Source organism: Stegodyphus dumicola, chromosome 7 (assembly GCF_044657685.1).
Source record: "Stegodyphus dumicola isolate Sdum_Otavi_A_Nest chromosome 7, ASM4465768v1".
Taxonomy (NCBI): domain Eukaryota; kingdom Metazoa; phylum Arthropoda; class Arachnida; order Araneae; family Eresidae; genus Stegodyphus; species Stegodyphus dumicola.
The window spans coordinates 143101402-143245580 of NC_140774.1; the positions used below are offsets into that span (position 1 = coordinate 143101402).

At 32.9% G+C, this 144179-nt stretch overlaps 1 protein-coding gene across 1 annotated transcript; it reads left to right on the forward strand.

Moving 5' to 3' along the window:
- The first annotated feature begins 3307 nt into the window (after positions 1 to 3307).
- On the forward strand, positions 3308 to 56686 carry LOC118188845 (carboxypeptidase B-like). The gene is made up of 11 exons (XM_035359361.1): positions 3308 to 3463; positions 13009 to 13084; positions 18227 to 18363; positions 20186 to 20276; positions 23708 to 23809; positions 25211 to 25315; positions 28270 to 28380; positions 29576 to 29675; positions 39686 to 39888; positions 53441 to 53525; positions 56462 to 56686. Exons 1-11 carry the CDS (start codon positions 3387 to 3389, stop codon positions 56635 to 56637), a joined length of 1263 nt encoding a protein of 420 aa, XP_035215252.1. The 5' UTR covers positions 3308 to 3386; the 3' UTR covers positions 56638 to 56686.
- Positions 56687 to 144179: the final 87493 nt, after the last annotated feature.

Sequence of the window (144179 nt, forward strand, 5' to 3'; positions counted from 1 at the left end):
CTTTGTTAATGTGATCACACCTTTAGTTTGGCAGAACTTAATTGACCAATCTATAACGAATAAATTTCAGATGTCCCAAGTAGCTTAAGCGGTGGTCACTTTAATAAGGAAGTACGAATTTAACTTGCATTAATGAGAGTTAATGCTTCTTAAAACGATGACGGATACTTCTTCCTGAATTATTTATTGTTCGGGAATTTATCGGCTAATATGTAGCTGAACTCTGGATAGTGTAGATTTAAACTATGAAATATGTTACATGAGATTTTTTCTTTAATGAATATCTTAAAAAATTTGGAAATACGGGATGGTTCGCAAATGATTCCTACGGCATTGAAAATATTGAAATTTTGAAAACTCTAGTTATCGCATAAATGTAAAAATATATACAGAATACTAAATTTTTCATTTACTATTAAAACACATAGAAATGTATCACACAAAATTGCATTAGCCAGAGCAAATAATATCAAGAATATCATATAAAAATGAAGTGTTGCAAGTACAGTCAAGAAACGAATTTACGTTGTAAACAGATGATATATCTTTGGCATCGGTAAAATGTAAACATATTTTTCTATCCCTTATGATTCTCTCACTAACATTTTCTTTTATTCAGCGTACTTTATTGTATTGGTGTATTATCCAATACACATAATTTTCCAAAAATGTGTAAATCGACTGCTGATATTCTTAGTATAAGTTTTTTTTTTATCAATGACAGTTTGCAAATGCTCAAGTTCGAGAGGGGACAAACTGCTCAGTGCCAAGTTTCGGTAATATATGTAGAGTTTCTGTGCACTCGTTCACCATTCTATTCTCGGGTCATCTGCATTTAAAAATCTTGATATTCGTGTACAGTCCGCTCACTGATGGTAAACCAGTAGTTAAAAGCATACCAGGAAAGGCCGATTTCAATTTCAGGGGACAAAGTTCTTGAAAATTTCTTCTTCTATTTTCTGGAAAGGTTTTGACTCCATGCGGTAGTTAAAAACTTGACTACAGAAAGATCTTACCTAAATATGAAATAAACCGATGCATCTTAGCAAAATAAGCTACCGTTTTTTCCTTTCAAGTGGATTGAGGTTTTTCACTCACGCACCGGATCATCGCGGAGATCAGCTTAACGTGCGTACGCAGTAAATTATTTGAAATAACATAAAACATACGAATAAAGGAATGTTATAAACTACTGATAAACCGATAACAATTTAAGTGTAATTTGTTTATACGAACTTTTCTTGATCGAGTGTAGAAATTATGCGATCCTTGAGCGTTATAAAGACCATTTTCTATGACAGCAACCAGTGCAATAAGTCCCCAGTTGATGAAATAATGTTAAACCAATTATCGTTCTCGCGACGACTGTTTATAACGTATTTTTTCTGGAAGAGGTAAGAAGTCGTTGTAACGAGCGTAAATTGTACTTCTTCTTTGAGAGACTAGTATGGCTGGTGTAATTAAATTAAGGACTTTTAGGTATGACTGAGCCACGTACTTCAGATCTCTACTTTCTCTCTCCTTTGTTAAGTGAATCCTTTGCTTTTACACATATTCTTAGAAAGGAAAAATTGGCTTGTATTTTTCTTTTCTTCTAGTGTGCTTTGGTGTAAAGGTTGGCACACTTAACGCGTATTTGAGAGGTCCAGGTTCGAGTCTCGGCGAAGGCGCTGCATATGTTTCACGTCTACCGCTTCTCAAAAACATCTAATGACACTACAGTGGCGCCCGAACTAAAGAGGTGGTGGCTGATGATTCTTTACCACCAAGATTTGGCGATTGGTTCCCTAATCCCCAGTCGCCCTTTAAAAGGTGAGTATATAATATAAGGTATTTTCTCTCTCCTTCAGGCATGCCTTTAGGTGTAACGGTTGGCACGTATTTGAGAGGTCCAGATTCGGACCTCTCAAATCCAGATTCCCAGATTCGGACCAGATTCAGTCCCGGCGAGAGCATTGCACATTCATGTCTCTTCCTTCCTTAAAAAAATAGCTGGAATTTACATGTCCCTCTGGAGTGATTTCAAATTTCATTCGCGAAACATTTTGGAATTATATTTCTGGATCTTGCTAAAGAATTCGTATTTCCTTTGATATACATTCTCTCTCTTAACTTCTTTTCTTTAAGCGATTTTACGCACTTTTTTCCCGGAGATTTCTTTCTTTCTGATATTCTTCTGTTGACAAAATTACTCTTTAGACTGAACTTAGAAGCTAAATTATAAAACCTTTCACAGGAAACTAGGATACTAACCTAGATAATAAATAATGATAACTTAATCTCTTTTACTTATTCATTAAATTTTCTTAAACACATAGATTAAAATACACATGTTTGTACGTAAATTCATATTTTTATGTAAATACAAAATCTCCCTATAAATACAAAAACCTGCCTATCCGTGCACTGGAGAAAAATTACAAGAAATATCTTCATCACGAATTGTGAATGTTTATCAGCAAATCAGATACCTTTTTTTATTACGTTAGCTTTTTACATGAAAATGTGTTCCCAAACAAAGCGATTATTGTTAACGCAAAATTCATAACCGAGCGTCCTTATTTTTTGAAAAGTGCGAATAAAAATTAATCAATCTCTATCTTCAAGTCTTTGAATAAAATTTATATCCCAATGTGAATTAGCTAATTTATGGATTTTATGGTGCGTTATTCGGGTTAGTTTTTAATGGCTATGAAATGATGTAAACTAAACTTCAAATGATTGAAATGTTGAAATCTTTGCAACGTCATATTTGCAAGAAAAACGTCAATAAAATGTATTCGCGGTACGGATAAAATTGCTTGCGGGGTCGCTAGTCTGAGACCACTGATATACGAGCCTAATTAAATTTGTTATTAACGTGTAAAAATGTAAGCATTTATTTATGATTTTTTATTCAGTAACAATACTTTCTATTCCATTCTCTAGCCATTCCTTAAATATTCACAATGTTTCAGCATTACAATTTTTATATTACAAATATGAGCAGCAACCTCAAATTTCAAGTTTTTGTAAAGTAATATATATCTTTGATGGCTTTTAAGTATACGTAAACTGAAAACAGAGTATTTGTATCAGAAATATTATTATCAAAAGTAAGAAGCTTCTAAGAAATGTAAAAGTAGTACAGATAACAAAATTCAAACTTTGATTTCGTAAAAGAAAAATCAAAGTGACTGACAGATTTCTCAATATGTCATTGTTCTCTGAAATGTGGCATAAAATTAGTTTCAAAGGTGCAACAGGAGATAAGTTTATCGAAATTTTTACGCAGATTGTTTTTCGTTTACCATCAGTGACGTTTATGGGAACCTTGATAGATTTTATAAATACCACAAAATTAAAGTGAAGATTTCGATTTTTCGGATACCTGGCCACATGAAAAAATGCTGAAAACTCTGTTCGCAGTCTTGACCCTTGGGCTGATTGTTTTGTCGAGTGCTAAGCATGTCGACTACTCTGGGTAAGCAAGTTTAACATTGCAGAGTCCTATTCATATATTTATTCTTAAATACGTTCATTCTGAATTTTTCTAAATGCTCTGTCTTAACCTGACTTGCGAACGACAAAGACTGATCCATATATTTAATTTGAAAATTTGCCATGTTCATTACCGTTTTCGGCTTGCTTTGCGTGGTCGGTTAAATGATAAGGCAGAACAATTCGAGGCTGATTTGATCTTTTCTCTGTATATGTCAATCAGTAATATTTTTTCGTGATTTATCGATGTGTAACGTTCTTTAATTTAAAATTTTGTTACATTTTGTAGACGATAGCATTTCCATACAATTCGTTTAGAAATGTTCGAACGCTAAAAACACGCTATTAACATTATCATGTAATTTTAAAAATTTAGAATCGTATTTGAATAACAAAATAAAAAATTAATTGAATTCACTACAGCGAGTTAACTGTACAGCAGTAGTGAATGCTGTACTGCAGGAACACGAATTCTAGAAGATTATAAGAATGTAAGATCTGCTTTTCAAAAACAATTATATTGATCAATACTTTTCAAGATCTTGCGCATAGCAATGCTTGCCATTTAATCTATTTATAAGGATGTTACTCTTTCCTCATTGCATCTTATCGAGGAATAAGGGGTAGCATATCCAGTTAGCAATGAAGGCTTTGAGTTCGAATCCCTGCGAGGTATGGCTAATTTTTTGTGATTCCTGCTTTAAAAAAAAGCTAATAGATTCAACTTTTTAGTATCAAAAACCTGTTATAAAGTAATATTTTATTTTTATTTTACAAATTAAAGTTTTTTGCTGTTTAATTCGGTGACGACTCCTAAATATCATTGTAAAATTTAAATATTTCGGCCACATTCAAGTTTCAGATTTTAAAGAAAATATCCATTTTGACCGTTTTTGATCAGTTTTAACTATTATTTTGCGTGACATCTCTGTACTTACAGATACAATAAAAGACTCTTTATTTCAAAACGGACTGTAAAGTGCGTTCAGAAGGGATATTTTCTAACCTCTGTACGTACGAATGTATCTCGCATAACTCAAACACGATTAGCCGTAGAATGTTGAAATTTTGTATATGGGAAATCTATATAACATGTATTTATGCACCTCCGGTTTTAACTGTAATCGGCAGTGCCAAAAGTATATGTTTGTGTGTGTATATATACGTATATATACACAACACACACACACACACACACACACACACACACACACATATATATATATATATATATATATATATATATAATATTATCCCAAAATGGAAAGTAGGGCAATTAGAATCCTGCGTCTTGGCTGCATAGATATAATTTATAAAAAATTGAATGAAGTTAAAAATATGTATTATAACTATTGCAAGTGCATATGTGCATATTAAGTAAAACGTTAAGTATTTCAATGTGAAGTCCAAAGTTAAACCTGATAAACAATGCAATTTATGCACGAACTGCAATAAAGGTCAATACATAATAAATTTAATAAAATTATAATTTTTTTTATAATTAGAAAAATAAATAGAAAAATGAAAATAAGTGAATTTAAGAGATAATAAAGATGTTAGGTAAAGGAAATCTCCTGCATGTCAAGCTAAAACAAATTTAAAATTTTAGAGTAAAAAGTTTAATTAGTTTTAGAAAAATGCACATCTGAAAAATCAGTGAGATAATGCCAACTCATCAGGGGGAAAAATTAAATTATCTCACTTTCCCTTCCATTGTTCAGACGATATGTTTCGTCTTTCCTATGCATACGTTAATCCAAAATTCTCAAAACCTTTTCATGCTAACAGTTCTTTCAAAATTTATTAAATCCATGTGCATACTAAGAATTCCCTCACAGATGCGTCGCCTACTATTCAGTTAAATTCATTAAATAAAAATTCGCGAGAAATAATCACGCAAGTATCAAATAATTAATACAAGATTTAAAAATAATTAAAAAATTATCAAAATGAACATTTAAGAAATAATTAAGAAGAAAACTGGAAGAAAAAGAGTCTTTTATTCTGTCCATACGTACAAATGTCATGCAAAAACATCGTTCAAATGGATTTGAGAGCGGTCAAAATGGATATTTTCGTTGAAATATGCTACCCGAAATTTTTTGCGATTACAATACTTCCTTTGCTTCGAACAAGGAAGTAAAAAAGAAGGAAATAATATTCTGCGCAAGTATTACTCTCATGTCTCCTGCTTCAAAATAACCTAATGACTCTACATGTTTAAAATCTTAACGATAGATGTTTCCATCAAAGAAGGAAAAAAATTGCGTTTTTTTTTGCATTTGTAACCTCATTTTAAGAGAGGTGGAATTTTTCAAAAGTCTAAGTCTTTTGAAAGTTTTTTTTTTCAAAGCCTTTGAAAGATCTCCGAGACACTTGAATACAAATGTATTCTTCATGATCTATACGTTGTCAAAGATTTGTAAAACGTTAAGCTAAAGTAGCACTTAAACTTCATTGAAAATTATTTTTATTATGAATTTCTCTGTATAAAATTCTATTTTAAATCATTAAGGTTCTCAACACTGGATAAACACTATGGGTTTATATTCTTCATCTTAAGATAGGTTAAGTCCTCTTTAAAGTCCTCTTTCTACAGCACAATTATTAGTATGCATAGAAATGAACTCTGAGCGGAACTAAGAGGACAAATAGTCAAATCTACTTTTATTTGTATTTATAGAATTATCCGTTCAGTTACGTACTTAATATCTTTTATTAAACATCTTTTATAAATGAGTCTCTCAGTTTGAAGTGGTAAGGTGTCCCTTAAACTTCCTCGCTTTCAACTATGACCGTAGGAATAAGTCGAAAGTATAGAAGTTCAAATACTTAATGCTTTCAATAAGATATTTCCCATTTTAAGCGAAATTTAAACATTTTGATTAGCATGTAGCATGTTAACAGCCTTAAAGGTTTATTTAAGCCCATTGTAAATTCCAGCACTGATAAATTTTGTGGGAATATAAAATTTATTTATCTTTAAACAGATGATGAGGTATACATTACCAACAATAATAACAAATTTCTTATAAATAATGGTAATTTTAAAAGTTCGTTAAACATTTATTGAATTGCAAAGTTGTTTTCTTTACGAGAAAAATCAAAGACAAATTTAACAATGTGATGAAAAATCAAAATCACTTAGTAAACGGTTGCACATCATATACGTCCGTACGCTTATAGTTGCACAGGAAAGTAAATGTATACAACAGTCATGCATAGTTCGTAAGGCTAATCGGTGCAAGAGAGTCCAAAACAGAGTTTGCAATACCGAACAAAAATATAAGTTAATAGATGATATGTTTTCCTCTGGCAGTCATACTGCTCTCAGAACGTGACTTTATATTGGAAATGGTTTGCAAGTTCCTGTCAAAATCGATCCTTTCCCACAGTAGCAGTGTTTTCAGATCTTGAATTGTTGTGGAAGGGGAAAGGTAAGTTTTAATTGCCATTATAAAAGCGTCCCAGACATTTTCTCTAAGGTTTCGCCTGAAGATCCGGATGGCTAATCCTTCTGTTATTACGCTCCCTTTCCGAAAAATCCTCCATCAGATCAGCTCTGTGTCAACGAGCGTTGTTCATAAAACTACATGAGAGCGAACTGCACCTATGAAAATTCCTTAAGATTTCCCCTGTTTGAAAGAAGACCTTGTTGTTTACTTCCTGCTCACTTTTGTGCTCGTTCAACATGGTGCAGAGATCACTGAATTTAAACCAAGCATCAGTAGGCCACCGTTCGTTTCACAGATGAATCCCGATTCACCCTGAACCTCTGAATTTCAACGTACCTGTACAGAACTACAGTCCTGTTATCCGTTCTCCAACAGCTGAAAAATTAATCATTAACACAGCTGATATTTGATGCTTTTGGAGAGGTGCACAAGCCGTTTATGTCTTTGTCAGATGCTGGAAGATTCCGGCGTGGACAATTTAAAGCCTTCTCAAGGGTCAATTGGCTCTCAGTTTATGTTTATTGAAGACAACGCTAGTTAACTTAGGGCTATTCTGGTGGATGATTTTATGGATAGTGATGATATGAAGCAGATAGTTTGGTCCTATAAGAAAGTCCTGTGGCGTTTTTAAACGGGCAACTGCAAGGCTTTTTCTCCCTACTAGCTCTGAAGATAATTGACCAAATCGGAAAAATTTTTCTTAATTTGAACACCGAGGTATGAAGGGAAGTTTCACCATAATATCTGTTTTTTTAGAAGCAAGAAAGAATAGATTTAACGTACATGCATTTTTTTTAAATGAGGGGAGTTATTCATTGTGAGATGATGAGAGAGTAGGCGGAATGCCTTCCTTCAGAAGGAGTTTGAGAGTGCCCCTTAAAGGTAAATGGGAAATGACTGATTGAAAGTTCAGTATGGGAAGCGAGTGAAACAACAAGTGCATACCTTAGTTATGTTAATGCAACAGTTCCTTTTGTGAGACGAGATAGTCTAATAAACGCAAGTAGTTTTCTATACGTTGAAAAATAATTCAGTCAGTTGAGTACAGAACTCTCATATAGAATTTCGATGTTATCAAGCAGTTAATAATCTGTGAATGTATTAAAAGTTTTTTTGAGTATTGCATTGCTAAAAATACACCTTGCAGCTTATATTCATTACAAATACAGATAAAAAATATCCAGCATGAAAGTAAGAAGCAGCAGAAGCTGTGATTTTTACGAGCTTTTTCATGCACTTTAAAGCATTTATTAAGTCTAATAAATCTTACATTCTGCAAGTATAAATTATTCCCATGTTAGCTGAAACTGCATTACAAGACATAAAAGAAGGCAGAAATAACGGTTTGTTAAGATCTAGGTATGTATAAGTAACTGCGGTTTCAAAAGGTGGCTAAGCCTTCAAAGACTGATAACAAGATTCAAGTATGGAGATGATTGTACTGGTAATAAAAATACAGTAATTATTTTCCCTATGGCGCAAGTGTTAAAATAGATTGGTTTGATTTGATCAATTATGGTAAAATAACTCAAAGCTATCTGCCTAAGAGGGGATGCCTATGTGAAGGCCTTTTTAAAGAAATGGGCTTTCATACACGTTACACATGGGGAAAACCACGAAAACTTCCATGCAGCCCGTCCATTTCCTGGGATTCGAACCTTGGACAGATCTACCAGTATTCAGCGACTTAACCGCTCGACTTCTGATGGGCAGTTGAAACATAAAAATAAGGAAAAGTTTAACTAAGAACTGAACATATTTAATCTAATAATATTGACAGTTTTAACAAGAAACTGAAGACTTATCTTCACTGAAAGTTTATTTAAAAATGGTTTATAATTTAATACAGAGAAACAAAACTAATTTAATCAATCCTAGGAACACCCGAGGGGAATTCAAAACAGTGGTAAATGTATATTTTGAGTAAATTAAATTCTTTCGACAAAATGTGATTATTTTAATTTTCTGAAATTTAAATTGATATTAGGATATTTTCATTTTTTATTCTAATTTGAATAAGTAAATAAAATTTACTCTTAAAGTATCCTTCATAAGATGCTTCAGTGATAACAGCAATAGTTCAACTGATTTTAAAATTAAAATTTAATTTATTAAAACTTGATCAAGAGTTTGTTTCTGTTATATTGTTTTCTCTGTACTGGTAGACACTTTCTTCTCAGGGCTCATTTTGGCATAAAAACAAACACAAATGAGACATGTTCTTTTTAGCAAAGAAATACTTACAGCCAATATCCCAGGGAATGTCTGAAGTACTTTGTCGACTTTTAGAACTCCTATTTCAGCATCCACTAGCGCTTATTAAACACAGCTATGTGTTCTTATATACCTCTTCTTCCTGAATAAATAGGGAAAGAGAAAATATCCGAAAATAAAAGTTTTCTGTTGTCCAGATTAGTGTGACTTCAGTAGCAAGCAGAAACTAATATTGGTTAGAAGCATTAACTATCATATTTCTTACTATTCGGCGGGTTATTATTAAAGACATAGCTAAAAAGGCTTAGAAAATTATAATATATGTATAAACATTTCCTCAAAATGAACATTTCAGTATTATTGTTATCATTTTGATATTATTTCCGATGTTGAAGTAGGCAGACTTTACAAATTTTGTTTTTAAATATTTAGATAGATTCAAATATTATAGTAAAATAATTATATTTCAATAATAATAATATTTTAAATATTAGATATGTGAAACATATTTGAAATAAAATGCGGAACATATCTGATAACTTGAAATGAAGGCCCAGCTATAGCGCGGAATGAGGGCGCAAATATAGAAGCATACTATAAAAATACATGAAGTCACCATAATACATTCTTGTTGCAGAGCGAAGAAGTAGCCGAATTTAATCATTTCTAATTAATTCAGTTCACAAGACAACTCAGCATAAATAAATAGGTCACAAAATACTGGCCAATTTTAAGAACTTTTCATATTTTGGAATATAACAAACAAAAAGAAGACTAGTTAAGTGGACAGAAAGCAAGTGCTACGTGTTCAAGACTACTCTTTATTCAGAATGAATTAGTTTCAATTTTGATGTTATTTAATTGGCTAATTAATAATGTTCTAAAATTATTACCGGCTAACTGAATTTCAGTTCATAAATTGTCACCAGCGTCATGTAAGAGTAATATGACATAGATTAATCTGGAAATCACACAGCATAAAATTATATAAATTAAATTTGCCATAACGTTTCACTTTAATCTGAATATTTCCCGTTTCTGTTACAAAAATTGTAACTGATTATATTAAACCTCTTTCCATTGAGCTATTTCCTGATTAATCCCTATATGACTTTTGCAATCGCTTCATCAATATCGATGTAACGATCTCAATCTAGCTATACATTTCCGTACTTGGGTTTGGCAACCATTTGCTTGCTCCATTCGGAACCAAGATTCCATTCAACCATGATAGCAGGCCAATACCTTTTTTCGATTTCCTTTATCTTTCCTAACTTTTTTAAATAAATTTGTTTTAAATATGAATTTCTTTAACTTCTTGTATTTGTGTATGACTTCTTTACACCTTGTTCAGTTTCTTTTATAATTAATAATTCATTTTCTTATTAAGTTAATAGCACATTCCTAAAATCTTAATATATGAACAAATATTATAAAGATGATATAAAAGTAGTTAGTATCTTTTGAAACACTGAAAATGCTTCACACTAAGAAAATTACTTCATAGCACGCTCTTACTGTAACTGAAAGGAAAATTATTTAAAAGAAATAAGAAGCTGTTAGTTAGAAGAAAACTTTTCAAACAACTTATCTTCATTTTTATAAGTTTTATTATGCTAGTTAGAACCTGACAGAAGTTCTCATTTGCACAAAATGCAAAAGCCTTCTTGCTGGCCTGGTAACAGAAGAGCCACCTGCCGTAGCTTAGAGCTCCAATTCAGATCCTGAGGAAGACTTATTTGTGTATAGGCGCGTCTGCAATATGATGCACTTAAAATATTGTCGAAAGTTCCGTCGAGAGATATCGGGATAGGAGAAGAGGGACGTCTTAATATCGATGCCCATCTTAGGAGTGCTGCCTACACCTTTAAGCAAGTAGTCCGCTGTTCTAAAAGACAGAAATTTTCGTAAGGTTGGCAAGGGAAGCTAACAAATTGATAATCGGTGGTCTTCAGATCTATGGATCCGTCCTCCCTGAGGTTCTCCATTTAAAATCGCAAATATTAATGATCGTTAAAGAGTAAAAATAAGAATAATTCTTAATACGAACCTGAAACTGCAAGATACCTAATAATTAAAAAGTAAACTAGAAAATTAATTATTTTTGAGTTACCAGTAAAAATAATTTACATTAAATAATAATCACTCGCAATCAGTGCTAATTATCCACATAACCCATATTTGTACTCTGTATTAAGTATTTTACATCAGTATAAAGTACTGCATTTTGATTGGCTGTTTGTATCAGCATTATGATACTCAGTAGATAATTTTTTTTTTATTAGCCGAAAGGAACGCTAGCTCAGAAGGGCTATTAATTTCGTTTTGGCAATTTGCGTCGATTCACTGTAAATGTCCGTATCACTTTTTAAACTGTTGCCACCAAATATTATCGCCCTGTATTATATTTAAAAAATAAATAATGAAGAATCTGCATAAATGTGTGTATGTTTCTCGACGACAGTATAAAATGACGGTACCTACAGCCATCCAATTTTGAATAACGTATTTGAATAACAATTTTGAATAACGAATCATCCTCCTCCGAATATTACATTTGGAAGCCCAAATTTGGAATTTGGAAGTTGATTTATTATCCATTTCATATTTTGTAACGCTTTAACGATTTTTTTTACTAACAAATCAACAATTTCAAAGCGAGCAAGGGCAACACTTGCACGGAAAAAAACATTTTTATCTCCAGCGCGTGAGACTGTGTATCAGAAATTATAAAGATATGCTTATTTAAAAATTATTTTGCGATATTGCTGTTGAACTGAATTTTATGGCTTAAGTACGAAGAACATGATATTCAAGAAATAAAAGTAACTCACAAAACGCTAAAAAAAACGCCCCTTTGGGTGTAATGTAAAATCTGAAAGCTTTCATATTTTTATTTATTTATTATTATTATTATTTTTTGTTGTTTAATTTTTAGTTTTAGCTTACTTATTTTTCGTTCAATTTTTCTCTAAGTATGTCAGTACCATCACCATGTACTAACATTGTAGTATGGCGTTGATTGATTCTATCACATCATAGTAGCTGTTCACTGTATATCAGCAAGTAAAGTATATATCTAACTGTCATTTACCTTCGGTATCATAATGTATAGTTCTGCTTATGATTACCGATATCCTCCTCATTCTTATTTTTTACTTTTACGCATTATATAGATGCTTGTTTTCTTCACATTCCAGTTAAATTTCCTGATTCAAACTATATTGTTCATTGTTCTATTTATTTTATTTTATTCTGCTCCATTTTATTTTGTTTCCGTTGTACAGTCAATATTATTTGTTAAGTTTTTTTGCACCTTAGCACAATACGATGTCTTGACCTAAGCACATCTACTTACGGTATAACATTAGTTACTGGTCAGTCCTTGCGCACCTTTAATACCTGTCTGAGTTATCCCCTTGGTTGAGGTATAAGAGTCGGAGGATTGCACTGCTATTGCAGTGAGGTACGTTGGCTGTCAGCTCAGACGTTGATAAAGGTGCTCCGTTAGCGGACTAAAAGAGCTGGTTTTCCTCAAAATGGGAAAAAAACTTCCTTTGTCTCTTAGCTGCCATTCGATTTCTCTTTTTGATGCACCCTGAACAAAGTTTTCAGTGATGAGATAGTTAAATGATCGATGGATCTCGGCTATTCACGATGAACGCATTAATTTGCGAATGTCCGATGATTTGAAACAGCAGCAAAAATATAAAGTAAAATGTGCACTTTTTAAAAAAAAATATGCATATACTATTAAAAAAACTTTTATGCAAAATATTCAGTTAAGCATGAATACTATGCTTAGAAAAAGGAGTAAATGTTCTTATTGTTTAACATTATATTTTATTTTTCCTCTAAGGCACAAAGTCATCAGAGTAACACCTAGATCGGAGGAGGATTTGGTGTTCCTGCACAAACTCCGCAGTGATTATGGGGTAAGTTTCCATGGCAGTTTTTATTCTTAATTCATTTGAGTTGCTCGATTATATATTAACATATTAAGGCAGTTACTGGTTTGCTTTCCATTTAACATGCAAGTAAAACGTCTCTTAACGAATTAATCTTAAGCAAAATTAGACTTTTACACTATTTCCTTGCTTAGAGGCAAGTATATATATTTTTACTTCCTTGTACGAAGTAAATGATGTATTTTAATCCAAAAAAATTTCGGTTATCAGTTTTCAGCGCAAATATTCATTTTGACCGTTCCTTAATCCATTTGGGGTATTTTTTCCCTTGCGTAACGTCTGGACAGAATAAAGTTTTTTTTTCAAAACAGTTTATTTCGATATAGTTTCAAAATGTTCTGTACGTATTTACGTATACATCTCGCATAACTCAAAAAACGATTAGCCGCAGAATACTGAAATATTTTGGCGGTATTATAAAAGTGGGACTGTTAACATCTACTCATCCCTCTTACCCGGCATTTATTTTCGCGTCGTTGGTCGCGTATACTTCTAATTACAGAAGTGTTTCGAATGATGAAAATATTTATATTTTGGCGATGTTAAAATAAAAAATTTTGGACAATTAACGAAATCTGACTTTAATGTAGTCTCCCGGTTTCTATACATATATTTGTAAAAGTTTTATATTCATTATGAAAAATCATTAATATAAAAAGTTTGATTCCTGTACGACAAAAATTGGCCTGGATGTTTAATTTAAAAAATTTGCAGTTTTTGATGTCATTTTCAACTTGACTTGGGGAATCAGTTAATTAAGTTAGAATAATTCGAGGAAATACGTTTAAATGAAGTGCAGCAAAAACTGTGTATAATTTAATAGAAATCATGTGGTGTCTACATTTTTCCTTTTTAATGTTTTATTCAACAAGTGATCTCTGTGCATAATGTACAGAAATACTGGGCTATGAAATCATTCTGTAGAAAATATCTTACAAGTTTCTTTGAATAAGGAAATCTCATAGAGAAACTATGAAATCTGCATCTTATAAAAATTCAATAATACGTTTTCAGGTAAATAAGCGAGAATTAGGGATCTCACAATACGTTCTGACTATTTTTACTATGATGTCTGTCGGTCTGTGACAATTTTATCTTCCACGATTACTCGTATAACAAACTTACAAAAATTCCCATTTTCCATACTTTCGCTTTCTGTATTGGTATAAATAGTTGATAAGAATTTGAGTAAAATTGAACAAACGAAATTGTACTTTACTTGAAACCTAAAAGAGTTTTTAATGAAAAACTATATTGAAATATAATCTAAAACTTTTCACTTTTAGTAGTTGATACTTTTATGTTAATGGGAGTAACACGTTAGATTTGGGTTAAAATTGGCATTGTGTAACGGTGGTAAAGGCGCGTATTCGAGAGGTTTAAGTTCGAGTCCTGGCGAGGGCATTTTTCACTTCTCCCTCACCCCCCCCCCCGAAAAAAAGCCCTATGGCTCTACAGGCCTAGACAAAACGCGAACACAGTAATTAATAGATGGATGTGTTTGCAAAGCTGTCAAAATTTTAACACTAAAGAAGAGTACACGATTTTGCTCAAGAGATCACAGAAATAATTTCATTAATAGAGAAAGCAACGGTATTCATAACATATCTAGTGACAGCCGTGATATACAAGCGTATGCACTATTTATTGCCAGAGGGTAAAAAAGGAATAAAATTTTGTTATGTGTAAAGAAAAGTTTTCTTTGTTTCCGAAGAATAAGTTTAATTCCAAATGCAAATTGAATGGTACTTTTCCGTTTTGCCGGGGCAGGCGATTGGCGGAAAAGTACCAATTGAATTTATTACATGTGTATTTGATTGAAATAACGTAAAAAGAATACTTTCAGGATGCGTCTTAAAATTATCTTTGCTGATTTGTTTTGGACCTTTAATCAATCTTTCTTTCATAGGCACAATTGTTTTAAACTTATTATTCACGAATGTATCTATCATGTAAAAACAGAATTAGTTGTATATCTTTTTACAGAAAATTGTTTGGCATGTATTATCCTATCACAGAAAAGATCAAAGTTTAGTATAGTAATTGAAATAGCTGGAGAACCTCATGCGAAGAATTTCGGTAGATTCTTATGGGTGTCCAAACAATCTGTCATTTCGCATTTCCATCCCGTGGCCCTATTCTTCCTCGTGTATCATTCCATACCTCTTGGAATTTGTCTTTGTAAAGTAAATGTTAAATTACACTTAACGGAAAGTCATTAGCAAGACCTTCACTATCAAAAGTTAAGTGATAATGTAATATTTACTGAACTCAAGGCCAACTGTATCAATTTTTGATTAAAAAAAATATTTTCTTCTGTTGATAACTATAACTACAACAAGTGTTTTGGGGAAGGTTTTTTCTCATAATCCCGGTAAATTTTTTAACAGATAATTTTCACTTCTCCGAGATTGAAAAATTATCTTATCACACAAAAGAAAGCATATTCTGAGTTCGCGAAAACTGCCTAGTTGTTATGGAGATATAATGTTTTATTTACGCAAATTCTTAAATACGGTTTTTAAATGTTTTTCAGTAATTTTAATATTTTTGATATGAAGCCTTTAGCAAAAATGTTAACGCTATAATTAAAATTAAATATTCGTTGATTAATTAAAAGCTAAACATTTTATTCAGACTAAAATATAAATTTGAATGAATCCATTATACGTTCAACAAATTATTTTTTCATTGTTCAAATAAAAGTTGAACCTTCTGTGATTGAGGTAAGAGATGTAAGATTTATGATTAACACTTTTGATCGCATGAACTAGTTTTGTCGCTTTCTCGACACACGCAATAAATCCCACAATTGAATTCAGCAGTTTGTTGCAAAATTCTTCACTCATCACATCTAAACATGTATATTCATTAACTCACTCCCAAGTAATATATCGTTTTGAAAATATCTTCTTAAGGAATTCAAAACTCCTTCCTAATTCAAAATATTAGCTCAGGAATTTAGCTCCGGAAAATTTTGTATATAACTTATAAAGTATATTCTTCCTACTTCAAGCATGCCTTCGTGGTGTAACGGTAGCGCATTTACCGCATATTTGAGAGGTCCAGGTTCGATTCTCGGCGAGAGTACTGCAAAATTTTCACGTCCTCAGCTTTAAAAATTCCTAATGACTCTAGAGGGGCGTTCGAACTAAAAGGTGGTGGACAATAATTCGTAACTACCAGGATTTGGCGATTGGGTCCCCTGACCCCAGTTGCCCTTTAAAAGGGAAATTTTCACCATCTTTTCAGCATACCTCCATGGTGTAACGGTTGCACAGCGAGTATTCGAGAGGTCCAGGTTGAGTCCCGGCGAGGATATTGCTCATTTTTCATGTCTCCTAACCTAAAGTCTCTACAAACTGATCAATTAAATATTATTGTTCTGCTCTTTCATTAGGCTATTTCAAATCATTTCATTTCCAAAGTAAGAAAAAAAAAAAAAAAAAAAAAAAAAAAAAAAAAGCTAACACTGTAGTATTAAGGGGTATCAGCAACCCCTATACCGACAATGTTAAATCGGCCATTTTCGATGCACCTTTTCTCAAAATGTACTGTAGATACACGCTTGATTTTTTTGTAATTAAAGTATACCTATCTGATTATATTGAAATGAGCTTTTGAAACATTTTGAATTTTATAGTAATTTACAGAATATTTTGTTAGGCATAGTAAAATTTAGCACTTTTCTCACACACAAAATTAAATTTTTTTTCTTACTTTATCAGAAAAAGCTCATTTCAGTAAATATTAGGAAACCTAATAAATAAGCCGTAACAATTTTAGATACCTGTGAGCAGTAGTTCCTAAGAAAAGGTACATCGAGTATAAAAAAATCACGTTTGGAGAAAAACGCGTTTTTATGTAAAAATCCCCAATGATCAAAGCAGTTGATGACAAAATAAAACTAGTCTTGTACAGTTCTAATTTTCATAGAGATTAAAGAATGGTATTTTTAGAAAGATAAAAGTGTAGAGAATTTGAAAATGCAAAAATCCGAAATCTCAATTTTTTTGAAATTTTTGGATTCCAACACCCCTTAAATAAGTTCTAGCTCGTTTGATATAGAATGGAATATAATTTAGTTGATTAAATGTTAATCTTATTATTTACGCGAATCCTTATAAAAATGATAATTATTCTGCTTTGTGGATAAACACTGAAGTGTAATTTGAATACAATTTAAGTTAGTGTTCCACATTATCTACAAGCACACACTTAAACTACTAATTCCAAAGCTACTGTCGGTAATCTAAATTAATTAAATATCCCATCAGCGTAACAGTCACAGAGTATTGTCTACTGGCAAATAATTACTCAAAGGGACTGAATTTGTGAATAATTTACAGCGTGGTTAATTGCCTTCAAATTGCAGAAATTTAGTTTTCATTTATTACTTCAATAAGGATTTACTGTAGTCATTTTCGGCAAATATTTCCTGAACGGGGTTGAATTTGTAAATAATTTACTGCAGGGCTAACTCTCTTCAAATTTCAGGAGTTTAGGTTTCATTTATTATTTTTATAACGATTTACTATAGACGTTTTCAGCTGATTATTGGAAGATTAATATTCAGAGTTTTCAATGAAAGATCAAGCTAGTATTTGTTAATTTTTCTGCCTGTTCACTTTCTATACAGAACTTCGTACGTGTAAAGAGAAAAACGTAGGAAAATGATAAGCTTCGCCTTAGTAAAGCAGAGAAACTAAACACGAAATGTTAAAACTTATACATTTTTAAAATTTCTGACAGAAACTGTAGATGTTGTGTTAAAAATATTTCTTACGGCAAAAGGCAGAACGAGAAATGAATGTCAATAAAAGAAAGTGCGTACTTATGCTATAAAAATCTCACTGCGTTAATTATCAATTAAAAAAATAACACTTCCATTCTCAGTTCAAAACATACTTTAAAGATTAAGACTATTTTGCAAGTAAATTATTCATGTAGTTTGACATAGTGAAATAATATATGATTTCAGTAACAAATTAAGGTACATGATCCATTGTATACTTTGACATAAGTGAGGTGAAAGATTCATAACCTTTGTAATTCACGTTCAACATGAAAACGTACTCATTACTGTATTCTAAGTGTGGTGTTTCGTAGGTCGATCTGTGGAATGAGCCTAGAGTTGTCGGCGTAGATGTCATGATTCATCTGAAGCCAGAAATGATTAATGAAATCGAAGAAGCTCTGAGAAAATACGGAATGGAATTTGAAGTCGCCTTTTATGACTTACAAAGGTAAGAAAAATCATGCTGTTATTCTAAGGACAAAGTGATTGTGTTTCTTCAAGTTCGTTTTTAATAATGTAATTAAATTTATTTAGCAGTATTTTCTCACTTATGAGAATATTTAAGACATGAAGAGTGTTATTTTTTATGCAAAGTAAATATAGTTAATTTTAGTACAATAGAAGTTTATATAAAATACATAACAGCTTTTGATACAAGTCTTTTAAAGAAAAATAAACTTTTAAAACTAAGAAAAGTGTTTTCCAATGCCAAAATAATGCCAAACGAATAAATATTATAAAATTTCCCAATTACCAACACTGACTGAGAGCATCGACGTTTCAGAAAGAAAACCATCAACTAATTGAAAGCATTGACCTTTCAGAAAGAAACGCATCGACTAATTGAAAGAATCGCCTTTTCAGCAGAAAGCACTTTGACAGTGATGAGCGTATTCTCACGAATATCCCCATTCACGCAACCAATACTTGTTGGGATGACGGATGTTCTCAGAGCGCTGGCGTCTTATAAACAGTCACACGTCTTAATAAAACAGTCACACGCCACTTAAACACATGTGTCCTACACAGACACTCTTTTTTTTTTACACTGTGCTTGGAATCTGTTAAATTTCTGTCTGGTATTCCTCTATCACTCTATTGACTACCAGACTTGACTAAGTAAGTTCTAATTTGCCCGAGAGGTAAGGTGGGCGTAGAGAATGTCTTCATCTAAAGACACGCAGCACTGTGCATGGGTAATGATTTATAATAGGAACAGACCCTGTCATATTTAAATCCACTTTTGTTAGCCAATCTAAGTAAATGCGTAAGAGGAATGTAATTGGAAACCAAAATAGTAAACCTGTTTTTTAACAAATTGACAGCGTCAAGAAATGGTGTTATTCTTAATATCGAATTTTTTGCCAATTATGTAAACAAAATTGGGTTATATCACAGAAGGTAACTTAATAATGGATGGAATGTTATTATCATGTACCTGACAATTATAGAACAGAGAGGAATACAGCAGCTAAAAAACAACACTGAAGATGAACAGACGAGAATGTCTTTAAACTGCGAATTACTCTTTTTTAAAAAGTTTTATAATTTCCGATAGTAGGACTTTCAAACAAAATCGATATTGACAAATTTTTACAATTACAACTTTTTTTCCTCAGAATCATAAAATATTCTCCATTAAGTCAAATAACTTTTCAGTATTCCTACAGAGGGCACTCAATGATAGAAAATTAATTTATTTATAATTCCTACAAAAACTCAAATTAATGGTCACTAAGACTTCATTCCTAAGATATTTTGTATTTGCTAATACATTTTTAGTACCTAAATACTATGTAAAAGCAATAACACTACACATAAAATCTCTTTACAGTTATTTTAAATTACCTAATTGGCCATCGCTAATGCATATTATTTCCTTGTGATTTCTACAAGGTAAGTTGCGTAGTATAATTTTGTTTCTTTATCAATAAGGGTACCAAAATTTCACTTTTAATAAAAAATCTGATGTAGATATCATATGACTGCGGCAGCCAAAAATACACAAACACTCAAAACAGATTCATTAAAAACTGTAAAATATAGCATGGATAGCCTGAATTGTTAAAGACAGCAAATCGTTTTTCAGATCTTACGCCAAGGAGGAAACGTTTGTTGCTTTAGTGATTTTATATATAATCCTCTTCGTGAGTATCTCGAACGATATATTTAATTGTCAAAAGAAGTGGTTTGAGTTCTGATCTTTTAATAGACTCTCAGTGCTCTCCGTATAATTATTTATCTTTCTAAATTTAATCTTTCTTTTTCAGTGTCATTATGTCCGAAAGGATCCTGAATGCCCCATCGAATTACAGCAGGTCACAGGCTTTTGACTTCGGCAAATACAATCCATATGATGATGTATGTGATCAACTAAATTATTTCATTATCCAACAGAATAGAATAGAAATACTTTAATATTAATTTAATTTTTTTATTTTTTTATAATTTAGTAAACATAATTTCTGCTTACTAAACATTAAGCAACACTTAAAAAATATTTTAATTATTTTTGACAAGTTGATTAAATGAAAACATCTTTTATCCATATTTATGAAAATTTGATAGTCAAAAACAACTTTTTAAGCATGCAGTAACATAATCTAGTAATTACAAAATATGTTTTGTTAAATACACACATGAATGTAGATGACAACGTAAAGGTGCAGTTATATGGTTTCGGTTTTTGTTTCGTGTTGGGGGCACTTACTAGGTCATCTCATAAATAACGTCTTTTTAATAATTCTCCTATTTTTCAAAATTAAGATAAAATTCTTTTTTAATCTAAAATATATTCTCCTTCATCCTCTGCTAGTTCTTAATAATTACTACAGGATGTCTCAAACGGGATAACAGGACGTTCTCATTTACTTTCCAGAGGTCTTTCAGAAAGAGGCTTGTCTTCTAGACTGTACATTCCAGCTCGGTATTTTTGAAACCATCATTGTAAAAGACTGTCGATCAATGCCCCAATTCCCATATACCGTATTAATGTTTTTATTAATTAATTATTTCATTGAACTCATATAGTAAAATATACCGAACATGCTTCTATGTCACTTCCATTTAGTTTTGAAAATAAACTGTTAATATCGAAATGCACTCTTCAAGTTTACGCTAAGAATAAGATAAAATTACTACCCGTTTTTGTAGAAGATTGATGTAGATAATTTATCCCTTCTATTTCCTACTTTTAGTTCAGTTGAAAAAACAGCGTTGTTATCGGATGACCTAATGCAATTAATGCGATTATTTTTATTAATTTTTTCTCGGCTATTGCACTATGTTCATCAATCACAACATTAGCTTAAACATGTATTTCTTCTTATACTCGAATATGTTAAACTTTTATTTTCGTAGATGAAGATGTTAACATAATGCATAGGTATAAGTTTCATATAATGTTTGTTGCCATAGTCAGATACCATACATGTAGTTTACAATTTGTAATTTGGTTGAAGTCTACCACCGCAAGAAAATGAAAATTTAAATTTCACCTACATATTTTCAGTTTTTGTGATTCATATTATTTCGCCTCAATATGTAATGGGTATTAATTTTCTCTGCTTATATTTGTAGTTAACATTAATTGTATTTAGTAATAATGTAAATAGTAATGCACATATCAGTTCCAAGTAAACATTATTCAATGTGTTAATAATTGAGCATTAATTATATGCACATATGTTAAATGCGTAATCAAAAAGGGATATATAATCTGTATAACAGCAGTATCTCTTTGTTTGAAAGATACCATTGTTTGGTTTCTTGAATATGTTACTTCAATTCAATAATAATTGTCATGAATCTGAAATAACATTAGAAAATGTGTACATAAAATGAGATGTGGATGTGACTGATCGAAGAACTGAACATAGTAATTCAGGGTGCTGGCCTATTTCGTCACCGGGGTTACTTTTCCGTGAATGGGATGCCATTTAACACTGGAATGAAATCTAATTATATTAAGGAAAACTTAACAATACATAAATTCCATGAAAAGAAATAATGACTATTTTATTAGAATCGGAATAAATACAAAAAATATAGTCAAGTACAAAAATGTAAAATATATTTCACCAGGCAAATTTCAGATTTCAAAGAACGCCATTTTTCGCATTATATCCCATTAAACATTACAGGATCAATAAAGTTGAATACTTTAAGTTATTTGAATACGGTAAAGTACACAAGGATATCTGCTTAACAATAAAATTGTATCTGCTTTTAATTTCCAGGTGTTTGTATTCGAAGATTCCAATTTCATTTGCGTAAATCAGTAGCTCATCAGCAACTAAATTTGTTTTGTTAATCTATTTCTTTTTGGACTTTGTCTAACATTACAAATATGTAGGATTTTTACTTGCCAGAACTCAGACTGCTGTTTCTTCTGTGAATCTTGATGTAAGTTTGACTGTCGAAATAAAATTCTGCGCATAAGTAAAAGATTATACTCGAATTCGTTTGATTTGGATAAAATAGTCTTGTGAAGGATATACTACTACTGTTCATGAAGAAATTCATAAAAAGCATCGGTAGCCAGCTCGTTCTTCGAGTTTTGAGCCAAGAACTACCAGAACTAGTAATCCTATGATAATTATTAAGAGCTGGAAATACACATAATGAGTTACTTTTTTTTTAATTAATATTTTGTTTTAAAATTTACGAGCATTTAGTTTCATGCTGCAGTACTTTAAAAAAACGAAACATCCAGTATAAATTTGGTGGCATTTTTATAGCCCAATTTAAAAATCTATCATTTAACAGTTTATTATGAAAAAGCATAGTTTTTTCTTGCTTGAAATTTTATACCAGTGTGTTACAAGATAATTATTATGACACAGAAAATCTTTTACTTAAATTGTTACACAAAGATTTTTCAGTGTACTATTAAACATTTTCAGAACTGAATCTTTGCGATTTTCATTTGCATGTTTGCTGCTAGGTAATTATTGTGCCTTATATGAGATTTACCTTGCTTTATAATTTTACATGCAAGCCAGCTCATTCATCGAGGAAGGTAAATTATAAAATGAATTTATAATTATAACACGCAAAAGAATGCGATTTGTATTCTTCTAATCATGACTTCAGCATGAATATCTAATTGGAAAATATAGAAATGAAAATAATTGCTAATCTAAATATAAGATGGTTTTAGTGTGCCTAAAAATTCCAAGTTTATCTGTTTCCGATATATAAGGCATTTATTCATGAATTCTTCGTTGTAAAAAGAGTTCATATTTGCAAACAGAAGCAAAAATGGGAGAGGTAAATTGCAAAAATGGCGGTGGCAAACTGAAGATTAATATTTTATATCAAATATTGACATCAAGCAATATTAAAAGTTACATTACCTACTTTCCACTTTTCAGCAAGAATGATTTCATTAGTTTTACTTCATTGGATATACTATACGAAAACTAACTGCGTGAGCGCGCGCACACACACACAAATACACATATATATCAAATATATACGTGTTCACATAATATATACGTATAAATAATGACACTCAAGGAAAATTCGTAGAAGGAAAACATACATATAATAACTATGAAATGAATGAATTAATTAAAGCAGGAAGCATTTCGGCAGTTTTTTGTAATATTGTTTTCGTCATCAGAGAACAACATTACGAACATCATTGTTTATTGTTACTATGTGCATAGTGTATTTTTATCGCTCGGTGTTATTAACTAGTAATTAAATTATGAAAAAATACACACTTCGAATTCTTTTAAGTATGTTCATTGTTAAAGTTCTAATTTAAAGTTTTTGGCATCTTTCAGGTGATTCACTTGTTAGCAGAACTAAGCACAAGTTACCCTAAAGTTGCAAAGCTTCAAACTATCGGGCATTCATATGAAAATCGACCCATTTACAATCTCAAGGTATTATTATTTTAATATTTTACAATAAATTTGAACTATTAGATAAAAGCTGCACTCAATTTCTCTATACAAATATTCTTCTTAATAATCGTTATTTATCACTGAACATTCAGAGGTTACAGTGTATAACTAGTATTGTAGCTAAGGAATTATCATTAAATTTCTTGAAAAGGATTTTAAAATTATATATATTCATTGAAGGTAAATTCAAAATTTATTCCAAAATGTTAATATTTATGCAGTGCAATAAATATTTTGTGATAATTTCTGTAATGCGGTTGGTATAAATATTTTTAAACTTAACAGCAGTTGTAACAAAACATATATGGAATGAGTATAAATAAAATGCCTTAAAATTAGGTGTCATTATTGAAGATTTTTAAAAACAGTGTATATAGAAATATTTATTTAAATATTTTCTTATTTGCATGCTCCTTCATTCTGGTCATTAAAAAACATTTTCCCACAAGAACGGTAAATGGCGCCAATAAATCTTGTTAAAAAAGAATTATTTCTAGAGTTTTCTTTCCATAAAATGTGAAACTGAAATGTTTTATAGAAATATTATTTCCGAGACACTACGAAACATCCGTATTTATATTAGAGTCGAAATGTGTCAAGCTTTCAATACTGAGAACTCTTCAATGTTTAATATTCAATGAAGTTCAATGAGAACTCTTTTAGAAAGCTGGATAGTTTTATTTTAAATCTTCCAAAATTAGAAGGGTTTTGAAGTAAAGGCTTAATAAGATATTAAAGAAACTTAAACAAAGAATAACTATCAAAATAACTTTAAATTTTATTGATAATCGTAACTCATTTTGTATTCTTAAAACCTGACAAAATATTAACTTCGTTTTTCTCAACGTGGTTTTTTTTCTTTTTTAAATAATATAGACTTTTAAAACGTCAAGTACGAGGCTTTTTTCTCTAACTATCTTAATTCTTGTTTGGTTATAATTAACCAATAATTACTTATAATTGCTTGGTTATAATTAAGACAGGATGCTTGGAGGCTATCTATCTAAGGGAGGGGATGCTTTCTTGAAGAAAATGAGTCTTATTTTTTTGTGTGTTACATATTGGAATTCATGGGTAACACTAATATGAAGCAGTTATAGAAAACATGAATTATTTTTCTTTTATACATGACGTATAAAATAAGCCTTTGCTCTTTTACAGATAGTAAAAATAATGTAATTTTTGTGCAGGTAGTTAGTTATTTGAAAAAAGAAAAACAGGTTGAAATTTCTAATGTTTAACTGTCATATCCACTAATCCCCTAACATACAAAAAATGCAAGAAGACGGACATTTATGTGAACCAAAAGAAACTTTCTTACATTTGTAATCGTATTTCATTATAGTATTCGATTTTGCCATTAATTTTTTTATGTTTCAGATCAGTTCCGGTGATTCATCTGCCAAGCCTGCCATTATGATGGAATGCGGAATCCACGCCAGGGAATGGTCATCTGTGGCTGCCTGCGCTTATCTGGTCAATCGGGTAAATTAAGAAACTAATAAATTTTGAAATAATACAGTTCTAATATTATTCTTTTTAAGGAAACGTATTTAATTTCCTAAATGAAGAATCCGAATGTAGGAACTTAACATAGCTCAGACCTATTCACACTCGATGCTTTCAATAAGGTATATGAAAAATATTTCTAAGTTCGCAGAAAATAAACTTCAGCAAACAAGAGCAAAGTGAATATGTATTGTTTATATCAAAATTTGTTGGAGAAATTTTGCATGATATACGAGAGGATGATATTCTATGATACGAGAAATTTTGCACTAAAATCTCAAAAATCCTTCAATGAATTAAAATTAAAATTTGCGAACCAGTTTTCACCGGTTTCGTACCATTTCGCAATGATATCCTTTTGCAGAGCGTTAACCAATGATGAATATTTCAGAAAGTTTAATTCTATTTACTGCAGATATTTCAAATAAAATTTTTTAAACACGTCCGAAAACTCTTTCTCTATATTTTGATAAATGCCGATCGACACATTTAGCTTTAATTTGCGGCAAGTTTGTTAGGCTTCCATATCTAATAATGTTATGTTTCGATAATTCTTTATAAACTGCAAACGGTTTCAAACAAGCAACTAAATTCACGATCAAAAATCTTAACAAAAGTTACATGCACAAATACGAAACAAAGACACAATAATTTTCAAGATGCAAAAGAAACATACATACCGCAAAATCACAACATACAAACCTAATATATATAGTTGCTCAATGAATGATATATGAAATATTGCCGTATTAATTTATAACAATAAAAATCCATATGAATTTCATTCAGAAGGGTTTCACATGCAGTTACTAGCGGTATTCTATGAAACTTTCTTAAAAAACGTATTATGTTTGTTTTAGATAAATCCAATGTCAAAATCATTATTCGATTTGTAAGCGTTACAGTCTAATCGGCAGCATCTCATGTGAGTGTTTTCACTGAAATTTATAATTTTATGTTTTAGTATATTAAAACTCAAAGATATAATTTTAATTAAATTTATAATCAACATAATATATTTAAAATATTCAGAACAGATGTGTTGTAAACAAGTATATTAATTTGGTAAAAGAAACATCTTTTCATTCGCTTTCAAATCAAATTTTTAACAAACTATCAGTAATAATTAGCAATAATGAATTTTTTTTATTATAAACCAAAAGTGAAACAATCCTCGATGTGTTTCGTTAGATTATTAATAATAAAGAAAGTACATTAGCACAAAATATGCTGAATCAAATAAATTTGGTTCAGCAGTTGTTTTAATGCAGAGTAATCTGCTCTTAAAGATAGCATGCTTTCCTAAATTTTTCAGATTATTTTATGCATTTAATAAATAGCATGAAATGTTGTCGAAGCGTAGTAGAGTTTGCTTTTGGTTGTGCAAGAGCAGAGTTTACTTTCCTCCCTCTCCTATTTTCTTACAATTGCTTTTAATTTTTTCACTGTTGTAAACAGCAATCTTATTTAAAACGATTTGGATCTCAACAAGCAGAACAACGTCTTAATTTGATCTGGACTGCATCTGGAGCAAACGTGTCACTGCAAGTTCAGCCATATTTTTCAATTCAAAGTTTCAATTTCGTGCTAGTAGTGTCTAGTAGTTTTTAATGCTCCTTGCATTGAAATTCCTATAAGACTTTCTAACAACAAAGCAAAAACTCTGCTACAAATTAATTTTATGAGCCATTAATTCAAAATGTTTGATTTAAAATAAAATACATTAAACAAATTATCATATAAATAAACTTTCCAGTGAATATGTAGTTTGAGATGTCGATGGGAGCAATGATAATTAATTACCTTTTCTTTTTTAATACGGACTTGAACAAAAAATGTACAATCTCTGACATATGTGATAAATATATACTGACACTGCGTAGGAGATTCAACGATTGATTGAGTCTTAAATTGAGTATGAAAGCGAGGTAAACTTGGACAAGCTCCTCAGGAACTGATTCCAAGAACCGATTTATTCTAATGAGATAATTTATTCCGATTCTAAAAAGGGAGTCATAGCTCCTTTTACAGTTCAAGTACAGCTCTTGCTGGAAGCGTGACAGGAACGGAAGTCTCCTATTCGTTCATGAACTGATTCACTTTTCTGAGTGAGCGAATACCTGATTCACACACACAAACACACACACACACACACACACAAAAAAAAAAAAAAAAGAGTGGAGGTGTTTTAGAGTTCACCGTTGTTGTTGTAGGCGTTCCTGAAAAGTTCGATTCAGGTTTTAGAGGCGAAAAACATGTTTATCCTCTCCCGTTAAAAGTGAGTTGAATTTTATCCTTTTATCCCAGAACATTATTTCTAGTTCTATGCTGAAAGAAGACTTCAGGGAAACTCAAAACTACAGATGTAAGAAATCAATTCAGGGAGTTTCCTTTTGATTGAGACAATTCTATTACACCCCCCGCTCGTTCGATTTCTTTTCGCTCTTTGCTCCATCCTTACTAACCGCTCTTGATTCACCCTTTCTTACCGATCTTTTTCATAAAGTTATTGTTTGTAAGCAGTAAGTCATAGAAAAGAACTGATTCAGTTTAGGAAGTGAACAATTGACCCTATAAAAGAGCGATTATGCCCATCTCTACTGCCTAAAAGCTAAAGGACTCGCTCAGTCCACTACCCTGCACATTCTCAAGACTCATTGAACCAACATAAATCTGAAAGATATAGTATTATTTCACGTAAATAATTATATTTTATTATTACACAATAAATAATGTTACTTATATTAATATGCTCTAAGCTATTAAATGTAATATCTATGTAATATTAGATGTTTGAATTTGTTAAATATGCATTTGCTTTGTTTAAACTTTATAATTAATAATGCAGAATTCTTTAAATGCATATTGTATTCATTTTCTGCAATTTTATTTAAAATACCCATCTAACATTACCGAATTATCCTTTGTAGTTAGTAACCAAATATGGCTCTGAATCTGTGGTCACGAATTTGCTGGACAAATATGAATTCAATATCGTTGTTGAATCCAACCCTGATGGTTATGTATACACCTGGCAAGCGGTAAAGTATAATTTTTACTTTAATTTTGTAATAATAAAAATGACTTTGTGTTGTGTAAGACAAGCTTAATTACTGTTTAGAAGCAAAGGAATAACAGATTACAAAATGCCATTTTGCGTGACAAGAAGTTTAATCTTGGGTATGTAGAGGGTGATATATTATTATAGTGACCTTACTCAGATTTATGTAGAGCCCATTCTATTGACGTACATCTCTGAAACTTGGTATATATGATATATGGACCACGAGGAAAATAAAAATTGCAATTAAATGTAATAGTTCAAATTTCAGCTACCAGGTAAAAATGTGGTGCATAGAGAACAAGAAGCATAAATTGGAAGCATGAAAATTTATTTAATCATAACATTTGTTCCATCTGCATTCCATTTGCAACAAAGAACGTTATACTATAATCAACAGTTATACGAAGGACCTTTCTCGTTGAGATATAGTACATGACATGTTGTGCTGGCTTTCAATTTACGCAGTCTTTATGCTTCATCTGTGGATATGTTCGTTCAAGCATCTTCATGATCGAAATTGTCAGAGATTTAAGCCCGAAGAATGAGGAGGTCAAACATTTGAAAAATTTCTCGAAATTACGTGATCATCTCTCAAGGGACCTCAACTTCATTTGCAGGCGAATACTGGGTGTTATACTATCTTGCATGAAGAATTCTAAATATTCTCATGCATTCAAAGAACGAATGATTGATTTGCTCCCGCAGAAATTCGTAATAATAAACCAGGTCACTTTCTAGGATCTTCAGGAAAGTCTATCCTAGTAACAAAAAAGAAAGTTCAGTAGCTTTAATTTTCATGAATTCATTTGCACAAACGATTTATATTACTAATATTTACCAAAAAGGCAATTTTTAAAACGATGCTTTGAACTCAGAATAAGTGTATAAGAAATCTTAAAATTTTTACAAAACGTAATTTTATTTCAAGTAACTTAAAGATTTATAGAACTCTAGTTAAATTTACACCAGTCTTAAAAGAGAACCAAAGCATAATCACCAATTTTATAATAATGTTTTTGTTTATAGCACATGTGAAATGCTGACTATACTTTCTGAATGCAGGTGATTGTTTTTAAGATTCAATTAATTTAGTGCAGGCTTACAAGAATTTTGTAAAACTCTTCTTGAAAAAATGCAGCGACACCACTTGTCAATTTCGTTTTTTCATCTAGGATCGTCTATGGAGAAAAACCAGATCTCACAGCAGCCTCGATTTCTTAGGCGTATGCAGGGGAGCTGATGCTAACAGGAACTTCGATATCGAGCATTGTGGTGAGATTCCGTTTTTATTACTTAGGTTAAATAAATAAAGCTGTTCTAAAATCATGGAAAATAACTTAAATAAAATAACTTAACTTTAAACCTATAACACTTAATGTATTAAACGTCAATGGCAAGTATAGATAGGTATGCACACACTGACCCATGAATTCGAAACCCAAGATCAATATTTTATTGGACCACCTCTTGCACGGTTAACTGCTCTGATTCGTTTGGACATCGAGTCTACATGCTTCTGGAATGCATTTAGGTCCAGCATTTTCTATGGGGTTAAAATAAAAGCTATGCTGTGGCCAGAGAAGGTGTTAGAAGTCAAACTGATGCTCAGAGAACCAATTTTGAACACTTCTTGCACGATGTATAGTTGCATTATCGTCCATGAAGTATACGTCGCCATCAGGGTAAAAATGCATCATTGCAGGGTGCACTTGATGTGTCAATATATCTAGGTATCTCATGGGCGTTTGTTTACCCTTGAAGAACACCAGAGCACCCATGCCAGCAGAACATGCCCCATATCATGATACTCCCATCAGACCCTTGCATGCAGACCCTTAATATGTGAGTAAAGCAATATACGTAGCTTCATGGCTTCATCGAGTTATCACCCAATTCGACCTCTTCCATCAATGTAAAATAAGATATAGCATGATTGATCCGACCACATTACCCGTTTTCAATTCTCACATGTTCAGTGTCTTCTTTCCCGACACCACTGCAACAGAATTCTTGATGCATTCCTCTCCTATGCAATTCTTTGAGCATGGTTCGAGCTGAAATCTGTTGGGAAGAGCCTTGAATGGCGATCTGTGTCAGTTGAAGCACAGTAGATTTCCTGTTCTGCCGTACAATTCGCCGAAGACGACTTGGAATTACTCTCTTGGAAAACTGCGCTCGAACTGCAGTTACGTCTTCTAGAGAAGGACTGTGGGTTTTGATTCCAACATTTGAAAACCTTTGATTTGGCTACTTTTGAAAACCCAGTGAGATTTACTGTCTTCGAAATCAAGGCCGCTGTTAAATGGGCACTAACAATGTGCCTCTTTTTAAATGGTGAAAGATCTGACATTTTTCCCATTTTACTTTATTCATCGCGAAAAGCACTCTCACACCTTACTTATACCAGCATTCTAATTACGTGTAACCAACGTCATAAAAAATCTACATACTTCGTCCCTAGCACGCATTCAAATGAAATTCTCAAAGGTTTCTAATTCATTGGCCAGTGTGCTATTTCCTAACATTGATTCTTGTACTTTGTAAATATAAATATAACTCTTGCTATTCAATCAGCGGCAGCTGCGGATTTTTAACGTAACTTAACTAAATTAACGTAACTTAACTAATTAACTTAGATTAAATATGGAATTAGTTGCCAGTTTTTGTTAGAAACAAAGATTTGTAATTTTAACAGTTTAACTGAAAGAAATAAAAATAATTCAATTATTCGCAAGTCGCTAAGAAGACGGATGGATTTTAAGTTTTAGACAGATTTATAATTTTATATATTAAAGGATATCCAGCATGTAATTATCCAAGAATCAAATATGTTGTGAAAACATGGAAAATATACTTAATATCAATAAATAAAAAATAAATTATAAACTGATAAAAGAAAATTAAAGTTTTCCCTAATTTTTAAAATGCATTAAATCATAAATTCTTCAAGCCACAACACTTACTTCTCAAAATTTTCTGAGAAAAGAGTAAAGAATCAGCATGCTTAAGAAATTCAAATTCCTCTTTCTTTGCACTAAATATTAAAAAATATCCATTTTAGATTACTTCATCTGAAATAAATGAATAAAATGGAGATGCTTGTCATTTAATCGAAAACAAACTGTAATTTTCTATTTTAATTTGAAATTTACTAACCTGAAATTTAGCTTTGAGACCACTTATAAAAGTACATCAATTTCCTATGATAATAAATTAATAACTTATTCTAGAGACTGACCATATTACGATAGATATTTTCGGATCAGTAATCATGAAAAATCAACCTTTTCTCTCCACGAGATTCAAACCAGAGATACTCCATTTGCATAACCACTTGCATCACAAAAACGAACTAGAAGGAATGCTATAATTCTTTACATTCTCTCATAATTAAGGCAGAGTAGGCAAGAGATTCAGTAAACAAATCCAGGGAATGAAGAGTTACCCTCCATCATACTTCAATTCGACAGCGAAAAGTTATAAGGCATAAAAGTCATTACGTTTGGTAACACCTGAGGAAAAGGACTGGCATCGTAGCTAGTTAAGGAACGTAAAGTCCTCCATGCGTGAATGTGCAGTTGACTCTATGATATCGTGAACCAGAAGCTAGCGCGCATTTGATTCGCTATGATTAATTGGTTCTTATGCATGATGGTGTGCATCTGAACATTTAGAACAGTTAGACAACATCTATATATCACTTTTTTTTCACATAAAAATTGGCTGGTTGCCTAGTAAAGAAAGTTTGGCTTATGCTAGCTGGGACCATAAAACCCTCGTCTGCATACTGTTTTAAGTTTTGAGATCAGTAAATGTTGATCAGTAAAGTCAACAGTGCCCTGACTGAAATTCGTAACACGGATCTACCAGTTGCCCACAGATCCCCCAGTTGCTAGCTAAGTGCTTAACATCATAGCAACCTGCACTGGGAATTAATTCCTTACAAGAAAAATCTATGCCATTATGAGTTTTTATCAAACTTCGTAAATGTCTTTTATGCAAAGTATTAAAGTTATGTATCGAATAAACTATTTAGCATACGGAATATCCCCAACAAGTGGCTGAATGTTTTCTTATTTATATATGAATTTCGATTATGTTGATCCGTTCACATAATTTAAATAAATAAAGAATAGCTTCTGCAAAACTATAATTATAGCCTCGGAGCGTAAATAATTTTGGTAGTAAAATATTTATTGTGCTTTAATTAACTAAAAATGTAAACTTCCATGCCCTTACAGGAAAAATGTACAATAGTTGGCTAACGAAAAATTTCAAGTACCAGCTATAAGCTTAATAAGCCTGCTGTTTTATCAAAGACAGAACTGTTATTTAAGAAGAGAATGATTTTTAATTTGCAACTGGTCTCTAATTTTTTTCTCAAATCTTGGATTTTCAAAAGATTTTCGTTATTTACTAAGTTTGGCCATAGATATCTCCCCTCATTTTACAGCTGTACATAGTATGAAATAGACTCATTAAAGGGCAAAAAATATGTTGTTAAATGTGATATGTTATAAGGACTCTGTATAAAATGCCAGAACTTTCTTTTATAGGACTCATTCAGCTGCAATACTAAAATTTTCTTTGTGCTTTAAAACTGAAAAGGATACTCTGCGATCGATATTGAAGAAAATCTACCTAGCTATATTTATAACTACATTTATATCTTATAACATACATCTATATGTATGTAGCTAATATTTATATTTTATATCATGTAGCTATATTATAGATCGTAAAGTTGCGCCCTTCCAACCTGCACGCAACAAAGTGGTGACTGCTGAGAACTGGAAATAGACCAAAGTCTTGAGAAGGGTTTACATCCCTTTTTTTATTCCACTTTAGAAATTACAAATGCGTGCTCTTGACGCTCACAAACTACGCCGACCCGGCGGTAAAATAAAAATAAGAAACTGAAAAGAGATAATAACAGGTGACTAACTACGAGGCTCTCTAAACGTGACTAACCTCACCGCGTTCTAAAATACCGCTGATAATTCAGCAAATTCTGAATATTACGTTGAAAGATTAACAATTGCCGAGGCAAGCACACAGGCCGAAATGCGTGGTTCTTCAATTTCTAACTAGCCACCTCAAGTATTTACGTATATTTACAAAATTCTAATACATATGATTTTTACAATTTACCATAAAATGAATAAGAGAAAAATAAATTTTTACTTCACGCCTTCTTCGCCAAGCTGGCGGCACTGAAACTAAATTTCTTATTAATACAAGAATACGAAGTTATTTTTATCTTCGGCCAAATTTTGGCTTTAACATAACAGAATTAGTCTTTCGACCAACAGAGACTGCTTGTTCTTAGATTTTATACTTAAAGAAAATAATAATAAAGTAAAACAAAACTTAGCTAAATAAAGTAAAACAAAACTAAGTCTCAACCGAGACACATTGACTTTCGTCAAAACATAGAACTTCGTATTTACGCATAACATTTCGGAACAAAAGAAAAAAAAAATTATAGAAGATTTTAACTTATCTTTGAGTTTTCGATGATTGGAACTCCGACATTCTTTTCTGGCAGAACTGCTCCCATGTTATAGGTTTCATGGACGTCAATCTTCTCCTTAATGTCCTCCGAGTGTCGTCCACGTTAATTTTTCTTTTTCGCCCTCTGCATGCTGGCCTCTTGGAGTGGTAGTCGTCGTGTTGCTGTCTTTTCCGTTTTTGCCCTGGACGGCTGGTCTTAGCGTCCTCCGGTCTAGAGTCATGCTTGAATTTCTTCTGTTGGTGGTGGTCTTTTCGTTCCTCCTGCTGTCTTTTTATTTTCGGGAACGGCGGCCTTGCTGGCACCTGACTCTCTGGCCCTGGGCGCGTTCTCCTTGATGTATAATTTCTCCTGCGATCCGTTGTAGGTGGTGTTTTGCTCTTTATCACGGTTTCTTTACGCGGTGCATCTGTATTCTTGTTTTTCTTAAATGCTGGAGCTTGAAAGTTCTTTTTTCTTTTTGATACCGTCGTCCGGGTTGTAGAAGGGCTAGGTCTCTCTTCAGTTCTCTGCTTCTTGGGTGGTGGAACAGTTGTTGTTATCTCTGGACCTTCTACTTCGTTTAGACTTGAGTCCTGCAAGAAACTTTTAAGGATTTCAAAATCATTTGGATTATAGTATTTTTTCACCTGGTCGGGACTTGCTTTACAGACCTCCCCTCTCTCGTTCTTAAGATATAATACGACACATTTGATTTCCTGAATTACATAGGGGCCTTCAAATTTTGGAGCTAACTTTGCCGTAAAATTGTCTGGGGCACTTGAAAAAGAAAATTTCCGCATCAATACTTTATCCCCAACTTTAAAATCTGCTTCACGGCGTTTTCTATCATAATATGTTTTTTGCTTATTTCTTGCCGTATCCGAGCTTTTAAGCGCCTGATCAATCAGTTTTTGCACATCTTTCTGTTTAAACTCTTGCTCTCTTTGTTGCACAAAGAATAATTTATCTAAAGCCGTAATTAACTTTCCGCCTAAAGTAATTCTGCTGGGGTTTTTCCCGTAGTATCGTGATTTGCCGTTCTTAAAGCATAAGCTAATTCATTTATGTAGCCATCCCAGCGCTTGTGATGTGTGCTCACGTAACTGCGAATTATTTTTACTATGATTTACCGCATGATCCGAAAAGACTGTTACTGGCGGTTTGCCGAAATAAACTCGAAATTTGTGTACAGCCATTAATACGGCTAATGTTTCTCTCTCTGTCGCTGTATAATTCCTTTGTGTCTGATTCAATGTTTTACTAAAAAATGCCAAAGGATGGCTATTTTGCATAAGTCATCCTGCATAGTCTGACGCATCTGCTGCAATTTCCAGGTTTTCGTCCCCCTCCGGGAATTTCAAAACAGGGGCATTGATATGCGCTTCTTTTAACCTTTCGAAAGCGGTATTTGCTTCCGCTGTCCACGTGAATTTACTTTTCTTTCTTTTAATTACTAACAAGGGTTCAACAATATTAGCAAAATCTTTTAAGAACGACCGATAATAAGAACATAACCCAAGGAAAGAAGAAAGTTTCTTGGCGGTGTTGAGAAGTGGGAAATTCTTGATGGCTTTTATTTTTGAATCCTGAATTTCTATACCCTTTTGCGAAATTTTATAACCCAGATATTTAAGTTCTTTAGTTGCGAACTTGCATTTTGATGCATTAATTGTAAGACCGGCCTCTTTTAATAATTTAAAAACTTCTTCTAGATCTTTAATATGTTGTTCCAACGTACTACTCGTTATAATTATATCAGCTAGATAGATTAAAGTCGATTTTCCTAGGACAGGCTTTAGAACAATGTCCATAGCTCACTGGAATGTTAATGGGGCCCCACACAACCCAAAGGGCATGCGTAAAAATGCATAAGTGCCCGATTGTGTTATAAACGCGGTTTTATGTATGTCTTCGGGTGTCATAGCTATTTGATAGTAGCCAGACGTTAAGTCCAAAGTAGTCATGTATCTAGTAGATTTAATCCTTCTAATAATTTCCTCTATAACCGGCAAAGTGTAAACTTCGAATTTATAATACAGTTTTCTGTAATCGATAGCAAACCTCCAAGCCCTTTTATCCGAAGGAGGAAACTCGTTCTTCTTCCTACATAGTACGACTGGACTCGCGTATTCACTATTTATAGGCGTTATTATTTTGTTCTTTAAGATTTCCTGAATATGTTCTTCTATGATTAGGTCTTTCTGTTTATCATAGCGATAAGGTTTAGTCCTACAGTCATGCGTAACTATTTGACAGCTACCAGGCCGTTCTGAAAACAAGTTTGAAAAAGTACTCACCACTTGCTGGATGGCTTGACTTTCATGGTCATTCAAATGGCTAAGGTCAACTTGCAGTTGTTCCACTGATCCCACCACTCTCCGGTCCATCTCCAGCTCAATATAACTGTCCTGAAAATTCAGTTTGGCCCTCGCGGCCCTTAAAAACTCCATACCTAAAAAAAGTGGATTTTGCAAATTTTTTACTACAAAAATTAATACTTTGAGGCTTTCATCTTTTACCTGTATGTTTAATGATAATTTCCCGATGCATTGACAGGTTTTTCCTTGCGACGCTATAATTTCTGTGTTTTTATTTTTAAATAATCGTAACGTATTAAAATTCTTCTTGAAAAATGTATCACTCATAAAATTACCTTCTGCCCCTGTATCAATGAGGGCTTCTACTGGTACATCGCCAACCAAGACTTGTATAATTGGTAATTGTGAGTTTTTTACGATGACCGTATTTAAGTATCTTCTTGAGGGTTTTTTCAAAACTTCCGGGGCCTGGACCCTCGCTTTCACAGGCCCCTCTACTCGTTTAAAGCTCGAGGAACCTCTACTCGTTCCTTTCAACTTCTGCCTTCTTGGTACGCGGACGGTTGTTTTCAAATTTCCTTTTTGGGCCTTGACCTTCGAGCTTCAATGAGTTAGCTTGATAGCTCTTTCCCCCATAAGAGCGGTTTGCATTTCTGGTCTGCTCATTTGAAGATTGCCTTCGGATATTTTGAGAATACGATGCCCCTCTAGCTTTTTCCGCTATTCTGCGATTTTGAAACTTGACCGCCAATTCGAAGAGCTCCTGCAATGTGCTTGCGTTTCTAATTTCAAAGTAATCTTGAACAGCAGGTAACAACCTTAGTAAGATTATTTCAATAATCTCCGCGTCGGGTTTCTTCCCATACAGCATATCCGTCAGCTCAATTTTTCGCAGAATAAAGTCCGTCAATTCTTCTATATTCCGTTGATAAAAACTATACAGTTTGGCTTGTAGCCTTGCTCGATCTTTCACTATGGGGAAGGCCTTTAATAACGATTTTTTGAAATTTTCAAATGTATATGTCTGTCCTTCGAATTCCCCTAATAAAAATTTGCCTATGTTCTTCCACCATAGCGCGGCCTGTCCTCTTAGTGCATATGTGGCGATGGCAACTTTTTGTCTTTCAGGCACAGGGTAGAGCTGGAAGTGATTGTCTAGGCCTTCTAGAAATATCGAAACCGAATTTTTTCCGTCGAAATTGACGTTTGGCTTAATTGACGCTCTCATCGTCTGGACCAGGTATCCAAATCCTTCCAATTGGTTTGCCACTTCTTGTTGTTGTCCAGCAACTTCCATCCAATTTTCGGCCATTTCAGTTCGACAAGTGTTCGGAAGCCAATGTTAAGTTGCGCGCTTCCAACCTGCACGCAACAAAGTGGTGACTGCTGAGAACTGGAAATAGACCAAAGTCTTGAGAGGGGTTTAAATCCCTTTTTTATTCCACTTTAGGAATTACAAATGCGTGCTCTTGACGCCCACAAACTACGCCGACCCGGCGGTAAAATAAAAATAAGAAACTGAAAAGAGATAATAACAGGTGACTAACTACGAGGCTCTCTAAACGTGACTAACCTCTTCGCGTTCTAAAATACCGCTGATAATTCAGCAAATTCTGAATATTACGTTGAAAGATTAACAATTGCCGAGGCAAGAACACAGGCCGAAACGCGTGGTTCTTCAATTTCTAACTAGCCACCTCCGCGCTCGCGAAGCAAGAAAGCACCCTTTCGAACTCGTTTCCTTTCTATTTAACTCAGAATACTTCCGCTGATAATTTGAATCCTTGCGCGTTCTACTAAAATTTACATACTCTGGCATTGGCAGTTGCAGGGGAAAGTAAGGCTTGACAGGAAATATAGTTTAAACTTAAAATAAATGTCTTATAATATGCAGTTATAATTTTTAATAGCTCTATTTAACATACCAGATTATTAGAATTTCACACAACGCATTTCCCTTAATGACAGCAAAATGTTCCTATTCCCATACCATTTTTCTTATAAAAATACAAAAAAAGTCTTTAATTTTGAGCATATTAAAAATTATGAGAACGAAATTCTTAATTCTATACTTTGTTTAAAATTACAATGATTAAAAAACACAAGAAATATTAAATTTGTTTCACTAGTTTTTACATTAAAAATCTGTCTTCTTTAAATTAAAAATAAAGAAAATATTCTGAATCGTCAGTACTACATTATTTTTTATATATATATAGATTTAAAGAACTAGCTTTTATAATAAAAAAAGTAAAGCACTGTACAAATTGTTTAACGTTATTGTTGACTTGAATTAGTCACTGCCGCCTTTCTATCAAATCAGCTTACGTAACGAATGTAAATACGAATGTTAAATGTTAATACTAGTTTCCTAATATATTTGCGCATGGTGTGATGGCGATCAAACATCAGAGATAAACATTCGAACTATTTCGTTGTGTTATTTTCAAGAATTATATTTACACGAGAGCAATGCAATTGTTGCAGAGCCCGTATTGATGAATGTTCGTGTAGTTTCGCAAAGTTCTGCATAGTTTCAGAAAGTGAAATTACTTCTGAAGTTTGCGTTGTCACCTAGAGACACTATTCTAGAAAACGTGACATGTTTACCTTGAGGTTTAATTAAACGGCGTAAGTTATTTAAGCAAAAATTATATATCTTTAGTAAAATTAATGCCATTTACGATATTGTTTATTTGCTGTTGAGTCGATATTTTATGAAAGAATGGTTGCCAGAGTCTGAAGGAGATTGGACTTTTATTTACCCTTTAATTTTGAAGAAGAACACCATGAGGGTGGTACTGAGGATTTTGCACCCCTGTTTCTTCTACCACCAACGCGCATGAGGGGACTTTCAGCTCGCCATATACGCCATATATTTAGAGTATCCCCATGCCGAAAAGACACTATACATTTGAAAACGTCTATGGCTTCTCCGGGATTCGAACCCGGGCCCTTTGGTACGGCAGTCAGAGTAACTAACCACTATCCCGTTTGGGAGGCGTTTATAATGCAATAACCCTTCAAATTACGTAATTCGTAAACTGGTAGTTATGTGAATGTGCAAAAGGAGTAATATTCAAACTGAAACTTACCAATTACAGATAAGGACTCCGTGAGCAATTCTTCCTTTCTCAAATCGTACGTCTTGTATTCCTCAGTTAATTTATAAAATTAACTGAGGAAGCTTCCTAAAATGTCATTGCGATTGGATGCAGATTGCGCCTACAATGGTGTGTGAATCAGAATATTCTTCTTAAGAGTCACTTTGTCTAAAAGAAATAAAGTGCGTTGAAAGCTCACAATGGCTGCGTCTGGTTGTAACTACGCATTCTACAATACAATTATCTAAAATATCGGCTATGATTAAAATTTTTGGCATTCTAAATTATTACATATGTATACGTGAATGTGTACGTTAAACAGTAAGACGTTAATATTAAGTGCAATTTATGCATGGAATTTCACAGGCGTTGGAACTTCCCTTAAGCCTTGTGACGATATTTTCTGTGGAGACAAACCTTTTTCTGAAAGCGAAGCACGAGCTCTGAGAGATCTCATGGTTACATTAGGTAGCCGCCTGAAAGCTTACTTCTCCATCCACGCCTTTTCTCAACTATGGATGACACCTTACGGAATAAAGAAGACATTGCCTCCTGATTATGCTGAGATGGTAAGTAAATATTTACCACCGTTATTCTAGATTTTATCTCTGCTGCAATACCATTTGCAAAATCTAGCATCCCACCTATATTAATTCTTGGTTGCACTATCAGGTTCAATGTTCCTTCTTACCTTCTTCGGGAACATGCAAGGACCTGACTCGGAACAGAGAGCTTACTAAAGCTATGTTCACTAATTGTGGGAAGTAGACAGGATACACAAGAAGGGTATACAAAACCCTTTATTTTCTCTATTTACAATAACTTCCGTACTTCGGAATACACGGACCCGCTACTTGGGGTCAAAACGTAAAAGTATAAAAATAAAACTAAACTCTAATTTAACTTTAGAATAATAAACGTGGAAGATTGGCCTTATAATAACAGGAAGCGTATGTAGTACAGAGAACTGTGAACACTACAATACGTTTACAATTTATCAAGAGGATTGAAACCTCTGGCCTGGAAAGCAACAAGTAACTGCGTAACTTCTAAGGTAAGCGGCCTGCTCCGACTCACTGCTTCCTCTCTCTCGCTTGGCAAAAAGCCACAACTTAAATACTTGGCTTTCGCCAGACAAACTTTGCATAAAAACCTTAACGCTTATAATTCTGGTCGGAAGTAGAAAATAAGAAGTGATAGTAAAGATTTTAAAATAAAATAAACGTTAGTAAAACTTAAGATCCTTACATACTTCCCGCCAGAGTTAATTAGTTTGAAACTGAGGTCTAAAAGGACCTTGTTGAAAACTTTTAGCTCTAGAATCTAACGCGAGGCCAATCTTTTACAAATATTTTTTGCTAGAAACTAGAAATTTAAAAGAAAGAAATTTGTTTTTACAATAGCAGCTCCCAGGATACACATTTTTTTTTCATCTGTACTGCATCTAAACAGGAGCTTTTATTCAAGTCTGGTTCCTTCCAGAGATCTGGAAGGAAAACTAGTTTAATTAAATGTTGCACAATGAAATGGCAAGTAACATGTATAATTATATTTCTCTCAACATTCTTATTTCATTCATGACTATTTTAATTATCTCTCCCCGTACTCTCTGACATGTGTTGTAAAAGAACACCAAACACGAATGTGTTTCTGTCTACGTGTTCCACACTTCCTCCTACAATCAAGACACTAACGTGTTAAAATTCAACATAACAAGACCTCTTAACACACCCTAATTTCAACTCTAAACCCTGAGGTACTATTCTGAAAGTGTCTAACTCTGAAGTGTAGCGTCAGAGAGCCTAACTACATCATTCAACCTTTAACACATATTCACCATGATTTAGTCTTTTTACAGTCACACGAATAAAACAAAATTTAACATTACTTTCACTTTTACCATATCACGGTATTTCTTAACATTTAAAATAACAGTTCACATTGTATATAAGAACATATCAAGATGCCGTTAATTTTACACATTTGAAAACATACATTAGTAGTACATTGTTAACTTTTATTCTTTTCAAAGCAAGTGCCAACTCTTTCTACATTGAAATACTACATTTCAAAAAGTCTTTCAGACTAAAACTTCTTTCTTGCTAGAATGTTTTAAATAAAATTTATACAATAACTTTTTACAATATTTAAGTCTTTACACAACGCTATTATACATCAACTTTAGTTTTATGCGCGAGTAATTGAAAAACATAATACCAAAATCGGTAACAACTCATTTCTCGCCCTTTTGGCGATAAAGGTAGACCTCGCATGAGGTAAATCTTCTTGAAATCTGCCACTTGCAGTAAGAATGAAAGATTAACTTAAGTTTGCAAAGTAACATAAAATTTTACTTATCTTTGTGATATTCGGACATCCTTTTCTGGGCACAGTCCTTAAAGGTATTGCAGATAGTTGTTTGATTTATCCTCCTTCTTGTACGGGCTCGCCCTTCAGGGCCTTCCTCTGGAAGCTTCCTTTTTTCACCAGTTCGGTCACCTTGAATACCTTCTTTTTCTCCTCTGCTTGTGGTCTTGGCCGTTTGATGGCAGCTGGTCTTGGCGGAACCGGGAAACTTCTTTCGTGTTCCTTCTTGGACCTTGTTGCTGGCCGTTCAAATTTTCCTTGTAACTTTTCCTCCGCCGCTGATGGCCCTTCTGCAGTTCGGCGGCATTTGCTGCGGAGAGTTCTGTCGGATGAGTAGATCTTCCGTTTTAGAGCCGGGTTATAGTTGCCGTCATTTCTCCTGGTTCTCTTCACATACGTCGTCCTTCTCCCTTCTTCATTCTGGGGGTGTTCGTGAACTCTCTTTTCTGGACGGTGGAACGGCTTCTTTTTCTTGCTACCTTCAATTTTTCCGCGGGGAAATTTTCTTTTCACTTGCTCCTGCCTCTTAATGGCTTGCCCTTGTACTTGTCGTTGTTCCACCTCTGGAGTTTTTGCCTGCTGTGCCTGCCGTGCCGGACCCTGCAAAAGATCTGAAAATATTTGCATTTTATTACGATCGAAGTAGGGTTTGATTTGATCAATGTTTGCGGAGCAGGTTTCACCATTTCTGGCTTTTAACACTACTACAGCGTGAGTTATTTTTTCTATAACATATGGTCCTTCAAATCGTGGAAAAAATTTGGCAGTCTTATCTTCTGGTGCTGAAGAAAGTTACATTCACTTTGCGTAATTTTTAAAACTTCATCCCCTACTTTATAAGTTACTCCCCGTCGTTTCAAATTATAATAGAGCTTCTGTTTTCTTTGTGCTACTTCCGTATTCTTTTTTGCTTCTTTTATTAGTTTTTCTATATCACCCATTTTAAATTCTGGGGCTCTTTGTTGCACATAAAATAATTTATCTAACGGCGTTATAATCTTTCTGCCTAGAAATAACTCAGCAGGAGTTTTGCCCGTTGTATCATGTTTTGCGGTTCTAAGGGCGAAAGTAAATTCATTGACATAGTTATCCCAGCTTTTATGAAAATTTTTAACATAACTACGGATAATTTTCACTATATTTCTATTGACCCGTTCCGCTATATTTGATTGCGGCTGATACGGGACCATTTTTAAATGACGTATGCCCAGTTTTTGGCACATGACTTCAAATATATTACTTACAAATTGAGGACCATTATCCGATATAACTTTTAGGGGCGCCCCGTATTTTAAAATATATTTATTTAAAATAGAATCAGTAACTAATTTCGCGGAGGCTCGTTTTAAGGGAACAAATCGGTCCATTTACTAAAATGATCAACCATAACAAGGAGATAGCGACTTTTATTTAACTGACTTTTTGGGAAAGGGCCCAATAAATCGATGCCAATTATTTCATTTGGAAATTCGGATTTAATACTATTTAGAAACCCGGCCGGGCGGAAATTAATTTAATTAACTGCTTGACATGTTGGGCAGGACTGGACATACGCCCTTGTTAACTTTTGCAGTTCAGGAAAGTAGACTGCCTCGCGTACGCGTTGGATAGTTTTTCGAATACCAGCATGAGAAGCTAAAGGGCTGTCATGGAGCTCCTGCAGGATATTTAATCTAAGACTAGCTGGGATAACAGGTCGAAATTCGTTGTTGGAATTCGTAGTTTTCGTATAGAATAATAGACCATCTATTAGTTCGTAATGGGCCGCCCTATTTCTTATCGCCACAATATCTTGGTGGCTAAAATTTTCAGGATCCTTTAAATACTCATAAATGCTTCCAAATTCAGGATCCTTACCCAATTCGGTTATTACAGTTTCTCGGGAATTTATTGTACATGCTGTGAGCATTGCCACCTTTACGGTATTACCTTGTTCATCTATTTTAATTCTTGATAGGGCACCTGCTACGATATTTTCCTTTCCGGGGGTATGCTTGATTACCAGATTATATTCTTGCAGCTTGAGTGCCCATCTTATTAACCTTGGGGATAAATTTTTCCCTGAGTACAATCTAGTTACCGCCGCATGATCAGAGTACACTGTTATTGGCGCCTTTCCAAAATAGACTCGGAACTTTTGCAGTGCTAACAGAACTGCAAGTGCCTCTCTCTCGGTCGCGGAATAGTTTCTTTGTGTTTGATTTAAAGTTCGGCTAAAAAATGCCACGGGCTGCTGATTTTGCGAAAGTACCGCTCCTACCGCATAATCCGAAGCATCTGCTGAAATTTCTAAATTCTCATCCTTTTCAGGAAATTTCAACAGAGGGGCTTGCGTTAATGCTTGTTTTAATTTTTCGAAAGCACTATTGGCTTCGGCCGTCCACGAGAATCTTGCCTTTTTCCTTTTTAATTTTAACAATGGCTCAGCGATAGCTGCAAAATCTTTTATAAAGGACCTATAATATGAACAAAGTCCTAGAAAAGAAGAGAGCTTCTTTGCCGTGTTTGGAGTCGGATACTTTTGTACAGCGATTATTTTTGATTCGTCTGTCTCTATTCCTTTCTGAGATATCTTGTAACCTAAATATTTTAATTCAGGGGCTGCAAATTTGCACTTTTCGACATTAACTTTTAGACCGGCCTCATTTAATAAGGAAAACACCTGTCTTAAATCCTGTACATGTTGGTCGAGATTATCACTAGTAATAATGATATCGTCTAAATAGATAAATGTGGACTTTCCAAGAACAGGTCTTAACACAATGTCCATGCATCGCTGAAATGTTGCCGGGGCCCCTGAAATGCCAAACGGCATACGCAAAAATGCATAAGTGCCAGACTTGGTTATAAAAGCAGTCTTAAGGCCCGTTTCCACTACTGCGTATGCGTTGCGGTGCGTATGCGTTTCTCCAATCAGCGAGCGAATTCACTTTGATTGACATCTGCAATCCGGTCGGTGTGCGGTGACGGATGACATACGGATGGAGTTCAACAATCCTATCCGTATGTCTGCGGTTGCGTTGGGGTCACGTGGCGAAAAAGGAGCAATCAGGTGCAGTGACTAAAAATTAATGGCGGCAGAAGTAGCGATGAACGCTCGCTAATAGGGAAAGAATGTTTAGCTAAAAAATACTTATTTCTGAATTAACATTATAGCGAGAAATCTGCGTGCTGAAAATGACAGCAATCAGCTGAATTTAGTTTAAAATGATAAGAAAAACAAGATAACTGCAACTACAGTACTTGTTCGTTCAAGAAAATCAGCGGCAAAAATTATCATTCCAAGTCCATGAAATAGCAAAATTTGTTCTGATAATCATTTTTTAGTTCTGCATACTCATTTAGCTTTAATGAAAATGAATGCCTGACTATATCAAACTGCTATAGCAAATTAGATATGATTAAAAGATTTGCTATTTTTTTCTTTTGAAACAGGTAAAAACTAAAAACGTTAATTATAAATTAAATTTGATAGCCTTTTAAATACTCCAGTTCATTGAAGAGTATGTTAAATTTGTATTTCCCTTTATAAATATATCTTTTTGGATAACATATATTTGTAAGCACATGAAATATATTTTTAGCAGCCCGTTTAACTTCAATCGGAACGCCACTTTAAAAGATAATGATTTTTCCAAAAAATGTACTAGAAGCTGAAGAACAAACTCTGGTGAATTTTTCAGACAATAGCAAAGTAAAATAGGACCAAAAAACTTAAGTTTTAAGAATTCATTTACTTGATGATGTATATAACCCAAAATATGCATGCGACTTATGTGTAATCCTAGCTTAGTGGTAAAGCTGATGGTAACGATGTCCACTTTTTGGAGTCGTGAGTTCGAATCCCATACGCTTTTTGCACCATGTCTGCAACTTTCTTACCTTTTTATTCCAATTTGATCTATATTCGTGTTTTATAATTTATTTCTATTATTATATGCATTAAATATATTGTTTTATTTATGCTCTTATTTATTTAAATTTTTCCCGCAAAAAAGTTTGAAAATTATATAATACTAATTTAAAGCATATCCTGAACATATATATTTGAATTTAACAAACATTCTCTATTCGTAAAAAGCAAATTTAAAGTTAATTAAATTTAAATGAAATTTAATGCAAACAAAGAAATGATTAATTATTGCTGTGCAAGTATCAAAATCCATGAATAAATATATAATTCCAAAAATTTATTAATCCTTAAAAAATTTATAAAAATGCATAAGTGAATAATGGGATAGATTATTAATCCTAAAAAAATTATAAAAATGCATAAGTGAATAATAGGATAGATTATTAATCCTAAAAAAATTATAAAAATGCGTAAGTGAATAATAGGATAGCTTATTAATCCTAAAAAATTTATAAAAATGCATAAATGAATAATAGGATAGATTTAATCCTAAAAAACTTATAAAAATGCATAAGTGAATAATAGGATAAATAAATTTTTGGAATTATATATTTATTCATGGATTTTGATACTTGCACTTGATTTACATATGCTCTCAGAATTTAAATGATATTGTATATTAGTTCGCAGCAATAATTAATCCTTTATTTGTTTGCATTAAATTTCATTTAAATTTAATTAATTTTTACGAATAGAAAATGTTTGTTAAATTCAAATTTCATTCCTTGCAGCAATGGCGCAAGAGAATTATTTAAATTTAATTTATTTTGAAACCCTGCAGATATATATATATATATTTTCGTTTCACTTTTATGTGAATGTATATACATGTGCTCAGACTTTGGGATGTTTACGACTCTAAACTTTCATTCCAATTAACATGAGACAGTATTAATGCCCTAAACATTTTTTTAACAAAAAATTACTATAATAATTGCTTTTAAATTCAGTCCTCTCCTGCAGAAGCGCAGGAATTAATTAATTAAATATTTCCATTTTCTTTACCTAATGTGTGTATATATAAAGAGAAAAATCTTATTTTTATAACTTCTTGTATAAAAAGAGATATGAATTAAAAATGTTTAAATTAAAAATAATATTTTATGGATTATGTATAAAATATAACTGCCCATAGTGCATTTTAAAACAAACGAGATTTCTAATAAATTATCCAGCTATGACCCTGAAGTCAGCAGTATACAAGCATAGCAAATTTTGCTTAAATATTGTGAACCTTTCCTTACAGTTGCTCTGTACTTTTAAAGTACCAACTATTTTTTAATCCCTTTAACTTTTTTATTTTATGTTATTTATTTGTTTACTTTTTCACTAACAGTACATTTTAGTTTTAATAATATATATATTATTTCATAATATTTAAGGCTTCTAGAAACACAAAATTTTTTTTTTTAAATTTATTTCAGCTTCTATGGAATTCGTGATATTCATAATATGCATTATAACCTTACTTATCTAAAATTCCATATCAAATCCAAAACAAACAATACTCGCTTAAGCGGGAAAAATTCAGATGTTCAGCGTCGTAACTCGCGAACTGCTTGCGCCAAAACATTACAGTGACACCTAGCGGCGGAAAATGAAAATATTTTACTCATACGCAGCAGTGGAAACGCTTGTACGGATGCCGTAGGCGTGTCTTCAATTGACGCAACGCGTTCGTACGCAGTAGTGGAAACGAGCCTTTAGGCACGTCCTCAGGCCTAACCCCTATTTGAAAATAACCAGTCGTTAAGTCTAAAGTCGTCATAAATTTGGTTGACTTTATGTTCCTTAGAATTTCTTCAATGATGGGTAACGGATATACCGGATATTTAGTTATGGAGTTTAATTTACGGTAATCAATAGCGAATCTCCACCTTTCTGGATGCGTCAAAGGATAGTCATTATTTTTCTTACATAAAACCACCGGGCTAGCATAACTACTTGAGATGGGCGTTATGATCTTTTTACGTAGCATATCGGTGATATGCCATTCTATAATATTTTCCTTATTCTTATCATACCGGTATGGTTTTTGGCGAACTGGCATTGCATCTTCGGTGTCAATACTATGGTTAGTAACCTGAGTAAATCCTGGAATATCACTAAATAACGAAGCAAATTCACTTACCACTTGTCGGATTCTTCCTTGCTCGTCATTAGGGAGGTGGTCAAGCTTTAACATTGGCGGTTCAGCCTTTTCTGCACGAACTGGTTTCATTGTCAGCTTAAGGGACGCTTCATTAAAATCCAGTGTTGCTTGTGCGTCTGAAAGAAAATCTATTCCTAAGATTATATGTGCTTGCAGATTCTTTACTATAAAAAACATCACCTTTACTTGTTCGTCCTTGATACGGATATACAGAGGTACTTTACCTATGCACTTACATCTTTCTCCTTGCGCAGCTAACACTGTCGTATTATCCGAATTATATATGCGATATTTACGAAAATACTTCCTAAAAAAATCTTCTGCCACACAGGAACACTGCGCGCCTGTATCCAGGAGTGCGGTGGCTGGGATATTATTCACCAACACTTCAATCTTCGGAAGAGTCAGATTTTTCACCATTACTGTATTTAACTTGTAGGAAGAGGGGTTTTCGTGGCCTTCGGATTTCCGCACCCTCCCGTCAGCAGAAACCCGTTTTAGTTTAAATCCTTTTTTGTTTCCATGCTTTCCTTCTTTTTCCACTGGCCTTGAGACTTTTTTCCTGGGTTGCTATTGAACTGTCGACGTTCGCCGGCTGTTTTTGAATGCTCGGGTTTCCTTGCCCACTGATTCGCTTATTCTCCGTAGCCGTGTGCTTGAGTTTGCTGTAGTCTTGTCGTACCAAATTGGTTTCGCTGTTGATATTGGCGTCTTCTTTCGACGTCCGCCGTTCTTCTACTTTCAAACTGGATTGCTAGCTCAAATAACTTTTCCAGTGTAGTCGGATTTCTTAATTCAATAAAGTCTTGCACTTGGGGCAGTAACCTCGGCAAAATCACTTGAATTATTTCAGGATCCGGACGGTTTCCATACAAGAGTTTGAAGACGTGAATGTTTCTTAAAATAAAGCTTGAGAGGTTTTCGATTCTTTGTTGATATATACTAAAAAGTTCCGTTTCTAATTTCGCACGATCCCTTACAACAGGGAAGGATTTTAGTAGGGCAGTCTTGAAATTCTCGTAAGTATAGGTGGGACTTCCTGCTTGATCCAAGAGACTTCTGCCTATACATTTGAACCAGTTAAGCGGTTGGCCCCTCAAAGCGCTGGTAGCTAAGGTAACTTTTTGAAACTCGTGCACGGCATAGAGCAGGAAGTGGACATCCAATTTTTCCAAAAAACTGGTTACCGGTGAGTTTCCATTAAATGTTGCTTCTGGTTTCATCGAAGCGCGCATGGTCTGGACGATGTAACCAAATCCTTCCAGGGCGGCAGCTGGCATTTCTGGATTCTGAGCCGTTTCTGCAGGCAGCACAGGTTCTTCTTGAAACTCGGCCATGGTTATTCTTCTTCGTTGGGCGCCACTATCAGGTTCAATGTTCCTTCTTACCTTCTTCGGGAACATGCAAGGACCTGACTCGGAACAGAGAGCTTACTAAAGCTATGTTCACTAATTGTGGGAAGTAGACAGGATACACAAGAAGGGTATACAAAACCCTTTATTTTTTTCTCTATTTACAATAACTTCCGTACTTCGGAATACACAGACCCGCTACTTGGGGTCAAAACGTAAAAGTATAAAAATAAAACTAAACTCTAATTTAACTTTAATAAACGTGGAAGATTGGCCTTATAATAACAGGAAGCGTATGTAGTACAGAGAACTGTGAACACTACAATACGTTTACAATTTATCAAGAGGATTGAAACCTCTGGCCTGGAAGGCAACAAGTAACTGCGTAACTTCTAAGGTAAGCGGCCTGCTTCGACTCACTGCTTCCTCTCTCTCGCTTGGCAAAAAGCCACAACTTAAATACTTGGCGTTCGCCAGACAAACTTTGCATAAAAACCTTAACGCTTATAATTCTGGTCGGAAGTAGAAAATAAGAAGTGATAGTAAAGATTTTAAAATAGAATAAACGTTAGTAAAACTTAAGATCCTTACAGCACTACTACATTGTCATAGTTGAAATGTATCCGCATAGTCAAGATAATTGATCCATAATCCACTTGAAACCCTACTATGGATTGAACTGGATTATGAATATTTTATAGTATCCCCATAGTCAAGATGAGTCAAGATAATTGAACTATGCTTCAAGAGGCTATGCTTTTAAAGTTTTATAAAGCGTACCCAATAATATGTGAAATGCAAGAAAAACTCTTCAAGTTTTGTTTGCAAATGTTTTGTGTGTTTTTAATTAGTCACACGAGAATCATGTCAAGTCCTTATTCAAATTCTGTTTCATTATTTGCTATAATGGGTAATAAATATACGCTTAATAATACCAAAACTATGGATCTCTAGAAGATATGGATTCCTGAGCGATGAGAGAAGAATATAATATAACTATAGGCGAAAAAAAGAATATCATGATACCAAATTATTTAGTCCATTAAGATCCAATCAAAATTTAAGAGAGCGACTTCTTAAGTAAATATAACATTTGTTCAACATTTTGGTGATATTCTAAAGCTCGGCGATTTCGTTTTCATTGGAGCAAAAATGGAGCACAAATTGGGCACAAAGTTATGCTATTCTGAAATTTGGCTGTTTGGGCTGATATTCGTGTATTTAGAAGTTTCAGGTAAAAATGCTATTAAAAATATTACAGTTGATTTTAAGGTAAAAAAAACAGTATAAATAACGATATATTATGTATAATTTCTTGAAAGAAGAATTAGAATTGTGGTGCAAATTTTGAAACTAACTGCAGTGCCTTAATAATTATGCTTATTAGACGGGCCCCTTTGAGCGAGATTGCCCCGATTTGATGAGGCGGTATCTGTGTCCTGGCCAGTTAGATATTAAATTCCTACTATTAGCTCACACTGCTCCTATATCTTGTTCAAATTTTCAGTCGTTAATAAAATACCTTTTATTCATCCAATCAAGTTCAAATACACTTTTTTAAACTTGTAGTGGATGAAACTTAATGGTAATACAGGTTTTTCTCATATTAAAGTCAATTCCTACTTATTTATATATACTAATTATTCTATAGCTGCCAATGAGAAACGAAAAATGTTAATAATATTAATAAAAAGTAACTAAATAAACATTTTTTTGACCTAAGCAGGAAATGACTTTAATTTTTTTATATTACTTTTTTTAATTCCAGTGATTTGGTAAAATTGTAAAAGTGTCGAATACACACTATTAATACCAATACAATCCTAAAAGAGGTTATAGCTTTTTTTGATAGATGTCTTTCGTATATTGAGCTATGAGAAAACGGTCTTGGTAGAGCAGAATCTTTTATTTGGATAAACAAAAGTAAATTATCGTGGTCGGAAATTGAAACTTCAAGTGAAAAAATTTAATGCAACTCTCACAAATAATACAGTAAACATAGATCAACATTTTGATGAAACAGTAATTGGAAAAGCTTTTTGTATAGCTAATTATGAAAATTTTAAGAACAAAAGTTGTAAGAAAAATGTATATAACTTTTAAGTTATTTAGAAGAAAAAATCTGATGTGTACACCACATGACTTCCTTGTACGGAATATTAAATTATACGCATTTTTTCTTGCATTTCCTTTAAACTTATTGGATTGAATTAAATCTACTTCGCCGACAGGGCATAAACCACAATAGAATAAATGCATTCTTTAAAATTCACTCTAGTATTTGTTTACCATAGCGACACTCTGGCGCTAGATTCACTTAAAAGTATTATATTTCGTTCATATTATAACTCAAAATGGACAACATTTATATCAAAGAATAGAATTATCTAATCGTTGCCACATGTTCTATTCAAATATTATAATAAAGCTAGAATGATGTATAAAAAAATTAAGCAAACAAAACAAAAGAGAAACAGTTTTTCACAAACTATTGAGTATTTCTCATTCAATTAATTCAGTTCTCACTTCGCGAGAAGGCAAAAATACATAAAAAATCAAAATATCTATATTAAAAATTACGAAGTAAATCTTAAAGACTTATTTCCTCGAAAAAGTTCCAGAAAGGATTAAGCATGATTTAATTGGCAATAATAAATGAAGGCGTTATCTTTGTTGTTGCGAAGCTAAGTTTCTCTAGATTCTCAACAAATCCACTAGTCTGCTGCTTCAAATGTAAACAATCAATGGCCGCCATAAAAAAAAGGCTTAGCGGCACTTAAAGAGCTTTAAAATTGTTGCTAATTCTAAAAATATTGCATACAGAATTACGAAAGGCATAAAAACCTTTATCGGAAGATAAAAACAACATAATTCAATCATTTTTAAAGCAAAAAATGTTCAATTTACAAACATATAAGAGTAAAGATACTGAGATCACTGAGCGGGGTAACAGAGTGGATATATATAGAAATATATTTATATACGTTTGGTGCAGCCGATTGCAACCAAAATACGAGGTGCACATCTACATGTTATAGCAGTCCTATATACAAAATTTCAAAGTTCTGAGGCTACTCGTTTTTGAGTTATGCGAGATACGTACGTACATACATTCGTACAGACGCCACGAAAATTTCTCTTCAGAATTAATTTTAAAACAGTTTTATAATTTTTTTTGAGGAAACGAGTCTTTTATTCTCTCCTTACGTACAGATATCACGCAAAAATATCGTTAAATTGCATTCGATAGCGGTCATAATGGATATTTTCGTTGAAATATGCTGCCTGAAACTTTTCGCGATTACAATACTTCCTTTTTACTTCGTACAAGAAAGTAAAAACGTTCATTGCCTAATCTTGTTCAAATAATAGAACACATTTTCAAGATGCCTGGCACATCATCAGTCGAAGGAGTATTATCAATAAGGAATATCGTGTGATCTTAAGAAGTAGAATGGCTGAATTAATCGTAAAAGTTTTATTAATCTGCTAAATTAACAGTAAACTGAATTGCAGCGAATTTTTTAATGCCTTTAAAAATAACAAATAAATCAATAAATAATTAATAACTATTAATAAATAAATGTAACTAAATACTAACAAATAAAAAATAAAGAAATTTCGGATCAGTATCAAATACTAATAATTTCTTAATGATAAGATATGTTCAGTTGGTTTTAAAAAGTTTTCAACTTTTTCGTTTTGGTTAACAACTTCATCATTTAACCTTTTTAATAAATACTTATCCAATAAATTTTATTTTCGGTTGTGATTATTTTCTCAGAAGTTTTCTAGCTCGAGCAAAATTATCATAGTAAGCCTATTAATAATAAAAAAATACTTACATCATTAACGATAAGAAAATTATGATTCTCATCACTGAAAAACATTAACTTAAAATCAAAATTATTTTAGATATGTTATGTATCATTTGAGGCACAAATTAATGACAGTGTTTTTTGTAGTTAACTGTTGATATCGTTTACGTGTTTAATTTTTTTATCGAAATATTTTAAAAATACATTAAATTTCTTTATTAAGCGCAATATTTTCAGGCAGATAGATTTTTGACTCTTTGATTAGTAACGGATTACTGAATAACTTATCAATTCACCATTACGCATTTTACTTGCAACATGTAGAGGTGAACTGTCGGACAGCAAGTATTCAGAACACATTTTTATTTCCTTAGCAGTTCCAGAAACATAGATGCATATTTTGCTTGTTTCTTCAAGCAAGTCACAAGCTGCAAATTGATTATGAAGGTATATTTACAGGTTATACTCATAATGTAATTAAAATTTCACGAATTCTGCAAATTATTATTCTACTTTCAGGAGCGTGTTGGAAAGGCAGGTGCTAAAGCTTTAGCTGCGAAATACGGTACTCAATACAAAGTAGGATCTATTGCGAATATCATTTGTGAGTATGTTTTACAGTTATAATATTATGATGCTATAAGTGACTAACGTAAAATCTTCTGTAGATGCATAGATGTAATTAATTCTTTGTATTAGAATTTAGCATCATGAGAAATTGATTTTAAGATATAAAAATCGATATACCAAAACGAAAATGTCTAGTTGAGACAAGAATTAATATATGTGACATACATAAACTAAAAAACGAATGAGTAATTTTGCGAGTATATGATGCTCTATCTCTCTTTCTCAACAGGCAGAAAGATTGCTGTTCATTAAGCGAAACTAAACAAGTCGTCGCTCCACCTCTGGTCTGGATGTAAATTGTTAAAAGGTATGACACCATTTCCAATAAGTGGATGGTGTCCTGGGGATATGCTTGAAAAATTGTCTCTAATGTCCAGTTAATTCGTTGATACTGACAAATGATCAAGAAAACTTTCCCATTGGCCTTAAAATATGTTCCATGTGGAATAGATCTAGTCGTCTAGTTGACGAAGAAAATGTTATTTAACTGCAGAGGCATAGATATGTGTGCTATGCGCGATAAAGCATTATCTTATTGAAATGAAAACCCAAAGTAGCGTGACAGGAACGGCAACAACGGTCTAAATCTAGCTGTAAGAGTGCCATGATATTCTAAACTCTAAGGGAGCCGAAGAGATTTGTTTTTGCCCTTCTGAAATAGAGACGCCTATTCTGATGACATGATTTCAAGATCTACGCCAAGCTATGGATGCTTTTCTGTCTTTTAAAATACATACTCTTGTAGCATTAAATAAAGCCAAAAATGCGGTATTTGTCAGGAAGCCTTCTTTTTGTGTATCCTGGAAGCAGCTTGAAAAAGTTTACTAAAATATATTTGCAAAACCTGCAGCATATTTTTGTTTTATATATACTAACTGTCAGCTAATCATGCTGTCGTCTTTGCCTTGCCGATTAAAGTTCTATCGGCTAAATAATCTACTGCTAAAGGTCCTGACGGCTATCGGCTAATCTTCGTCTCGACTAAATGTTCTGTCGACTAGTTGTTCATTTCTGCTAAATACTCTGTCGACTAAATGTCCTGTAATCCATCTAATTGTCCCTATCAGATAAATATCCGTCTCGGCTAAATGTCCTGTCATCGGCTAAATTTATATGTCAGCTAAATATCCTTTTGCTAAGTGTCTTGTCGGCTAACCGGTTGTAGGCCAAGGGTCTCCGTCAGGAATAATAAGTATAAGCATAATACCATTACAGGTAACATTTAATTTCTACCGCTGAAACTGCAAAAAAAGAATATTTTAAGTAAAGTCAGAAGAAAGCTAAAATTATGTAAAGTACGATGCTGGAAAACTATGTATGGCGTAGGGAAATTTATTATTGTTTTTGCAAAAAATTGACAGTATGCTTCGACGAACGCACTTGCATTACCTATAAATTTTACACCTTAACAATAATTTTAGATATTGTAATTGATTTTTTAATTATTTCATTTCCTAGTGATAACATATTACACACATACACTGACTACGAAAAAGTATTTGGACACCTGTGATAGAAAAGAAAAACTAACTTTATTCAAAATCAATAGTTGGTAGAGCCTCCACGAGAGGTAATCACAGCGTGGACCCTCCGGGACATACTTTCCACAAGTCTTTGTATGACAGCTAGTGGTAGTTCCTTTCACTCGGCTTGGAGAAGACATAGAAGTTCCTTCACCGATTTTGCACGGGTAGTGCACCCCTGAATTCGGCGATGAAACTCGTCCCAGAAGTTCTCGATAGGGTTCAGGTCTGGACTCTGGGCAGGCCAGTCCATTCGATGAACTCCATTGGCACCATACCAAGCCTTGGTTAACGTCGAAACATGACAACTGGCATTGTCGTCCTGAAAGTAACAGGGGTCCAACCCGTAAAACTGTCACAACGTAGGAAGCACATTGTCATCCAAAATAGTACAGTAGGCATCGGAGTTGAGCTTACCATGAATGGGGACCAAGGGTCCCAGCCCATACCAGGAGAAACACCCCCAGACGATAATTCCACCTCCGCCGAGCTTGACTGTTGGCACAATGCATTCTGGCAGGAGACGTTCTCCAGGTAGACGCCAGACCCAGACCCTGCCATGCGAACGGTAAAGGGTGAACCTTGATTCGTCACTCCAAAGAATCCGTTTCCACTGATCTACGATCCAATTTCGATGTGCTTTGCACCACATTAACCAAGCAGCGCGGTTGGACTTTGTGATCAAAGGCTTATGGGCAGCAGCACGACCATGAAAACCAAGATGTGCTTCCTTACGGATGGTATTCATTGAAACAATACTCCCGGATGCCTGTTGAAACTCCTCGCGGATGAGGGCCATCGGTTGGGTGCGGTTCTTCCGAATTTCTCTGGACAGCACTCATTGGTCTCTATCTCCCAGTTTCGTTGGTCTGCTACTCGGAGCACATTTCGACAATAACCGCTCACCTTCCACTTCTTAATCACATAAGCCACTGTCGATTTTGGGTACTTCAGTCGCTAAATATGTCCCTTAAGGATCTGCCACATTTGTGATACCGGATAATTATACCTTTCTCGAAATCAAAGAGCTCCGAACTGCGAGGTATCTTGCATGCGACTAAATCCGATGCTGTTTCCTACACGATATATACCAGCGGAGTCCGTGACGTATCTTAGGACCGCAGATATTGTCATTTGCATAGGTGTCCAAATACTTATTGGTAATCAGTGTATTATTCATTTCTTAATGATAAAATTTTAATCTTATGATATATAAAATTATATGCTTTTATAATGGACGGGTATTTGCAATTGATATTTAGATGAAAATTATATTAAATTAAGCATTTTAGAGCTGATCATCTGATAACAATTTCTTACTTTAATTTTGGCAATGTTTTCACAATTGCTAATTATCATCATTCACCTTTCCTTCATTGTTAACTAGATGAAGCAGCAGGCTCGTCCGTGGATTATGCCTACGTTAAGGAAAACGTCAAATTATCTTTTGCTCTAGAGCTCAGGGATACGGGTCGATATGGTTTCTTCCTGCCACAGAAGTTGATCCTACCTATGTGTGAAGAGACATTCGATGGACTGGTAGGAGCCATCCAGGCTATCTAAACGACGTTTCCTACTCTGAATTAAGAGTGAATAAAGTGTTTAATAAAAACACGTGTCTCTCATTTCTTTCAAATACAACCATTTGCTGGCAAATATAAATAAAAAATTCTTCCTGAACATTTTCGAAAATATCCGATATTTAGATTTAGATTCCCCGTAGGCCCATACAAGTGATTTTCAATCTCCTAGACAAGAGGAAGAGGTGCAATTTAATATCTCTGTATCATACGATCTCTTTCTATGTTAAATAAAATGTAAAATACAGTTTACAGTTTAGCACACACAAAAAAAGGAGGAGGGAAAAGATTTTAAACAATTCAGATTCTAATGTCGCTCCAGAAGATTTTTTAAGGTCTTTCATGTTTTCGCTGAGATCGCAGGTTACCAATCTGCTCTTGAACTCACTGCTGCTAACAAAATTTGTTTTTGTCTCTTTAGCTTCATTATTAACTATCGCTTTCTTCGCATTTACACAGCATAAAATTCATCAGTAAAATCACAAAATGTTTAAAACCGGTAATAAATCTTTAGAATTTCTAGCAGAGATTTAGCGATTGCTATACATTCTTTTATATTCTATGTATTATTTTTTGAAAACTATCTGCTCCAAAGAACTTCTATAGGAAAAACAATACAATATATTATGATTTTAATGCGTCATTCATTTAGCGTATGTTATTTTATAAAGATATTTAATATTTCCAGTTAGCTATATCATGATTTAAATTCATTTTTATTAAAATCAATCAGATGCAGAAATACTATTTTTAAGAACACCTTTTACTGCTTTATCAGTGACTACTCAGTAACAGAAAGATTAAATTTGAACGTTAAATATCTTACACTTTACCAATTAGCAACACGCTAGTGCTTAGAGACTGTAAGTATACTATTTGGTGTAGCAGCAAAACGTGGTTTTCAAATAGCCGAATTAGTGCATTAAAATTTAAAGATAAATATTTTACGTTTTCCGGAATGACACCAGTCTGGCACTGGAGATAAAAATGCTTTATCTCGAACAGAGTTGCAATTTCTCACTTTCAAATAGTTGAGTAAGTTAACCCTTTGCCTACTAACGGGATATATATGTCCCACTAAAAGTTTAAAACTTACTGATAAGTTAAAAAGCACTTAGAATCTTCTGAATGCTGGGGATCACTTGCCAATAGTTGGAAAATTAAGACACCGCTGTGCTCTTTGTACACAAATGAACATAGATAAAAGAACAAATATCAATTGCCCAACGTGTAGTGTTGGTTAATGCAAAGAATGCTTTTAACCTGTTCTGTACGACGTAAATCTATTTCATAAAAACTTTATTCCAGAATAATAGGTGTATCGCTATTATATATTAAGTCCATCGCTACGTATATTAAGTCTATCGCTACATTTGGGACATATACATCTCACCATTAACTACGGCTGGAACATATGTGCCCCAGCCTTTGGCTTGAAAAACCTTTTGTCAAAAAATCTCAAATGTTATTCCCAAAACATATTAAACGAAGGCGGCAAATATATAAAAATTAAAAATTGTACAAAACACGAATACAAAAGCAATGCAAAATAAAATACAGAAGAATATTCACGCAAGGTTTATATACATTTTCGATAAACACAGGGCCACTGCCAAAATTGCTGCAATCAATGTGGTCGATAGGGATGGCAGAGTTTAGGGGCAATAAAATTTTTAAAATCTACTGGAGCATAGAGCAGTAAAATTTAGGAGAGACAATGGGTAGTAAAATTTTGGGGCGGCTAAAGTTTAAGAACCTATGAAGGACAGGGAATCCGCAGAGACTGTACTGGGTAGGCAAAATGCCTAGCATCAATCCCACATAAATGTAACAAAAATTTACAAATACCCGTTATGAACAGAATGCTAATAAAATAATAAAGACAGAAAATGACAATGAATCAAATTCAGTATACATGCATGCAAAATACTTATAGTGAAAAAATTCTTTTCCTTTAAACAGAGTTTTGTTATTAAAATACAATTCATATAGCACGTTCCGTAAATATTAGAAAAGCCACAATTTTGACACACATATAAATAAATATATATTTAGCTTAAGAGAAAAGAGGAAATTAAGTGATTTTCGACACAAAATACAGTGAACATATTTTGCACCTTAGCTTAAAATAACGCAATCTAAACATCTTGACTGAAAAAAAAATTGAATTAAACGGAATTAAATTTGAATCATCACTTAACTTAGATTTACTAATTTTCTCTTGTTTTCTTATTTTATAAATCTGAACCTGAAAGTAACTAAGACGTACACTTGAGGCAAAGAAAGCAGCGCTAACGTCATATGTCACTTGCTCTTTTTAAAGTCTCAGGTTTCTTTAATCCGAGAATAAAGTATTTTAGACAGAATGAGCTTCTGTGAAATTATTAAAGATGCTAAAGGATAATTAATGGTCACAAAATAGCAATTCACAGAATGGCGTAGATCAACTGTACTCAACATGGAGAAAATCTTTGTTGAGTGTCGATGAATGCTGCCATACTATCCCATATCTATCCCATATGTTTTCACGTGTGTTATAGGTTTGCTATGACTGACTAAGACTAATTTGCAGATTTAGAGATTCTTAACCTGTTTTGACTCATGCACTTCTTCACCATTGCCAGATTCGCCTTTTCCAAAATTCCAAAGGACACATAAATATTTACTTAGATTTGGAATATTTTTAACGACAGAATAAGAAGGAAGTGCAGTCTGAGAGAGCACATTCTTCCCTTTAAAACTATGAAATTCTCCAAGGAGAAATTCCCTCGGATTTAGAATCCACGATGTAGAATAAACCTGATGATAATGCATCTGCTTTTATATATTCTCCGAAAGCAAGTATCACGCAGCAAGAAGATTTGAGACCGCCAATTTCGTTTTGAGTAAGAGTGTTTTTAGCTCTTGTTTTGATAAATTATGCATATTTATAATTGATAGGCAAAGATGTGCTATCTTCAACTTCATATTTATAATTGATAGTCAAAGATGTACTATCTGCAACTTCGTACTTACGAGAGAAAAAAGTCGTTTATTTTTCGTTACCGATAAACATATTAAAAGGTTGCTGTAAACATTTGGCTCTTTCAAATATTTTGTGTGTGATTACGGGTTAAATTTACATGTACCTATGCTCTTAAACCACCTTAAATTATTTTTTCCGATATTTGGATGATACGGAATAAGTTTGGATAAAACAAACTTTTAGCTTCCCATTTTTTATTATATTATTCTAAAAAATAAACTGAAAGCACTGTTTTTTGCATCCATAATCTTTGCATAGTACTGAAGAAATCTTCGACATTTCACAAGCAATATTTTAAAATAATAAATAAGCATTTTTTTAATTTTAAATAGATTTTATTTTAAGCTGATTTTTATATTTCAATGCAACTAAAAGAAAATAGCATTTGCACGAACTCAATACTCATTTTAAATGAAACCGCATGAAAAATATTTATGACAAGCAATTAGGAAACGAGATTGATATAAATAAACTCAATGGCTAACATTTTCAATTTCTTGACACTTAATATGCAAGCATATTGTCACGAAAATTGACGTAGCTCTCAGAATATTGAAGCTAATGATGGATTACTTGACATCGATCAACAGAACAAATATATCAGTTATTCAGTAAATTGTAAGCGTGAGATTTTCCAAAAAAGACAAGATGACATTTTCAGTTGAAAATGACTTCGAACTGTTTATTTGCATTTCTCTGTTATTGAAATTTGGTAATTAAGCCAATGACCTAAGCTATGAGTATCAATATCGTTGCGTTTTAGCGATTTAGTTTATAATTATCTGATGTTTGACAGCAGGAGAATCGTGACCTTTATTACTGTGCATGCAGCCTTTATCACAGTAATCGTTGTAATGTAAGCATATATTATTCATAAAAATGTATATTTTATTAAAACGAAGATCCAAATGCAATGAATGTATAATCGTTATATTTCAAGACGTTTTTTGCTACAGTATTTGACATTATTAAGAGATTTCTGAAAAATAATGCTGCGTAGATACGAATAGTAAAAGGAGACAAACTAAAATTCCCTATTTCCCATATATTTTCCACCCACGCTACGTGAAGTTTCCAAGCGTAAAAGCATGCCGTAAAACTCTGTAAATCTCCTTGGATTTTCTAAGACCAAGGAAATATGTTTTTTAAAAATATTTCTCTCGTGACAGAAAGAATAGTTTTTTATTAAATTTGAAAACTACTGCACAGAACTGGAAAACACATATCTGTAATGGAATTCAAAACACTATGTGTTTATGTGAGTATCGTTTGCTTCATTTTATTGTTGCAAACAGCGTAAATTTCTTTTGTTTTTCTTACTTTAGTTTTGAACTTTATGTGTGGCAACAAGATAATTGATTGATAGAATTGTGTTTGTGACAGCCATGTAGAATGGCTCGCTTGTTTTGTATCAATTATTTCGCATCGCTAACATATTATTTATAATTAGTGTAATGAAATAAAAATGAAGGAATACAGTCCATGTGTTAAAAGATGTTTGTTTGTGAAACATATTAAGTAAAGAATTATTTATTATTGGTCAAAAGTCTAGCCGGAGAGCTAGTGAAGATTGTGACTGTTCTAAGCGAATTGTAACAACGCAAATATATATATTATATATTGCAAATATATATATTATATATATATTGGTTGGTGAAAAGTTACTCCACTTTGTGAGGTAAGTGAATTTTGAACAAAAATTCGTTTATAACTGATTTTAAGAACAATGTTGTAATACAGCATAGAAAAGTGTTTCGATTTCATTTTAATAATAGTGTTAAGTGATTTAAGAACAATTTCTGTTTTTGAATTGATCAATTATGAGTGAACTTATAACTTTTAAAACAAAAAGAACGGTTTTACGCAGGAATGTTACTAATTATGTAAAGAAAATTGAAACTATTTTAACTACAGATAAAATTAATTTAATAGAACTAGAGGAATGTGTCGAATTATTGAAACTAAAAGAAACTGTGTTAAGAAAGCTTGATTCTGAAATCGAAAGTTTAATTACAGATACTAAAGAATTAGAAAACGAAATAGATAATGTTAAGGAGTACACAGATAAAATTCATTTGTGGAAATTTAAAGGTGAAAAATATTAAAAAAAACCAAATTAGTAAAAATAATTCTAATAGTTTAATTTCAGAACAGGTTCTTGACAATATTAAATTACCCAAGTTAACATTACAGACTTTTGGTGGTAATATTACAGAATGGATAGCTTTTAAAGATCTTTCCAGTGCTTGTGTAAGAAATAAGACAAATTTATCTAATGCTCAAAAATTGCGGTATTTGAAGGCTTCGTTGAAAGGTGAAGCATATCGCATTATTCAAACCATTCAAATTTCGGATTGTAATTTTGAAATATCATGGAATCTGTTAGACGAAAGATATTCAAATAAGAGAGAACAAATTTTTGCATATATTAAACGTTTTCTAAGCTTACCAACTATTCAAAATGAATCAGCATTTGCTATTTTAAATTTAGTTGACAATATTAATGAAGTAATTCGTTCTTTAGAAGTATTGAATCAAACCATTGATAATTTTGGTGACACTTTAATGACTTATTTAATTTTGCAAAAATTAGATCCTTCTACAAAATTATGGTGGGAACGTCAGTTAAAATGTAATGAGATTCCAAAACTTACGACTTTAATTGAATTCCTAAAAAACTATGCAAGAACACTTCAAAATAGCAAATCAACAAGTAATGAGGTACCTAAATCTGTGTTTCAAAATAAAAATAATGTTCTGGTTGCTACTTTGTGTTGTGGTTATTGTAAAGAAGATCATAGTTTAGCCAAATGTTCGAAATTTCTAAATTTATCGGTTCAACAAAGGATAGAATTTGTAAAATCTAATCATTACTGTTTTAATTGTTTATCTAATATGCACTTGCTCAAAAACTGCAAAACTTTAAATACATGTCAACATTGCTTTAAGAAGCATCACAGTATTTTGCACATTGTAAATAATTCAAAGAATAAAGAATAAAACTTAGTTAAACAGTATATCTCCGCCTACGCAATCTATCCCTAAAAGAGATGAATTAACGAGTCCTAAGAATGTTTCAGCCACAATTTGTGCTTCTCATTATGATTCGAATGCAAAAAGTAATCAAACCAGTCACATTTTATTGTGTACTGTTTTAATAAAAGTTCAAAATTCTGAACAACAATTTGTGAAGTGTCGATGTTTATGTGACCTTAGATCTCAGAGATCATTTATTTCAAGGGATTGTGTGAAGAAATTAGGATTACGAGTGAAAGATAATTCCATTTCTGTATCATTGGGGAAGTCGATTTAGTATTCACTTCTCATTTTAAAAGTGACATTCGTGTATCAACATCAGCGTTTGTACTGGACAAGGTGACAGATAAACATTCCCTATGTAGCTTTGCCATCAATCATCTTCGATAACTTCAGTGATTTACAATTAGCTAATCCATTATTTTACAAGTCACAACCAGTTGACATTTTATTTGGAGTAAATGTATTTCTGCATTTAATGACGGGAGAAATTGTCAAACGTGGTCCTGATCTACCATTTGCTCTAAATTCGTGGTTGGGATGGATAATTTCGGGTACTACAAATTTTAAATCTACAAATTTTGAGCCAGTATATGTAAATCATTTGAATACAAACACAGATGAGTTAGTAAATTCTTTCTGGGAGTTAGAAAAGTTTCCAAATGTACAACCTTTAACAAATGAAGAAAAACGTTGTGAAGAACATTTTAAAAACTCGAATTTTAGAGACACACCAGGTCGTTATTCAGTTGCATTACCATTCAAACATACTAGAGATATTCTAGGTGACTCCCGTGAAATGGCGCACCGAAGATTTCAATACTTGGAGAAGAGGCTGTTACCTATGAAAGAAATTTACAACTAGTATATTCAGTTTATGAAAGAGTACTTTTCACTAGAACACGTAGAATTAGTGCCAGACACAGATTATGAATTAGAGAATAAACACTATTGTATCCCACATCACTTCGTGTTAAAGGACTCTAGCTTAACAACAAAATTGAGAGTTGTTTTCGATGCGAGGGCAAAAACAACCATAGGTGTTTCTTTAAATGATACACTAATGATAGGCCCAAAAATACAAGATGACTTAATTTGTATTTTACTAAGATTTAGACTTCATAACATTGCAATAACCGCTGATATTAAAATGATGTACAGACAGATAAAGGTTCATGAAAAAGATAGAGATTTTCAGAGAATATTATGGAGAGATAGCCCGTATAAGCAAATACAAGTTTGTCGTTTGAAAACAGTTACATATGGAACTGCAGCTGCTCCATATCTTGCAACCAAAGTTTTGAGTCAGTTAGCGATTGATGAAGGATTGAACTTTCCAAAGGCAAAGAATATAGTTTTAAGAGATTTTTATGTTGATGATATGTTAACTGGTGTAAAAGATATTTCGGAAGGTATTGCATTGATAGACGAATTGCAACAACTGCTAAAAAGGGGTGGCTTTGAGCTTCACAAATGGTCGACAAATGAAACGTCATTGTTAAAAACCTCTGGCTGAACAAACACAGATAGTGACAATATTCATTGTGTAATAGAAGACAAAACATTGAAAGTTCTGGGATTGGAATGGCATCCGGACAATGATGAATTCAAATGTAATGTCGGTGTAATAGAGTATCAAAGTGTTCCGACTAAAAGGATTATTTTGTCATTCGTAGCAAAGCTATTCGATCCATTGGGGTGGATAGCTCCTTTTGTAATTCTCGCTAAAATGATCCTTCAGCAATTGTGGAAATTACAATTATCATGGGATGATCCTGTAACAGAAGAGATTGATCGAAATTGGAGAAATCTATGTAGAGAAGTTAAACTTTTGAATTCTATAAATATACCTAGGAAAATTCTGCTACCTGATTATTTTCGATGTGAACTTCACGGATTTTGTGATGCGTCTGAAAGGGATTATGCAGCAGTTATTTATATCAAAACTTACAATAACTCTGACATTAATGTTAAACTTGTAACAGCTAAAACTCGTGTAGCACCATTAAAATCTATTACGATTCCAAGACTGGAATTATGTGCAGCAGTGTTATTGGCACGCTTGATTCAGTCTGTAAAAGCTGCATTAGTTATAAATTGTGATTTAGTGCAAGCTTGGAGTGATTCACAAATCTTGTTGTCATGGCTAAGGCCAGATCCTAAAAAATGGCAAGTATTCGTATCCAATAGAGTTTCTGAAATACAATCGATTTTACCACCTGAGAACTGGAGTCATGTTGATGGAAAAGAAAATCCAGCCGATTGTGCTTCACGTGGGTTATTTCCTGCAGAACTATTATCTCATCAATTGTGGTGGAATGGTCCTTCTTGGTTAAAATGCAGTGAGATTTTCTAGTCTAAAAATATTCTTATAGATGAAGAGACATTACCAGATGCACGTAAAACAGTCTCATTTGTAGTTGCTGAACCTGTACAGGAACTTGCTATTATATCAAATATATCTTTATTTCCAAAGTTAAAACGCATATTTGATTGGATATTAAGATTCATATCGAATTCTAAAGTAGCATATCTAGAAAGAAATACGTCTTTTTTATCTAGTAATGAAATTCGAGCTGCAACTTTCTGTATTGTCCGAATAATACAGCAATTTCCCTTTTTTAAAGAAATTCAAAGTTTGGAGTCTGGAAAGGACTTACCTACAAACAGCAACCTCCTTAGCTTGTGTCCAATTTTAGATGACAACAAAGTGTTACGTGTAGGAGGAAGACTGAAAAATGCGCAACTGTCAGAAAATGAAAAACATCCAATGTTATTACCTTCAAAACACAATCTGACAGAAATCATAATTAGAAACTTTCATGTCAAATATCTGCATGCAGCATCAGAACTTCTTCTATCTTTAATTAGACAACAATTTTGGATCATAGCAGCTAGATCTGCTATCCGAAAAGTAGTAAGATCTTGTATCACGTGTTGCAAACTTAAAGCTAAAACTGCAAGTCAAATAGTGGCTGATCTACCGGAATCTAGAGTAACACAATCGCGACCATTTCATCGAACTGGAACAGATTTTTCTGGACCGTTCATGATTAAACATTGTGCAGGACGTGGACAAAAATCATTTAAATGTTTCGTATGCTTATTTCTGTGTTTTGTAATCAAGGCAGTACATCTTGAAGTGGTAGAAGATTTGCCAACATAGGCATTTTTAAGTGCATTGAAACGATTTATTGCAAGAAGAGGGAAACCATTTGAGATTTATAGTGACTGCGGTACTAACTTTAAAGGTGCAGACAATGAAATCAGAAAATGTTTTTTGCAATGTAAGCAAAATCAAGAAATTCACAAATTTTTGTCTTTAGAGGAAATAAAATGGATATTCAACTCGCCATCATCTCCCCATTTTGGTGGACTATGTAAATCGGCAGTAAAGTCAATGAAATTACATCTAAAAAGGACTGTTGGTGATACTGTGCTGACCTATCCGGAATTTCAGACCTTGATAGCGCAGGTTGAGGCTTGTCTCAACTCTAGGCCATTGTGTCCAACATCGGCTGATCCAAATGATTTAACTGCATTAACACCTGTCATTTCCTAATAGGAACGTCTTTAACTGCCATACCTGAACCAGACCTAAATTATATTTCCTTCAATCACACTGACAGATGGCATGTGAGACAGTTTATTTTTCAGCACTTCTGGAAAAGATGGAGTCGAGAATACCTGTCTCAGCTTCAACAAAGACCTAAATGGCAAAAATGTCAAAACAATTTAGAAGTCAATGACTTAGTCCTCATCAAAGAAGACAACCTTCCGCCTCTTAAATGGAGGTTAGGGAGAATAATTGCTGTTCATCCGGGCTCAGATAAAAGAGTCAGAGTTGCTAGTATTAAAACTGGTCATGGTGTCATAAAACGACCAGTCGTGAAATTGTGTCCTCTTCCTATTCAGACTAAAAAACTATGAACTGCTTCGCATATAATATTTTGTATTATTTTTCTTATGTTTATCTTTTATTACAGACTAAGAAGTTTCAAAATGCTCCAACAGTTGAAATCCCCTGGGATTTCAACGAGAGCCAGGATGTTTATGTGAGTATCGTTTGCTTCATTTTATTGTTTCAAACAGCGTAAATTTCTTTTGTTTTTCTTCCTTTAGTTTTGAACTTTATGTGTGGCAACAAGATAATTGATTGATAGAATTGTGTTTGTGACAGCCATGTAGAATGGCTCGCTTATTTTGTATCAATTATTTCGCATCGCTAACATATTATTTATAATTAGTGTAATGAAATAAAAGTGAAGGAATACAGTCCATGTGTTAAAAGATGTTTGTTTGTGAAACATATTAAGTAAAGAATCATTTATTACTATGTTTTCCTTTTTTGTGTGATTTATTATTTGAAATAAGTTTTCGCTTCAGTAGGAATTTCGGTTTTATCACACACATGAATATTGGCAATGGGGTCTCATAAACAGTGTTAAAAACAGAGCCTTTAAAATTTCTCGCATAATTATCGTGCGTGAGAAGCGCACTGCAACTCAACGCTACTCTAAACGATCGGCGGTTAAAGATGTAGTCTATGTTAAGACAAACAAATTTGAAATTGTTAATTTTAATGTTATCCATAATATATTGTAGTGTTCGTCTACGTGTGGCCTCTTTATTGAGTTACTCTATTTTTTTTAATGTTGATTCCACATCGAAAAAGATACAGTCAACCCGAGAAGAAAAGGTAGTCTGAAGTTACATATTTCTACTGAAATAAAAACCGGTAAAAGCGCAGAATAGGCTGCGTCAGTTCAGTAGGCGGAGCTGTGTGACGTTCATAAATGGGTGGTACTAAGCTCGTGACGTCAAAATGTAGTCTCGCATTTACACTACGCGTACTTTCTATTTTCTCTTAAAAATAACAATAATAAATTGTTTATTATTGTAAATTAATATCAAATTCTTTACTTTTAATTTACATTTATAACATTTAAGCTTAGGCGTTACTGATAATAAGTATAATAAATTGTTTATATTTAAAATTACCATGATACAGTGAGCGAATTCTACCAATTATTAAAACGATAAACAACGTCGCAGTCTCTAATACTTGAAGAGCTTCAATATTTTCAAAGTTTTTTATTAAAGCATTTATACAAAAAAAAAAAAAAAAAAAAAAAAAAAAAAAAAAAAAATTTAAATTCATATTGTGGAACATTTCAATTTTATCATTTTTACAAATTAACTTCTTGCTGCGTAATAACATAATTCCTGACATACCAATAATTAGACAATTTTCATTATTTTCTAAAAATTTTAAATTTTACATTAATGAAACGAAGAATATTTTTTATTGCATATGAACATCATTACACAGCTTTCATATCAGTTTCTAAAATTCCTAAATTACGTCGTATTCTGTATAGGCATACTAGAATTCTACGCATTAATAAATAAAAAAATCTAATTTTTCAAAATGAAAGTGTGTGTGTGTGTGATTATGGCAAAGCCTCGAGGGCTATCTGCCTAAGGGAAGGGATGCCTTCGTGGAGGACTTTCTAAGGGAAACTGGCTCGTATACACGTTACACATGGGGAAAACCACGAAAACGCCCATGCAGCCAGCCCGTTCGCGGGATTCGAACCTCGGACCGAACTACCAGTGTTCAGCGACTTTACCGCTTCAAAATGAAAGTAAATAATATATAAATATAAATACTACAAACTTGGAACCCTAAGCAATGGTTCACATACGCACACACACACATATTGAATACAATGAATATATATACAATGAACTCGTATTATCAAGTGCAATTACGATACCAAACACTACGCATTAAAATAGGAAGTAAACGTTACTTAAAGGGTTACAGTTTACACTGTTGAGTAGATCGTCGGGTTATCGATATATGTCGCAAGTCGGAAAGCGTTATAAACATATCAAAGCCAAAAAATTAAAAATACAATTTAAATGAAAAATGATGTCTTAAATATAATTCACAATTAAAACAACAATACAAATTTAAAATACACAAGCGGTATGTTAAACATTGCACATAAATAAAGTTACATTACTGCTCGGCATCACACACAACCTCGGTTTCCCTTTTACACAACGATCAGTATTCGCTCGAAAAACATCAAAGAATTCCACAAACTCGGTGTCCATGTACTCATCTATATATCACTTAAAGAAAAATCAGAGAATTGCTTAAACTCGGCATTGCGCACCACATTGACTTTGCCTATGTGCACATCGATCTATTTTCACTTAAAAAAATCCCAGAATTGCACAAACTCGGCATTGCGCACCACATTGACTTTGCCCATGTGCACATCGATCTGTTTTCACTTAAAAAAACATCCCAGAGTTGCACAAAATCGGCATCGCGCACAACCTCGGCACTGCGCAACACACTCGTTTTGCCCATGAGTACATCGATCTATTTTTCCGTAATAAAACATCCCAGAATTACACAAACTCGGCATTGCGCACCACATTGGCTTTGCCCATGTGCACATCGATCTATTTTCACTTAAAAAAATCCCAGAATTGCACAAACTCGGCATTGCGCAAGTGTATATACCTAGACTGGAACTCCTAGGTGCATTGCTCCTTGCCAGACTAATCAAAGCTGCATGTCTCCTTGCCAGATAATCGCTTTGGGCTTACACTTTTTACTTATTGGTGTTAATTAAAAAATAAAACTACCATTAAATGCTGCAATCCTCGTCAAAATTAATAAATATACACACTGATATGATTAAATTAATATACCTTATTTCAAAGTATTATGTTTGAAGAATCATAAATTCTATTGGAGGGAAAGAAAAAATTCAAAATCTGCAAATATATGACGTACACATGCTTAATCTTATATATTTACTTTATTTCAGTCAGAAGTGATAATTAACAGAAGATTATTTATACGATTAAAAAACCGGTATATAATATATACCGGTGCCCATACAGAGAGTACCAAGACATTAGATGGCAGCACCAGTCTTCTCCTTTTCTACTCTGTGACATGACAGAATTTCTTTATATTGCAACAGTTTACGATGTAATAATTTTTATGATTAATTTACAAGTTGTTTAGGATTCAATATTATGTTCATTAAGGGATAGAGAGTTTACTAACTCTGCGCTAGGACTGAATACGAGTATATTAATTTCTTTTTATTCTTTCTTTACTCCACTAGAGTTTCATTCTTCTCCGTTTAGCTAAAATTTTAGTTTCAGCACTTTACCCTTTCCCAGGAGAAAGACTCATTTCAAAATTGTCATCTGGCGTCAAACCGTTACACAATTATAGGGATTAAATGTGGCATGTTAGCCCTGAAAGACACCCGTTGCTTCATGTTTTCTAAAATCCTAGAATGCAGCGAAAATGAAAAGAGGTGATTGACAAGTAACTTGTCATGTGAAGGTCATGCCTTCAGTTAATTTCAGATGAAAGACTAGGAAACACAAGAGAAATTTTCCCTCTGGGTTAGAAGATAAATAGGTTGTTTTCGAAATAAATTTTCACAGTCGGTGAAAAGAGGGAAAATATTTCCAAAGCCCTTTTCAGAAGCAAATTAAAGTTTACCTAAAAGTTGAAAAGGGGCCCCTAGGAGACCAAAGGGATTAAAAATCGAAATAAGATCTTTGCGATGTATCAAATAATAAAATCGTTTAATCGCATTTCATCCTGAACAAAAAGATATATTACAACCTATATTTACGAAAAATAAAAAAGGGGCACTTACTGTCCTCGATAATCAAGTGCTTGTATAGCGGGGCGATTTCTTGGTATCATAGCATAAAGCATGGTCTTTTTTATATATTATCTAAACCATAAAATATAATAACTTCAAAAATGCAATATACTTTCTTAGCTGAGTCGTAGTGTTTTATTTTTCAATTTTATATTTTTCGGCTGATTTATACCTCCTTGTAACATTATACTAGTTCAGTTGCAGCACCAGACGTCTCCTTTCCTACTCTGTGACATGACAGAATTTCTTTATATTGTAACAGTTTACGATGTACGCATTGTTATATACGGTTTACGCATGCAATGTTATATTTGCTAAGTTTTTTCATAAAATAGTAATAGTGAATTTAAATCTAGTTCAAAAGCTTTTCATCCGTATTTTACATAAATATGTTCATCTGGGTTGCATCATCAAGCGCATAAAAATATAAATTTTATTTTTAAAATCTTAAATTTCGAGCAAAATTTTAAAGGTTTTTGTCTTTCCTAGCACCTATATCTACAGAGGTACATCAAAAGTACGCAAAATTTATTTTAAAAACAAAATTAGCACTTGTCAGCTACCTGAAAAAATTTACTTAAAAAGGACATTGGTATAAAATATATACCGGCTCTCGAAATTCAGGATTTCGCTCTAGATTTTTTTAAAGTCTCAATTTTGTGTTCTTTGGGTCCGAAAGTTACAATTCATGCAGAATTTTACCACAAGTTAAATTATTTTATATACCGCCACTCAAAGGGTTAAAACAGCAAATAGTTATTGTTAGAACCTTTTTCCCAGCTTTATTTAGCATGAATTAAACCTGACCTCAAGAAGACCCGTGGGTTAGTTCGCTATCAGTGAAAACAATTTTAGAATTTATAGAATTGGTTCGTTTTTTACCTCGTAAGCTGTTACAGATGAAATATCTTTCCCTGAAATAGTTCCCTAAGAGCGGAGCCTAGCTTTCTTTGGATATTTTGCAACTGAATCAGCGTGCCGGACCTCTACATTCGGGAACTAAGAATTCTCGAAACTTTCTAAGCATCCTTGCCCTTGGAGTATAATTGGACAGTGTGTCTCTCGCTTCTTACTGTGAAGGCAGTACCCTTAAATTAATATAACAATATTTGATTTAGAATATTACACTACAGGCCCCTTATAAATATCTTGTAAGATGTGTTTTTTATCAGTTATAAATTAATGGTCTTGTTCAAAGCAGAGCTTGATATAATATAGCTGTAGCGTGATATAATAAAGCTTCGTATTCCTCGGCAACTGAATTCATTGACAACAGCAGAATAACATATGGAAAAACAAAGAAGCAAGCAATCTTAGCTAGTCATAAATTACCCGTAAAAAAGTTGGTGGCATTTAACTTCATTTTCGATCAACTAAAATGTGCACTGTATGTCTAAGTTGGACATATAAGTGTGCCGTAAGACGAAAAGAACGGGAAAACATAGAATTAAAAGTTTAATGCTATGAAATTAATATAAAAAGCACACGTACCCAAACGAAAGTTAATAATATTAAAGATAAAGTTAGGTATATCAAAGGTAAATTATAGATAAGCATTTTATGCCTGCAGCTTAATTAAAGAACACAGTAAGTAAATTATGTTTCGCACAGAGAAATCCCCCCAAAAAAATCAAAGTTATGTGCAGTAAGTAACTACATTGGTCTCTAAGTTTTGTTACACACAAGCATTGTTGTATGCAGTTGAATTATTGGCAAATTACATTTAGGAAAATCATCTCCTTTACACACTCAAAAAACCGAATTTTATTTATTTATTTATTTATTTATTTATTGCATCGATAGAAACTGAAGGTATTTTTGAGTCTATTAAAACAAACGGCGTTACGGTATTCGAATTAGAACCATAAAAATTGTGAAATAAAGAAAACGATTCTGAGGTGAATTGCCAGATCGGGCACTTAATTCATCCCCTGACGTATATTTACATTTGTACGCGCAACTGTTTACGAACGTTCACTCGTAGATTGCTTTAATTTCAAAAATTTGGAAAAGAATGGGCACTAGATTGCGAAATCAAGAAATGAAGGAAAAGAGATTTAGTGACGGTAAAACTCTCAGTGGAAAAGATCGCCTTATGGATGATATTATAAAACATTTGACACTCTATTACGGAAATGCTATTAGAAAACATTGCAATTCTGTAAAAGATATGCAAAAGGCAGTATGTGCAATATTTTACCACAAACGCTCAACCGACGTGGAACCTACTTACAATTTTTCCCAGCAGGGGAGGATTCGTCGTCTACATATCAAAGATCGAGTGCGAGTGGAAATCTGAAATTGTACAAACACAAAAATTCAATTCCACCACCTGTAATGGATAGATGGCTATCAAAGATATATTTAAATATCTTAGCATGCCATTATTACTAAAAAAGTGTTTAGGAGGACATACACCGAATCCAAATGAATAGTTTAATACTTTGATTTGGAAATCGTGTCCTAAAAATTTCGGTGTGGTTATAATATTGTTGAGACAATGAATGAGGCAGTTATTATGTTAACGATGGCCAAGCTGGACGATTTCATACTATGAATGCACTTGGATACCAAACTGGTGATAATGCAGTCAAGTTTGCAGCAGACACTGATCAACGTTCTATTCGGTCAGCCGAGATAAAGGCAGAGATGTCTACGAAAGATACTCGAAGAGCAAGAAAAAGACCCAAACTTGTTTCAGTCACAACTATCGAAGAACAGGAGGGTATGGTGTATGCAGCTGGGCAGTTTTAAAACTATTTTTGTGTTATTTGAGCAAAAATTTTGAAACTTTAAAACCATTTTCCTCAAAATGGTGATTTTCCTAATTGCGCGCACTCTTTAAAAGGTTAGGTTATGTTAGGTTATTTAACTACGGCAAAGCCTCGAGGGCTACCTGCCTAAGGGGAGGGATGCCTTCGTGGAGGACTTTCTAAGGGAAACTGGCTCGTATACACGTTACACGTGGTAAAAATCACGAAAACACCAATGCAGCCAGCCCGATCGCGGGATTCGAACCTAGGACCGAACTAGGACTGAACATTGGTTCAGCGGCTTTACCGCTCGGCCGCTGGTGGGCCTCACTCTTTAAAAAAATCTATCATAGCTATTGATTTAAAAATTTCAGGGTAAGTACATTATGATATTGCTTAAAAAAAGCACTCACCGTTTTCTTTGAAAAATTTTTGTAAAGTATTTATATAATTTTACTCAACATTTTTTAATACTTTCTCTGTTTTCTAAGATCTTATTGTTATGGTGTTAATATTCTTTAATATTTTAAAATTTAAGTAGGTGAAGAATTATATCTAATAATGTTTCATCAAAAAATTGTAAAAATTTATTAATCTGAATAATTTTGTATTACTGTCAATTTGCGCGCAGTGCTTCAGTACAAATTTTAAATTTTCCGAAAGTACAGTTCGTTCTCTCAATGTAAAAATAATTCTTATACACTCTTAATAAAATAAATCAAGAAATATAATCATCTATGTATAGAATACATTATCTATGTATGCATATCATCTATGTATAGAGATGAAACACTGAAAATGTCACATATCTATGATCATAACAATTTGACTTCTTAAAACTCGAAAATCAGCCAAAATTCTCAGATTTTGCGTTGCGCAAAATTGATGACTCCCTTATATAAAAGTTCATTGAAATAAATATACGAAACAATTCATTTATAACAGTTTAAATTACTGATGAGCATATACAATTAATGAAAAAATAATAATATTATAATACTGAACCATCTCAGGTTACAAAGCAAAAGGGAAATAGAAATTTCCTTCGAATGTAATATAAAACTTTTATCTGCCACCATCAGAAATGAGAGTTAAAAAGTAAATGTAAATTCGAATGCGAAATGTATCGGGTAATAATTATTCAGCGTAATATGAAAAGAAGCCAAATAGTATCAAATAGTCAATTTTTATAATGAATAAAGAACTATACAGAATATAATATATTATTTTAATTGTTTAAGAGTAGGTTTTTCTTAGTGTATATTGTTAGATAGCGTTTTATTATCGCAAATCATTCGTTTCTAAAGCGTAAAAGAAAGGCTAATACACTATATTCAATTCAATTTATATTTTTTTAAATAATTTAAAATAAGTAATTTCATTTTCAAATGCCCATTTGGGCAACAATTAGGTCTGAATGACTTTTGTTTATGAAATAAAAGATCAGTAAGAAACGACAAGAGCCATGCAGAGACAAGTATTGAATTTCTCATTATAAATTAATGCAAGAGAGAAAAACTGTTAATCGAAATAAATATAGGAATCAATTCATTTATTACATTTTAAATTATTGATGAGCATTTAGAATTGATGGAATAATAATAATTATTGTTATATTATGTTCTTCGGTTACAAGAGAAAAGGAAAAAAGAAACTTCAATCGAATATAAATAATAGAAAGCTTTTATCTGCCACCATCAGAAATGAGAGTTAAAAATAAATGTTAATTTGAATGGATATGGCTCGGATAATAATTATGCAGCGCAATATGAGAAGAAGAAATATTGTATCAAATAGTTAGTTTTTATAATCAATAAAGAACTATACATAATAGAATAAATTATTATAACTGTTTAAGAGTAGGTTTGTCTTAGTGTATATTGTTAGTTGGTCTTTTATTACCGTAAGTTATTAATTTGTAAAGAGTAAACAAAAAGCTAATACACTAGTTCCAATGAAATTTATAATTATTAAAAGGAATAATTTCAAAATAGGAAATTTCGTTTTCAAATTCACATCTGGACAACAATTAGGTCTGAATGACTTTTGTTTATGAAATAAAAGATCAGCAATAAAAGACGAGCCATGCAGAGACAAATATTGAATTTCTCATTATAAACTAATGCAAGAGAGAAAAACAGCAATTATCCTTTGTTTCATATTTTTGACTCGGTAATATAGCAATCAATAATCATTATAATAACCATTCTCTTCATATTATTTAGTTTAAAATACGCAAGTTTTAGTCTGAACGAATTTTTGGAATGAGAATTACCGTATGTTCAGGCAATAAATTATTAAAATATTTGCATTTATACAATTCCCTTGTTTAAAGTCATATATTATTATGCTACGTATATCCACCAAGCGCGAACGTTCACTTTTGTGTACTCACTTGCTTTCTTATATGAACACTTACGTTGCAAAAAAGTCTCTTTTCAGCCGCGTTAACGCAACAAATGTAAAACCTGTCGATACTGTTTACCTGTTATCTACATGTGCGAAGCGTCTGCCTTCATGCTTTACTGTATTGCTTTTAATTCACTAAGCCGGATATGAAAGGAATATACTTATTGAAAGTAGGTTGATAATTTTTGTCATCCTGCGTCTTACTTGGACTTGTTTCAGATTTCAAGGACTGTAAACAGTTATGCTAAGAAAATCTACGAATTTATGCAGATTTGTTACTTTATTGCAGCAAAGAATATAATATTAATTTAAAATTTCAAAATTATTTTTCCAACGAAGTTCAAACACTTAACTTAAATGTAATACTACGTAACTAGTGTTCTTCAAAGTCAAATATTTCAAAGTCAAATATTTCAGATATGACATTTTTTCGAGAAAATGAAAATTTGAAATGCAGATCAACAAGCTCGATTTGTTAGTAACGAAATATTTACAAAGATGATGAAATATGTACATTAAATCTACGCAAATGTCTTTATAATGTTTGCGGCACATCGCTTCTGCCTACAACTTGGATTCTGTGTTTTCGAGATTCAATAACTATATGCTCGTTTTCTATGTTATTTAATAACTATATTCAATAACTGTATGCTCGTTTTGTGTATCTTACAATATAATTTGAAAAACTGTAAGAAAAAGCTCATCTAAAGGAAAAAACAATTAAAGCAGTGTCTATTTATTTTGTGGAAGTATATATCAAGAGTATTTGCTGACTCTTTTCAGTTACACGTATAATATTTTTAGGAAATATATTTCGACTGCAAAGTCTTAAGTTAGAAAATTCAATTCCCATCATTTTCTGCTTCATTAAATTTAAAGTACTCTAACTACAAGAACTTGCTGAAGCTGTTTCTGTGAATTATTAAATTATATATTTGTCAACACTGTGTTTATTAGAAGCCTGCATCATCGGATATAGCAGAATTTGTTTGAAAGTTTTTATACTACATTAACATGGTTGCATGAACTATTCATTTAAAGCAGAAGTATGTCCTCTTTTTGTTAATATATTCGTTAAGATCTCATGTTTATCAACAAAGCTTCTCCATTTTAATTCCGCGATTTTTATAAAAGGAAGTGTTAAATAATTCATCATTTAGCGCATAAAATTGTATTTCTTAAAATGTAACGGGAAAGAGTGACTTGACGTAACTTTCAATAACTTGCAAATAACTAATCAAATACTAGTACCTTTGGAAGATCAAGAGTTTTCTTGTGCTTCTTTATTCTAGATGTTAAAATATCTCTTGAGCTTATTACCTCATTTTGCTTTTGGCCCTTATGTTATAGCCCTTATGTTATAGGCCCTTATGTTATAGGCCCTTATGTTATCTAGCCCTTATGTTATAGGACATTTTAGTAAATAACATATCAGGAGTTTACTTTTATCAGTTTTAACATCCAGTGAAAATGATTCGGCTGCCAGATGCAACAAATCCATTATTATTTTGTACCAAGCAATCTCCTTCTGAAAAAGTAGAAAGTAGTGCAATTATTGAGCAGAAATCTGACGCAAATACAGATTTTGTTTCACAGGCAGTAAAGAAATCTCTGTTTGCATTAGGAGTAGACATATACAAGCAAGGAGACAGCAAAAACGCAAAGAATTGTCGCCCATTTCAAATATGCATTTCGATGTTTTGGGTTATATTTCTTGTCCACAATTGTCTCATGCTATTTAGAACTCTAATTTTTACTAGAAGGAACGTGACACTTTTGTGTCCTCGATTCCTAGCTGACATAACATCCTTCATATTATGGCACATTCTCCGCAAGAAAAGGAGAGCTTTATTTTCCTTAATTAACCGACTGAATCAGCTAGGAAGAGAATTAAATGTTCGTTTACCTACTGCAATATTTTCAGGAATAGTTATTTTAGCTGTACTATTTCCTCACCTTTGCGGTTTATCTCTGACTTTTGATAAGACCTTAGATGGCGTATGCGAATTTACGTCGGATATGGTAACGTTGGGAATTATAAGAATTACATCGTTTGATAATGATTACTGTTTTGGTGTCCCGTATATATACGGTGCACTATACGGAAAATTCTCCTACACATTGCCTATCTGCTTTGCAGCATTTCATGTAAATGTATGCTGTCTAGGAGTGAAAATTCTCAAAGCCCACAGCAAGCATATGACGAAAAATTGTAAAAGCTTCCGTTTGCATCTGATAGAAAAATACTTTTATGATTACGACATGGTCATTGATATTTTGAAGAAAATTGAAACTATTCTTTCTTTCCCATTATTTTTATTGTTAACCTGTGACATTGTAAACATTTTTCAATCTGTCGTAAGATTTACACATGTTTTCAAAAATTACAAAGCACCGTTTGTAGTCTATGTCGTAGGATTGAAATCCCTAATAATATTCCTTATTGTCTCAGCAGCATCCGCTGAGGTGCAGGAAGCTGACAAAATTGCTAGAGATGCGAACGAAACAATGTTGAAACGGTTAATTCGTTTCCGAAAAGGGACAAAGAGGGACGAAATAGTGCACTTTTGTCTCTTAAAAGGTGACGAGCCATTTGTCTTTTCAGGATGGGGTTTCTATTTTCTAACGAAGGGTTTCTTATTATCAGCTATAGGTAATATACTTACTTATAGTTTACTTATTACATCACTTGTGTAGACAAAGTACTCGGATTTGTGGAATACGAAACTAAGACATCAGCGTAAAATTTCAAATAAATTGAAATCATATCAGAAATGTAAGTCGTTTTAAAATTAAGAAAAAATATTGCAATTTTTTTATATAAAAATTATTTTTAATTTTGTTATCATGTAATATGTTAACAGAACGTATTCTATTTCAGGTGATTGTGCTTATGTTTTTCGCAATGTTTCGTAGTTTTTATTTGTGACTGTTACTTTGTTACTTTGTTGACTCAGATTAAGGAACATAATGAGTTGAACTTTGAGTTCGAATAATAGGCATGTGTCGTTAGGATGATCCTGTTTTGTACATCAGTGCTTATCTGATACCTTATTACTGATTTTGAAATAGGCCTTCTTCTTCATTATGATAACTAGTGAGAGTAGGAACGTAACAAATATGAAACTAAAAATTATCACAAACGATATAATACTAAATGAATCTCTGAAAATTTACTTTCTGATGCATGAAATATAATTTAAAAAACAAAACTTTTAAACTAATTTTTTTTGCATAAGAATACTCGGGCAAGTAATTGCCATTACTCAAATATTGTCTCAGATTTGAATTTAGTGTTTAGTTTAAAGCTGGTTACATATGAAATTTGAATATTGCATGCAAGATTAAAAAAAATTGAAATAGAAAAGAAAGCATCAAAAACAAATAAAGATTTGATTTTGAAACTTATGCATGCAACAAATAGGATTGTTTTGGAATTTAGAATAACGTAGGCCTAAAACTGCTTTTTACGCTGTTTTGTTCAGTAGTTGAAGATACTTTTATTTCCTAAATGTTTAGAATATAATCAAATGAAAGCAATTAGGTGTAAGAATTTATGAATGCATTCACAGTAGTCACGATTTACAAATGCTATTCTACATTCTAAACATAAGAAATAACAAAATGAAGTTCCATTTAATGTAAGAACACTGAAAATGCGATTTGAGGATGGTGGTCAAGAGTGGATTTGATTACTCAACTCATAATACTCAAACATAGCAGTATATATGTACGCATTAAATGTATTAAGCATTTTATTATTATTACACAAAGCTTCACAGCTTTAATATATAATTTATATTGTTTTAATATGATATTTATCAATGAAGTATAAGAAAATGTTTCTTGTTCATGATTATCAATATGCATATTGTGTATAAATTATAAGTTATACAATATTATAAACATATTATAAATTATCTTATGAATTTTAGTAACTGAGGTTTATATGTACTTTATCTTTCGTTAATATTCATTTTTCTATTAATATCTGGATTATTTTCTTGTGTTTCATGCACATATTGTAGAATTTTATTGATTAAGGAAAAATCATTAAAAATATCAGTGTTGGTTAAAAATGCTGAGTGCAAAATGAATTTTAATTAAGAACTGCAATCGGAAATTAATCAGTGACATCTAGAGAAATCATAAGAATTGTTAACACAATATCTTTTTAAAACGATGTTTAACGCATTTGATGTCTTTTACTAAATAGGTAAACAACTTAAAGAGACATTAGTTTTATTTAAGGACAAAAAAGCAATATACGTTGTTATATATAATTATTATTTTATATGTTTTTTGTTATTGAATGTAGTATTAGTGCAGTTCGCAAAGCCAAGGAACCTTATGCAAGGAACGGATGTCTTTTCAAGTAACTGCCATAGCAAACTTTGGCCTCTGATGCAGAAGAATTATACAGTTAGCTCAAGTGGATATGTCCTATTGATGAAATGTTTATCTAGAAGTGTTGCGGGGTTTCCCGTTTGGAAAAATAAAGAAATGCAAATGAAAGTCAATAACAGTCAAATCATAATTTCTGCAATGTTTTCCCTACTATATTTATCATGTAAAAATCCAGTTTACCATTTTGATAATTAGTGTCATAAAGTTTTATATGTCTTACAGTTAATCAGAATAAGAGATAATTATGTAAAAGTTTTTATTTGTGCTTCTCTATGAGAATAAAAACCTTCCCTGAAAAATTTATATATGGACTCAAATACAAAACGATTTTTCAACTGAAATACTGCACAATTTATTATATTCAGTAAAAAATTGTATTAAAATTATGCTTTACTAATTACTCTTTACTAATTACTTTACTAAGTATTTAATTAATTGCGCTGGTACAAACAGTAAAGGGCATTTAAATTTCTAATCTTCAGTTAAAGAACAACCCACTTCAAAGTATCTGCATTTTTCCTGGAGTAAGCGAATTGCTGTAGACGTTTGCCCAATCGCTGCTCAGGATTAAAAAAAAAGCGCTACAAAGATTATATTTAGTGCTAGCTCCTCATTACGTCGCGCCTTTATTGCTTTCTCTGCCTAAGAAAGTCATGTCTCTTCGCTAAGCTACTTTATATATTATCGATCGAACTTTGAAACCTTTAGCCATGACAGAGAAAGCTGCTCCTTAGATGATAATTCGATTGAAAATTAAAACTGGCTTGATGGTTAAAACGTGATTCTTATTTTGAACAGGAACAGTTCTTCAGAAATATACTTTTCTTAATTTGTATAATACAAAGGGTGCTAAAAGCGTCCCACAATTTCTATATACGCAGCTTACATTTTAGATAATGCATAAAGTAGCTTAGCGAAGAGACGTGACTTTCTTAGGCAGAGAAAGCAATAAAAGCGCGACGTAATTAGGAGCTAGCACTAAATATAATCATTGGAGCCCTTTTTTTTAATCCTGAGCAGCGATAGGGCGAGGTGTATTTGGTGTATTTAATTATGGCAAAGCACACTAGGGCTATCTGCCTAAGGGAAGGGATGCCTTCGTGGAGGACTTTCTAAGGGAAACTGGCTCGTATACACGTTACAAATCGGGAAAACCACGAAAACATCCATGCAGCCATGCCCGTCCGCGGGATTCGAACCTCGGACCGAACTACCAGTGTTCAGCGACGTTACCGCTCGGCCGCTGGTGGGCCCGATTGGGCAAGAGTCTACAGCAATGCGCTTACTCCAGGAAAAAGTGCAGCTACTTTGAAGTGGGTTGTTCTTTAACTAAAGATTAGAAATTTAAATGTCCTTTACCGTTTGTTCCAATTAATTTTGATTTCTTAATAAGTTTGTCATATTTTTATATCTTACATATATATACACACACATATGTATATATATATGATTGTATGTATATATAAACTCATTTGAGTCTAAGGATTCAGAAGAATTTTACATCCTAACTAACTGGCAGTATTATTAGAAGGACTGTTAATATTAATTCGTTCCGAAAAAACGTGTTTTCGCTCAAACGTTAATTTCATTTACTCCATTCTGAGGTGGCTGCGGTGTTGTTAGACAGAATGAAAGAATTAAAATTTTTTTGCTAAAACTGGTATGTGTCATGTTCTCTCCTTTTATGAATTTCAGTATAGTTGGCAATGAGCTAATAAAATGAATATTTTAGTACAAAAAAATTAGAAAGAAAATTTCAAATTATAAATTTGGTGTGAAAGAATTAGGACAAATCGTCCAACTAATTCTAACGCAACTTATATTTAAGATTGAAAAAACACCAATGGGTGTCAGTTTTTATAAAATAAAAAGTTTAGTATCAATAATTATAGTAGTAAATACACATTGTTTTGTAAAAGCAACTATCACAATAAATGTAATAAAGACTTTATTTATAAATATCTTGATTAAAATAGGAGATAAATTAGAGAAATACTCAGCAACATTTGTCAACTGATTGTCTCAAGAAGTGATTGTAATGAATGTCTCATTCCTCAATCAGTCGTCAAGCAGATAAACCTATTGAATACTCGTATTTTGATCTAGTAATCAAATAACTCGTGGTAGCTTTCGTGTTCGCGTTCCATGTATGACGTAAAGACGGGTCAGGTTTCCTTAGAAACTCCTTTGAAGATACGTATATTCTTCTTCGTTAGGTAGACAGTGGTTGCATGCTTTGCGTATAAAAATAAATGCATTTAAAAATTTATTTTTCTTAAGAATTTCAACTATTTTAAAAATATTCTTATTTCCTTGAAGCTCATGGAACCACTTTTACGCTATATGTAAAAGTGAAAATGGTCTTGAAGAATATTTAAAAACTTTTATCCGAATAAACAATTAAAAACACCACTTCACTCTTCAGAGCATCCATTTCTTTTTATTTTCAACAGTAACCATGGCAAGGCAAAAATATTCTACACACCGCTTTGCGACTACGCATATAGTCTCACGGAGCGTGCTAGCGCGCATCGTAGCAAAAACACAAAAATTTTAAACAAACAATAATACTTAGTAATTTATTTATTCAAGAGAACTTTTTAATCAGAGGAAAATATCACTTTAAAACACTGTAAAAATACTTGTTTATTGTTTCTTGCTAGATGCAGCTCACTCTAACGATTGCTTCATTATTGGCAAAATAACATTCTCATCGACTGCCCAATAACTTAGTTGATAATCGCAACGCATAATAACTATGTAGATGTATTCCCTTTCTTACTTTTAAATCGGTATTATTCCAAAATTTAACTACGTTCGATGCATATGCGACTAACGATATCCTTCTTCTGAACTTCCTGAAGGGCTGCAATTAAGACATACCTTACAACTAACGCGCAACTTCTGCTTCGCAATTAAGATGGTAACTTTTAGTAAGCATCCGGAAGAGTGGAAGCAAATAATTGGCTTTACGTTTGATATTCTGTAATTATATTTGATGTTAAAAGGCCATTATATTGAAAAAAACCTTTTTTATACATACTTTCTTCGTTTCAAGATTCTCTTTTGTTAATGACAAAAGTTATGAAATTGGGCAATTATCCGTGGAACAATGTACGGAAAACCTGAAGTGCGGGTACTTAAAATTTTGAGTATTCTGAGTGTGGAGAAAAGAGAACACCGATTTTTGCTCTTTCTATCTAGCAAATGGAGCTATATTATCTCCTAGTGATGTCAGATTTGTGGTATTTGTTGTAGATAAATTCACGTTACATATGTTATAGTGTTCTTTCTCCACCAGCAGTACTACAATACCTGTGTAAATAAAAGTTCATTTCTATTATAACATTTTAAAATTAAAATAAAAAATCTAATATGTAAACCACATGACTTCCTTGTACGAAATATTAAAATATACGCACTTTTCCCTGTGTTTCATTTAAACTTATTTCCTCGAATTTCATTAGAGATATATTTCTCATTCAATTAGTTCAGTTGCCACTTCGCGCCAAGGCAAAAATACATAAAAACTCAAAATATCTTCTTTAAAAATTGAAAGATATAAGAAAAACATAAAACACCAAATACATTTAAAACAATTTTAAAAAATTTACAATTTAAATTGCAGTTTCTACGCGAAAACAAGCAATTCGGCAAGCAGCAGGCAATTCGGTTAAGGCAGATTTTTCGGTTCACAAAACTAAAATTTTCCTTTTAGTCCCACTCGGAAAAAAGGCACTGAAGGTGCAGAAAGACTTAATTCACTATTCTGATAACTTCCAAATGTAAACAAATATAGCTGCTATGATTAAAAATATCATGTTTTATAACTGAGAATGCACAAAATTTATATCATTTGAAGAATTATCTAATCATTGCCACATGTTCTATTCAAATACTATAATAAATAGAGCGATGTATAAAAGAAATTTATATCATTTAAAGAATAGAATTATCTAATCGTTGCCACATGTTCTATTCAAATATTATAATAAAGCTAGAATGATGTATGAAAGAAATTAAGCAAACAAAACAAAACAAAACAACAAAAAAAATACAGTTTTTACAGACGATTTAGTATTTTTCATTCAATTAATTCAGCTCACACTTCGCGACAAGGCAAAAAAACATAAAAACTCAAAATATCTATATAAAAAATTACGAAGTAAATCTTAAACATTTATTTCCTCGAAAAAAGTCCAGAAAGCAAGATTTAATTCGCAATAATAAATGAAGGTGTTATCTTTGTTGTTGCGAAGCTTAGTCTCTCTAGATTGGCAACAAATCTACTATTCTGCTGTTTCAAATGTAAACAAATATGTTCGCCCTGTTATTTAAAGATTAGGCTAAACCGCACTTAAACAGCTTTTAAATTGTTGATTAATTGTACAAATATTGCTCCCAGATTTAAGAAAAGTATAAAAACTTTAACCGGAAGATAAGAACAACATAATTCAATCATTTTTAAAGCAAAAAATGTACAATTTACAAACATGTAAGAGTACAGAAACAGATCACTGAGGCGGGTAACAGAGTGGATATATAAATATATGTATATAAATATATTTATATATGTTTGGTGTGGCCGATTGCAACCAAAATACGAGGTGCACATCTACATGTTATATTTCAACGTTCTGAGGCTGCTCGTTTTTGAGTTATGCGAGATACGTACGTACATACGTTTGTACAGACGTCACGAAAAATTCTCTTCAGAATTTATTTTAAAGCAGTTTTATAACTTTTCTGCAACTCTAGAACTTCCGATTGCACGTTGGACGTGTTATCTAATTACTTACAAGGCACGGGGTCAGGAGGGAGAAAATGCTTTACAACATCTGTTATTATCGAAATATTTGATTCTTTACTCAGGTATGGTTACTTAGAAAAGTTTCAGATGTTAACGAGGGTACAGCAAGGGAAAGGTTGTTAGATGGGTTATAAACCGGTGTTAGAACGGTTGGAAATTGTTTCGAAAATTTTCTTAGCACTGCTTTTATTTCCTAGACGGCGAACGATACATCAGTTAATTTAATTTTAATTATTCAGGGATTCATAATACATTATTCAGGGATTCATTTATTTTATATTTAAATTGCTCACTTAATTAGTCCTATGTAGCAGGTTTCATAATTTTTTATACTAAAATATATTTTTATAAACAGTCAAAATTCTCGATGTCTCTTATATGGCCCCCAGTTCTGATGATGAAGACAACAGCTAATGCAACTTCAGTAAACGAGGTTAATTCATTACATTTAGCCTTTCTTTGACAACAAAGACTCTAATATTTATTTAATATAATAGTTTTCTAACTTAAGTGACATATTTATTTGAGCTTTCTTTCATTATTCGCCACTCCATCATTTTATCGACTTGGTTTCATTAACTTCATAGATGCCTAAAGCAATCAATATTGGTTGATGACACGAAAAATTAGTGCTGTTGAGATCAAATGTGTTTATCTCGATTTGCTTTGTAATTGCTTGTAGCAGTCGTTCACTTTCTTTTAATTGATTAACCAGTTCTTCAATAATAATTTCAGGTTAATTTCTTTCATCAGTACTAACGCCAAGGAGAATAGTCTATTTTTAAGATGTCCATCTGCTGTCAGACATCTGTATCAAATAAAACTTTAAAGCATGAAAGAAAACCCATCATTATCATAAAGTCAAGATTAGGAAAATAACCGATGGCACTCTTTTGCCCCTTTTCTCTGCATGTTTGATTGTTAACATTTGAATACTCCCTTAAATATCTTTGTTTACTCATTTGATTAATTGTACGTACATCGAATTTACTGTCGCTTCGGCAATTCCACAGTCGTCTAAAGAACTGTTATATTAATTGTTTCTTATTTTCAGTCTCTGGGAGAATCATATCCAATGGTTATTTTTACCAACTAAGCTATGATTGTTTCTTTTTTCATTGCAAAAATTGAAATAACTTCAGACAGTTTATTTGCGAAATATATAACGTTATAAAATACCAATTTTCACATTTCGTAATCTATGAAAAAAAATATTGTGTGTAATGGTCCAGAGAAAAAAATAATACAAATACCAACGCAACATATTTACCATCCAATAAAAAGATTTCTTTTCCAGGGTTTCTTATTCCTTAGCATACATGGATAGTGTTTTATGATCGTGTCTGTAATATTTATGTATACGAAGTACACAATGGAATATCGAAATGGATATCGTAAATACCACTCAAACGTCAACACCATTGTCAGAATACCATTTTGCTTTCATTTTTCATATACGAAGTTCTTTTCGCTTCTTGATTTATGGTTAAAATGCAGTGTCAATATACCATCTTCTACTAGGAATACTTATCCATAACATTCCATTCCCAAAGTCAAGCCTTATCAGAAGCCGAGCGGAAAACGTCAGTGAAACTGATTGTTCAACTTGGGTTCGAATTCTGTGTTGAAACTGATTGTTCAACTTGGGTTCGAATTCTGTGTTGAAACTGATTGTTCAACTTGGGTTCAACTTGGGTTCGAATTCTGTGTTCGTTTTCAGAGACTTTAGGATATCGCCAAATAAACATTGGTAGAAACGTTTGTTTCACCTAAAACACTCTTTCTCATATTGTTACGTTACTTTCTTCCTTCACGTTCGTACGGGGTTCGTGTGGATTTAGAGTGAATAATGACAACAGTATTCGATGAAGTATCAAAACGCCCTTTATTTATCCAATATTAATCAGGACAGCTCCAAAGTCACGTTTTATAGTCTTCGAAGATCTACTATAACAATAGCAGATCTACTATAACAATAGCTGGAACAATCTGCGACACAGCCTTCAGGTTATCAGGCTATAACGGTGGAGACAGCTTCACTGCAAAGCACCAGAGTACAGCTCCTTACTCTGCTCGGTCTTTCTCGGAACTCCATGTACTCTCGAGACTCTCCACGCTACAACTCGCGATGCACTCGACGATACACAAGAGTTTAGCTCTCGACTCAGCACAGTCTAAGACAAAACTCGACGATGCGCTAATTCGCGATACACTAAAAGACTCTCTCGATGCACTCGACGACCAGCTCGGCGCTAGACTTCGAGACACTCGCTCACTGACTGACTATCAGCTCCCTAGACGAGGCACACACACACACACACTGACTGCGGATCAGCAGAGATTCATATAGCTTTGGGCTTGTGTTCGAGAACATTCTGGGCTAAACCGATAAGAATTCGCTTCAGAAAGTTCTCTATCCGTCCATGGTATATCGCAAAAAACAAAATTACTTATACACAAAAATATATCTTTAAATTTGTAAATATCTACAAGCAATACTTATTTTAAATCTGTTTAGGAATAACTCAGCTAAAATATTTACGTTATAAGTCATTTTTATACCAAATCGAAATTTGGATCCAATTTTTATCTAAATGGTCAGTTCTATTAGATTGAATAAAAATAGACATTCATGTTTTAAGTTTTATTAATTTATAAGTAATTATCGAAAATTTCTGAATCATTCCTATTGTTTCCCATTAGGAAAACCATTGTTGCTTCCATTGTTTCCATAGTTTTTGCATTGTTTTCCTTTTGTTTTTATTTTATCAGAAATTATTGCACTTTTTCAAAAACTTGCTTAGCAGCTGCAAGTCATATAAGTCATATTCTTAGTTATTTAAATTTTTAATATTGTCCATTAAACAATTGTTTAGATAAATAAACCACAAAATCCATTTTAAGTTACTGAATAAATGAATTTAAACGGCAATAATTATGAGCATAGTGTCATTTAAAAAACTATTCTTAGTTATAATTTGCAATGATGCTTTAGAAACCACCAGGAAAAAAATTTGATCTTTTTACATCAAGGCTTGATATTAAACACATTATTGTGTGTCATTTATTAAGTCATATGCTTAAACTGTTATTGTATTTGTATTAACGCCTAGGGCATTGCACATTTTCATGTCTTTCCCCCCCCCCGAAAAAAAGGTCCGCAGACCGCGAAGGCATGCGGAAAGGAGAGAAAAAATACCTTATATCGTAAATATTTTAGCTGACTTATTCCTAAACAGATTTAAATTAACGTTATTTTAATATATGACTTAACTAATCCAAATCCAAATTTGGATCCAATTTTTATCCAAATGGTCAGTTCTATTAGATTGAATAAAAGTAGCCATTCATGTTTTAACTTACTTCTCTGATCAGTTTTGATATACGGGTAGATATGAAGAACTTTGCACTCAAAACATTACTGTGTCTCTCATCACTTAAAATATTATTGTTAGTTCATTTTTACAATCGAAACTTTAAATTATAGCTTCTCACATTCTTTATGGTTATTGAATGTGTTTCTCACGTGACAAAATTTCGTTTATTTTCTAATAGGAAGTTTAAAAGCAGTATAAGGTTTAGAAAAATATATTTCAGTTTAGCCTTTTTTTGTGAGGGGGGGAAACGAATAAAAAATTACTTCAATATCATTTGCTTATTTCACTGCATGAAATTTTGCTTTCTTTCTTTGTTGAATGAAACTTTTTTTCTAATAGCATATCTGAAATTGAAAACGCCAGAAAGAAATTCTTACCCAGCCCTTGCATTTTAGAAAATCTTCAGGGACCAAAACATTGCATTAATTCTTGTACTAATTAAAAATCAGGTAAATAATCGCTAAATTTATGAAAAACATTGACTCACTTAACTGCTCAACGAAACCTTGAAGAACTGTCCAGAAATTATTCCACGTCATACGTCTGCAAACATAATCTACAAAAATATGTATCTATATTTGAATCTGACTTAGGCTCATGAGAGAAAAAGAGCTCTTGCTTCCTAAATAAATACTATTTTCTAATGTCGAAAGTTTTAAACATATTTGATTTTACATCTCTATGAACATGTAAAATAAAGTCAATAACATTTTCGATATTTAAACCGCAAAGCAATGAACATCTCAAGGATTTAACATAATTTTCATTTCTTATTAACTTGAGATTAAGAAATTATGTAAGATAAACTGTTTAAAGTAGTGTAATTTTATAACCTTCGCGAAAGCATCTTATCTGTTCGAGGTCAGTCACTCTAGACAAGAACGTATTGCTTAAAATTTTAAACACTTATATTCAGGATGTCCCGAAAATATGTTTTGAATCTTTGTGAGCTGATTGTCTCTTAAAGCAAGTACAAAGTACCCTATCAGCCTACAACAGGAAATGCTTAGTTCACGAATTATGAGTTGCTGGTTATCAGTAGGAAATATGCCGTCTTAACCCTTTGCAGCGCGCTATACGTTAACGTCGGAATTTCAAGAAAAAAAAGTTGTATGCAGTCTACTTAGTCCTAAAGGAGTATACAGGTAAAATTTTGTAAAAATTGCACTTACCGTTTTAATTCTGTGGGTGTTCCTTGAGGTGGAACACTGCGCCGCCAGAGCTTTTAAAAGTGCGACTAAGCGATCATTGCAGTGAAGCACGAAAGTGAGTAGAAGCGTTTGTATAAGAATGAAAAAACTCTGTATTATGGCTGTATACATGGTTTCCTGGATATACACAATATTCTTGAATATATACGGATAAATGAGATAAATATATATATACACAAGTATTATATACAAAAATATTTACAAATTTTTGGAAAGAGCGCGTCGGAAAGAGTTAGACCTCTCCGCGTCATTTAGGAAAAATTAATAATAAAAAAAATTAACTGCGATTAATATTAACAATAAAGAAAAACAAGGCTATAATATATACATACACGAAAAATATCTACAAAATTATTGAAAATAAATGGGAATGAGACTAAAATGCGACAGCAAAAAATTCGCGCAGGCCTAAATAAAGACGTGTCAAGCTACTAATAAAATTCTCGCCTAAAAACTAAAAATTCATCCCCCGCCCAAAGCAACGGAAACAGAAAACGTAATCAACGGATGTTCTCTCTTAAGCACAGATGTTCTGATTCGTAACAGCATGAGATCGCTAATGGCGCAATGTTCCCGCTAATGGAACACCCAGGTTTATTCAATGATTCTGCATATGGTTTTTGTCTGAAAGATTTAAAAAAAAATATAGAACAGATAATTTGGAGTACAGCCAGCAAAATTATGCCTAAAGTTTTTTCCAAATAAAATTTTTTATATCATTAAAAAAATAGACAAAATTACTTGAAAAAAAGTGGATTTTAATAATACATAATAAATGAAATTTCTGTGTCTCTTTGTGATATGCTGCTATCTACTGTTTAAAAAGAAAAGTTCAAAGTATATTATAAAGGCATTTTTATCTATTTACGGTTGAATTTAAAGGTTTCAGAAGCGATTCAATTTTGGTGTTCCATGTAGTGGAACACTGAGCCGCAAAGGGTTAAGAAGACTTGCAGGATCTCATTAAACGTTAGGACTTTACGTTACTTAATCTATATAGTATATAAAGAAGAAAGTCCGTGTGTATGTCCTCTAATAACTCAAGCACTAATATAGCTATCGTCACCAAACGATTTACAATTCTTTTCTGGGTCCTGGAAAAGGTCGACGTCCACTTTGTTTATAAAAAATGAAGCAAAATAAGAGATATTAATTAAAAACTAGGAAAAACGATAATTTTTCGCTCTCATTTTTCCGAATGGCAACAGTCTCGCAAGCTGGAGATGAAAATTCGCTTTATTTCGAAAGTTGTTGCCACTGCTTACTTTCAAATCCTAGAGTTTGTTAATAAAAAATTTATAAGTTTTACGATGATATAAAAATAGCATTGCCAAACATTAAATACACTATTCCCGATTCCAGAAATTCGTTGGAAGCCATTTCGACTATTCCCATCTTCGTACGACTTTAATTAGCCGAAATATTAATTAAAAACTTTGAAAGCACTAATTTTCGCACTCCTTTTTCCGAGTGGCAACAATGTTGCTCGTTGGAAATAAAAATGCTTTATTTTGAAAAGTGTTGCCATTGCTCGCTTTCAAATCGTAGAGTATGTTAATCAAAATTTGTAAGTTTTACAAAATCTATACACATAAAGAAGAATCTCTGTTTGTGTGTTTGTTTGTTTGCGTTATTGATTTCTGATCAATTATGATAAATGTTTTGCCACAGTTAATCGACGAAAATTGAATAGTGAAATATTGGATGGAACTTGAGGTTTTACTACCATTTGATGAGAAAGACGAAAATCATTAAAAACTGCACTGCATTGTTGCTGATATAATGAGAATTAGCTTATTTTTCTATCGAAATTTTTATGTGGGTTCCATATCGCATCAGAGTGAAAATGTTTGATTATGAATCGTATTTTTTGCATCGTGTTTAGAGAACGATTACAGCGATTTCGTTCTCTCTGTTGTTAGATGCATTACTCTCAATTTAACTTAACTGGCATCGGGGACTTCCACTAGTAAGTTATAATGATTTGAACATTATACGTATATTACTCATTACTGTGTATTACTCATTTTTAGATAGTTCTCATCAGAATACAAATTATTGTTGTACAAATATTTTGTCAAATATACGAGTTAAATATTTTGTGATTATTTTCTTAGTATAAGTATACACTTTAATTAATGTTACCATATAACAGGGAAATACTATAAAATTTAGATTTTATAAATTAAAAATTTTTTTTAAAAAAGTTAACATAGTTATTAGTATCATTTGAAACATTTTTGTATTTATAAGTACACGTATCCGATCAACAGTTGCGAAAATAAGGACTGCCTAAAGAATTTTATTTACTCATTGCGTATGTGAAATTCAATGATGCTCTAAATAAAAATAAATATGAACGGTTTAGGAAATGAAATAAATGTGTTTATCCGTGATTTTGTTTAAAATTAAGTATGCGTTTGTTTCAGGCACAGAAAGGTGATTCCATTTAACTTTCTGAAATTGTCATAATTTTGTTTTATATTCGTCAGTTCTAAAAAAAAAAGTTTTCAGCGAAAAAATAATAGCATGCGCGTAAAACACATAGCCATTTTCGTACTATTTTGAATGAATATTTTCTTCCATTTGATTGTTGTCATTCAATACAGCGATTCAAACATTCATTTATTGATTGAGGATTTATTTTCTTCTTCAGTTTGCTATCAATATCCAATGGCAGCCGTGATTTCCTGCCTTTTTTCCACATCATTTCGAAGCGGATACGAAATTTTTCCTACTGATAGTTCTTTTAAAAGAGAATTTATGATTAACAAAAAGTGCATTGACTTTCCTTTTAGAATTTTAATATTTAAAGTTTTATTCGCTATGTTAATTTTAAGACTGAAGTTGTTAATACATTTCAAGATCCATTTTTAAGTTAATTTTCGTATTTATTAGTATGGTAAATTTTCAGTTATTGTTGAAATAAGTGTTCCTTTATGGTGCTATTTCTAAATATTGGAACTAATTCAAAGTACAGAAAAAATAAAATGTATTTATTTAAAAAGAGCCCTTTGTGAACGGTATTAAAAAAACGGTATTCGTTTCCATCACTAAGAAAATCAAATTGAGGATATTTCATTCTTAGGCATGAGAAGTTTTCACTCTTGAAATTTCGAAAAGTTATTGATTTATATTTTACGAATTAATTTGCATTCTGAATTTTAACTTTTGTGCATCGATTTCCTTTTCTTTTTCTACCTTCATTAAAGCCATTTGCATTAGTACTGTCCCCAAGTAGTGGAAGTTCATCTGTAGCAAAAGTGGTTCTGGTTTCCTCAGTGGCCATTAACGTTTTCTGAGGGTTCCTACTGTTTCGAAGTCTGCACCAAGTGTTCTTGGTAAGCTTCGCCTGATCATATTCTTTCTTGCCTGGGGTATCTCACGGCAGGATATTACTGACAATCCATTGTTTGTTCTGGATTTCTTTAGGATGCGCAGTGTCATTGACCTGACTTAGCCCTTCTGGTCTTTGGGGATAAGCAGCAACTACAGCGCTTTCTGTTCATTTAAGTGTTTAATATAGAGGGTTTTTTTTAACTTCCTTACGACTTGGGTTTTTGCTCCAGACTAAATTCATAACTCGCTTTGCAGGACATTGAGATAAATTTTTAGGCATAGCAGAAACTTACAAATGCTCTAACAAAAGTCGCAAGAAGTGCTTTGATACGCTAAAGGCATAGTGGATTAATATTGCGATTTGATCAATTAAGATTATTTTGCCTACAGAAATTAAAGGTTTAGTTCCACCAATAAAGCAAATGCTTCAACATTTAATTTATTAAATTAGGTATTTATTTTAATTTATCACAATTCAACACTTTTGTGCACATCAATGCTACGATTTTCAGAAACACAAGGAACTGTTATTGTTTTTGTCCTTATATTGCAAACAATAGCTCAGCTATTTAAATCTTATTAGTTCGTTAATTACGGAAATTATTAAATTTACTAATTACTATGTCCTGCTTTTTCATTTAAGCAACGATAAACATTTAAATAATTGCGGAAGCTCTTTATATAATAGATAAGTGACATTAGCGAGTTTATGTTACGTCAGAAGTTGACAGTCAAAATGTTATCCGAAAATAATCACAGCTGTTTTTAAAACATTGGACACTAGAAACACAATATTCAACATTCTTAACACACTGAACAGGTAAGATAAAAAATAAATATGTAAGTAATGCATATACTCATATCGAAAAATCAAAGAATTCAACTCTACAAATCTCTAACTATGGAAATCGTGATACCTTAATGACAGTTTTAGATGACAGGGAACGTGTGGTCGATGATACACTCTGATGATAAAAAGAAAAAGATTACTGTCTCCTTTTTCTTACCTTCTTGTCTCTTCACCTTTTTTGTTGCCAGATTATTAGTCTTTGAATTCAGATGTATTTGCATTTAACTGATTCAGTTTTCATATATTTTTACGAGTCTCAACAATTCAAGACGAATGTACTCTAGCATTTATCCTAAAGCACTAATTTTTCTATCATGCTTCATTTGAATATTTTTTCATATTTTAAGGTACTATGTAGACTTCACATTTTAGTGCATTTTTAGTTAATGAATATCATTGACATTGTTGAACATCAAGTGAGCTGTCAATTTATTCTGTAGTCGTTCTGTCAACATCCCGTTAACAAAATGTTATGAAAAATGTAATCCGTGAAAGAAGTGCTATTTTGTATTATGCTTAGTATACTTGAAATTTAGCATGTAGAAATTGAAACATTTACGAGAATTAAACCACATACCGCTATATATATATAATTAAATTACATTACTGAGAAATTTAAGAATTTATCTTCCTATAAGGCATATGAAGAACAATTTATTTTATGCAGTGACCAAATATTAGATTAATGAATATTTGGTGATTTTGCTTCTGAATTTTATGTTACATAAGTGCGAAGAAAGTGACATTTAATAAATAAAGTAAAAAGGACAAAAAAGTTGTGTGACTCATCTTACTAAGAAAACTTAACATTGATAAGATAAACTAAGAAAAAATTGAAAAAATAGAAATATGTATGGCAATACTTAACATTTTATTGTTAGTTTTAAAAATATGCTGATTTTAAACATTTTGTGATTTTGCCGTGAATTATATGTGGCGTAAGGGCGAAGAAAGATATGTGTTTAGTAATAAAGTTAAAAATGAAAAATACAAGTTCTAACAACAATGAAACAAAAAGCAGATTGTTAAACTGTGAGTCAGCAAAAGCATAGAAACATTTACTGGTGCGGCATTAAAACCTAAACGCATTTAGATTTTCTTTCTTTGTTTTTATCTGTTAATCAATTAGAGTTTCTTCTAATTCAAAATGCAGGAATTATGATAGACTTATTTATACTTAATATAAGACTATGAATTATGATAAACTTATTTATTATCCATCAATTAATTATGCTATCCTTTATCTTTAATATTTAATCATTTATCAAATGCATTTCCTATAATTTGTGTAGAAATTTTCAGCGAAAGTTTAATATCATTTAAAAAAAATCTGTCTCTTGAGACGTATATAAAATTGACGTATGTTAAACTTAGTATATTAAATTGAGTAGTATTAAACTGAGTGGGTTTCCCAACTATGAAATCTTGTATCAACTGTAAACAAGCAAATCAAAAGTGTAAATTAGATCTCTGCATTATTTATGATTCTTATGCCAAAGCGTGTAGTCGTCTAAAGAGAGAATTAGAATTATATAAAAAATAAGTTATGGATAAATTACCTATTGTTCACATAAATACCAGCACTGCAAGAGTGCGACATTCGTTTTAGTGCAAATTTAAATTTAGAATATTTCGCAGGTTTTTTAAACTCAAATTCAAGGTACAACAAAAACTCTAATCCAAAAGCGGCAATTGTAGTATATAATTTCAATCTCTCAGTCTTGTAGATTTATTGTTCAGAGTACATTGTAGCAGTTTTAATTGCAAGACCTGATTCATTTATAGTTGGTTCCGTCTATTGCCCCCATCTTTGCCTTTAAATGATATACTAATGGACATACAGACTCTTTCACGAAAGTTTAATAGTACTTCATTTATCGTTACAGGTGATTTTAACGCCACACATCTTTTCTGGAACCCTTTTAACGCTACCCCAGAGGGATTCAGGCATGTGATTTTGTAGCTGCCTCAGGTTTTACTTTGTGATGACCAACCCAGTCCAGCCATATGCATAGCCAATCCAGGCGAATCATGAATAGATCTCATTATGGTAAAAATCCATAGAGATTTATGTATTAATAGCCTAGAAGGTGGAAAATAATATTAGTCTAAGTGACGAGCGCATCATTTCATTCGAATTAGACTATGTCTTAATTCCGTAAAACGATAAGCAGAAAATGAAACTGTATCGGACCGACTGGATATTTTTAAGGGAAAGTTTATCAACTAACATCCAACGTATAGAATACTTACGTATAGAAAATCAAATAGACAAATTAATTACACAGACTACTGAGCAACTACATAATGTGTATAATAATACAAAAATTACAAATAAATTTCCAGAATCTAAGTCATATCCTTGGTGGACAAAAGAATAACTATTCAAAGGAAAAAGGGAAAGGAGTGGAGACGAAGGTATCAGAGTGAGGCCTGGAATGATGTGGAAAGAAATAAACGACGCATTATTTACAGAAAAGAAGAAGTGCCTTATAAGCGTAATATTCATAAAGCCAAGATTAAACCTTGGTATAATTTTTGGGAAAATCTTTGTCTCAAGTTGCCGTTTGACACTTACTACAACTTGGCAAAAAGCATCTCTCATCTGCAGCTGTATCAAATAAAGAAACACGGTGGTTCATTTACAAGGAATTTCCAATAAAAAATGTAATACACTGTTTCCTTTCACTTTCCACAAGATGCTATGTAAGCAGATACTGCAGAACATACATAGATAACAGAAAAAGCTAAGTCTAGCATTAGAACTCAAAATGATCTCTGCTATACACATAATGAGATTAAAGATATCTTTAAAATGGGAAATAAAACTAGAGCACCTGGTACGGATGGAATTACTTTAGAATTCATTCACGACTTTTGTCTCGTAAACAGCGAGTTTTGCTTACATATTATAAACTCTTGTTTTAAGTTTAGCCAATTTCGTGAGTCAGAAAAGTCACTAAGTTAGCGCTATTTCCCCAAAAAAGAAAAGATAACTAGTGCCTACCTACCAATATGGCCCTTTTTCTACATGAGGCAAAATTTTAGGTAAACTACGAGCAGAAAAACTCACATACTTTCTATTGAATAAAAAACTGTTACATCAGTACCAATTTATATTTGCGGAGAATAAAGGGGCAGGGAACACATTGGACAATCTATAGTCATGTAAGAATTATGTTAATTTTATTAACAGTTGAATTTTAAGTTCCTTTCCTGTCGATTCTTAACTTCAACTTACTACTTCCGGCAAGAACGTAGTTTTAGAATCACGTCTGAATACATAATGAGGAGCGGTATTTAATCGCAAATTTCTTCGGTCTTAGGGAGAGAGATATCAGGTATTCTGTTTGCACGCGTCCCGCCTTTTTAGGCTACTCTCTCGTAAGCTATTATTACGCTCGGCCATACTTTAGGCCCTTGATAGATTTGCAGTCTATTAACGTTAAGGAATCAACTCCGTTAGAATCTTGATAGCTTCGACTATACCTCTTTAGTTTAGATTAGTTTAGTATTATTCTTAGTCTCTTAAGTTCAAAGCCCGAGTGTCGGCTTTATTGCATCCTCTAAGACGGAGTTTGTTAAAGGGCTAGTTTACCCTTCTATCCTGTTGTTTCCTATCACACGAGCTCAAAAGATTATTCGCTTATCAGTTCTGAAGATTCTTCACGTTCAACAGTAACTCAGAATTTCAAAGTGAGGAACTCTACAGCCATCACCAGACATAGTTTTGAAATGAGCACATTTGTGTACTTTCTCAAGATGTGATGTCCGTCTTTAATAATATTTTGTGGCCGGATATACTTGTCACAATCCAAGATCCTAATTGTCCAGCAAATCTCTACAATTTACTGAAGAATGATCTTCATAATAGAAAAGTCATCTACAAAAGAGATGGTATCAATATATTCAAACATTATTACAATAGCACTCTTCAAGGATGTAATTTAAGTCAAATTTTGTGGAACATTGTGGCTGATACTGCATTAAAATTAAACTTAGAAAATGATAACACTCTTCAAGTTTCGTCGTTGTTGGCGATAGAAATCGTACACGCTTGCAAAGAAAAGTGAAGAAAGCATTAGAGAATATAGAAAAATGATGTGATAAATATAAACTTAGTTTTAATAGCATTAAAACAAAAATGATAATATTTCCTAAAGGTTAAAATTTGGTAAACAATTCAGCAAGATAAGATGGAGGAATGTCCTTATTCGTAATTATGATGCATTAAAATACTCGTATCTAGGGTTCGTTCTTGAAAAACGTTAACCTGAAATCCGCACCTCTTGGAAGTGCGAGATCGAACACATGCAATAGTAAACTATTTAAATCTTCTTATGACGCACAAATTGAGGCTTAGAAGTAAATCAGAAAGAAAAACTGTATTTAAGAGCAGTTGAAATATTATATGGTTTCTCTATATGATGACATTATAGCGGCACGGTAAGAGCAACCAATAAGTTGCTGAAAATTCAACGAATTGTATTAATGTATGTAACTAAGGCGTTTTGTACTACATCAACTGGTTTTCAAGTTCTTGTCGGAGCTCTTCCTCTAGATACTAAAGCAGAACATGACTCAAAGTTATTCCTTCTCTTTCACTTTCAAGAAGTAGATGGTAGATGGTAGATGAGAGGTAGAGGCATGGTAGCAAGTATTCTAAGTTCTACAGTGAGATTAGAAGTCCTAAAATTGAGCAAACACTCAGCTCAATCTACACCAGTCGCTTGGAATATGAATGTTTTCAAAGGAAAGAGAAAAGAATTCTTTACAGATGTATCAATGAGCTAAGATAAACTTGGAGCTGCATTTATAGCTTATGAAAGTAAACAATCTATATAATAGGTAAAAATATTTAAACTAAATGATTCAAACACATTTTACCAAACCGAAGCAACAGCTTTTAAGGAAGCCTTTTTTTATGGCTAAATACTTTTCTCAAAAGTAATAAGTCACAATATGCGCACATTTATACAGATAGCCAAAGAGTTTTTAAAGGCATTATGTTCCACGAAGAAAACACCGTTACTTATTCAATGTCTTCAAGAAACAATAAATACGGAAATGAATATTTTCCTATTAGCCTAAATTGGATACGCGGGGACATACAATTATATCAAAGAAGGAAGTTACTGCTAACAGCAGCTAAGGATGCTACATTCAAAATATTATTGATATCCATCTTCCTATTTCAAGACTTACAATTAAGAAAAGAATTTCTAAGCCAGGTTTAATGAAATGGCAAAGAAGATGGGACGAGACAGATATAGGAAGATTAATTCATGAATACTTCCCATAACTATCCCTAAAAATAATAAAAACAAATTTGATTCTAAAAAAAAATTAGCAACAAATCACGGGAAGTGTCCATCCTTATTTCCAGCGACACTTAAGAATAAATGTAAGATGTGTGTGCAGAACACAAGCGCATTTAGCAGATGCTAAACATTATATATGGCAAAGTCCATTATTTTCAGTTATTAGATCAAACCTTTTACCAGGGTTTGCAGCAAAAATTTCAGCGAAAAATTTGTTCTGACGCACAGTGTGTCTGCACTTCAACAAATTATAAATATATTACTGAAAACAAAAGCACGGTGATTATAAATAATTAATTTTACTATAAAAGTAAATAAGCAAGTAAAGATTATAAGATGTTTTGTCTGCATCTGTAAGGACCAAGAGAACAAGAGAAAATTATATAAAGGTCTTTCCATCTGTATATGTTGTATATTTTTCATTCATTTCTGTAATATTTTATTACTTTATGTGTTTAACAAAGGACCAATGGGTCCCGCTGATGAGGGTAATTAAATCTGCAATCACGCGTAGATAGTCAATGCTTATGCTCTCAGTTTTATGGCTGCATATGGTGAGCAGAAGTCTGATCAATTGTCTTGCCAATTGCGGCACAAGCTTTAAATTTATTTTCCCGCAGTGTTCTTCATTGAACGGGGTGGTAGTTCAAAATATATAAATAATTAAATATCTAGGTAATAATGATAGCATTAAAAATTAAAATCTTTGTAAATTCTATAATAATATAACATACACTACTTCTATTCTACAATAATATAACTGTAGCTGCTATAAAAAGAAAAACTTAATATAATAGTTTATACATTAATTTTTTTTAAACCCAATGGCGGTCACTTGCCTACTCAGCACTGTCCACTCTTAAGGCCAGATGTGGTGGCCATTTTATTGTGGATTCGTCTAATATGCGACCACCGTTACCTCCTACGAAGCGACGTGCAGTTACAACAATGCAATCTCCGGGATTCAAACTCGGGCTCTTCGGTACCACAGTATGCTCTCCTAACCGCTACACCGTTCGGGCGGCTTAACTTTAAATGTACATATCAGATTGTGCAACGTAATAATGAGGACAATTTGCCTTTCAGCAACAAACTGGAATTATGAGTATGTTATTTCCAGCAAAATGGCTTATGAAACGAATTGATTTATTTGATACTGCCGTGTTTTTGTGAACCACAGTCTCTCAAGCATTAACTCAGACTGCAGCCAAAACGTGACTGTATTAAATTTAAAAAATAGCGTATAACGGATTAAAAGGCACCATTAGTTAATAATTTTGATTCTCTAGGAGATATAACAATTGTTGCCCTTTAATCTTTCAAAATGTGAAGCCATGCTATTTATAAGACGTTAGGCTGAGAAAATTTATAACCCATTCGAGAACTCCCGGTGAAAATTGAAAAAGGGCTGAAAAAATCAATTATTTGGCATTTTATTTTTAGATACACATTTATGTAAAGAAAGCAACGATAGGCTGCTACCTACTATGTTTAATGGAGGATTACGTGCAGTTGCACACGGCAGGTTGATGTTGCCTACATTCTTTCTGTTAAACTAAGAATCACGCTTTTATTTAAAATTTACTTCATTTAATTTTCTGGTGGGCAGCCGAAATGCTTCAAGTATAGGAGAGTTTCAACATAAGAAATAATATTTTAGTTACAGTAAACTTGACGAATTTGTAGAGTCCTTTTATGTTAATTAAACAATTATTTTAGGATTTAGACTTTTACTCTCACTTTCTCTTTCTGTTTCCACGTCAGAACGCAAATTAGCTTGCGTATATTTAAGATGAGATTTTTAGGTAGTAAGACAGAGCGCGTTTTGTCTCTCGAAACCACGTTACTAGATTGCTATCTTATATAAGAACTGTAGCTAGTTGTTATTTTAGACTCTATAATTCGCTATCATTCTGTACAAAGTTTGGTTACAATTCATGATACTTAAGAAGTTACTAAACTTTATAAGTTAATTTCAACAAAATTCGAAGGTTAAATAATAGAAGAGGTTTCAATTTTTTATTTTCAAACAAATGTAACAAATAAGAAGAAATAAATGCCCCCAATTCAGTTAAAAGATTAGATATAAATAATGCTTTGATGCAGCAGGAAATTTATTTCACAGTCAATTACCTATCATCACATATCGCAGGAACAGCGATAATGGAGTTTATTTCCAATGTTTCAAAATCAAACACAGGCATCAAATCCCCTTGAAGAAATGCTAATGGAAATGATCATTTTTCCTTTAACAGCACAGTTCGCGTGCTTGATAGAATCAATTACCGCGCGTTTCCTTGACAATACTACTTACTAGTTTCCAGCACATCCCAGTTAGTTTGCCATTAAAGGCAAACTAACTTCTTCTTCTTTTTTTTTTATTTTTATATTCGTCTTTTATCTTCAAGCAACAAAGATGTGGACAACATTTCAGTTCACGATCTCACGGCATTTCTAGAGCAGGAAAGCAAGAGTCAAGACGTCTTTCTAAACACTGATAAATTTAATCGGCAAAATAAAGCTAAACAGAGAAGAAAGCTTTTAATATTTTAATATCCTGATTTATAATTTGAATAAGGAGTCACCAATAATTAAGCAGCTAAAATGACTTTTTTGAATATATTGGGGGTAAGTGTAAGCAAAATTTTATTTTAACGAAATAAAAAGACCCCCAAAATTTATTCGTAAATCAAATTATTTCATATTCTAAAGTAACTTTATGGACATTTATTTTTATTTTTATTTATAAAAATAAATTATAAATAAAAATAAAAATAAATGTTATTATTTTATGTTACAATTTAAAATATAGTTATAATTTTATGGACAAGAATGCTACACTCTCATAACAAACAAATAACTAAATAAAAATTTTGAATGTCTGTTATACTATCTGATTTATGTTTCATTGATTTATAAATATATATGCGTTGTTTATCTGTTAGATAATTTATATGTTAGATTATATTTAATGTCTTGCTTATATTTTCCCTTAAAAAGTAAAGAAATATTTCAAGAAAAATTAGCTGATATTTTAGTCACTGGAATTTCGTATCGTATATATTATTCCTAAGTGTCCCACTTGAGGGAAATCAAATTACTTAAATGTGATAATCTTTTCCTGAAATTTAAATTATGACAACAATCTAATATTATTCTTTAGTATGCATCTCACAGAATATACATCTCGTTACTGTTTCGTCCAGATCCTTAGTTTCTTTAGAAACAGCTCAATAATACAGTCATATAGTTGTGTAAGACTTCAAAAAAATATCGCAGATTTGTAGTTTGTAGCGTTTGGCTAACGATATTGCTTTTCGAATTTACGCCAAAAACTGTAATTAAGTTAAGATATTTTAAACTTTCTGTAAAATTATAGAATTAATTTAAAAAAAAAACGAATTTGAACTTAAAATTAAATTTTTGTGGTCTGAATGAACATCTGAAAACACCAGTAATATATTCATTATCTTCCATGCGTTATCCACGTATGAATGGATTTTCTTCATTCCATGAAATAACTCCAACTCGATTTTAATTATTGTTTTGAGTTTACAATAACTTTTTTTAATTAAGTATCTAAATCTTCTAAAAATTTCCGATTTTATATAAGAAAGCATTAAAGACTTGAGAATTTATAACACCAAAGCACCTTTGAAAAATAAAAATTGTATCACAAATTTAATTTTATTTAAAATTATTTATTTAAGAACCAAATTTACTTCTTATAAATCTATTATTAATTGTATGATGAAAATATATATTAAAAGACTTTTGCTTACATCAGAATTAAATTTAATTATATGACTAAATTATGAGTCTAAATTGTAAGCAAATTGGATATGTATTTCTTAACGCTCATCTAATTAATTTCTAATATTATCCCAGTTTCATTACTAATACGTGCATATAAAGAAGTAACACAATTTTGTTGAAACTATTATGCGTCTCATTGTATGTGAAACAAATATTTGTTAAGTAAATTCATACATGTATATTTGTTAATATCAATTTAATTACTGTTACAATAATAAAAATTTTATTAGCTATGAAGGTTACACAGTTTAAGGAATTATTTTATATCAGATGAGAATATCCTGTAATAAATATCTGTAGTACTGTAAATATGTTATTAGCTATAACACTTGAGAGTATCTAATAAATTATTGACAGTTCTACACAGATAAAATCTACAAGTGAGAATGATCGTGACATAATAAAATTTCTATAGTCAAAAAATATTTAAATAAAGAAACATCGATAAATTGTACGAAAAGCACGCGAAATATGGAAACAAAGCTTTAAATTATCAAGCACACAATAGTATGATTGTAGGATTCTTTCGCGGCTGTGTCAGTGTCCTGCTAGACTGATGCTTTAGTCGGAAAAATGACCAAGTCTTACTAAGGTTATAAGATATTCCCTCGGCTTCTTAGCATGCCTTCGTGGTGTAGTGGTAGCACGCTTGATGCGTATTCGAAAGTTCCGTGGTTCGAGTCCCGGCGAGGGCATTGCTCATTTTTCACTTCTTCTCCTTCAAAAGTACCTAATGTCTCTACAGTGGCACCCGAAATAAAAGATGATTGAATAACAATTCTTCACCACCAGGATTTGGCGAATGAGTTCCCTAAAACCGCAGTCACCCTTTAAAAGGGGGAGTATAAAAGGTATTTCTCCCGCCTTCTTAGCATGCCTTCGTGATGTAGTGGTCAGCACGCTCGACGCGTATTCGAGCGGTCCATGGAGGAGCGGAGAGGGCATTGTTTATTTTGCACTCATCCTGCTTCAAAAATACCTAATGTCTCTGCAGTGGCGCCCGAACTAAAAGGCGGTGAATGACGATTCTTCACCACCAGGATTTTTGATTGCGTCCACTAAAACTCCAGTCGCCCTTTAAAAGGGGGAGTATATAAGGTATTTCTCCCCGCTTCTTAGCATGCCTTCGTGATGTAGTGGTCAGCACGCTTGACGTGTATTCGAGAGGTCCGTAGTTCCGGTCCATTGCTCATTTTTCACTTCTCATAATTCAGAATTACTTAATGTCTCTACAAGGTTAAAGTAATGTTTTTAACTTTTACATAAACAGAAGGCACTATTTGTGCAACAAACGAACTTCCGCTACTTGTCGGTATTTAAATTAACATAGCATTAATTCAAATTTAAGTAACCTTGTCTGAGATTCCACAAATAACGGATTACTTAAACTAGCTCAAGATAATTAGCGACGCAAATTTTAAACTAATAGTTTAAATTAACAAGATGCCAAAGCTGGAATAACTTCGGCAAAGCTAGTGATAATACGTAGCTGCAACTGAGGCTGCTAGATCCTAGAAAGTATTTAAACCTGGATGGAAGTGCAACGACTAATTTGCATTCTGATGAAAGCTGGGATAAGAAGAATTTATAGTAAATGTTGAACTCGTAATAACTGGTTTATTAACATAAAATCTTGCCTTTTTTGCGTCTGCTGGAACATCCTGATGGAACATACACCGAAATAGATATAATCGAAAGCGCAATTAAAAATGTCGGTTTACATATGCAGGCTAATAGCTCTAAATGAATCTTTAGATTTTCTTTTCGAGTTATTTTATGCCAAAATGATTTAACTATAATTGTTGTTCCCACTAGAAAAATTAAACCTTGTCATTTAATATGCAGACAATTATTATATGTGTTAAACAAAATATTTATCTGTCAAAAAATTGAAAGACAGTTTAAATCGTTATTAACTGTTCATAAAAAGTACAATATATTCTATTTGGAATCATGTTTATTGTGAGGCTAAAAATGAACCATAATTAAAAAAAAAAGATAATTTTAAAATAGTTTCGCTTTCCTGTGTTGTTCAAGAATCTTTCAACTCTAAGTGAAATATTTTTTCTTTGCTACATAAAAACGACGAAATGTTTAAAATCATCCTTAATATTAATGTATTGAAACAATCAAAGAAAACATTGCAAGGATTGACATCAGAAATTAAACTGGAATAAAAATGTAGTCATGACATTAATGCCGATACACTTTACTTTGCATTATTCGCCCAAACAAATACCAAACTTTACATTATTCGTAAGAATAAAGATCTCCTCACAGTCCATTTATTTCACATTTCAGAATAATTTGCATATTAAGTTTCCGAATATCTCATGGGATTTTAAGATTAGGTTGTGTTATTTGACTATGGCAAAGCACGCGAGGGTTGTTACAGTAAGGAGAGGAATGTCAGTGTGAAGTATTTTTTAAAGGAAATAGACTCTTATTCAGGTTGCAGATGGTAAAAATCACGGAAATCAATCACACAGCCAGCCCATTCTCCTAGTGTCAAACTATTCGTATTTAGTACTCTCAACCGTTTTATAACTGGTGAGGCGGCATATGCTTTAAGAATTTATGTCCCAAATGAAAGAAATCTCTCGCCAAATAATTAAAATAAGTCAAAATAGTTAGCAATCAAAAACGTCAAAATAATTAAAAGTTATGTATTACTGCACCCAGTCGAAGCATATATAATAGATTCCAATAAAATAAACCAAGTCTGTGACATTAAAAGATTGGTGATTAAAAGTGTAAAGTTAAAAAAAATGCATTATGACAGTCATAATGTGTCTCATTCCTTACTTATTATTTTGCGTTTCTATACTCAAAAATTGCTTCATTATATGCTTAATTATATATTCAACGTTCTTCGTGTGTGGTATTCTTGTGTATATTACTTCTTGTGTGCAGGTATTCTTGGGTATATTATTGCTTTAAAAAGGATTCTTTTAAGAAGGATTCAAACCCTTTATTAACTCTTTAAAATTTAAACTGCGTCAACTCGACGCTAACAAATTTCGCCCCTACTTGGGTGGTAACTGAAAAGCAGGTAATTGAAAATCAAAAGGTAAAATGTTTAACAAGTGCTAAACTAACCTACAGGGCTCAGGGAGATACCGAACTTCGGACCCCTCTATAACTAGAAGCAGCAGATAAATGCATTTAAGCCACTTGAACCAGCAATCAGCAATAATACCTACGGCAGAGACGGCTGCTCGAGCCTAACTCTTTAACTTCCCTTCTAAAACCTCGGTATTTAAACGTTTTGTCCTTGAAGTAGAATTTGCATTCTTGCCAACCCCGTGCGCTACCAACTTTAATTATTCTGGCACTGACAATTAAAGAAATGAAGGCTTATAGGAAAGTCTGAATTAAAATTTAAATTATTAGTTAAAATAAATATAAATCCCTAGATGTTAATAAAATAATTGTTAAAGTTTTACAAAATATGAAATATATAATAAAACAAATTCCAAATTAGGGCTTCCAGACACTCTTTTCGTGTGGAGGATTACGAAATTTAATTCAAAATTTAATGGCTTTAGGTACCGTTGTTTTATCAAAATGCGAGAAAACATGTATAGATTTACGCATACATTTAGGCAACTTCTTCATTATTTAATTTCTGACATTTTAATTTCTTTGATAATAACACAGAGCGAAAATGTTCGGTGCCAACAGTTTTAAAAGTGATACAGCCTTTTAAAGGTTTCATTGCAAAATGCCAAAAGGAAATTAATAGCCCTTCTGGGCTAAAAACGAATATTTAGCGAGCGAGGTTGCTGAACTAAACCATCGCTTAACTCCTGATTGGAATTAAATTAATTAAACCAAAGCAGGGTTTACCTAGTGAAGAAACACTTTCCTCAGGGATCGACAAGGCAAGAAGTATCAACATAACTTGGAGTAATCTCTGACAATCATAGCAAATCAAACAGAGCAGCTTTAGACAAGCGACTTAGAATCACTTATTATCTGCCTACTTATCAAGTTTCGAGTTTCTGTAGAAACAGAGCAGGTTTTTGGACTAAAAGAAAAAATATTCGGATTGCCTCGTCTACTCCAAAAATAAACTAAACTTACGCATTTGATACTGCTTTACAATATACCATATTTCTTCGCGAATTTCTCCCTTGTTTTTACTAATCTTTTGAAAATCGACAGAAAAAATTATGCGAATTTCCGATGGATCCGTTTACTGTAAGAACACAAAAAATGAAAAGTTTCTTTTGTTAAACTACAGGTAAATGTCACAAAATCAGTTCATCAAAAAGAAAGTTATGCATTCCAATTAGAATACATAGGAGAGATAATATTGCAATATCTAATAATCTACCTTCCTTTTTATTTCCCTCTAACTTGAAATTGGCACCTTCTTATCGTTGTCTCTGCTACTCCTTAAGCCTCAAATTATCAATAAATAATTAGATCCGGTAAGTGTGCAGCTGATTTAGAGAAATCTTAGATTGAATATGAGTGCGTGTTTGCTTCGCTGTGATAGGTTGGTTCTTATATTAGGCTGGCATAAATTTCAATAGTTAAAGCTAGAGGCGAAAAAGCGGGAGGAAATGCAGTACACAGTAATTTTGATTTATTTTAAATGTAAAAAAGCTTTCGTGTTATGTATTCCTAAATGAAATTTCTCTGTTTGCCTTTTACTGACATTTTGCTTATTTTTTTAATCTTAGATGACAAGAGTGACGGTGTGATCGTGCATATACAGAATTACTAAGTAATCAAAGGAAATTCAGTGATTTCAAGTTTCCTTCTGATTCACGAAGTTATATGATCTTGGTTTCGAGCAAGATATAAATCTGGGTTTCACCTCTTTCATGCTCTGTATCTAAAGCACAAAAATATTGGACATACACCTGGAATGTCTTGCTTTTAAAAGATAGATATATAGAGAAAGTTGTAACAGTTTTGAGAAAAGCTGTAGTTATGTAAAAGTCTTACTCACAACATTTTTGCTACTATTTCTAAACCACAATTTAGCATTTCAGATAAAAAATTTGAATTGAAATATATTTATTCCTATTTTTTACATTTTCCTGTGTGTGAAATTAGGGTACAAATATACTTTAACTGTACTTTTATAAATGCGCTATTGAGTAACTTATATTTTTATTTTAACAAATTTTAATCCTCCAAATTATAACTTTATTAAATTCCTGATAATTAATTACCTTAATTCCAAGAACAAGCAACATATAAATGTAGAATTTATAGCTGATTTTTACTATCACGTACAATGTGCATCATAAAACTTAACAAAATTTATTACTTAAAAAGTTTAATAAAACAGGATTTTAAAATATATGAAATCATATAAATGCTTCAACAAGATCATGTACTTATATTTATGGACATGATATCTTTATTATTCTGAGAATATCTAATTTTTATATCGAAAAGAACTTACTCATGAATATCTCATGGATTTTTGTCTTATGAACATTATCGAGTTCAAGAAGTGTATGAATTATGTATTTAATTAAATATGTCTTTCTAAAATTCTAATAAAAACATGTGATACTTATTATTTACATTTCCTGATTTCATAGAATTGTAAGGTTTTAAGCTTCAGGGTATATTTTCAGTGTTCTTAATCTGTTAATTTTTATTAATCGTCCAGTTACTTAGTGAGAAACAAGAGAAACAGAGTTTAAAGTATTTCTTATAAAAGTCTGAAGTCACATGATCAATCACATAAAGTTTAAAAGTCTTCAGTCACGCAATACGTTTAGGTAAACCATTTTCATTCTGAAGTTCTGTTTAGATAAGCTTTATGTTTGTGAAAATGCTACTAAAAATTATATACTCCATTTTATAAATAAAAGTTATGAAAGTTCTCGAAGCAGATTTTATCATGCTACAATTACGTTGATCGATTTCAGTGTCTATGAAATTTCAGATGTGATGTATATGATGAAATGATGTTTCAGATGAAAGTGTATGTATGTGACTGACAAAAAAACTGTGCATTAAATTTCTGTCTCCTGCCTAAAAATAAAGAAGGTAATCGAAGCCAAGCAAAATTATTGTGCAAGAAGCTTTATTTATCATTTCTGCATTTTCATAAATAGCATTTTAGCATTGATTAATGGTTTCGATTTATATTTTGATATTGAGAAATTCTGTTAGAGCTCAGAAAGAATGTTATTTATTTCGTATTGTCAAGTGTAGCTTTGTAGAATATGATACGTTTACCAGAATTACCTGAAAAATTGCCTATTGTAAATGCTTGGAACGCTGCGGTTGAAAAGAAAAAGTGCATGTTTATTGAGCAAGAGACAAGAATGAAAATAGATATGATTTCACCAGCAATCAAGAAAGTTATGTTTGCATTAGGAATAGGTATTTACAAACAAGAACTTAACATGAATATCCTATTCTCTCGCATTTTTCTGAAAGTCATTTCAATACTTTGGATTTTATTTTTCATCCGTTGCATTATACTGTTAACGGTGATTTCGCTTCATAACGAGGAAAGCACAATAGTTACGTATTCTCATTTATTCATAGGTACAACAGTTTGCCTTTTGTGGTACAACCTCCGCAAAAAAGAAAAGGTGCTCTTGACACTAACGAGACAGCTGAGTTGCCTTGGGCAAGATTTAGGTATACAGCTGCGAATGTCAGTGTTCAAAGTAATAGTTTTCGTAGCTGTTATATTCCCTCACCTTTCTGGCTTAACAGTTACATTCCCCAAGCAAGATGAAGAATGTCAGAAATTACTGAGGATTTTTACAATCGGAATAGTAAAAGGAATATCGTTGAATGACAGCTGTAAATATGGCATTCCTTACGCAGAAATGGCAGTACATTGTACTTTCGCTTACACATTTCAGACATGTGTTTCAGCATTTTACATTAATGCGTGCTGGATTACGATAAAAATTTTGCGCACTCACAGTACCCGAATGGCCCAATGTGCGAAAACTTTATATTTGCCTTTGATAGAAAAACGTATTGACCAATATGAATCGGTCATCGAGGTACTGAAGGAATTTGAAAATGTTATGTCTTTTCCAATCTTCTTGGTAGTCTGCAGTTATACTTTAAGCATTTTTAATACTCTTGCAAGATTCACTTCTAACTTTAAAGGTCATTCACCTTCTGGGGTTCTCATGACGGGGTTTTTGTCTTTGGCTTCCTTTCTAGCTGTGTCACTGATATCAGCTAGGGTACAGGAAGCCGATAAAATCGCAAGATCTTCAAACGAAAAGGCTTTAAAACGTTTCATCCGTTCCCGTAAATCTGAAAGGATGAATGAAGTTTTGTATCTTTATATCTTAAAACAAGAAGAAACTTTTGCTTTCTCTGGCTGGGGATTCTTCCTCTTGACTAAAGGTTTCGTACTGGCAACTGCAGGAAATATTCTTACGTATACGTTGCTCATATTATCGCTTGGCTCGAAGACTTAGTTATGAACACGGTCGAGTTAAAGAAGCGTATGGATTATTTTAAATAAACTTGAATTTAAGTACAAAGTGGCATATATTGCAGAAATTTATGATTCTTCTTTCAGATAAAGTTTCAATAAATTCACGGTGAGCTATTTAAAATTGTAGAAAAGGTCTTTTTCTTAAATATGCTGGCATTTGAATATTAATTAATGCTATCCCATAAACGTATGATTTTAATAGAAATACAAAAGAGCTCATATTTCAGTCAAAAGATGCATATTCAACAAACTTTCGATTTAAAGGCAGTCTGATACAAAACCTTCTGCAACATACCTGCAGATATTGTTTTAATTTGTTTATAATATTTCTGTTTGTTTATGGTATTTTAATAATATGAATATGTTTTTAACATTGTATGTTCTTTCACATTTCAATTTCGATGTACTTAAAAAACAAGATTTTATAATGTTCTGATTTAATTTAGCAAAACAAAAAGAGTTTAAATGTATGATTCTATAGTTCGTGATTATAATATTTAACGGTTTTCTTTATTCACCTATCATGTGTAATTATCTTATTTTATATTCTGTTATGTTCGATAAAAGCTTTACCATTTCTTAAATTAAAGATCTATTTGAATTTAAATACTGCTGAGTTTTATTTCAATGCCTTCAAAATAATATTTTCTATACCTCAGGTTGGCTACAATATTATATTTATTATATGTAGTATTTAAAATTTTGACTTGGTTATTTCATCAAAATAAAAATTATTTCATCAAACTTTTAAATCTAATACTCGTTGCACTAAAACATTATAGTAATACTGAATATGAATTTGAAAACTTTCAGAAAATATTTCAGTTATCCTTTATGAGCATAATTCATGTGATAAACACTTTAGAACCTTTCGTAAAGTGGTGTTTTCCTACTTTCATAATAGCTATGAGTTCTTTAAAAGCAATACGAAGACATAACATGTCGGAAAAAACTACACCATTTATGGAATGCTGGTTGTTGATTTTTATTTCCTGCTATTATTCCATAACAAAACATGCCCATTTTTGCTTTTCTGTGGTGCTGGCTGGTATAAATCGATGCAGGTTCTATTATCCCAACTTTCCTCTCTTTTGGAAAGAGAGATCTTTAGAAGAAAAGAAAGAAAATATTAACATATACCGATCACATTGCACTAAAAAGAAGGTTGTAAATGAATCCTTTATACTAGGAAAAATCCATAAGTGAAAGAACGTATATGGGTCATTCGACAGATTAAGGCGCAGAAGTTGAACGCTTTGTACAAACGAATGTAAGAGTACATCATTATAGCTACCACCTATATTTCACTAATTTCTCTTGTTTAAAGAAGCAACTAAGTTTTAAAAAATACATTTTCCGGGTAAATTGCCTTTTATAATATTGAATGGATTTTGTTCATTGTTTTCTATTCCTCATATATATAATTTAAAAAACTAAGATGTACAAGATAACCTTCTTACAATTTCTTACTATATTTTACGATGTGTTTTACACACGTTTTTAAAACCTAAAACAATTTATAAAAATCTCGTTCCGAAAATATATAAATCGAGTTTACACACCCTCGTTTCAACCGATTGGGAAAACGTAAATCTTCAAAAGTGGAACAAAAGTGTATGATATTTTTAAAAGTATTTAACTCTGTTTCACACTTTACCTCAAAATGTGGTTGAATGTTATACTACAAAATTACTCAAATGAAATTATTTCTCAAAGTTCCTGAATTTATTTCTCAAGAATAAAAACTTGCACTAACTGTTCAGACGTTATAATAGCTTCGCATGGAAATATGGCATAAAAGATAATAACATTAAAACTATCTCAATCATAATGGGCAATTCTAAAATGATTTTGGGAATTATTTCTCAATCATTTTCGTCAATTCCGTTTCGCTCCTTTGATTTACTGTGTAGGCAATCAAACGACGGAATAGGAAACTGAATTCACATAATTATTATAATTCGCAATATTGCATTAAACTAATTCAGTTTTGACAAGTGATAGTTAATTTCAATTTTGATAATATGATAAAAAGTGGTTAGAGGAAATTTGGTACTTACGTGTTAACAGAGAAAAGCCAATATATTCTAAAAACGAGCGAATAGTTGCCACATTTTTCATCATACTAAAATTTAATTGTTAATGGTAAACGTATGATGTCAGTAAGTTTTAACAATGCCTGTAAGCCTCAATTTTAAGAAAGGATATTTTTTCTTTGGAATTTATAGTTCTGTCATTGGTGTATAGGATCTACCAAACAATGAAGCTACGTATTCATTTTTTTGCAAGAATTTAATGTACTATCGAGTAACTATCAATGTTCAAACATTTATACAAAATGAAACATTATTCTAGTCAATCGAAGAGCGCATAAATATGTTCGAATGACATGGAATTCGCAGTAATGCGTATCGGCAGTTGGTTTGCAGCAAGTGCATTTCCATTCATTACTACTACCAAATTCATCTATTGCTACTCTAAAAAACGGCATCCTGCCTTAGCGGATTTTCGACTGTATTTGCCGGGAAAATAAAGAAACATTTCTTGTTACAGTAGCTGATCGAAAAGTCATGATTTTGTTAAATATAGTCAAAGAAAATAAAAGGAACCATAAATTTGTTCCATCCTAGTCTGCCTATAAAACAGAAGAATTCCAAAATGTCTGTTTTGAACTTTTCAAAGTTGATCCACATTCTGAATTGCCGTAAAATAGGAGCTGGTATGGTGTTCCTTAAAATGGCGGATTCCGAAACATTAGATTATAACAAAACACCATGTTTTTTCCCATTATTGCTATCATTTGATCACAGCAACGCATACAATAGCAACCGCCAAAGGGGGGGTTGCTCCGTGGAGGACTTTTAACGCGAATTTACGCCGGCGTCAAAAAAGTTGCGTCAACTACGTCGCGAGCGTACTCGTGTGGACGGGCCTTAAGGCTCGTATCTACGTTGCACACGGAGAAAGTCCAAAAACATCCATGCGGCCAGCAGAAGACACCGTTTAAAATTATACTTAGCAGAGTTCACATTGAAAAAAAGTTGTAACGCAAAGTAAAAAAAAACAACCTTCAAACCCTTCGAAAACTATTTTGCAAATGATTATCAAACATTTTCCAAACAAAATAAATAAAATAATAATTGTATTACCGCCAAAATTAGCCAGTTATTCTCCTAGTTCTATAGGATTACTAGAGATGTTGCTGAGTTTCTAACTTGCTGAATTGTTGCTAAGTTTCTAATTTGCTAAGTTGATACAATGAAATGGGATTGCTAATATTAGTCATGCATAATGTAAAAATCTAGATGCATTATGTAAAACTCTACCCATATCATTTTAACTATTCACTTAAATATTTTCATTTATTATTTGTACTGATATTTATTATTGTACTGTGTATATTTGTACTGATATTCCATGTGCAAAGAAAAATTATAAATGTACATTTCTAGCTTATTTGAAAGCTTCGTTGCCTGTTTAAGCAAAACAAAAAAAAATCAAAAGTAAGAATGAAAGAAGTTAAAATATGTTCATCTTTTCTTCTCTTTTTATCAGTTATCCAATCGATCCAGTTCGTAAAATTTTCCAGTCAATGAAATGTTTGCTTGTAGCTGACAGTTATACGTCTGAACTGAAAACTGAATGGCACGATGTAGCAATTCCCTTATCGTTTCTGGGAATCTATTTTTTCTAAGAAACCCATGTTTAACTTCGACCGATTTTGGCTGGCTGTTACGTCATATGACGTCACGATACGGATCACTGAATAGATTCTTTGGTTTACATTGTGATGGTAAGCTTCCATGATGCTGGCAAAGTAAACAGCCATTTGGAATTGAAAAGTAAAACTTCAGCTAAGGTAATTTGCCTCTCTGAAAAATAATTTCGAAGGAAATATTTACACAATTGCTGCTAAACAATGACACGGAAGCTATCTTATATTCGTATGAAAATTTTCTTTAGTAGAGTTTCAATACATTTAAATTAAATAGTATATTGAAATAGGGGTCAAGGTATCGTAAATGATTTCACTTTTCGTTCTCTATTCTTTTTACGATCTTAGTTAGCATTATATTTAGTTACACATATCTACGAATTTCGTAATGATTTGCTAGCTTTCATTTCATAAAAATATCTAGCGTTCATAAGGTTTTCGATTATTGGTAGGTTAGATAAAATTGTGTTATCTAATATAATAATATAGTATATACTATTAAAAAACTAATTTTAATAAATATAAAGTATTTTATATCTATCGCCTGCTTTTCGAAGCAATTTTATGCGAAAACATTTGAATTACATACTTGTTTCAAATACAGCGTCGCGAAGATTTCAACATTTTAGTTATTTGAAGTCAAAGTTTAACTATTTTCATTTCCACTAAAAACGAATATGAATAAGGCATCGCAAAATCTATACATGGAGTTAAATGATTACCAGTGTAATATAGCTCTTATTAAAAGATTTGAAAATATGGACTTTTATTAGTACTTATTAAAGAATAAATGAGCTCATTTACGAATCTCCACTCTAAGAATAATCCCTTTGTTTGGAAATGCATATTTAATGTACGCAGCTTTTTTTTACGGCTGAAAATTAATAATAACCCGACTGAGCAATGGGCATCTGCAATTTGTGATGAAGATAATTTCTACTCATTTCTTTCCAAGCTCACAAAGTTTACTAGAATTAAAATGACATTAAGTGATAAGTTATAATAAAAAATAAAAAAGGTTATAATTAAAATAAATAGTAAAAATAATAAATAAAAATAAATATACAAACATATTTATTTTTATTTATGCAGCGAAGAAAAATTTGATAAATAAGAGAAAGACACTAGGCTGTCATTATTTATTCTCAAGCTTTGTTCCACTTGGTAAATTTGTTCTGAAAACTTAAAAAGTTCTCGTAATTTCTTTATTTTTAGTGTAAAGTATTTGTTTACTTTAATTAACCAGTTAGTTTATGTTAGCAGCTTTACAGTCCTTTCTCACTTTCTGCTTTCCTTCCAGATTGCAATACTTCGCGCGTATTTAAATAAGGCAGAAAGATATCATATTTAAAGGAAGTTTTCAGATTACTTAGAGTGTGTTCTAAATATTGAAAGCCACTTTAAAATTTGAATTTCTATCTTAGTAGTCAGTCTTCGACGTTGTCAATAGTGTTTTCCACGCCGGTATAGGTTTCAGCCATCTTCGCGTTATTTATTGTGTAACCTGTTGGCTAACTTAAGATTTAAAAAAGTTTTAATTTTAAATTCCTTATTTTTGAGTTAGCCAAAAATGCTGGCTAGTTTCGTAAGCACAAGAAATGCTTTCTGTTTAATTATCTCAGTTTAGAATACACCCTTCTTACGTTTACTCGTAATTCCCTTCTCGTCTTTCATTCTTAATATAATAAGACTAATTGAAACAGTTGTAAAAACAATTAAAATATCAGTTTTTTATTCGGCATGGAATTTCAGAAACTAAAATGTTTAACAGGAATTTAACTTCCCCAATTTGAAGCCAAAAAATATAATAGTGATTCTGTTACCTACAAGACCTACAGAACTACTATTATGTATTTCCTGGTGATGTATAATAGAGCTACTATTATATATTCCCTAGTAGTAAAATATATAATAATTATAGCAATATAATATTACATAGATTTGAAGTTCAGTTATGTGCATTTTGATATATAATAATAGAACTACTATTATATGCAAAGTAATTATTTAATCAAAGGCTAAAAATCTGGCTGATGTGCTAATATGGCTCACACAGTAATTGCAATCGGTTACAAAAACCAGAAATTCACCAACGATCAGCACGACAATACGGTTTTTAGAGTTAGCTTTACAATGCTCCTGATATAAGCAGCTAATATTCTCTCATCTCGTTTGAAACTTACGTGTTTTACGTTTCTGATGGAATTCACATAAAGCAGAAGTTTGGGAAAGATTTAACATAAGAAATATCGCGTTAATTAAAACAAGTCTGCAGTTGTACAGGTAATTGTCAACAGAAATAACTAAAGGTATTTGTCATTAAGTGATAATTGTATTTTCGAGGGCAACCACCTCCATAAATGACCAGAATCACCTGAAATCATGAGTGGTCCTCTTCCATAGGCTTCGCTTTATTTTTATTTTATTTTCATTGCCTTTTCAAAACTGAATTTCGTGAAAATCCATACCTCACAGAGCATATTAAATTTCATTTGTCTGCATTATTTCTTTCGGTCATTAAAGACAAGTGGAAAAACAGAATTTAAAATTGAATTAAAATATTTATTTCTACATTGAGGGTGAAAACACATTTCTTTCCTCGTTATAAGAACTAAAATATTACCTAAAGAGAAAATTATTCAAATACATAGTGTGTAAAATCTTACCGAAATGGCTTTCAGATGATTTTTAATGTTACTGAAGATGTATTAAAGCCCTTGGAGTATCATAAAACACATCATCGTGAGTTAGATATTATTCCCCAGAATGGCTTTTAGAAATTTTATGGTCTCACATAAAATAAAGATGTAGCATTATCAACATACTTACGTAAAAAGACATGTAAAGAAAGGGACAAAATACGTATGGAAATTATTTTAAGCTGTAGGCGATAAGGTACTGAAAACATTTCCGAAATTTTCCAAATGTTATATTATTTTTAAGTTAAACTACAAGTAAAGAAAAATTTTCTTATTTTATAAATAATTTTGTTAATTCAACTGAACTCTCAATTACTTTAATTTTTACCATAATGGATTTTAATCAAATGGCAAATATATTAGGAATAACGTTTATAATTTTTTTTCTTTTCTTGAAAACACTTTGGTAGAAGCCGTTCAAAATACTTTTGCATATTTATAAGAAGTATCTCAAAATCTCGAAATAGTAACCTATTGTTGGTTTTGCATTTTGTTATCTTTAATGAAAACATTTAATTTATTCTAAATTACTAAAAGATAAGGTACCCAGAAAAAATAGCTACCGGTTTCATTTCTTTAAGTATTACATATAAACATGTAATTCCATTAGCAAAATTTCTCGAATTACTGTAGGGATTTTCATGAGAAAAATTTTAGCTCTGGAAGTCAAAAAGTTCTACAAAGGAAAAAAATCTAAAATTTTATATTTCCTTTGTGTATAAAAAATTTTAGTTATTAAAACTTTCATATGCTTTAAGAAACCAAGTCGATAATTCCCTGTAGATATCATACACATTTTACAGCACAACGATTTATTTGTACTTTCTAGTGTAGTCAATTTTTGACAATGAAAAGCAAATGTCGTAATGAATTCTTTTGTATCGGACAACAGAAGCATTAAAAAAGCAGTTTAGAAGTAGACGCATGATCTGTTAAGTATTGCATTAATTTTATCGTTTCTCAGAGGAAAAGAAATTTTCAATCAAACATGGCAGTTTTGATAATATGAGAATGGATATAAGGAAATTTCCAAAGGATTAACCTAAGTACCGCTTCTTTCTAAATTCAGTGTGGCGTTTTGTTGGCATGGTGGTAAGGGAGATGGTTGCCCCAGTTCTTCGCCCAGGACTGAACACTGAAAAAGCCATAGATGCTTGTAAGTATATTGTAGCACTGTGGCACTTAAGATATTGATGACTCGAAAGGTCTCTGTAGAAGATGATGGTAGAGAAGAGGTTTAGGAGACTAAAGGATCTGCCCTTTGGTAGTGTTCTTCAAAATTATGACGGCGCTTCCCTTTTTTCAAGGGTGTAAATTTGTCATCCTTTCTTGTAGATAAGACGGCGAAATGACGGATTGGTTCTATCATTCCTGACGAATGCTTCACTTGTAAAATGTCTCTTAGTTTGGAAAAAATAATTTCACCATTAGAGTAGGCAGTCTCAAATAGATACATAAAGTCTGAAATAGATACATAATATTCTTCTTATCGCAGAAAAATAGCACACAGATTTACAGTAACATTTTTATAATGAATATAGTAAGTTATCGTTTTTTTAAATAAATCACTATGTTTAGATTCAAGTACATTTTTTGGCATAGTGGAATATTAAAATGTGTTTAAATGGGATATTCTACATTAAGTAATTGTGATTACGTTGTAAGGATCTTAAGTTTTACTAACGTTTATTTTATTTTAAATCTTTACTATCACTTCTTATTTTCTACTTCCGGCCAGAATTATAAGCGTGAAGGTATTTATGCAAAGTTTGTCTGGCGAACGCCAAGTATTTAAGTTGTGGCTTTTTGCCAAGCGAGAGAGAGGAAGCAGTGAGTCGAAACAGGCCGCTTACCTTAGAAGTTACGCAGTTGCTGGTTGCCTTCCAGGCCAGAGGTTTTAATACTCTTGATAAATTTTAAACGTATTGTAATGTTCACAGTTCTCTGTACTACATACGCTTCCTGTTAATATAAGGCCAATCTTCCACGTTTATTATTTTAAAATTAAATTAGAGTTTAGTTCTATTTTTATATTTTACGTTAGACCCCAAGTAGCGGGTCCGTGTATTCCGAAGTACGGAAGTTATTGTAAATAGAGAAAATAAAGGGTTTTGTATACCCTTCTTGTGTATCCTGTCTACTTCCCACAATTAGTGAACATAGCTTTAGTAAGCTCTCTGTTCCGAGTCAGGTCCTTGCATGTTCCCGAAGAAGGTAAGAAGGAACATTGACCCTGATAGTGGCGCCCAACGAAGAAGAATAACCATGGCCGAGTTTCAAGAAGAACCTGTGCTGCCTGCAGAAACGGCTCAGAATCCAGAAATGCCAGCTGCCGCCCTGGAAGGATTTGGTTACATCGTCCAGACCATGCGGACGTCGATGAAACCAGAAGCAACATTTAATGGAAACTCACCGGTAACCAGTTTTTTGGAAAAATTGGATGATGACTTCATGCTCTACCCCGTGCACGAATTTCAAAAAGTTACCTTAGCTACCAGCGCTTTGAGGGGCCAAGCGCTTAACTGGTTCAAATGTATAGGCAGAAGTCTCTTGGGTCAAGCAGGAAGTCCCACCTATACTTACGAAAATTTCAAGACTGCCCTACTAAAAGCCTTCCCTGTTGTAAGGGATCGTGCGAAATTAGAAACGGAACTTTTCAGTATATATCAGCAAAGAATCGAAAATCTCTCAAGCTTTATTTTAAGAAAAATTCACGTCTTCAAACTCTTGTATGGAAACCGTCCGGATCCTGAAATAATTCAAGTGATTTTGCCGAGGTTACTGCCCCAAGTGCAAGACTTTATTGAATTAAGAAATCCGACTACACTGGAAAAGTTATTTGAGCTAGCAATCCAGTTTGAAAGTAGAAGAACGGCGGACGTCGAAAGAAGACGCCAATATCAACAGCGAAACCAATTTGGTACGACAAGACTACAGCAAACTCAAGCACACGGCTACGGAGAATAAGCGAATCAGTGGGCAAGGAAACCCGAGCATTCAAAAACAGCTGGCGAACGTCGACAGTTCAATAGCAACCCAGGAAAAAAGTCTCAAGGCCAGTGGAAAAAGAAGGAAAGCATGGAAACAAAAAAGGATTTAAACTAAAACGGGTTTCTGCTGACGGGAGGGTGCGGAAATCCGAAGGCCACGAAAACCCCTCTTCCTACAAGTTAAATACAGTAATGGTGAAAAATCTGACTCTTCCGAAGATTGAAGTGTTGGTGAATAATATCCCAGCCACCGCACTCCTGGATACAGGCGCGCAGTGTTCTTGTGTGGCAGAAGATTTTTTTAGGAAGTATTTTCGCAAATACCGCATATATAATTCGGATAATACGACAGTGTTAGCGGCGCAAGGAGAAAAATGTAAGTGCATAGGTAAAGTACCGCTGTATATCCGTATCAAGGACGAACAAGTAAAGGTGATGTTTTTTATAGTAAAGAATCTGCAAGCACATATAATCTTAGGAATAGATTTTCTTTCAGACGCACAAGCAACACTGGATCTTAATGAAGCGTCCCTTAAGCTGACAATGAAACCAGTTCGTGCAGAAAAGGCTGAACCGCCAATGTTAAATCTTGACCACCTGCCTAATGACGAGCAAGGAAGAATCCGACAAGTGGTAAGTGAATTTGCTTCGTTATTTAGTGATATTCCAGGATTTACTCAGGTTACTAACCATAGTATTGACACCGGAATTTCAATGCCAGTTCGTCAAAAACCATACCGGTATGATAAGAATAAGGAAAAAATTATAGAATGGCATATTACCGATATGCTACGTAAAAAGATCATAACGCCCATCTCAAGTAGTTATGCTAGCCCGGTGGTTTTATGTAAGAAAAATAATGACTATCCTTTGACGCATCCAGAAAGGTGGAGATTCGCTATTGATTACCGTAAATTAAACTCCATAACTAAATATCCGGTATATCCGTTACGGATCATTGAAGAAATTCTAAGGAACATAAAATCAACCAAATTTATGACGACTTTAGACTTAACGACTGGTTATTTTCAAATAGGGGTTAGGCCTGAGGACGTGCCTAAGACTGCTTTTATAACCAAGTCTGGCACTTATGCATTCCTGCGTATGCCGTTTGGCCTTTCAGGGGCCCCGGCAACATTTCAGCGATGCATGGACATTGTGTTAAGACCTGTTCTTGGAAAGTCCACATTTATCTATTTAGACGATATCATTATTACTAGTGATAATCTCGACCAACATGTACAGGATTTAAGACAGGTGTTTTCTTTATTAAATGAGGCCGGTCTAAAAGTTAATGTCGAAAAGTGCAAATTTGCAGCCCCTGAATTAAAATATTTAGGTTACAAGATATCTCAGAAAGGAATAGAGACAGACGAATCAAAAATAATCGCTGTACAAAAGTATCCGACTCCAAACACGGCAAAGAAGCTCTCTTCTTTTCTAGAACTTTGTTCATATTATAGGTCCTTTATAAAAGATTTTGCAGCTATCGCTGAGCCATTGTTAAAATTAAAAAGGAAAAAGGCAAGATTCTCGTGGACGGCCGAAGCCAATAGTGCTTTCGAAAAATTAAAACAAGCATTAACGCAAGCTCCTGTGTTGAAATTTCCTGAAAAGGATGAGAATTTAGAAATTTCAGCGGATGCTTCGGATTATGCGGTAGGAGCGGTACTTTCGCAAAATCAGCAGCCCGTGGCATTTTTTAGCCGAACTTTAAATCAAACACAAAGAAACTATTCCGCGACCGAGAGAGAGGCACTTGCAGTTCTGTTAGCAGTGCAAACGTTCCGAGTCTATTTTGGAAAGGCGCCAATAACAGTGTACTCTGATCATGCGGCGGTAACTAGATAGTACTCAGGGAAAACTTATCCCCAAGGTTAATAAGATGGGCACTCAAGCTGCAAGAATATAATCTGGTAATCAAGCATACCCCCGGAAAGGAAAATATCGTAGCAGATGCCCTATCAAGAATTAAAATAGATGAACAAGGTAATACCGTAAAGGTGGCAATGCTCACAGCATGTACAATAAATTCAGGAGAAACTGTAATAACCGAACTGGGTAAGGATCCTGAGTTTGGAAGCATTTATGAGTATTCAAAAGGATCCTGAAAATTTTAGCCACCAAGATATTGTGGCGATAAGAAATAGGGCGGCCCATTACGAACTAATAGATGGTCTATTATTCTCTACAAAAACTACGAATTCCAACAACGAATTTCGACCTGTTATCCCAGCTAGTCTTAGATTAAATATCCTACAGGAGCTCCATGACAGCCCTTTAGCTTCTCATGCTGGTATTCGAAAAACTATCCAACGCGTACGCGAGGCAATCTACTTTCCTGAACTGCAAAAGTTAACAAGGGCGTATGTCCAGTCCTGCCCAAGTTGTTAATGTGAAGTTGTTAATTATATTAATTTCCGCCCGGCCGGGTTTCTAAATAGTATTAAATCCGAATTTCCAAATGAAATAATTGGCATCGATTTATTGGGCCCTTTCCCAAAAAGTCAGTTAAATAAAAGTCGCTATCTCCTTGTTATGGTTGATCATTTTAGTAAATGGACCGAAATTGTTCCCTTAAAACGAGCCTCCGCGAAATTAGTTACTGATTCTATTTTAAATAAATATATTTTAAAATACGGGGCGCCCCTAAAAGTCATATCGGATAATGGTCCTCAATTTGTAAGTAATATATTTGAAGACATGTGCCAAAAACTGGGCATACGTCATTTAAAAATGGTCCCGTATCGGCCGCAATCAAATATAGAGGAACGGGTCAATAGAAATATAGTGAAAATTATCCGTAGTTATGTTAAAAATTTTCATAAAAGCTGGGATAACTATGTCAATGAATTTGCTTTCGCCCTTAGGACCGGAAACCATGATACAACGGGCAAAACTCCTGCTGAGTTATTTCTAGGCAGAAAGATTATAACGCCGTTAGATAAATTATTTTATGTGCAACAAAGAGCCCCAGAATTTAAAATGGGTGATATAGAAAAACTAATTAAGGAAGCAAAGAAGAATACTGAAGTAGCACAGAGAAAACAAAAATTATATTACGACTTGAAACGACGGGGAGTAACTTATAAAGTAGGGGATGAATTTTTAAAAATTAAGCATTCACTTTCTTCAGCACCAGAAGATAAGACTGCCAAATTTTTTCCACGATTTGAAGGACCATATGTTATAGAAAAAATAACTCACGCTGTAGTAGTGTTAAAAGCCAGAAATGGTGAAACCTGCTCCGCAAACATTGATCAAATCAAACCCTACTTTGATCGTAATAAAATGCAAATATTTTCAGATCTTTTGCAGGATCCGGCACGGCAGACTCCGCAGGCACAAGCTGCAGAGGTGGAAAAACGACAAGTACAAGGGCAAGCCATTAAGAGGCAGGAGCAAGTGAAAAGAAAATTTCCTCGCGGAAAAATTGAAGGTAGCAAGAAAAGAAGCCGTTCCACCGTCCAGAAAAGAGAGTTCACGAACACCCCCAGAATGAAGAAGGTAGAAGGACTACGTATGTGAAGAGAACCAGGAGAAATGACGGCAACTATAACCCGGCTCTAAAACGGAAGATCTACTCATCCGACAGGACTCTCTGCAGCAAATGTCGCCGAACTGCGGAAGGGCCATCAGCGGCGGAGGAAAAGTTACAAGGAAAATTTGAACGGCCAGCAACGAGGTCCAAGCAGGAACACGAAAGAAGGTTCCCGGTTCCGCTAAGACCAGCTGCCATCAAACGACCAAGACCACAGGCAGAAGCAAAAAAGAAGGTATTCAAGGGTGACCGCACTGGAGAAAAAAGAAAGCATCGAAGAGGAAGGCACTGAAGGGCGAGCCCGTACAAGAAGGAGGATAAATCAAACAACTATCTGCAATACCTTTAAGGACTGGGCCCAGAAAAGGATGTCCGAATATCACAAAGATAAGTAAAATTTTATGTTACTTTGCAAACTTAAGTTAATCTTTCATTCTTACTGCAAGTGGCAGATTTCAAGAAGTTTTACCTCATGCGAGGTCTACCTTTATCGCCAAAAGGGCGAGAAATGAGTTGTTACCGATTTTGGTATTATGTTTTTCAATTACTCGCGCGTAAAACTAAAGTTTATGTATAATAGCGTTGTGTAAAGACTTAAATATTGTAAAAAGTGATTGTATAAATTTTATTTAAAACATTCTAGCAAGAAAGAAGTTTTAATCTGAAAGACTTTTTGAAATGTAGTATTTCAATGTAGAAAGAATTGGCACTTGCTTTGAAAAGAATAGAGTTAACAATGTACTACTAATGTATGTTTTCAAATATGTAAAATTAACGGCATTTTGATATGTTCTTATATACAATGTGAACTGTTATTTTAAATGTTAAGAAATACCGTGATATGGTAAAAGTGAATGTTAAATTTTTTTTATTCGTGTGACTGTAAAAATACTAAATCATCGTGAATATGTGTTAAAGGTTGAATGATGTAGTTAGGCTCTCTGACGCTACACTTCAGAGTTAGACACTTTCAGAATAGTACCTCAGGGTTTAGAGTTGAAATTAGGGTGTGTTACGAGGTCTTGTTATGTTGAATTTTAACACGTTAGTGTTTTGATTGTAGGAGGAAGTGTGGCACACGTAGACAGAAACACATTCGTGTTTGGTGTTCTTTTACAACACATGTCAGAGAGCACGGGGAGAGATAATTAAAATAGTCATGAATGAAATAAGAATGTTAAGAGAAATATAATTATATATGTTACTTGCCATTTCATTGTGTAACATTTCATTAAACTAGTTTTCCTTCCAGATCTCTGGAAGGAACCAGATTTGAATAAAAGCTCCTGTTTAGATGCAGTACAGATGAAAAAAATTGTGTATCATGGGAGCTGCTATTGTAAAAACAAATTTCTTTCTTTTAAATTTCTAGTTTCTAGCGAAGTATGTTTGTAAAAGATTGGCCTCGCGTTAGATTCTAGAGCTAAAAGTTTTCAACAATGTCGTTTTAGACCTCAGTTTCAAACTAATTAACTCTGGCGGGAAGTATGTAAGGATCTTAAGTTTTACTAACGTTTATTTTATTTTAAATCTTTACTATCACTTCTTATTTTCTACTTCCGGCCAGAATTATAAGCGTGAAGGTATTTATGCAAAGTTTGTCTGGCGAACGCCAAGTATTTAAGTTGTGGCTTTTTGCCAAGCGAGAGAGAGGAAGCAGTGAGTCGAAGCAGGCCGCTTACCTTAGAAGTTACGCAGTTGCTGGTTGCCTTCCAGGCCAGAGGTTTTAATCCTCTTGATAAATTTTAAACGTATTGTAATGTTCACAGTTCTCTGTACTACATACGCTTCCTGTTAATATAAGGCCAATCTTCCACGTTTATTATTTTAAAGTTAAATTAGAGTTTAGTTCTATTTTTATATTTTACGTTAGACCCCAAGTAGCGGGTCCGTGTATTCCGAAGTACGGAAGTTATTGTAAATAGAGAAAATAAAGGGTTTTGTATACCCTTCTTGTGTATCCTGTCTACTTCCCACAATTAGTGAACATAGCTTTAGTAAGCTCTCTGTTCCGAGTCAGGTCCTTGCATGTTACTGAAGAAGGTAAGAAGGAACATTGACCCTGATAACGTTACGTAGGTATCTTTGAAAATTATGATACAGACAATATGAGTTAAAAAATTTACTTTCAGGTGTATAAACGTAAGCGTATTCATGTTCGCAGATGTTGGGGGAACAACTGCAATTTACTTGCCCTAGAATGCCAAAACTACAAGTAATTTTTTTACGTGTTTTGTTTCTGTTCAATGGTACCACAACTACAATTGAACAGAAAAAAAACACGGCTCAAATCATAGCACCATTGTATTATACTTTATTATTTTGCAACGTGCCTCAATATTTTGGAATACTAAATCAATATTTTGGAATACAATATTGATTTAGTAAGTTAGTTGATTTTACTTATATTTTGCAATGTCATTTGTAGGATCACTAATACAGATACCTAATGGTAATAGAGGTCTGCATACAATTTATCTTGCAACGTAATGTTTACAACGTATACAATTCGCACATAGAAATTATGCTGCTCAAAATTTCGGGATAATTCGCATATTACTAGACTATTGTTATTATTGATTGGCTCACATTTCGAGAGATAGTAGATTATCCCTCTGGGATGGTATACAATTCCATTTGGTTCAGCTCCGTAATCGGAAGCCATCCCAACTTTCTCACGTACTCACTCACCGCGTAATTTTTGATGATTTTAAAACAAGGCTAAATCAAGAAGAATGCTTTCACCATCTGCAATTAATATATGAAAATAAAGTTCCATCTCGTACCACTGTACTCAGCTCAAAATTCTCGCCTGGATGAAATACACATAGGAAAACTTTTATCAGTTGTAGTCCCATAAAATGTGTTAGCCTTACGAGAAACGTTATTCAATGATAATCTGTTCCTCCAAATGATACAGAAGGAATTTAATTTTGGATCCGCATCTTAGTTTCTCCATACCTTACCAGAACACTGGAGCACGCACAATCTCTAAATCAGGAAATAAGCCTTAAAGTCATTTAATGATAATGTATACCATATTATTGCTAAAATTAGTTCGTGAATAAACGAACAAACTGTTTTCAAACGCTCCATCATGTCATGAAAGGGAAGTATGGCTCTTGGAAGATGGCCCCAAAATCAGCAAAGGTAAAAGATAACAAGAAATTGAAAACATAATTTATGCCATTTTTTTTTCAGAACTCTGGTCAGAGCCATCACTTTCGAAGGATAGAAGAATTTCATAGTCCACCATTAAATGCCTTCAAATAATTCTTTTACAAGCGAAGTCTAATTAGAAGAATTTTGCTTACCATGATAATACAACTTCTGAAACAACAAGAATGATAATTGAATTTCTTGAGCAAAAGACGATACAGTTACGTGACATCCACGCTATTCTCCTAATCTTGCTATGTGGGAATTTTGGCTATTTTTGTTGGAACTCCTAAGTTTAACTTGTACCACTTAGCTGTGTTTAAAAAATTTCTATCATATCAGATACATTCTTGGCTCAAGTTGTAGAGACATTAGGATTTTTTGGAAGCAGGCAAGATGAAAAATGAGCAATTGCCTTTGCCGGGAATCGAACCACGAACCCCTGGAATACTGACCCAGCGTGCAGAACCACTACACCACGAAGGCAGGCTAGGAAGGCGGAAGAAATACTTTATAAAGTGAGCCATTGGAAGCTTAAAAATAAGATATCTGTGATGACGATGAGAAGTCTAACAATGAGGAACAATAGAACGATAGCACAAAATTAGAGATGGACGAATAATTCCAAGTCAAATTTAATCCCCTGGTGAGCTACTAATTGGTTCACTAGAATTAAGAAACAGTAGAAATGTTTAATGCATTCCCAGTAGCATGTATAGTAAAAATAGAATTTTCATATAAGTTGCCTCACTTTTCGGAGTAATTCACTGAAGGAATGTTATTACCATTTAAAAACATTAAAAAGAAAAATTGCTTTTCACAACTGAGTTTCTTTACTTAAAAAAAATGTTTCAAAACTGCGTTTCATACTCATATCCATTTGCATATGTGTCTAAATAAGAGTCTAGGTAAATAATAGAGCGAAAGGGAGCATAAGCATAAATGTATGCTTTTATAGCATGAGAATGGATCGAACAAATTTTAGGTTGCCTAATTTACTCGCATATTCCTCCCCGTCATTTGCTTTTTTCTCTTAGGTTTTTCAGCATATGATTTAGAAACTTCTGATTCATATAAGAATGCAAAATAAATGCACAATTGAGAAAGTCGTTTGTGTAATTAAAACGATTTTTACTGAAACAGGTCCTTTGAAATATAATATAACATGACTGTATTAGTGTGCCTTTATGAATGAATTCTAATATGCTATGTTTACCATTTAAGTCGTTTTTCAAAAATAGTATACATGGCGTATTCTTCCCCTCTCAATTTACAAGAGGTAAACTTAACAAGAAAATAAGGGAAAATATGCGGGTTCATACGGTATTTTGCCGATTTCTAGGAACAGTTTCTAATTTAGTAGCTTTGGCTCACTCGTCGCCTGTAGGGTACAAACATTCGCTTTCTCGCTTTTGCAGAATTTTTTACTCCTGATGAAGGGGGACCCGTTTTGCCCTCGAAATCTATTAGGATTTTACACAATCTACGCCAAACACAAGGTTGTCGGTTTGCCTGTTTTATTTTACACCATTTGATGTTATAAAAGTTATATGTAGGCTAAATTAAATTATTAAATATTTCATAGCATGAAATGCTTTGAATTCGCAAGTAAAAAAGTTACCAAGATAGAGGAAAATATATTATCGAGGAAACTATAGGACGCTAAGCGTTGGAAAATCTTAGGATGGTGTGAGTTGCATGAAGATATATCCATTTTCCAAGAAACATTGTCTTTAAATTTAAAATCAGAAATAATATAGAAAACAGCTGAAATTTATTTCGATTAAATTTATGGTAGCTTGCCTTTTGCTTTCGTACTCAGATAAAATTTTCTAACCTAGTTAAACTATGCCCAGGACAGATGTAAGTTTCATGAAATGTCATGGATGTCTTGTTTATGTAACTGAAATAAATTTTATATGTAGTTAAATATTTCAAGGAAGTTTAAAAGGTTTTAGAAGTAACTTTTAAAGTAGTCTGCGTATGTAGTTTCTCAAAAATCCTTTTCAACGGAATGAAAAGTTTGAACGATTATTTGACGGAAAAATAAATGTTTGTCAATATGCGAAAGAAAATTTCAAGCTACGCTTTTCTTCGGAAATATATTTCCAAGTTTTAAATTTGTAAACACATTGGAGCATTGGAACTTAGTCACATTGGAAATATTTAAAGAAATACATTTAAAGCGTGAAACAAGATGTTAGAAAGCAATACTTTGTCGAAAGTTTATAAATTATGCTTAAGTTTATCACTACAGAGACTTCCTGCTTTTTTAAGCGATACATTTTAAAGAGCGACACAAGATGTTACAAAACTATATTGCGTTGAAAGTTTATAAACTATGTTTAAGATTATTACTATAGATACGTCATGCTTTTCTTCTAGTCCATTTCATGCTTCTAGAATGTTTTAAGCTTATTTTAACTAGCAAACTAGAAAACATTTTCTTCCAGAGATTTTTTAATTTTTCTGAATAATTTGCAGTAGCTGTGTTGATTCTCTATGAGGTTTTATAGATGATCACCTTAAGTGATTCAATTTCTTTAAAACGTTTATTTAAAGTTCATACTTTTAAAAAATTTCAGCGTGAGATGATTTGAAAAAATAAGAAAAGCGATAAAGAAATAGATTTTAGTTGATTTTTTCTTTCCTTTCTAAACTTCGTTTCGAAAGTCCATGTGTAGACTGTTTGTGTTATTCCCAGGTGAAATTTTGTTCTAATGAATTAAGTTCTTCTCTATCAGCTTAAAGATATTTTGTTCTTTCATTTTCTTTCAAAGTTTAAACTTTCTCCCAAATTTTTGCCTCGCGCCAGTTTAAACATTTTGTGTAATATCAGTAGCATTCAGGTGATTTACCTTTGTTGTTCTCTTTAATTTCCAGAGTTCTGAAGATTCTTCATCGGATTCTGATATTTATTTTTCATTCCTTCTTCTTTCTAGCTGTTTTCCTTAAGATTTTCTTCACTTAGGGTGAAAGAAATGCTTATAGGCTCATTAGATACAATGTCTTAAATAAATCGGACAGACCTATTTATTATAATTTTATCTCTAGGAATTAAAATTCCGTAGCCTGTACCTCATCTGTCTTAGCAGACGTACAGTCTTTTTATCAAAACTATCATTCAGCTTACCTCTTTTTGATTTATGGATGTAAGCAAAAACCTTATATTCAAATGTTCTCAGATGACAGAGGTTGAATTTTTCGTTATTCTACAATTCGTATGGTGTTTTCACACTGAGCTTTGTAGGTATTTTCATATGATTTTGTAGATACTTTTCAGTCAGCCTTGCTTCTGCCTAACGTTTGTGAACTCGACCTAAGTAGACTAAACAACATCTTGTCATTTTTATTAGGGATAAACGTTTGCTTCCGTTAACTCCATTCTGAGATTGACGATGTGATACAGTTAACTGGTGGCTTCTATTACGTTTCATGAGATGTTATTCAAGCTCTTTATCTCACCATTATCATTATTATTACTTTTATTTTTTCCTGAATTTATTATTTGTAAGGATAGTACACTTTGGAGAAAGGGATTAATTATTTTATTCTTTGTCTTCATTAGGTAAATCATTGTAAAGTGACTGTAATTATCAACAAAATTTATTGAACTTAGAAATATTGGTAACCATTAGCAGATGGTGTTTGCATCGATTCTAAAACATCAATATCAATGAGTTCGAGCTGTATGGATGCTTCAAACTTTGATTCTTAACATGCAAAGTCAGTTAGTTTACACTTTATTCACTGAATGCACTCGCCATCTTTATAATTATCTAGCGTGATTCCTACGGCAGTTCTTTGCTTACAAATTGCTTAATCGCATCATTTGCCTAAGTAACTAAATTTCATTTAAAGAGGAGCGAAATAAATTTTCACTTCACAATTAAACTGGGCAACTTGTTCCTGCTACACTGCCACATTCTCATCAAGTTCCTTCAAGATGAGCCACCTCAGATCGGATGCATGAGTTTCTTTAGTTCTTGCTCTGACTCCCAGTTATGGTCTTCCTGACGTTGACTATCGAACAGCTATTATATTGTGTGAGCTTTTAGATCTCTTTAGATTTTTTGGTCCTTCAGCCTACTTTGATTGCGTCTTCTGATCTTGGCGCAGTTGAACACGGAATTTCGTAGATTTCCATTGATTCTGTTGATCGTTTTCTTGGCTTGGCAGCTTGCATTCCGGACATTGATGTAGAAGCCCGGGCGATGCGCTATCTTTTCTCTGTTAGAACTGGCTCCTTCTTGGCCGTATTAAGATCAGCCCAATCGATTTTTTCATAAGTTGTTTATAAAAACTATCATATTAAAGACATGCCATTTCATTCACGAAAGGATTTTATTTCGTTGTTTGGTTAACATTTCTCATAAATAGGGAATCAACGTTTGATCTGAAATAAGCCCCCCAAAAGCGCTCGGTAGACACGCACTTGCACCTCTTAAATTTGTGACGAATATTTCCAGTCTGACTTGAGTTGCGGAAAGTAACGAATACTTAACTTTAGCAATTTACCTAACCTTAAATAACTTGAACTTCCCAAGTTTCCTGCTCATAACATAATTTGCTTAATTTTTGCTAGCGGCAGGAATTATTCGAACTACTTTTTACTTTATCGGTTAATTTCCGAATATCTTTCATTTAAATTTTTTCTTTTCCTTTTCCTCCCCGTACCCCCCCCCCCCAAATTAAAATAAGTTTATCTAGTGGTGAAATCAATCGCTTGCCGAAACAAAATTCCTCAGGTGTCCTTTATTTTTCGTAGCGCTCGCCCGATCGAAACTGTTGTACCCATTGTAACCAACAGCACTACTTGAAGTATTCCGTTCAAAATAATTTGCATACGAAGCAATTCCAGGTTTTTCAATAAAACCGTGTTTAGCTGTATTTGAGAGGTTTCCTGCTTATTCTTTGGTAAATGACCTTCCTGGTCTTCAATAACCCTTCCTAATTTAAGCGCTTTATTGAGTTCGAAACTAGATTCTTAAATATTTTATGTTTAAAATAAAATAATGTTTAAAATTTGAATCTATAAACGTTTATTGACTTTTGATTTTAGTTACAACATTAATTTTAATTAAAAATGGCTTAAAATTCTGAAAGTTGGGTAAACGGTCTAAGTATTTACTATTAGAAAAAATAAGCTACTAGTTATTTAGTTTTTGAAGGCCCACCAGCGGCCGAGCGGTAAAGTCGCTGAACACTGGTAGTTCGGTCCGAGGTTCGAATCCCACGAACGGGCTGGATGCATGGGCGTTTTCGAGGTTTTTCCCATGTGTAACGTGTATACGAGCCAGTTTCCCTTACAAAGTCCTCCACGAAGGCATCCCTCATCTTAGGTAGATAGCCCTCGGGGCTTTGCTATAATCACTCACACACACATTCAATTTTTGATAAATGCAAAATTTTCTAGCCTACAGTTAGACAATCTTCCATACATTTTATGCCTGTAATGTATAACAGAAAATTGCTAGCGTTTGAAGATCAAAAACTTGGGGAACGAATGGTAAAGAAATTAATAACTATAAATTTTTTAATGTGTAAAAACTTTCATTTTAAATTACATTTTATCTTTGATACAGCAAATTTAATATTAACGGTCATTAGTATGTGTTACATTGATACTGCAAATTTAATACGACAGCTGATACTTTGAGTATGTGGAAAGAAGTAGCAAGAAACAATTTTAAATAATATATCTTGACACTTCTCTAGACACGAAAAGGGAAAAGGAAGCAATCATGTTTCTACGTTTCTCTAGCTAACAAAGTTCTATCAGTTTTCAGAAGTTATCTTCCTGTCTATGCCATTAGCACAGAAATATAAACGTAAAACTTGCCGGGAAATCGCTACAGCGTGAGCATTTTATGTGTGGGAATCAACAATGAAATCTGAGACGCCGATAGCAGCCATGAAAATGAGACTGTAAAAGTAGTTCGTTCCTTCGTGGTGTTGTTTTACAGGCCCTTTTGACGAGACCGAGTTTTGGGAAGATTTGGTAATAGCTTTATTGGGGATGTAGAAATCTTTTTGTAGGTGGAAAAAAATAATACTAAAATGCATTTTGTAACAGCACAGAAATGAAACTATATACGATCAAGGAAATTTTATCTACAGATCGGTCTTTATTAATAAATTTAAACGGTTTTTGATCTCCATGGTGATCTTTATCTCTCTATCTAAACTGACATATGTACACCTGCTATTGAAATTGAGAATCAATTTGTGCCAGCAACAAATGATTATATCTTCAGGGAGTACAGCAAATGATTATATCTTCAGGGAGTACAACAAATGATTATATCTTCAGGGAGTACTTCGGTATACAATATTGATTTGTTCGGATCCTTAGACATATACCAAACAAACTTTCCCATTAAAAATAAAGAGAAAATAATTAATATTTTTCTTTTTAAAAATATCCATTGTTATTATTATAGCACTGTATAATACTAAAATGTAAAGGCAGTGGGTGAAACACATACTGTATATAAATGAAGAATTGTACACGATTACTGCATATAAGCGTTTTTCTACTATTCAGAAACAATTTTTCAATATGGTCTAACTTCTCAAATCTTTGTTTGGTAATCGATTTCATCCGCTTCACAGCGTCACCTGATAGTGTCTTTGTTTCTCACGGTAGTGAAAAATATGCAGTGAAAAACATGCTCGGCATACAGTTTCAGTAGCCAAATCCTGGATATCTATGAAATCTTCACGCTTTTCAACAATATCGTTTTTCATCTCTATGGTGATTCCAGTAATTTTCTCCTTTGACTCTTCCCATTAATTTTCCTATAAATCATTCTTAATGAATTTACAAAACGTGTATGCGAAAAAACACGAAATCACTGGAAAATTCGGAGTTATAACTCATGTTACTGAAACATAGCAACAGGCATACTGACGGTCTTGGATAGTCGTAGTATTGTCGTGATAGAGCTAAGCAAGTGTGGTGTGCGCAGTCGTAATTCATCGAACTCAAGTCGTATTCGAAATAAATATCTTTGACTAAGCACTTGGCCGTCGAGTAAAATTGAATATTCACCTTTATTTCAATTGATATTTGCAGATACAGCTTATTTGGCACTCTAACCGTGTTTATTAAAGAACATTTACATTTTTGATACTATTGCGATAGGAAGGGAGAAGAGCGAAATAGTGTCTTAACAAGAAAAGAGAGGTAGAAGCTAAAGTGCTCAGTTACCCAATATGGCAGTCCATTAAGAGAAAGTTTTCAGTTCTCGAAATTTTCAATTCAGGTTCCGAATTAGCTACGTCATGAGCGTTATCTTTAGAGAACACCTCCCTTAAATTTTAAAAGGGATTCCTCCATGTGGTAATTGTTTTCTTGTTACTAATAAAGACAAACTCTCACAACTACCTGCGAAGGTCGCACCGAACTTTTAACTTCTAACTCTTAAACTTTATGTCCGATTAATACAAGAACTGAGGGCTACTCTTTGGAATATGGTAACAGGTAGTTTGGCGATATTTTGGTAAGGCAATAAAGGTTACGACGTAGGACTTTAGCAATAATCTGAGAAGTACACAGTTCGAATCCCAGATTATTTTGTCTCAGAGAAATGAGAGATCATAAGACATGTCATGTGACATTTTCCGGAAAATTCCGATCGTGATTTTAGCTAATAAGAACTTAGAAAGAATTTCGATGCTAAAGTGCAGAATCGCCCACTTATTTGTTTGGCGGTTTTTACGAGAGTAAGAAGAATTGGATTTTTGTCAATTATCTTTGACTTTTTAAGTGAAAATAGGTCGATGTGTACATGGATAAAGTCAAGCGTATGCGCAATGCCATTTTTGTGCAATTCTGGGATTTTTTTTAAGTAAAAATAAGTCGACGTGTACATGGATACCGCGTATGTGCAACTCTTAAAAACGCGCGAAGCAGTGGGCGATTCTGCACTTTCTCCCAATTTCGCATCTAATTTTCGTCATGATTAAGCACTTTTGTTCCATAAAAGTTCTAGCATAAGCGTAATTCGGCTAGCAGATTGTTGGAAAAAAGGTTGAGTAGAAAAAAAAAAATGCCTTTACTTCGTGAAAACAAAATGGCGTCCAAAAAAAAAAAAAAAACTGGCAGATTGCTGTAGCAGGGTTAGTCACCAAAAAATCGCCAAGTTACCATAATCCGAAGATTTACCGAACTGAGCAATCACAGCGAAGCAAACACGAGCTCACATTCAACCTACGCTGAATCAAGAATTAAATTCTCTAATTATTTTTGTCTGTTATTAAATTCCCTTACAATTATCTTTTATTTGAAGTCTAACGAGTATCAGAAACAACAATAAGAACGGATAAGATACAAGCTATTAGGAAGTAGAAAAGAAGGTGTCTTATTAAATATACTAATGTTAATATTACTATGTATTCATATTGGAATGCAGATTGTTCTTTAAAGAAATAATATTGTAACAGTTACCTATAGTTTATGCACGACTACTCTTCAATTTTTTTTTTTTTCTGTTCTTACTGTAAAGATGTCCTTCCGAAATTATACCATTGGAATAATTTTCTTCTGTCCGTTTTCTAACGATATTGATTAGTAAAAAAAAGAAAAAATGCACAAAAAAATGCAGTATATATATATATGTAGATTCCGTCTTACTGGTAGAACGTGACTTCATAAAATGGCTGAGACCTTAGCGGTTGTCTAGGCCTAAGATACATATAATAACACAGAGTAACTGTTCATTCATTCATTAATTAATGAAGATTATCAACGATTTAATTACATACGTAGATTAAAATGGATTAAATAATATATTTAAAGATGTAGGGAAGTTACGTCTTTTACATCAAAGAACACTAACACACATCTATCATTTCAATGGCGGCCTCGTTAACTGTCGCTCGCGAAAAGAGTTCCATCCATTGGCATCCTGCACCATCTGTCGGTCGTGAAAGATGACATCCCGCAAATGCTCGTCCGTCCTCACAGCACTCATTCTCTCACGCTGAAAAAGTAGTCATCATCTTCTGGGAAGCTCTTCTTCAACGTCGCCTGGATAAGTACGTCTGAATTCGTCTTCGTGCATGCGTCTTAAACATTGTCTAGATACGTCTTCTAAATGCGTCTTCTTAAACATCGTCTACTGTGAGTTGTCTTCTTTGATACATTTCATCCTTAAACATCTTCTTCATTGTTCTAGAAATGGCTCACGTTTTTAAACAATAAATAGTCTTTTAGTCTAAACGGGAGAAATTTTTCAAGTTCAGGAAAAGTATGTTCTTGTTGTGACTAATCTCGCTTGTCTGATATCAAGCCAAGGCCAGGAAATTCATCTTGGCAAGGAGGTAACATTGCTTCTGTCGTTGGTGTGACTTTTGGACACCATTCATATGACATTGCATCTTTTCTCAGTTCCATCGCAAATTTTGAAGAAGAGAACCCGGAAGTTACGTGTCCGAGGGTCTCTTACCCTCGCATAATTTGAATGCCTCTATACCGCACAGATACTTTATATTTACAAATAAGCATTTCTTCTCCGGAATTCGAAACCCCGAACTTCGGTACGGCAGTCAGTGTTGCTAACCATTATTCCAATTAGGTGGCAGAAAAAAGTCTAAACCAGGAATCATCAGAATGCGCATTGTACTTTCAAAGATCGTCTGACGATGGTTTTAGGTATTCAGCACAGGTAACTAACTAGTCTTCAAAGGTCCATCGGTAAATCCCATCTCTTCTATGTAGCTTGTGCTATTAGATTTCACAGTGATGATTTTGTAAGGACCTAATAAATTAGATTTTAGTTTTACACCTTGCCCGAATTGGGTGCGTTTGATAGCTACCATATTATTGATTTTTGTATTTACGGGGAAATTTTTGACTTCGATTGTAAGATTTTTAATTTTCTTCTTATAACTTTAGGATCTGGTCTTTCATTGCTTTTCATAAATTTTCTCTAGATTTGACGAAATCTTTCTGGATTTCATCTTCTATTAGTTCTTTGATCTCTCTGCATTCATTCTTAATTTTCGTATCAAAGAAAAGCTCTAAATGTACCGAATTTATGATCATCTGAAAAGTCAAATGAATAATTTGTTGGACATCATTTACATGCTTATACCAATTAGTAGGGGCATCTATGGCTAATTTAGAAATGACTGATAAAATAATGTAATTTATGCGTTCTAGTTGTGCGTTACCTGATGGAAGTTCTTTTGTGATTAAGGTTAAACGAATATTTTCTCGAGAACAATAGTCGACAAATTCTTGGAAAGAAAATGCAGTTCCTTTGTAAGCCATTTAATTTCTCAGCAAGGGTTTTCAAGCAATGAGTTTGAATTTTATTTTAGCTATTATTTCTTTAGCATAGGTGGGTTTAGTCGGATATAACAAAACAAATTTCATAAATGAATAAGAAACTTCGAAGATGTATTTATAATTCTTCTTAAAACTATCTAAAAGTCCTATATGATCTACGTGATAAGTTTTGAGGAGAATATCTCCTGTAAATGATTATAGTAATCCATCCATATTGCCATATTTTCGATCGGTCAAAATACAAGTAATACAATTTGCGATACAGTTTTTTCAATTTTCTCTTTCAGCTTAGTAAAACATTGTTTCGAATGGAAAGCATGTCATTCCGTAAGCATAATCTTCATACGGTTTAGACTTCAAAACTCTTTTGTAGCTTTTTTATTTTCTCCCGCTTCTTGAGATTAAGTAATCTTAAGTGTTACATCATCTTGAATTGCCATACATATAAGGTTTCTACACTAAGCGTCAACATGTTGCATACGGGCATCATCTGCGCTTGTTTGGGCAATCGTAATCTTGTAATATTAAATCCTATCTAGCTATTTTACTACAAATGTTTTTCTCGCTCACAGTTTGTTTGAATGCATTACAATCTGTCATCATTTTAAAATTTAATACCTATACCCTAAATTTTTTAGAGCTTCCACGACTAATTATATATATATATATATATAACATGAATAACATATATATATATAACATGAAACGAAAATTGAGGTGTCAACCAAAACAATGCTAGAATCTGGATGCGCGAGAATCCCCATGCTGTGTTTGAAACCGTCTCAGACAACTCTAAGCTGAACGTGTGGTGCAGTCTTATGCACAATAAAATAATAGGACCTTTTTTCTTCAGTGAAGAAATGATCACAGCCAGTGCCTGTCTTGATATGTTGCAGTTAATTGTTGTGTCACAAATTCAGGACATTCCGGCCTTAACTTTCCAACAAGGTGGTGCACCACCTCGCTGGGGCTAGATATCAGTGCCTTGGATGCAACATTTCTGGGAAGATGGACCGAGCGTGATTGTCCCATAAACTTGCTCCCGCGATGAGCAGACATAACACACACACACACACACACATATATATATATACTATAATATGTATACACATCTGTACTTTTTTGCATTATCTAGCAATCAACTTCTATTCATTGTCTTCTTGAATGCTGTTTTCATTCTGTAAACTTTACCATATATACCATAGTATATATATATATATACTATAATATGTATACACATTTGTACTTTTTTGCATTATCTAGCAATCAACTTCTATTCATTGTCTTCTTGAATGCTGTTTTCATTCTGTAAACTTTTTGAAGTTATTTTAAAGATTTTTAACCAGTAAAAATGTGAATAGAAATAATTAAAAAGCTTTTAAACATGAAAATAAAAAATAAGAAATAAATAATGCTAAAAGGATGCGGTACTTCACATAATTCCGTTAAACAATGAACTGATTGGCCAGATTAAAATGCATCATGATGCTGAAACGATTAAGCTGCCTTGTGACAGTCTGCCAGTTTAAAAGAGCTTTTTGTGTTACCGTCGTCTGTGCGACTTTCTCAAGAACAAGAAGGGAATAACACAAACTATGCAATGGCTGTAAATCCATTGAAAGTATTAAACGTAAAAACATTTAATGAAAAATATTAACAGAAATAGATCATTTAAATAATTAATTGGTACTTTAAAACGAAACTAAAGTGAAAATAGATGATATGAAGAAGCTTAGCCTAAAATATAAATGAGATACGGCTATAGATACCATGTCAAAGACGAAAGTCTCTGCTCTATTACTTATGATATCATTTATTTCAAATATTAAATCCTAAGTAAATTTATACACATATGTTGTGAATAATAATAATAAAACATGTATTAAAAGCAATCCATATTTAATGTAAATATATATTTTATATGATTATATTATCACAATTTATCGCATTTTCTACGATTCTTGAAACTGGGGTAAACTGGAAAATAAAATATATTAAATAATAATTATAGTCATTTTATAATTATATCATTCTTTATATGCGTTTCCATTGTTTATTTCCGTAAAAACAAAGAAAAATGGTCATGAATAGATTACCTACATTTCATTTCTTTGTTTAAAATTCATTCATATTTAAATCGATATTTTTTCAATTCAAGCATTCACTTTATATTTGGAGTTGGTTACTAGCAGTGAAAACTGAGTGACAGATGTTGCAATTCCCATATCTCCTCTGCAAATAGACCTCATTCCCCACAAACTCATGTTTGCATCGACCTAGCGTTTGGTTAGACTATTCCGACGCTTGAGCGTATTTGCTGCTATGTAGTAAGTTTACTTTGGAAAAGGCAGCTCTCCGTCATACCGGCAGGATAAATACGGTTTCGAAATTAGAAACTAATATTTCAAAGGACGAACTTTATATGAGGTGCGTATCAATCATATTTGAGGGAAAGCTAAACTGAAAACTGTTGTGAAGGCAGAAGAAACGTACGCCTCTAAGTAATGCATTCTGCATGGATATTTCAGAGATAAAGCTTCTGTTAATGGAAACTGTTAAAAAACTCTCAAGTCATAAAACTGAGTCACTATTCCTTAAAACAGTTCTACAAAATCGTCCTTTTTTTAATACGAATTCTAATTCCAGTTCCTTAATTCTTATTGTTTAAGTTTTCCGTTAACTATTGTCGAACTTAATGTTTTAATCTTTTGAAACTGAAACAATTTATAACAATTTATAAAGTTCTTATTTGTATATAAATATATACAAATAAGAATGTCATATGTATTGCATATATTTATCTTACAACCACAGATGTACACAAAAAAGTCCGAATAAAATTTAATTGTCTTAAAAACTCACAAAAGAACATACCTCAAAAATAAGAAAAGACTGAATGAAAAAAAGATTAAAGTAGCATCGCGAAAAACTTTTATACTAAAGTTAATGAATTGGAGTTAAAAGTTCATAAAGTTGTCAGGACTTGTATTCCTTCTCATCTGTTTAGGGAACATGATGTATCCTGAATAGGAACAGGGAGCTTACTCAAGCTATGTTCAAGTATGTGTGGAATGGACGACACAAGCAGGAAGGAAGCTATGCAATATTATAGAGAATTATTCTTTATTCTCGATAAGATTACAGGTGTTCCCACTCTTCGGGATACAGAGACCAACCACATGTGGTCTGAACGTAAGAATATAAAACTACTAACTAAAATTCTAACTAAAAGCTAACTTTGAATTAGTTTACAAATGCCTAACACTAAGACTGGCCTTTTAAGAGATTACGTATGTAGTACGCAAACTGCCGAAACTACAATGCGTTTTAAATATCAAGAGGACTAAACTTCTGACCTTAAAGGCAAGCAACAACTGATTGAAAACTCGTACAGAATGCTGTGGCAAGGCGGCTCAATTTCCCTCTCTCTCTCTCTTTTGGCAAAAAGCCTCAACTCAAATACTTAGGCGTTAGGAAGTACAATTTGCATAAAAATGTTAGCGCATTTGATTCTGGCCGGAAGTGGAAAATAAGAAAAGATAGTAAAGTTTTAAAATAAAATAAGCGTTAGTAAAACTTAAGGTCCTTACAAAGTTAAAAGAATATCCTTATGTAATGCGGTAAAGTATAATACTATAAAGTTATATTCTCCGACGTATTCCATGTGTTAGATTACATGTATACTTTGAAAATTAATTTCAGTAATACTCAGGGGAATTACCTATTAAGTTTACAAGGTATTTCTCCCGCCTTCTTAGCATGCCTTCGTGGTGTAGTGGTCAGCATTCGAGAGGTCTGTGTTTTCGAGTCCTGGCATTGCTCATTTTTCATATCTTATGCATTCAAAAAACCTAATGTGTCTACATTGGCGCCCGAATTAAAAAAGGTGGTGAATGGTGATTCTCCATTACCAGGTTTGGCGATTGGGTCCCCTAATCCCCAGTCTTCCTTTAAAAGGGGAAATATTTAAGGTATTTTTTCCGCCTTGTTAGCATGCCTTCGTGGTGTAGTGGTCAGTACGCTCGACGCGTGTTCGAGAGGACCGTGCTTCGAGTCCCGGCGACGGCAATGCTCATTTCTTCAATTCCTTGATTAAAAAAATACGTAATGTCTCTACAAGTTAAATTTGCTGATAAGTCAAACGTAAATACCTTAGCAAAGAAACACATAAATAAATGTTGTCGAAAATAATGGACACAATATTCATGGCCATATCCTTTATTTGCATTCATTGTAAAGTCATGAATTTATCTAACAAATTATTTTGATGTACTTTTATGTGAACCAACTATGCTTTTTTCATAAATTTTAACAAGTTTTAAAACTTTGATAGAAAATGTAAAAATTGATGGGTTTGAATCCGATGCTAGATAATAAAAATTGTAAATATATATATATATATATATATGTATATTTTGCACATGACACATTATTGTTAGATTAACCTAGTTAACTGCATCTTTTCCAGATATAACTATTTTAATACATTTTCTTTAAATTAGTTAAAGTTACAGACTACATTACCTAGTTAGCCACTACATTAATAGTCATTCCTGACTCGTAAATAACTATGCTGTTTTTTTATTTGCTTCCCGTTATTTTAATTTCTAATTAAATTATAATTTTAAAATAGGTCAGTTTTATGCGAAATTTTTATGTTTAGTTCGTATTACATGCACAGTTCTTTCATGTTTAAATGTAAGCATATTTATAGTATAAACAAATAACACAATACTTTTACTTACACAATACTATACAGCGAGTAGTTAATTTTTAAATATATCTTTTAATATAACTTTGATGCGCAGAAGCACTAATCAGAAATTGCTTTTTGAAGTCTGTAGGGCTTATATTTATTTTAACTAACATTTATTTTAAGTTTAAACTATGTTTTCTGTCAAGCCTTACTTTTCCCTGGAATTGCCAATGACAGAGTATGTAAATTTTAGTAGAACGCGCAGAGTATTCAAAATTGTCAGCGGAAGTAATCTGAGTTAAAAAGAAGGGAAACGAGTTCGAAAGTGTGCTTTCTTGCTTCACGAGCGTGGAGGTGGCTCGTTAGAAGTTGAAGAACGACGCATTTCGGCCTGTGTGCTTACCTCAGTAGATATTTAAATCTTTCAACGTAATATTCAGAAGTTTGCTGAATTGTCAGCGGTATCTTAGAACGCGGTTAGGTTAGTTACGTTTTAGAGAGCCTCGTAGGTAGTCACTCGTTATTATTCATTTTTTAGTTTATTATTTTTATTTTACCGCAGGGTCGGCGTAGTTTGTGAGCGTCAACAGCACGCATCTGTAATTTCTAAAGTTGAATAAAAAGGGATTTAAACCCTTCTCAAGACTTTGTGTAATTTCCAGTTCATAGCAGTCACCACTATTGTTGCGTGCAGGTTGGGAGCACGCAACATTACATTGGCGCCCGAACACTTGTCGAATTGAAACGGCCGAAAACTGGATGGAAGCTACTGGACAACAACAAGAAATAGCAAGCCAATTGGAAGGATTTGGATACCTGGTCCAGACGATGAGAGCGTCAATCAAGCCAAACGTCAATTTCGACGGAAAAAATTCGGTGGCGATATTTCTAGAAGGCCTCGAAAATCTCTTCCAGCTCTACCATGTGCCTGAAAGACAAAAAGTTGCCATCGCCACATCTGCACTAAGAGGACAGGCCTCGCTAAGGTGGAAGAATATAGGCAAATTTTTATTAGGGGAATTCGGAGGCCAGACATATACATTTGAAAATTTCAAAAAAATCGTTATTAAAGGCCTTCCCCATAGTGAAAGATCGAGCAAAGCTAGAAGCCGAACTGTATAGTTTTTATCAACGGGATATAGAAGAGTTGACGGACTTTATTCTGCGAAAAATTAAGCTGACGGATATGCTGTATGGGAAGAAACCCGACGCGGAGATTATTGAAATAATCTGACCAAGATTGCTACCTGCTGCTCAAGATTACTTTGAAATTAGAAACCCAAGCACATTGCAGGAGCTCTTCGAATTGCGCTTTTATAACAAAATCGGGCACTTATGCATTTTTACGCATGCCCTTTGGGTTGTGTGGGGCCCGGTCAACATTCCAGAGAGCTATGGACATTGTTCTAAAGCCTGTCTAGGAAAATTCGACTTTAATCTATCTAGATGATATAATTATAACGAGTAGTACGTTGGAACAACATATTAAAGACATAGAAGAAGTTTTTAAATTATTAAAAGAGGTCGGTCTTACAATTAACGCCTCAAAATGCAAGTTCGCAACTAAAGAACTTAAATATCTGGGTTATAAAATTTCGCAAAAGAGTATAGAAACTCAGGATTCAAAAATAAAAGCCATAAAGAATTTCCCACCTCCCAACACCGCCAAGAAACTTTCTTCTTTCCTTGGGTTATGTTCTTATTATCGGTCATTCATAAAAGATTTTGCTAATATTGTTGAACCCTTGTTAGTAATTAAAAGAAAGAAAAGTAAATTCATGTGGACAGCAGAAGCAAATACCGCATTTGAAAGGTTAAAAGAAGCGCTCATCAATGCCCCTGTTTTCAATTCCCGGGGGGGGGACGAAAACCTGGAAATTGCAGCAGATGCGTCGGACTATGCTGTAGGTGCTGTTCTCATGCAAGATGGCCATCCTTTGGCATTTTTTAGTAAAACGTTGAACCCTACACAAAGGAATTATACAGCTACAGAGAGAGAAACATTAGCCGTATTAATGGCTGTACACAAATTTCGAGTTTATTTCGGCAAAGCGCCAGTAACAGTCTTTTCGGATCATGCGGCTGTTGGTAGACTTTACTCGGGGGAAAACCTAACGCGCAGGTTAATAAGATGGGCTTTAAAACTCCAAGAATATAATATCACAATAAAATATAAACCGGGTAAGGAAAACAATGTAGCTGACGCACTTTCTCGTATAAAACTGGACGATGAAGGAAATGAACTTAAATGCGCTGTGTTGACTTCAAAAATTTTAGATTCTAGAGAAACAATTATTGCTGAATTGAAAGCTGATCCTGAATTTGGAAGTATCTATGCATATTTGAAGACCCCGAAAGCTTTGAGCACACAGATATCCATGCGATGAGAAATAGAGCAGAAAACTATGAAATAATAGATAATTTATTATTTTATACGAAAACAACAAACGAAAATCGAGTACAATCCAGTCATCCCAGCCTCGCTTCGATTAAGCATTTTGAAGGAATTACACGACGCGAAAACAGCGAGTCATTTAGGGCTCAGAGAGACTTTAAAAAGGGTACGCGAGGCGGTATATTTCCCGCAATTATACAAAATAGTAACTGCGTATGTCAGGTCCTGCAATCAATGTCAGTTAATAAATGATATTAATTACAGTCCGGCCGTGTACTTAAATAGCATTCGCGCTAAATTTCCGAATGAAATTTTAGGCATAGATCTCCTTGGTCCTTTCCCCCAGAGTGAGTTAAATAAAAATCGTTTTCTTTTAGTAGTTGTAGATCATTTTTCAAAATGGACAGAAATTGTTCCACTTAAACGCGCGTCAGCCAAAACAGTCGCAGATGCATTTTTACACAGATACATTTTAAAATACGGTGCACCGATAAAAGTCATTAACGATAAC

Coding starts and splice junctions, on each gene's coding strand:
- LOC118188845 (XM_035359361.1), top strand. CDS start 3,387: ATGCTGAAAACTCTGTTCGCAGTCTTGACCCTTGGGCTGATTGTTTTG. Junction 23,810..25,210: donor GACCCATTTACAATCTCAAG/GTATTATTATTT, acceptor TTTATGTTTCAG/ATCAGTTCCGGTGATTCATC. Junction 53,526..56,461: donor ATCTATTGCGAATATCATTT/GTGAGTATGTTT, acceptor ATTGTTAACTAG/ATGAAGCAGCAGGCTCGTCC.